Here is a 126634-nt window from a genome sequence, read left to right as displayed (position 1 = left end):
GTCTTAAATGAATATCCAGGTAACCTTAAATTACACAACTACTGCAGATCTAAAGCAAGTTTGATTCTCTTGAAATCTAAGTATCTCACACTTTGGCAGTGCTTTAGTTTGTCATCGATTATTGCAATGTTGAATAATCTTGTTCAGAAACTGCCCAGTTCTATTTCCTTCCTATGCTCATGCATGTAATACAATTAGTTTGTAAGAAAGATGAAGGTCTATGATATAAAAAAAAAAAGAAGAAAAATTTCCCTGTACAATGAAAACATTTGTTTTGAAGAAATTCTCTGTAGGCTAATTCAGTAATTGATGAGCTTCCAGAGTTCTTTAAAATCATTATCACAATCATAATAAGCAGGAGGGATGGGCTTTAGTTCCCTTTCATGTAGTTACTTTGATGTATAAATACACAGTAGCTATGAATAAAAAACTGTAAAAATATAATCATGGAAACATTAGGTATACTTGTACTTAATATTTTAATTTAGTAGACACTAGACCTAAAATTTTATTTTATTTTTTTTATTTCACATTTATTTTATTTATTTAATATATTTTATTGACTATGCTATTACATTTGTCCCATTTCCCCCCTTCTCTCCCCTCCACCCTGTACCCCCCTCCCACCCACATTTCCCGCTTTAGTTCATGTCCATGTGTCATACTTATGAGTTCTTTAGTTTCTACATTTCCCGTACTATTCTTGCCCTCCCCCTATCTATTTTCAACCTACATTCTATGCTACTTATTCTCTATACCTTTTCCCCCTCTCTCCTCCTCCCACCCCCCTGCTGCTAACCCTCCATGTGCCCTCCATTTCTGTGGTTCTGTTCCTGTTCTAATTGTTTACTTAGTTTCTTTTGGTTTTGCTTTAGGCGTGGTTGTTAATATTTGTGAGTTTGCTGTCCTTTTACTATACATGTCTTTTCTTTATCTTCTTTTCTTAGATAAGTCCCTTTAGCATTTCATAAAATAAGGGCTTGGTGATGATGAACTCCTTTAACTTGACCTTATCTGAGAAGCACTTTATCTGCCCTTCCATTCTAAATGAGAGCTTTGCTGGATAGAGCAATCTGGGATGTAGGTCCTTGTCTTTCATGACTTGGAATATTTCTTTCCAGCCCCTTCTTGCCTGTAAGGTCTCTTTGGAGAAATCAGCTGACAGTCTGATGGGAACTCCTTTGTAGGTGACTGTCCCCTTACCTCTCTTGCTGCTTCTAGGATTCTCTCCTTCGTTTTTACCTTGGCTAATGTAATGATGATGTGCCTTGGTGTGTTTCTTCTTGGGTCCAACTTCTTTGGGGCTCTCTGAGCTTCTTGGATTTCTTGGAAGACTGTTCCCTTTGCCAGATTGGGGAAGTTCTCCTTTATTATTTGTACAAATATGTGCTCAATCTGTTGCTTTTCCCCGTCCAATTCTGGTACCCCTATAATTCGGATATTGGAACTTTTTTTTTTTTAAAGATTTTCTTTATTTATTTTTAGAGAGGGAAGGGAGGGAGAGAGAGAGAGAGAGAGAAACATCAATGTGCGGTTGCTGGGGGCCATGGCCTGCAACCCAGGCATGCGCCCTGACTGGGAATCGAACCTGTGATGCTTTGGTTCACAGCCCACGCTCAATGCACTGACCCACGCCAGCCAGGGCGGATATTGGAACGTTTAAAGGTGTCTTGGATGCTCTTAATCTTTTCCTCAATTTTTTGAATTCTTATTTCATCATGCTTTCCTGCTTGGTTGATTCTATCTTCCTTCTGGTCCACTGTATTGTTTTGAGACTCAGTTTCCTTCCTTTCACTATTGGCTCTCCTCCGCGTGTCTTCCTGCATCTGTTTTATGGTAATCTGCATTCTTTCATCTAAATTTCGTCCAAAATCAACCAGTTCTGTGAGCTTTCTGATCACCAGTGTTTTGAACTGCGCATCTGATAGATTGGCTAATTCTTGGTCGCTCAAAAGGATGAGTCCTGGGGGACTGATCTGCTCTGTTGAAAACATATTCCACCCCCCCCCCCCCCATCTCTCCTTTTTTTTTTTTCCAGTCTGGTTGCTCTTGTTACGGTGGGGGGCGGAGCCTTAGGTGCTCACCAGGGCTGGGCACCCCAGTCGCTAGATTGTGACGTTACAAGTGGGGGCGGGGCAGGAGCAGGGGCGGGGCAGGAGCAGGGGCGGGGCGGGAGAAAACAATGGAGGTAGTTCCGTTCCCCTGGACTCAGACCCTTGTCTGGGCTTCTGGGCCGCGAGTTCTGCCCTGGTCCACAATCGCTACCCCTCTGGGTCTGCCAGCCGCAGCTTGCGTACTCAGGGATCACCGCTGCCTTCTTGCACGCCGGATGGCTTTTGTGCCGATGTCACGCCAAACCTTCCCCCCGACCTCCGCGCGCCGCCGACCCGAGCCAGCCCCACGCCTGCCTGGCTCGTCTTTTCCTACCAGTCCGGATGAACGCGTCTACTTCAACTTCTTGGCTGCCCGACTTCCATTCAGATAAATCCTCTGCCGGATCTGGGTGTTATTCTGATAGTAAATTATTGTTGTAAATTATTGGTTTTCTAATCTTGGTTGTACAAGGACGTACGGTGCGTCCACCTATTCCTCCATCTTGCCGGAAGTCCCTCGACACTAGACCTAAAATTTTAAATTCAAAACCTCAAAACTGTGCAACACTGTTAAATATACTTATTTCACTGAATTGTACTCTTAAATATGGTTAAAATGGTAAACATATGTGTATTTCACCGAAATTTTAAAAACTGAAATGATAAAACTACAAAACTAAGCCTGTAAGTAATTCAGAAAAAATTACTTTTTAAACACAGAAAATGATATAGAAAAATACATTTAAGGGACACTACTTGTTTATATATTACTTTAAAAGTAAGTCCTACATATTTTTAATGACATGCCTATTTGAATTACTAAAAAAGTAATTATAATCATTACTATTTAAACATGTATTATTTTGCCTCTAATCTGATCCAGAAGAATTCAGTAATTTCTTAGCAATAAGCTCAGACCTCTTTTCATTGCTCTACTACCTGTAAACATTTTTCAGTTCTTTTAAAAGAAAATACTTCTTTAAAGTAGCCACAAAGGACCATTAGTACTCAAACCATCAGGTTTTCTATATAAACATTTTATATACACCTGCTTAAATCTAGGAACACCTTACTAGGAAATACGACCCAGAGAAAGTTCTTGGTGGTTTTATAGAAATCTGTGCTTCCTCCCTGCCTTCTCTCTTTTTTACACACCCTTAATCTACTCCTCTTTTTTCCCCTCTCTTTTATTTTTTCTTAGTATACAACATGTAATATTATATTTGTAAGATTAATTTTCTTGCTTTCCAGTTAGAAGGCAAAGGCAAGAGATGAGGACACAAAATGAATTAGTAAGCGAGAAGAGGAAATATTTCATACAGAGGTAGAGGAACCACAGTTCCATACCATTTCTCTCCTCTACTGGATTGGCACAGGAACAAGCCCCCACAATGGACAAGGCTGCCCTTGGATGTGAGCATGAGGTCTTTTTGTCAATTTCCCATGTAGTAGAAAACCACTGTCATACACGAGTAATGGGTGTGGGTCAAATGTACAAGTCTTGCAGAGGCCTGAAGGAAGCTGGGAGTGCCTCCAAGCAGATATCAGTATTCATGTTATGAGGTTTAGCAGTTTGAAGAGCTAATTCTTTGCACAGAAGTCTGTCTTCCTCACCCCCATGACTCGTGTTAAGGATTGCCCATTCTTAAAAGGGGCTTATCAACTGATAATGTTAGTAGCAAAGAATGAGTGAACAAAAATAAAGATAAGGGCTCAGAAGATTTAGCTATGTAAATCTATATTGCATCTCTCACTTAACATACATTCTACAGTTATTCAGAGGGAACAGAAAACTTCCATTATGGTAACCAGAGCAGAATGTTGTTCTAATGTTCTCCTCCTTTATAAGTCTTTGTGTCACGCCAAGGTGTTCCAAAATGGGAATCACTTAGTGAATCACTTTGATTTTAAATAAGAACATGGGGCAGAAGACAAGCAATTTTCCATGGAGGACTCATTTAGTTCCCACCCAGGTGTCAGGTCCGTGTTTCATATGTGCAGTGCTAGTGGTACTAGCTAGCGACACTGGTGGTGACAGGGGGTTCTTGTTACTCTTTGGGGAAGAGAAAGTTAAGGAGGTAGGGTGTAAAGGGGCAACAGCCTTCATTTTTCTTTAGCTGATTCATTGTCATTTGAAGTATGGTACTTCTTGCTGTTCACTAATTTACATTAATGTTATGGATAATAACCTCTAGAAATTGTAATAAGAGATGTATTTTCTGCCTATTTATAAATATCCTCTTACCACATTCTCTGAACTAGATTAGATTGGGTTTGGTTAATGTATATCTTAACTGTAAGGCTCAACTATTTGTCCCAAACCTTCTAGAGTAAGGGTAATCTTGCTACCTAATTCCCTTGCATCAAGCTTCATGATACAGGTTGTTGTGAGTTCCCAGGCCCTCAGAGGTGCTGTGATATTATGAACATATCTGGTCTTTATCTCTGGTTCCTCATATAGAGCTTCAAAAACCTTTAGAATTTCTTGAATGATAAAAGTTTCTTAAAGCCAATGTGGTACTCATGACAGGCCCCTGGATAGCTTCAGGATGGGAACTGGCCACAAAAAGCACCAAGCACATGATTAGAGGTTGGGCCTTTCAGCTGTCCAAACTCCTGGCAGAGCAAAAAGGCTGGAGACTGAGTTCAATCACATGGCCAATGATTAAATCAATCATGCCTGCATAATAAGATCCAAAAAACACTCTGGATACTAAAGCTCGGTGAAGCTTCCTGATTGGCGAACAAGCAGGTGTTCAGGGATGGTGACATGCCCCGACTCCCCAGACCTTGCCCTGTGTGTGTCCTTTAAAAATAAAAGTATAATAATTAAGTATGGCATTTTCCTGGGTTCTGTGAGTTGTTCTAATGGATTATCGAAGCTGAGAAAGTGTCACAGGAACCCTTGAGTTTGTAGCCAGTGGGGCAGAACTGTGGGTGGGCTAAGGACCTCACCTGTGGTTGGTGTCTCTAAGGGCAATTGTATGGAATACTGAGCCCTGAAACCTGGAGAGTCTGACGCTAGATTCAGGTGCTTAATGTCAAAATTGTATCGAAGTATACCCAAATGGTGGTAAAACAGAACAGGTAGCTAAAAAAAATACTCCTTTTTTTTTCTAATTGTCTTCACCTTCTCACCTAACTTCTGGCTGTCCTATCTCCCTCTACATATCCTTCTCCACCTGCCTGCATTAGTTATTTTTTTCTATAGAATAAACCAACCCCAGTCTCTCACTGCCCTTGTGTCTAAGAAATATTGCAGTGTTGATTATCAGAGAAAAGTTTAGTGGCTTCCCTTTTCACACAGCTCTACAGAGAGAACATGGCTTGGAAAAGACTTAACTTTGATCTTGGTATCTGGAAGATTCAGCAGTGGTGAATTTTCAGCAGCTGTGATTGGGAAAGGGTGAATTGTGATTCTGTATATAAAAAGAGGGATTTTTACTCTAGCAATTTTGTCCTTGACTGTTTGAAGTCAAACATACCTCACCACCACAAGGATGAGTTCTTTTCCCTACAAACAATAAATTTATATTTCTTCTACCTTGGCTTTATTATGCCAGGGGAGGGTTTTCCTCTCTCTGCCTACTATGGATAGAATGTTAGTACCCAACCTCCCCTAGCTAATGTATTAAAACCCTAATCCTTAATATGATGGTATTTGAAGACAGGGCTTTGGGAGGTAATTAGGTCATAAGGGTGGAGCCCTTATGATGATTTAAGGCCATATAAGAAGAGACAAGCTTGCTTCTTCTCTCTCTGCCATATGGGAATATGAAGGGAAGGTGTCAGTCTGCAAATCAGAAAGCAGGCTTTCATCAGACACTGGATCTGTCAGCACTCTGATCTTAGACTTTCAGCCTCCAGAACTGTGAAAAATAAATACTTGCTGTTTAAGCGACCCAGTCTGTGGTATGTCTGTTACAATGGCAACCTGAATAAGATACTGCACAAATTGTATTTTCACTTGAAAAAACAAAAAGTAACAGTGTGCCAAGTCAAAATATCTTTTCCTCTAATGTTAGATTTCTACTCATTAAGGATCGAATGATGGTGATAAAAATTTTGGTTCATTTATTCATGAAGACCTGATGGAATTAAAATTAGACCAACCTAGTTACAAAAATACCAGAGCTATAGGTGGCAACAAAGTCTTTAAAAATAAAATAAAATTTACTTTTTTCAAAATGTTATTTAAAAATTTTACTTTATTTAAAAAGTGTAATAATACATTCCATGATATAAAATTCTAGACCTAGTAGATTTAAAAACAGCATAATGAAAAATACAAATATTTATTTTGTTTTCCTCTGTATATCTTGCACATCTATTGTCTTCTGCTAGGTTTGCATTTCTTCATTTTATAATCTGACTCACACTTACAGTAAAATACATTTTATTTATTTATTATTTTATTTATTTATTTTTAGAGACAGGAAGGGAGGGAGAAAGAGAGAGAGAAACATCAATGTATGGTTGCTTCTCATGTGGACCCCACTGGGGACCTGGCCCACAACCCAGGCATGTGCCCTGACTGGGAATTGAACCTGCGATGCTTTGGTTTGCAGCCCACACTCAACCCACTGAGCTACACCAGCCAGGGTGTAAGATACATTTTAAATATCATAGACAGGTATAACACATAAAGTATAAATTCCCTTTCTCCAGCCCCTCCTCAGATATTGGTGAATATCCTTTCAAACTTTCAATCACATGGATATGTGTTTTTTACATAAATGGTGGCACATTACACATATTTTTCTGAAAAAACTTGATTTTTTCACTGAATACTGTTATGGAAATCTTTCATGATGGTATATTTAGAGCTACTTCATTCTTTTCAATGGTTGTAGTGTGATCCTTAATGTATTCATATCTATTTAGCCAATTTCCTAATGGTGGCTATTTAAGATGTTTCCAATGTTTACTGATAAAAATAATGCCACAACAAATGTTGATAGCTTATTTAGACAAATGCAGTTATTATATTTTCTTGCATATCCTTACATCCCTCTCCTCCTTTCAAAAATCTGGTATTTTTTCATGAAAGTCCAAGTATTAAGAATGACTAATGGAAATCATGGGTAACATGAACTAAAAAGGAAAGAATCATGGTTTTAGTAATCTCATTTTTGTCATGTCAACAAACCCAAAAGCCATGTAAAACTTCCTCTTTTTAAAGGCTCTGACTGAGTTTGTATGATGGAGGATTATTTAGATGAAGGGTGCTCCCTCCCAGTGGAATTTCCTGAAGTGCTCCACTTAATTGCTTAAGCACATCCTTTTGGTTCCACACCCAGAAGCTGCCTGGTTTGTCTCAACTCACTTTTAACTGTTTGGCAGCAGGTGATATAAATTTTAAAAATTTAAGATGTTTCTAACAAAATGCCATCAGGAAGGACCCAGGGTTGGAGGGCAGGAAGATATGAGAAAGGGCAAACTTTCTATATCTCATCTTCAATGAACCTCAAACTCTATGTGCAATATATATGGGACATAGATTCATTAAGGTCTGGTATCAGTATGGCTTGCCCTTTATTTTGTACCTGTGCAACTGTGCTTTTGAGAAACTTGGGTATTAGAGTTTTCCACCTATACTTGGCTTTGATTACATTGTTCCTAAATGGGATTTTGCTGTTATTAAGAAAATTCTTATTGATGTTCAAAAAAGAATAGATATGACTACTGTAAGGTGGTTACATCATTTGCCAGATTAAGTAAATATTTTAATTAGGAGGGTAAATGTTTTAAAATTGGGAGTGTGGACAGTTGTTTTTTGGAGTGTGGTTCTTCAGTTAACTGAATCTTGAATTGGTGGTATTATAAGGAATGTGTAATGATTTTCTCAGCTATAAATCTTAAGTCTTACCTATAAATCCTTGTCTTAAAAGAAAAAGGAAATTTCCCAATTTTTATCTTAAAAATGGAATCCGGTGAAACAGGAGGGGCGCAGTGAGGAATGGATGCCTGTCTTTGTTGTAAGCTTATTAGGGAATACTAAGGTACCAGGCTTCCTGCAGCTTGTTGCAGAGGTTTGCAAGTATCCCTTCAAAAGATTAAAAAGAATTACAGATCCTCACCTGACTATAGTTATCTTTATCCATTCAATATATAGATAATGAATGGTATCTATAGGATGCTCTCATCTATTTTAATAACTGTGTTGTCCTTGATGAGTGTACAACCCAAATAGGTTGAAAATTACTAGTTTAAGGCACAATTTCTCCTTACTTTTGTCTCAGGTGTTGGTAAAACTTAACTACAAAAGATATGAGTGGGTTTTAAAAATATTCTCTCCATAGAATCCAAGCTATGGTTAATAACAGTCATCTTCTTTATTCTTGTCAGGCCTTCCAAGAAGAGGTTTGCTATTACTGAATGTCAAAAGCAGCTTGTAGGAGAAGAAATGATACAGTGAGAGGGGGGGAAATACACTGCACAAATATCTTTTCTTCCTAACTGGATAGGGGAGAGGGAAAGTGAACAAGGGGTAAAAATGAATTAATAAATATGACGTACAGACTTTCAGTCAAGATGGAGCCATAGGTAGATGCTCTTTGCCTCCTTATTCAACCACAGGAAGAATTACAACTAACCTTAAAACAAAAACAACCAGAACTGCTAGAAAATTGAACTGTATGGATGTCTGACAACTAAGGATTTAAAGAAGCCATATTCATCCAGAAGGATAGGAAAGGTGTAGTCATGGAGGTGGGGTGAGAGAGGTGACAGCAGTGGTGGTAAAATGGGTGGTCCCACATTCATATGTGGTGGATAAAAATCTGGAGGGATGCCCTAGGAGTGAGCGATTCCAGCTCCAGGCCAGACCACAGAGCCCAGGGTTCCAGCACCAGGAAGGTAAAGCCTCATAACTTCCGGTTATAAAAACCAGTGGGGAGTGGGGTGGTGAGAGAAACTGATGGTTTCTCAGAGGAGTCTGTTTAAAGGGCCTGCATGGACTTAGAATGTACACAAACCCACCCACTCTGGGATTCACCACCATGGCAACAGCTAGAAGGGTGCCAGACGCATATGAGAAATGGGTGAAGTCACTGGAAACTGGGCAAGGGCCAGGCAAACCCCAGAAGCCAGGTAGTGGCACTGTCCCCTTGCAAACCCCTCCCATCACACAGAGCCACAAAGTGGTGTAGTGGGGTGCACTTCCCTGGCAAATACCTAAGGCTCTCCCCCATACAACTTAACAGGTGTGCTAAGACAGGGAGTTAAAACAGCTCTACCTAATACACAGAAACAAACACAGGGAGGCTGCCAAATTGAGGAGACAAAGAAATATGGCCCAAATGAAAGAACAGAACAAAACCCCAGAAAAAGAACTAAATGAAACAGAGGTAGCCAGCCTATCAGATGCTGAGATCAAAACAATGGTGATTGGGATGTTCAGAGATCTCACTGAGTATGGCAGAAATGTAAGGGAAGAAATAAAGGTTACATTAAGTGAAATAAGAAGAAACCACAGGGAAGTAACAGTGAAGGGAAGGAAGCCTGGATTCAAATCAATGATTTGGAACATAAGGAAAGAAAAATAAACATTCAACGAGCACAGGAAGAAGAAAAAAGAATTTCAAAAAGAGGAGAGTTTAAGAAGATTCTAGGACATCTCCAAAAATGCCAGCATCTGAATCATTGGGATACCAAAAGGAGAAGAGGAAGAACAAGAAACTGAAAACTTATTTGAAAAAATAATAAAAGAAAGCTTCCTTACTTTGGTGAAGAAAATAGACATACAAGTTGAGGAAGCACAGAGTCCTAAACAAGTTGGACCCAACAAGGACCACACCAAAGCACATCATAAATAAAATGCCAAAGGTTAAAGACAAAGAGAGAATCTTAAAAGCAGCTAGAGAATAACAGAGAGTTACTTGCAAAGGAGTTCCCATAAGACTGTTAGCTGATTTCTCAAAAGAAACTTTGCAAGCTGGAAGGGATTGACAAGAAGTACTCCAAGTGATGAAAAGAAAGGACCTACAACCTAGATTACTCTATCCAGCAAAAGCTATCATTTAGAATGGAAGTGTGGATAAAGTGCTTCCCTGACAAGATAAAGTTAAAGGAGTTCATCATCAACAAGTCCTTAATATATGAAATGTTACAGGGACTTGTCTAAGAAAAAGAAGATCATAACTATAAACATTAAAATGACAACAAACTCACAACTATCAACAACTAATTCTAAAAAACAAAAACAACAGCAAAAACAAAGCAAGTAACCAGAAGGGGAACAGAATCATAGAAATGGAGATCACATAGAGGGCTATCAGCTGGGAGGAGGAAGGGGCAGAATGGGGGAAAAGGTGCAGGGATTAAGAAGCATAAATGGTGGGTACAAAATAGACAGGGGGAGATTAAGAACAGTATGAGAAATGGAGAAGCCAAAGAACATATGTACGATCCATGGACATGAACTAAGGGGGAAGATTGCTGGAGGGAAGGGGGTACTGTATGGAGGACGGCAAAGGGGGAAAATGGAACTGTAATAGCATAATCAAAAAATATACTTAGAAAATAAATTACTCAATCATTAACTTCCATGAAAAGAAAATTATATATATGATTTCCTAGAGAACAATGTATATTTTGGCAAGCCTCTCTACTATGATCCCCAAGTGTTTTTGTTGTTGTTTTTTAGGGAAACTGTGATACTAACAATAGAAGCTTTTACTCAAAAGAGATTAATATCTGAAAATATTTGGTAATTCTTGTTCTAAATTGCTCTATCCCCCACATGACATAAAGCCAGCAAGAGAACTAATTCTCTGGGTAAAGTCTCCCAAGCTGTGTTCTTCACAGCTTAGATTCTATCCAAATGCTTCCATCCAAGATGTAGCCGGCATACACAAGAGTGTATATCTGGGCTGACTTAAAGATCTTCTTTTAAAGGTCTTTTCCTGTGGCACTGGCAGATGGATGTGCTATCACCTGGCTGAGAAACAAGTTCCATTCCATCACGTATTTTGGGTTTGCTGGACTGGTGCTCAGCATATTTCTGAAATGTGTTTTGAAAGCAACAAAAAGATTAGTCCACACATCATTCCACTGATTCCTTCCCACTTATGCTGTTATTTCTAGTTACTGCAGACCAAAGGTCTGGTTTGGACTGGTTATTCCAGTCCTAAAGTTACATTTTAACTCTAGTTATTATAGTTACTAGTGTGATATTTCATAATCTAACAAGGAACCCTGATTCAGTTTAACATGTTGGTAGGATGCCTTTACAAGAAGGATGTCCAGCCAAGTGTCTTTGAAACTGTAGTGCCGCCTGGCATTTATTCTCCCTTTTTAATGTATAATTAACTTCATTGAATATTCAGATCAGATGATAAGCATATCAAAACAAAGTTGGGGGTCTCATACATCTCTCCTTTTAGGCATGTAGTCACACACATTTTCTAAATGGTGACAGGCCTGTGAAATGTTCCTCCACTTTGGCCGCTAATGAATATTCCTATAAATTGGATTTTCAGTTCAGTGGTTTCATGTACATTTAGCTGTGTATTCCTGGTCCAGGGCCAAACCCAACAAAATATTGACATGAATACAGGAGCCTAATTAATATTGTAGGGAGGGAACCTCCTACCAGCCCAGCAGAGGGAACGGAACTCATCTAAGGGGACGGAGTTCTAGAAAACGGTATAATTTATCATTTAAATTTTTCTATGAAAGTTTAGTATCCACAAGCATCTGAGGAAATTTACATTTTTATCTGCCCAAAGAAAAATAAGTTTAGGTTAAAAATAAGGACATACTTTCTTATTTATTTTCTTCCTAGTTAGATTTTAATGAGTAACACACAGGTAGTTACTCAAAGAACCAATCCCTGGATTCCCAATAGACATTTGTACAGCAACTACATCATTATTTAGCCTTAAGATGTTAGAACCACTACAAATGTTTTTCATTTGTTTGTACTATGTAGCAAGTTAAATGTCTGCTTTCCAACCTGAACTGGGATAGCAAATGCATGCATCTTAAGTAGCACAGGGAACAAAAAGGTAGACATTTTGAGCAGAAAGAATTGTTAAAGACCCATCGTCTAACCATATAATTTTCCAGATGAGGAATTCCATAAGGCATTTAATAAAAGGCAGCACTGGTGAGATAGCAAGAGCTGTTCGTCTACTTTTGTAAGGCTCTAAGTATTGTTTTTGTAATACTGAATAAAGATAAAAATATGTTGGCTACAAAGGGACTTAGCACTATTCCTAATTCCCTTAGACTGGTGCCTCACCCTAACCAGAGCTCCACAGCCTGACTCTCAGACGCCCCTGGATGCCAGGCACTCAGGCCATGCATGTAGGTTGAGGACCAGCAACCCAGCAGGAAGCGCACTCCACACTGACCTGCAGTACTCTGTAATAATAGCAGTAAAGCCTGTGTGGCTGTAGCAAGTCCCTAGCAGTTAACTGCCCTTCTTTTGCAATCTTCTTGGCTTCTTCATCATTTTCCTGAAAGGTTTAAAAAGAAACAGTGAATGAAAATTACTCTTGTGACCCATAAAGCTAAAGGGAAGTGTGAGACAAAAGCGATGTGGGGTTGAATATGAACGGCATGGGAGAGATGGAACATGATGAAAATATAACTTAAGAACAAGGCTATGGAAATAGACAAAGTAGTCTGCTCGACATCTCTGTTACATGGCAATGCTCATGCGTGTTTGCACCTTATTCCACAGGCCTATAATAGCCTCCACCTGCCCCACCACCCCACAAAGTGCAACAACCTACATGCAGTCTCTATTGTGGGTATCTTGGTACTTTCCTAGATACCCAGGAAGCTTGGGGCTCATCATTTGCTTCCCCATTTTAACCTTCTCTCTTTGATATTAAAATGCAAGCTAGAAGAGAACGAATCAGTTTTTATGTTATAACATCTCTTAAAAGCTCTATTTAAATATGCAATCAGAGACCCAAATTGGTTACAAAACGTTACCGATGAAAGACTATATTGTTATTACAATAAAAATTCATTCATTAGTACCCACAAGCTGTTCCTTCAATTCCAGGAATAGTTGGCATTCCTAATTATATTTTGGGAAAGTAGCTAATATTCTACAATGCTGCCCATAGGAAAAGCCACTTGCAAGCAACTCTGACTCACAAAAATTATTCTGCCTCAGGTACCTGGTTATTTCCATAACCAAATATTACTTCTTAGAAACTCAGAAACAGGATAAAGTCTTATAATGAAGGGTAGAGTTTCATATTTTCATAATAAAACACAATAGCTTTTTAAAACTTTTCCTTTGAAAAAAGAATTCTTATTTCATGGGAAAGCTGTGATTCTTGGGGATGTTGTATGTAATGTGCTCATTATGAACTTGTGTCTCTCTAACTGGAGAAAAGAAGAGCAATGTGCTGACTTAGTGCATAAAACACCTCAACACTGGTCTTTTCAATCTAGAAAATAAATATGTGTTTGGAGTGTTTTGGAGCATTTGGAGTGTTATTGCTCATGTGTATATATGCATGAATAGTGATTCCTTTAGAAAAAATCTATATTCTACATAACACTGTTCTTCAAATCTAAAAATCCTAAAAAATGTTGATAGAGGGTATACAAAATGACACTGATATTGGTTCTTTAGATATTTCAAGGGAATAAAAATTTCAGAAAACACTTCTTTTGACTAAATTATGTCAAATTAAATTGTGTTGTGATGGAATTAATGTAATTAATACTGGTGAATTTGTTATTGCCTAAAGAAACTAAAATTCAGAAAGCCTACCTTGGCCCATTTAACTTTCTCTAGTAAATCAGCAAGATTTCTTTTAATTGGTACATAATGTTTCCAAGGCTTTAGTGCCATATAAAAATGCTCATAATATGGTGAGTCCTGCTTCAGAACCAGACTGTCACCCAGCATGAGGTACGGATATCTGTACGCAGCCACGGTCCCATCCACATTCACTTGATATTTGTACTAAAAAATTAAAGCCAACACAAACAAAAATTTTAACAGTCATTTGCTTCACTTTGCTTCTCATCAACACTGTAATCCTAAGTATGAAGGAATTGATTTCTACTTTCTAAACTTATTGTTTAACATTTTTACATTTTATTTTGTAACTCATATTTTCTCTTTGTATTAAAATTATAAGCAGCCATTAACAGGTCAATTTTAAGAAATACAATGCATTTAAAGATAAGATCACAAATAATTTTAGAAAATGGGAAGACCTATTTCAACTATGTCTATGCAATGGGGAATTCAGATTTCTGTAACAAGGTAGGAAAACTATTTTCAAAGATTTTATATTTATTAAACTGAATATTGATTAATTTAAAATTTTACTTATACATTATTTCTTTTTGTTCCTTATGTCCACAATAATACAAAAAAGGAAGGCAGTATCTCAAAGTTCAGTTTTAGAGGTGAGGAGACAGAATCCTGTAGAAGCTAAAAGATGAGTGTGATAGTGGTGACACTGTACATACTCCGTTTACATATTTGTTGGACTAATAAACTTTGATTTTCATTTTAAAATCACTTATCATGGCCATTAAAGCTCATTCAATTATAATCATGTGAAGCAGGTGTTAGCATTCTTCCTCCCCCCCCCTTTTTTTTTTTACAAATGAGAGAACTAGTGTTCAGAGAAATTTATAAATCTCTGTTCTCTGGGTCCAAATCCCTTGTTCTTTTCATTATATCACACTGAGATGAACAGGATTTACTTTGAAATTTAGTAATCAAAATTTTCTTAAATAATTGAAATCAAGGAGCTTGCTAGCCAGTCAGGTTTTGTCACATTGTTGACCCCTCTGACTCCTTGGAACCTCACGGCAATGCTCTGGAGGCGTCAGGCAGGCAGCACGTGTGTCTAGAAGGCAGAGACAGGACTGGAGGCAGGACTTAACCTCAATGGCAGCTCCTGTTTTACTTACATGGAATTCATACTTTTTTAATTTACAGAAGGCATTTGAGATCATTTTATGCAAAGGACATTTATATACCCAGCTTATTCAAAGCAAATACAAGAGAAAAACAAAGAAATGCACCCAAACTCCAGGTTAATCCTTGTACTATATTTTCAGTATTAAAATAATTCTGAGCTATTTGGGAGACAAAATCAGCAACAACAGTGAACCACAGTGAGTTTTCCAATTCCCCATGCCTGATAAGAAACTGTATCAGCTCACAAGATGAGGAAATTGGCCCAAGCCCAGCTATTTACAAATTTATTATTTCATATCCACCCAGGAAGACTTAAATGCATACCTTAAAGAAATCAAAAAAACCTATCAACTTAGCTTTTCCAAGCTCCTTTTCTTTCTCTTGGAAAAAGAAATACCCTGTAATTCCTGCATCCAGTAGCTGCGGATTTTCTTTGGATAGCTGCACCAACTGGAGCCTCTCCTCTCGGCTGTCTCTACCTCTGAAGAAAGCTTTCTCTGTTTTATTGATCCAGGAAGGCCCTAGAAGTTTGAGACCATAAAAAAATGGCTTTGAAACTTTTATATGGTAAGTAGAACAATCTTTAATTTATCATTGTCATTGAAGATGTTAAAGCTCTTTTATCATTAACATATCTTCTAAAGTAAATGCTATTTCCAAAAATTATGGCATTAGCATGCTCTACTTTCATTCATTTTTCTATTAGGGAGAGCTCACTCAAATGTTGGAGTTTCTGTTGTATAACATTAGAAAATATCCAAAATAATATTAGGTAAAGTTCAAAACAAAAAGAGACTCAATGACTTGGCCTATTCACATAGGTATTAGCTTCTTCCATCTTTTGTGCTTCATAATAAAAATGAACTAGGCTTTTGTTCCTAAACAAGGTGACCAGAACAAACTGTATAACTAAGTAACACCCACACATCTTTAATCTTTAGGATGCTCAGAATTTTGAGCATATTACTCTGAATACAGGAAAAGCTTCTTCTAACATGCTCTTAAGTGAAAAAATATATATACACACACATACAATGATTTATATTCCCTTTCCTGGTAGGGAAATATTCTGGAAGAAATAATTTAAATCTATTTTTATTATTCTACAGAGAGGTCATCAGTTAACACCCGTCAGTATTCTAAGAAATAAATCTCAAAACATAGAAATTAGAAGGGATCAAATTCTTTGCTATGCTAGCACACTTTTCAGAAATTAGTTGTTATCAAATAAAAAGTAGGTCAGTTTTCATTTCACATTATCTTTAGATAATTTATAAGGAGACCACCGAGCCACAATAAACAGAAAGAGGCTACAGAGAAAAGGCAGGTTTCTTCTACTCAGGGAGCTCAGTTTAATAAAATGTGTGTTGTGCCATAAACCAAAGGCCCTCAAACAGGGAGAAAGGAATTCAGATTTTAAAGAATTGAGAGAGGCCAAAAAAAGGAAAGGGGAGAATTCTTACAAAGTGTTGGAGGTAATATCCAAATTATGCTGTTATCATATTCTCTTAGATATGCATATAATTTCATACTTTTCAAAATTCTCTCTCACTTCATCTAGCAATATGAAGGCATTGAAGTCAGAATTAAGTTAGGTGACAATTTTACCAAGATATATGTTCAAATTGTATTTACAAGTAACCAACTCAAAAGAGACTCAGTTATGGTAGATTTGGACATTACTACTCCAACTCATACATCTTTAATTTTTGTAGTAGAAGGATCTTAAACAAACCTCTTTACAGTTTAGGGTCCTTTTTTTTTTCTTGGTTAGAAAATAAGAAAAATGGTTATTTAAATATATATAATATATATACCTCCCCTGATTAAACATCCCCTTCATTGTTTTTTTACCTCTAAGCTTTTTCTTAGATAATGAACTTGAATTTACCTGTATTTCCCTGAATAGAGAGGAGATCATTTGTAACACCCCTCATGGCTTCAAGTGTGGAGTGGGTAATGTCATACGTGGGAAGGATAATATCTTGTGAATCCTGAGAGCCACACCATGAAATGATAGGCAAAGGGCCAGGGGTTTCATTGACTTTTCGATGTTCTAAAGGCCAATCACCAAGATTAATATAAAATTCTAAATCTGGAAGAAGAACCTAAATAAACAAAAATATGAACATCAGTGCAGGGAAGACTTCACTCGGCCTTTGGTACTAAATGCTTTAATTCTTCAGCTTTCTTAAATATTTCAGGTAAAATTGAATGCTCGAAAATAGCAGCAACAGAAAGAAGCATGCCTGTCAGTCATCAGCAGCGTCAGAAGTCAAAGATGAGGATGATACATGGTCAATTCACTTAACCAGGAGTCAGCTAAACATTTTAAGTGGCTTCATATGACAAAAGTGGAGATTGTGTAGACAAGTATAAACAAGTGGCTTCCTTTCTGGCAGCTGCCTAAGTGAGTATCTACAAAGTTAGACTCAAGCCCTTGTTTTCTTTCTCTATCAAACCTCTCTATCACATCTACCTTTGATTCTGGAATCTGCTACTCCATTTCCATCTCCATGGTCAATACCAGTTTGGGCCTTTATCATCTCTTGCCTAGATGGTAATAGCTTACTTATTACCAGGTGTTCTGATGCTAGATTCTCTCCACTCTAATCTGCACTCCACACTGCTGCCCATATTTCTAAAACGCAAGTTCATGTTACTATCAGGCTTCATAGAACCTTAAGCCATAGAACAAGGTCTAAACTCTGGCTAGAACTCAAGGCTCTACTCTCTTGCTCCAGCTTACCTTTGACCCCATCTTCCATCTGCTTATTGCCAGTAAACTTCAGGCTATTCTCTGAAAATGCTTTCCACTTTAATATGCAATTCTCTCATGCTGGAATGTTCTTCTCCTGTTTATTTACTTGGCACTCTCATTTTTCATCCTAAACCCAGATCTAAACCCCAGTTACCTCCTGTATGACTCACCCTCCCAGGCAGTTTAACCTAGGTACCTACTTTTCTCTCAGGCCTATCACGTTGTGGCACAATTATTTGTTTGTATTCACATCCCACCTTCACTTTCAAATAACAAAAACAAGTTCTACTAGAGCCAGGGTCTCTAAGACCAGAGGTAAGTCTCATTTGTTTTAGATTTCTTCCCAGTCCCTGGGCAAAGAGCCTAGAACAAAAGGGAAGGGCAAGGGATGTGGCTATTCACACTATTGCTTCCCTAATATAATTTATAAACTCATTAGTAAACTCCACATCAGTAGTTCTGACTATAGAGCAGGGTTTCTCAAACTCAGCACTACTGACATTTTGTTGAGGGTAATTCTTTGCTGTGGGGGGATATTCTGTGCATTGTAGGATATTTTGCAGCATCCCTGGCCTCTCCCCACTAGATGCTACTAGCAATCCCTCAGTGGTGACAAACAAAAATGTCTCTAGACATTGTCAAATGTTCTCTGAGGGACAAAATTATTCCTAGTTGAAAACCACATGAGTACAAGATATAGGGATACAGGAGAGCGTGGACGGGTGGCAGCCCAGGAAGAAAGCACCACCTTTAGGGTCAGGTGCTCAAAATAACTCATATTGCAGGCTGGCCAGGGTTAGAAGGTGGGGCAACTATTTAAAATCAGAATGATTGCACCCAGACATTCAGCATGCTTGGGAATTTGTATAGCCTCTACCAGCAAAGTTGGCTTTTAGTTTAGGAAACTACCTTGATGGTCATTCTGGGTAAGAAATATAAAAATTGCCCATCTTCACGCCTAACTCTGTATGGTCAGGAAGAAAGAAGAAAATTCATTTTGAATTACTCTGCTTAAGAGTTTTGCAAATAGAGAAAGAAGGGCTGAATAGAAGAATGGGGAAGAGTGTGACTGAGGGTCTGATTAATACAGTGATATCTATTTTTAAATGTTAGGGGTTTTGTATATTGATTGATTGATTGATTTTACTATGTACTGGTACAAAATAACTTTTCTCTATTACTCCAAACTTCAACCTTCTGCATACAATATCTTTTAGAGGTGCTTATAGTAAAACAAGAAAGATGTGTTCAAAAATCAAGTCATTTTGAAATGAGGAGAAAAAAACAGATGAAGAAAGTAAAATCGGAATGGAAGGAATGTTCAACAGGAAAGGAAAACCTTTGGAAGTGACCTTGAGGCTGTAAATATCTGGGAGTGCACAGAAACTTTGGGAGTGCCCTGTGTCCTGCTTATCTGGGATAAAGGCTAAAGCCATTTAATGTAAATATTAAAGGAAAAGGAGATCCATGAAAGTGGAGAACTTACAAACACTCAGGAGGTAGGCCTCTTACATGCACATTTCCAAGCCTGGAATCCATTTCCATCCTTTGCCCTTATTCTCCTAAGCATTTAAATGTTACAACTAAATAATTAAATCATATTGTTTTTAAAATAAGTGAATTCATTCTCATACCTTTCTTGCCAGTGATAGCAAAATCTCATCTGAGAACATTTTGAAGTCTGTGTATTTCCCTAAAGGTCTCCGGTAGACGTGGTTATTGAGAATTGTGTAATGAACAATGGCACCCCTCTCTTCCCCAAACCTTTTAGGAACTTCATTTAGCATCTGCTGGAGATTAATGCTGGGGAAAGAAGCGAAATCTTTTGCAATCTGTGGTTCTTTGGTTGGACAAGAAAGAGTTTTCTGCCAGGCCTGAGGATCCTCTTCTGGACACTCACAGTACTCATGGTATACTGGTCCTAGGGAAGGCAAAACACACACAATGCCACACTTTATTAACCAGCACAAAGCAAGGAGTTGTTTCCACCCCTGATATGAACATGGGATAAACTCTAAGATTATCCAGACAGGAAAAGTCTGCCCTAAATACATCAGTAGCAAGACTAGTTATATCAGAGTCCTGTGCTTCTATCTTCTGTCTCTCTTTCATACCCCCTAGACAACGTACTATATATAGCACATGCTCTCTCCCAATATAACCTATTCTTGGTAAAGAAGCTGATAAATTTATTTCTAGTGAGTTATAAATGGCTGATGAACATAATGTGACTTAGCTTATAGAAAGAATGAAGAATACTGGAAATGGGGACTATAATGGCTAAATATCCAAGATCTTTTTCTTAGTATTTAAATCTCTTTAAATTACATAGTTTTCTTTCCCTTAAAATTTCAAGTTCAATTGAGCTTTAGGAGATACATATACCATGTTTAGTTTGTTACATATGACTTCAAAGTCATCATGACCCAATCTGAAAGGCATAGGATCTACACATGTGGCTGGCTCTGGATTATGTAATAATCACTTACCTTTCAAAATATAGGGAGACTGGGCTACATGTTCATCACCATAAAGGACCTCTATCTTCAGCCCTTCATTGGCAGTTTCATACATCCTATACCTCATCAAAAATGTTCCATCATTCCTGTCCAAAGGTTTAGGGACATGAATCCGGACTACCTCTTTAGGTGAGATAGATTTTATTACTACTTTGAATTGTGTTTGATCTGTAAGAAAAATACGTATAAATTACTAGTTCACACTTACTTTGTTGTAACAATTAGTGGATAGCTATCTCTACACAGAAGTTACTCATTTTTTTAGTATCAATGGTAAACAAAAATCATTTTAGTTTGGAGGGTCCTTGAGACCAGAAACTATTCTGGTTTATGTCTTCAAACCAAGGATCTGACTCAACATTGATTCATTAGTCATTCAATAAAGGTTTATTGAATGAACAAAATTAATTCATAAAAAGGCAAGGATGACAATTACCTTTCTGCTTATTTGATCTTTTCTCTTTAAAGAGGGTTGAAATCCATGAGTCTTAGAATAACAGAACTCTAAAACAATCCAACTTTCTCCTTGTAAGACATAGACAAGCTTTCTCTGAAAACCATTTTAATATCAAATAGCCCTCATTTCTGAAAAAATTTTCCTTTAACCCAAATTTCAAGTTATACATCTAAGCCCATTTTCTTAAGCAGAGAGAGATTACAGCTAGTCACCAGACCATGCACAAATATACATGTGCATACACACTCACACACCTTTGTAACCACTGGAGTTTACTTCTTTCTTTAAGTGTGTTTCTTCAGGTTGGAATGAAACAGTTATCCAGGATGATCTACATTTCTTTTAACTCCAAAATTCTGTCAGTTTTCTGTTCCAGGGTAAATAATACCTACTTAGAAACTTTCGCTTCTTTTCTGGCAGGAGATAGCTGACATAGGTAGGCTTTGGAATACTGTTGTGAACAATACATGTTATTGTGGCCTGGGTATAAATGTTGAGGCCTTTTTCCTGAGAGTGCAAAGGATATTTGTGCACTTGATCCTTAGCAGCTTTAAGAATAAAGATTAGTTACTTTTGACCCTGCAATTCCACTGCTGGGACTCTATCCTAAGAATACTAAAACACCAGTTCAAAAGAACCTATGCATCCCAATGTTCATAGCAGCACAATTTACAATAGCTAGATGCTGGAAGCAACCAAGATGCCCATCAGTAAATGAATGGATCAAAAAACTATGGTACATTTACACAATGGAATTCTATGCAGCAGAAAGAAAGAAGGAGCTCCTACCCTATGCAACAGAGTGGATGGAGCTGGAAAACATTATGCTAAGCGAAACAAGCCAGGCAGTGAAAGACAAATACCATATGATCTCACCTTTAACAGGAACCTAAATAACAAAACAAAGAAACAAACAAAATGTAACCAAAGACACTTAAATAGAGGACAGGCTGACAGTGACCACAGGGGAGAGTAGAAGGAATTTAAGGGGACAGTGGGAAGGGTTCACAGGAACAAACTTAAAGGACACATGGTCATAAACTAAGGGGAGGGTGGTAATGGGAGGGAAGTGGGGAGGGGTGGGACTGGATTGGGAGTAAAAAGGAGAAAACTGTATTTGAACAATGATTAAAAAATAAATTTAAAAAAAGAATAAAGATTAGTTACAAATGAAAATGAACTCATAATAACCCAAAACCTATGGGACACAGCACAGGCAGTTCTGAGAGGGAAGTTTATAGCAATACAGGCATACCTAAAAAAGATAGAAACATTTCAAACAAACAACCTAACCCTATGTCTACAAGAACTCAAGGAACAACAACAAAGACAGCCCAGAGCAAGAAGGAGGAAGGAAATAACCAAGATCAGAGTAGAATTAAATGACATTGAGATGAAAAGCACAATTCTAAGAATCAATGAATCCAGGAGCTGGTTCTTTGAAAAGATAAGCAAAATCAACAAGCCTTTAAGCAGACTCCAAAAGAAAAAAAGAGAGAAGACCCAAATAAACACAATCAGAAATGAAAGAGAAGAGATTACAGCAGATACCACAGAGATACAAAGGTTTGTAAGAAATTACTATGAAGAACTGTATGCCAAGAAATTTGAAAACCTAGATGAAATGGACAAATTTCTAGAAAAATACAATCTTCCAAAACTCAGTGAAGAAGCAGAAAGCCTGAACAGACCAATAACAGCAAATAAAATTGAAACAGTAATCAAAAAACTCCTGACACACAAAAGCCCGGGGCCAGATGGTTTCACAGGAGAATTCTACAAAGCATTTAAGGAAGAGCTAAACCCTATCCTTCACAGGCTATTCCAAAAAAATCCAAAAAGATGGAAGACTCCCAAACTCTTTTTATGAGGCCAGCATCATCCTAATCCCAAAACCAGATAAAGACACAACAAAGAAAGAAAACTTCAGGCCAGTATCACTGATGAACATAGACGCTAAAATCCTCAACAAAATATTGGCAAACCGCATCCAACAATACATTAAAAAGATCATACACCATGACCAAGTGGGATTCATCCCAGGGATGCAAGGATGGTACCATATTCGCAAATCAGTAAATGTAGTACACCACATAAACAAAAGCAAAGACAAAAATCACATGATCATATCAATAGATGTAGGAAAAGCATTTGATAAGGTACAACACCCATTCATGATAAAAACGCTCAGCAAAGTGGGAATAGAAGGAGCATTCCTTAACATAATAAAGGCCATATATGAGAGACCTACAGCCAACATCATACTCAATGGGCAAAAACTAAAATCTTTTCCAGTAAGATCAGGAACAAGACAAGTTTGTCCACTTTCACTACTTCTATTCAATATAGTACTGGAAGTTTTAGCCACAGCAATCAGACAAGAAAAAGAAATAAAAGGCATCCAAATCGGAAAGGAGGAAACAAAACTGTCACTGTTTGCAGATAACATGATCGTGTACATAGAAAATCCTATAGACTCGGCCAAAAAACTGCTCGACCTAATAAATGAATTTGGCAAAACAGCAGGATACAAAGTCAATATCCAGAAATCAAAGGCGTTTCTGTATGCCAACAATGAGATAGCAGAAGCAGAAATCAAGAAAAAAAATCCCATTTGATATAGCAAAAAGAAAAATAAAATACCTAGGAATGAACCTTCAGAAAACTACATAACACTGAAGAAAGAAATCAAGGAAGACACAAAAAAATAGAAACATATACCATGTTCATGGATTGGAAGAGTTAACATCATCAAAATGTCCATACTACCCAAAGCAATTTACACATTCAATGCAAAACCTATTATAATACCAATGGCATATTTCACAGACATAGAACAAACACTTCAACAATTTATATGGGACCATAAACGACCCCGAATAGCTGCTGCAATCTTGAGGAAGAAGAGTAAAGTAGGAGGGATCACAATACCTGATACTAAACTATACTACAAGGCCACTGTAATCAAAACAGTCTGGTACTGGCATAAAAACAGGCACATAGACCAATGGAAGAGAACACAGAGCCCAGAAATAAACCCAAGTCTCTATGGTCAATTAATATTTGACAAAGGGGGCAGCAACATAAAATGGAGTAAAAATAGCCTCTTCAACAAATGGTGTTGGGAGAACTGGACAGCTACGTACAAAAAAATGAAACTCGAGCACCTTACACAAAATTACACCTTACACAAAAATTAATTCAAGGTGGATAAAAGACTTAAATGTAAAACATGACACCGTTAAAGTCCTAGAGGAGAACATAGGCAAGAAAATCTCATATATTTCACGCAGAAACTTTTATACTGACATGTCCCCTAGAGCAAGGGACATAAAAGAAAGAATAAACAAATGGGATCTCATTAAAATAAAAAGCTTCTGCATGGCTAAAGAAAACAGTATCAAAATAGAAAGAGAACCAACTGTATGGGAAAACATATTTGCCAATGATACCTCAGACAAGGGTTTAATCTCCAAAATATATAAAGAACTTACACAACTCCACTCTAAGAAGACAAGCAACCCAATTAAAAAATGGGCAAGGGACTTGAACAAACAATTCTCCAAGGAGGGCATACAGAGGATCCAGACACATGAAAAGATGCTCAATATCGCTAGCTATCAGAGAGATGCAAATTAAAACCTCAATGAGATACCACGTCACACAAGTCAGAATGGCCATCATAAACAAAGCAACAAACAACAAGTGTTGGAGAGCTTGTGGAGAAAAGGGGACCCTAGTGCACTGTTGGTGGGACTGCAGACTTGTACAACCACTATGGAAAACAGTATGGAACTTCCTCAGAAAACTGAAAATGAATCTGCCTTTTGACCCAGCAATTCCACTGCTGGGGCTATATCCTAAGAACCCTGAAACAAATCCTAAAAAACCTATGCACCCCAATGTTCACAGCAGCACAATTTACAATAGCTAAGTGCTGGAAGCAACCTAGATGCCCATCAGTAAATGAATGGATGAAAAAACTATAGCAGATTTACACAATGGAATTCTATGCAGCAGAAAGAAAGAAGGAGCTCCTACCCTTTGCCACAGCATGGATGGAGCTGGAAAGCATTATGCTAAGCAAAGTAAGCCAGGCAGTGAAAGACAAATACCATATGATCTCACCTTTAACAGGAACCTAAACAACAAAACAAAGAAACAAGCAAAATATAACCAAAGACACTGAAATAGAGGACAGGCTGACAGTGGCCAGAGGGGAGATAGGAGGGAATTTCAGGGGAGAATGGGAAGGGTTTACAGGAACAAATTTAAAAGATACATGGACAAAAACTAAGGGGGGTGGAAATGGGAGGGAGGTGAGGAGGGATGGGTGAGTGGGCTGGAATGGGAGTAAAGGACAGAAAAATGTACTTGAACAATGATTAAAATAAAATAAAAAAAAAAGAAAAAAAAAGAATAAAGATTAGTTAATGCCCTAACCACAATTAATCACTTTTCAAAAAGTATTGAGTCCTCTGAAATCCACAGCCTAAGAAACAATAAGCTGCGACCAAAGTACTCACTCTTTCATCTTATAGCCCTCATATTATGAAATTAAGCATATTTAATATAGGGCTGGGAAAAAGTAGGTATATAGTTGTTTGTAATACATAATAGAATAATGAATAAACAAATAATAATATAGGAAGGAACTCTGTGTTTCCCATACTTACAGCTGTAAATTAACTTTTGCTCACTCCTATATGTATTTTTGAAGTTATTGAAAATGTTTGTACCTCCTATTTTTAGTTCCTAAGTGTTGTGAGTAAAATTTATACTTTCTTTTGGTGTTCAAAGGTTTTATTTTTTCTCATAGGTCAGGAGAAATGTTTCTCACTCTCTTCAATTTCATAACAGTAATGTAGTATCTGACATCTTGCTATTAAATAATAAAGTACCAAACATACATTTTGGGATATTTGAAATAAATGTGACAAAATTATTAAAGAGATCTGCTGAAATAAATTACCTATAATAGATAAATATAGGAGGTGGTTGTAAAAAAAAGATAATAATATAATATGAAATTATTTAAAATGTAGGCCAGTTACCTGAAATGCTTAGTGAACTGCATAAGTTATTGATTTATGTTATTTCCCACTTGGTTTCAGAGAAGCAATGAGGTGTTGCAGAGTGAAAAACAGAAAAGCAGAGTCTGGGGACTAGACAGTCATTTCCATTATTCCCTCTCAGGCTAGAAACAGTACAAAAAAGTTTTCATGTCTTCTGATCAGATAGTTCTGCTCTCCATAAATTTATAATTTTAATGAACAAAACCAATATAAGACAAGCATTATAATGACTGATTATTTTTGGAAGGAGCTGGATTTAAAGAAGAAAACTAGCTCCAAAATGCTTCATTATTTTTAAATTGAATGTATTGGACTAGATCTCTATGGTCTCTTCCAGTTATAACATTTTTTTTACTGTGAAATAGCATTTAAAAGGTATTATTTCAAAATAAATGTATAAAATATAGCCATTGGAAATATATATTTTAAATGGTTATTTTTGTAGTAATTTTTTATGGCTGTGTCACTGTTGGCATGAACTTAATGTTAGAGTCAATGCAAAATAATGATCAGGACTTAAATGGAAATAAACAATTCTAATCTCATAAAAGAGAAAATGAGAACAATGCAATTGCAACTTTCTTCAAAATGAAGTAATTTGCGTTCTCATTTGCCCTGGGGGTTAATATAATGGAACAGATTGAAGCTCAGCTTGAGTTTTTCTACTCCACAAATTGAAAGCTAATTGAATAAGAATGCAGTGACTATGTAGACAAAAGGAGGCTGGCAATATTAAAGTTTTATTACATCATTAGAAGCAGAAAATTTGAAGGCTTTTGATTTGGAAAGAAATCAAAAACATTGTTTAAAAATTCACTTAGCACTTATGTGCCAGTCTATAAGCTTTAAGTTTTCACATGTATTTTGTTTCCTACACAAACATATAAGGTAGGGCCCTGGCTGGGAAGCTCAGTTGGTTAGAACATTGTCCATATATTAAGGTTGTAGGTTCGATATCCCCATCAGGGCACACACAATAATGAACAAATGAATGCATGAGTAGTGGAACAACAAATTGATGTTTGTCTCTCTCTCTAAAAAAAAAGAACTTGTAAGGTAGATGTTGTCACCCCCATTTTACAGATCAGGAAACCAACTCTCCCTTGAAACAGATAAGTAACTCATCACATACATAAGGTCACATACATCAGAGTAGCTGAATTAACTTTGTATCCTGCTACTTTGCTGAATTTAGCAGTTCCAGTAGTTTCTTGGAATCTTCAGGGTATTCTAGGTACAGTATCATGTCATCTACAAGCAATGACAATGTCACTTCTTCCTTTCCAATTTAGATGCCTTTTATTTCTTCTTCTTGTCTGATTGTTGTGGCTAGGACTTCCAATACTATGTTGAATAAGACAGGTGAAAGTGGACATCCTTGTCTTGTTCTTGATCTTAAAGGGAAAGCTTGTAGTTTTTGCCCATTGAGTATGATGCTGTCAGTGGGTTTGTCACATATGGCCTCTGTTATGTTTTGGTATGTTCCATTTAATCCCATTTTGTTGAGAGTTTTTATTATAAATGGGTGCTGGATTTTATCCAGAAATCAGATGCATTTTTATGTGCTAATAACAAACTAACAGAAAGGAAAATTAAGAAAACAATCCCATTCACAACTGCTACAAAAGAATCAAATACCTAGGAATTAACCTAACTAAGAGTGTAAAAGACTTGTACTCAGAAAATTATAAGACACTGAAGAAAGAAACTGAAGAAGATACAAATAAGTAGAAACACAGACCATGTTCATGGATAGGAAAAATTAACATCATTAAAATGTCCATGCTACCCAAAGTAATCCATAGATTTAATGCAATTCTTTTTTTAAAAAATTTATTCACTTTTAGAGAGGGAAGGGAGGGAAAAAGGGAGGCAGGGAGAGGGAGAGAGAGAGAGAGAGAGAGAGAGAGAGACAGAGAGAGAGAGAGCCCGCGAGAGAGAAACATCAATGTGCGGTTGCTGGGGGTTATGGCCTGCAACCCAAGCATGTACCCTGGCTGGGAATCGAACCTGGGACACCTTGGTTCCCAGCCCGCGCTCCATCCACTGAGCTACGCCAGCCAGGGCTAATGCAATTCTTATCAAGATTTCAATGATGTATTTCACAGAACTAGAACAAATATTTCAAAAATTTATATGGAACCACAAAAGGCCTTGAGTAGCAACAGCAATCCTGACAAAGAGGGACAAAGTTGGAGGAATCACACTGCCTAATGTCAAAAAATACTATAAGGCCATAGTAATCAAAACAGCATGGTACTGCCATAAAAACAGACACATAGATAAATGGAACAGAACAGAGAGCCCAGAAATAAATCCACACTTTATAGTCAATTAATATTCAAGAGAGGAAGCAAACACATACAATGGGCTAAAGATAGTTTATTCAATAAATGGTGTTGGAAAAATTGGAAAGATACATGCAGAAAAATGAAACCAGATCACCTTCTTACACCACACACAAAAATAAATTCAAAATGGATCAAAGACTTAAATGTTAGACCCTAAACCATAAAAATCATAAGGAAAACATAGGCAGCAAAATCTTGGACATTGCACGTAGTGATATTTTATTGGATATATCTCCCCAGGAAAGGGAAACAAAAGAGAAAGTAAACAAATGGGACTATATCAAACTAAAAAGTTTCTGCACAGCAAAGGAAATCATCAACAAAATAAAAAGACAACCCACAGAATGGGAGAAAGTATTCTTTGATACATCTGATAAAAGGTTAATATCCAAAATTTATAAAGAACTTACAAAACTCAACACCAAAAAACCAAAGAACCAAACTAAAAAAAATGGGCAAAAGACCTGAATAGATACTTCTCCAAAGAGGACCTACAGATGGCCAACAGACATATGAAAAGATGCTAAATGTCACTAATCATCAGAGAAATGCAAATTAAAACCACAATGAGATACAATCTCACACCTATCAGAGTGGCTATCATCAATAAATCAACAAATAATAAGTGCTGGTAAGGATGGGGAGAGAGGGGAACCATTTTGTACTGTTGGTGAAAATGCAGATTGGTGCAGCCACTGTGGAAAGCAGTATGGGCATAGCTCAAAAAATTAAAAATGGATCTGCCTTTTGACCTGGTGATCCCACTTCTGGGAATATATATGAGGGAACCCAAAACACCAATTCAAAAGAAGATAAGCACCTCTATGTTCACTGCAGCATTATTTACAATCACCAAGATATGGGAGCAGCCCAGGTGCCCATCAGTAGATGCGTGGATAAAACACTATGAGACATTTACACAATGGAATACTACTTGGCTAAAAAAAAGAAGAAAATTTTACCCTTTACTCCAGTATAGATGAACCTGGAGAACATTATGCTAAGTGAAATAAGCCAGTCAGAGAAAGATAAATACCATATGATTCTACTCATGTGTGGAATCTAATGAAGAAATTGAATTAACGTGGAAAATGGGGACAGACCCATAGATGGAGAGCAGAATGGCACATGGGTGGGGAGGTGAGAGGTGGAGGGATTGAACAAAAAGGGAAATGGACTCATGGACATGAATAACAGTGTGGTGATTGCTGGGGAAGGGGGTATAATGGGACTAAATGATAATGGAAAAAATACAATAAAGATTAAGTTTTTTTTTAAAAAAGTGTAGCTGTGCCAATATTTGAACATTTGAGCACAGCATGAATCCTCTTTCAAAGCCCATCCTGAATCTGCTTGGCATATCATGTAATGTTAGCATGCAGGTTGGCAGAATTCAAGGTTGGAGGAATAGCCTCTGGCACTTTCTGTTGAATGCAGTTATCGTCTCCTGCTCCATTATTTAGGAACTTTATTCAGGCTTTCTGCAGCTGCCACCAAAGTTTTGACCCCACATGACTAAGGGAAAGAGTCCCAGAAGGCCAACTGGTTTTGCCGTGAGGCTAAATGGAACCCTCCAAAAATGCCTGCCTACCCGCTGACCATGCATGACCATTGTATTACTGGAGATCTGATGAAAGGGAATACTGAACTAGGTAGTCCACAGTTGGCAATGACATTTAATAGCTATGGGGCCACGGGCAAGGCATTTTAGCTTCACTGAACCTCAGTTCCTTGTGTGTAAAGTGAAAAGAATAAAATCTGTCCTTCCTACATTACAAGATAATTTAGGAGAACAAATTAAATAAAGCAAGTTTAAAAAGAAAAGTACACAACCAGAAGGTAAGACTATTTTATAAAAATATCATTACTGATGAAGGTAGGAGAGGAATGAGTCAAAAATGAACATAGCTGATCTTTGAACAACCCGAGTTTGAATTGCTTGGGGCCATATATGTGGATTGTTTCAATTCATATGCAATTGTCCCTCCATTTTCCTGGGTTATATATCTGGAATTCAAACAGCCACAGATTGAAAACAGTATTTTGATCCATGGTTGGGAATTGTGGATGCAGAAGGTTAACTTGATACATGATATGCCATTCCATATAAGGAACTTAGATATCTGTGAATTTGGGTATCCGTAGGTGTCATGGAACTAATCACCTTGTGATATGGGGAAACACTGTAGTTAAGTGTTTGGGAAAGTAAAAATTTATACATGGATTTTCTATTGTGCCAGAGTCAGCACCCCTAACCCCATGTTGTTCAAGGGTCAAGTATATTTGTATCCTACCATCTTGACATATTCTGACCACCCTCCCTGTACCCTTTCTTTCTTTTCTTCTACAGTTATTTCCTGAGCATCTCTGCCAAGCACTGTACTAGATGTTGGGAATATAAAAATATCAACAGGTTCTGTCTACATTCAAAATAGAAGGAAATATTCAACTTAGTCAGAGGTTAGTGAAAATACAGTTTTTCCCCCATTCAAGACCATAGGCCCCCTAATTTCTATCTGTGGATTCCAGTTTGAGATCCCCTGATTTAGACCATCCAAATTCACAACATGTTTGCTCTCTATGTACCTGGAGATATGCTACATAATAATGGTATTCAGACCCTATTAAACGAGAGTGATAATTACAGTAATAAGGGAATCTTGGCAAGTCATGTAAGGCAATCCACAGCTTAGGAAAAGTATGCCTCTTTTCCAATTAGCTCTTGCAGAAGGAAAAATTTCAGAACTTACAAATGAATGATGGTGGCAGAAGATATGAGGAATTGATTGGGTTTGTTTTTCAGAACTATAGGACAGCCTTTTGAATGGAAGCTAGAAATCAAGTGGCCTGAAATGAAACAAGTAGAGTCTAAGGGAATGAAAGTGAGGTTGTCTATAAAGACTTGGTGAAATTCTTTTTCTTTTTTCTTAAAACTTTTTTCTTGGATAAATTTTCTTGGGAAAAAAGAAGAGTGAAAAGCATTTCCTTACTCTCTTGCTATAACTACTGATGACACTAATGTGTTACTGATAACAGAATTAGAATGAAACAATATAGTTTCTTTCCTGTTTATTCCATTCTTAATCTAGTATAAGCATTATTAAATAATCTTTTTAAGTTACTTCACAACTTTTAAAAAATTGTAAAAAAAGCACATAACATAAATTTAACCATCTTAACCATTTTAAGTATACAGTTCAGTAGTGTTAAACATATTCACTTTTAGGCAACAAATCTCTATACCTTTTTCATTTTGCAAAGTTGAAATTATATACTGTTTTAACAACTTCCCATTTTCCTCTTCCATCAGCCCTTTGGTAAAATGTAACCTTTAATGGCTGTCAAATATTCTATCACATGGATGTATCATACTTTATTTAGCAATTACATTATGGTTGGTTATTTAGACTTACTGTAATACACAATCATTATGCTGCAAGAATATCCTTGTACATGAAGATCTTTGACTACATTCTGATCATTATCTCAGGACAGATACCTAGAAATCAGTTTACCAGATTAAAGGGCAAAGACATTTTTTAAAAATGACATTTACAAATGAGATTTTCATAACTATTGAGACTCACTTTTTTTGTACATTAGGCTTGACTGTGTTTAAAACTCTTGATACATTTGGACAATTATACTTTCCAGAAACACTTGACCAATTTGTGTTCCATTAGCAATGAAGGTCACTGTCTGGGAGTAACTCATTGCTGTTCCCTTAACAGCTTTGAGTATTACTACTTTAAAAAAAATGAAGATATTTTTAGAATAAAAAATAAAATTTCATTTTGATTTATAGTTCATTAACAGTAAGATTATCAGTATTTCATTTTAGATCATGTAATTTTCTTTTTTCACGTAGAAATTAAATTTACTTTTACATCTTCTTTCCTTTTTTTCTAAAGTTCCCCCATTATAACATAAAATTACTTTTAAGTTCCTGCCAAGATGGAGGGGTAGGGTAGGTATACTGTGCCTCTTCGCACAACCAAAAGAAGGATAATGACAAGTTTAAAAACAAGAAACAATCAGAACTCCCAGAAAATTGAACTGTATGGAAGTCCAACAACCAAGGAGTTAAAGAAGAAACATTCATCCAGACCATTAGGTAGGGCAAAGATGGGCAGCTGGGCAGAGAGGACTCACAGGAAAGTGGCAGCTGCAGGACTTGGGGAGGCAGCAGCTGGCAGAGTGGGCAGTTCCACACTTGTGTGCAGATAAATGGAGAGGAACAACTGGGGAGATGACAGACCACGAAACACAGAGTTCCGGTACAGGGAAAAAAAGACTCAAAGACTCTGACTGAAAAAACCTGTGGGGGTTGAGGTGGTGAGAGAAATTCCCAGCCTCACAGGAGAGTTCATTGGAGAGGCCCACAGAGTCCTAGATCATATACAAACCCACCCACCCAGGAATCAGCACCAGGAGGGCCCAGTTTGCTTGTGGGTAGGAGGAGGGGTGACTGAAAGCGGGGCAGAGAGCTGAAAAGGTGGCATTGTTCTCTCTCAAACCCCTCCCCCACATACAGCACCACAACACAAAGACTTGAGTAGCCTACCCTGGTGAATACCTAAGGCTCTGCCCCTTACTATGTAACAAGCACATCGGGGCAAAAAAAAAAAATGGCCCAAATGAAAGAACAGATCAAAACTCCAGAAAAAATACAACTAAGCAATGAAGAGATAGCCAACCTTTCACATGCAGAGTTCAAAACACTGATAATCAGGATGCTCACAGAAATGGTTAAATATTGTCGCAAAATAGGGGAAAAAGTGAAGGCCATGTAAAGTGAAATAAAGGAAAATGTACAAGGAACCAACAATGAAGGGAAGGAAACTGGGACTCAAATCAACAGTTTGGAGAAGAAGAAAGAAATAAACATTCAACCAGAATAGCATGAAGAAACAAGAATTTTAAAAAATTAGGAGAGACTTAGGAACTTCTGGGACAACTTTAAATGTTTCAACATCTGAATCATGGGGTTACCAGAAGGAGAAGAGAAAGAGCCAGAAATTGAAAACTTTGAACAAATAATGAAGGAGAACTTCCCCAATCTGGTAAAGGAAATAGACTTCCAGGAAGTCCAAGAAGCTCAGAGAGTCCCAAAGAAGTTGGACACAAGGAAGCTCACACCAAGGCACATCATAATTACATTACCAAAGATTAAAAATAAGGAGGGAATCTTAGAAGCAGCAAGAGAAAAGGAGACACTTACCTACAAAGAGTTCCCATAAGACTATCAGCTGATTTCTCAAAAGAAACCTTGCAAGCAAGAAGGAACTGGAAAGAAGTATGACAATTCATGAAAGGCAAAGACGTATATCCAAGATTACTCTATCCAGCAAAGCTATCATTTAGAATGGAAGGGCAGATAAAGTGCTTCCTAGCAAGGTAAAGCTAAAGGAGTTCATCATCAGCAAGTCCTTATTATATGAAATTTTAAAGGGACTTATCTAAAAAAAAGAAGATCAAAACTATGAACAGTAAAATGACAACAAACTCAACTATCAACAACTGAACCTTAAAAAAAAAGAAAACAAAAACAAACTAAGCAAACAACTAGAACAGGAACAGAATCACAGAAATGGAGATCACATGGAGGGTTATCAGTGGGGAAGGGAAGAGGGGTGTGAGGGAAACAGTACAGGGAGTAAGTAGCATAGATGGTAGGTAGAAAATAGACAAGAGGAGGGTAAGAATAATGGGAAATGAAGAAGCCAAAGAACATATGTATGACCCACAGACATGAACTAAGGGCAGGGAATGTGGGTAGGAGAGGGTGTGCAGGGCAGAGGGGAATAAATGGGGAGGGTGAACAATTGTAATAGCATAGTCAATAAAATATATTAAAAATAAAACTACTTTTAGAAAATAAACTATAAAGAAAATATACCCCATAGTGAAAGACTTTCAATCTGGAGATTTAAGAATCTTTTCTTCTGATTCTTAAGGCCCTGGAAAGTCTTTCTAAAACTAAAAATAAGTAGTCATAATTTTTTACTTAGCACTGGAAGAGGAGGCACTGGGTAATTCTGATTGATTCCTTGTTGCTAAAATAGCGTGCCAGCTGGCTCGAGGTGAATTAGCAAATCTTGACTGGCAACAGCTTGAAACTAGCAGGACAAGTTTTAAGAAGTTGCAAACGTAAGATGTGAAAAAGAACGTAGAAAGACGACTGGGCAGAGGGATTCCGGACATTCTACTGCGTTTCACTAATTCCTTTAACCTGCTTTCAAGAACTCAAAACTTGAAGAAAACAAAATTCTAGCATGCAAAAACTGCTTCCCTTCTGCCTATGGCGCTGACATTTCCTTTGTGGAGGAGCTGGCTTTTCAAATCCAGCAGGCCCCAGCAATGTAACCCAACAGGATTCTTGTTCTTGAAGATTCAATACGTGAAAGCACTCCCTGCCTGCTGGAACAGATCAGAGCCAGAGGTGGAGAGACCATCTGCAACGTGACTCACTCTGCGTTCATTAACACCCTGCGTGCCAAGCGTTAGGAACATCAGCCCCTGCAAGTCACCTGAGGAAGGGCCCTCGCAGCTCATTCAAACATTCATTCATACATTCATGCATTTTGTTGCGCTCCTCTCAGCCCTCTTTGTGGCAGGAAGAAGGGAAGAAGTGACCAGACCGAGGAAGGGCGACACAACACACCAGGGGAGGGGCACCACTCAGGCAGCGGCGGCTTTTTAGAGGCGCAGCCCTGGCAAGGGCGCGGCAGGGGCGCAGGGGAGCGAGCAGCGGGACAAGGGAGGCCCGCAGCTGAACGCTACCTGGGGGCGAGCGAGTGAAGTTTTGGCCCTCCGAGTTGACGGCCTGCAGGTAGAAATAGCGGACGGGCAGAACGACGCCGGCCTGTAGCCCGGGGCCCCACACCACGCTCCGCGGAGCGCTAACTTGCTCCCCGGGGGCCTCCGCAGCCACAAGCACTGCGTGCTGCAGCAACAGCAGCAGGGCCCGCGGGAAGCGGCCCATGGTCGCCCGGCCGCTGCGGTCCAGTTCTGAGGGGGCTTGAAGGGGTGGGCAGTGCCTCGGGAGAGGGCGGGGGCACACCCTGGGGCGGGCTGGAGCTGGGCGGTCCGTCGACCCGCCCCCCTCTCTAGGCCGCTAACCCAGGGTGCAGAGTAATCATTGGCCTGGCACTCTGCTTGGGGGTTGGCGACCAACCGGTCCCCTCCTTCACCAACCTTATAGACCCCATTGAGAACGGGAATCGTAGGTCTAGCAAAGAGAAACCAAGAGTGAGAGTCGCATCGTTGATCGCCAAGTCCAGGCCTCCACCTCTGGTTGCTTGAATTTGTCAACTGCTTACAGGAAATATTTTTTCTTTTTTAAAATTTATTTTTATTTTTAATTATATTTTATTGATTATGCTATTACAATTGTCCCAATTTTCTCTCCTTTGCCCTCCTCTACCCAGCAACCCCCATTCCCTCAGGTAATCCTCATTCATTGTTCATATTCATGGGTCATGCGTTAAGTTCCCTGGCCACTACTCCATTTCCTATACTGTACTCTAAAAGAGGCAAACTTGGTAGTGACTTCCTTGGGATGAAAGAACCCAGCACCGAAGAACTTTAATATAGTTTAGGGAAATGCCTTTAGACAGGAATTTCACTGGCTGTTCACAATGTTCTCTGTACTTTGGAAAGATTTTCAGGAACTCGTAGTAAATCAGATAAACTGCAGGCTACAGTGTGACATTACTTGGTATTAATTTCATTGCTAAATTTTATTTTGTAGGGGTGTCTGCATGTTGAAAACTTTTCTCTGCTCTAGCTATCACTTAAAAAAGTTATTTGGAACACTTTGTTCACATTCTTCTAAAATCAAACTTTAAACAGTTTCTAGAGAAATAATCTAAGGGTTAGCTGGTACCGGATAATAAAACACAGCCTAATAAATTATATAACAGTTGTGGCAACACCCAGTTGTTTTGAAAACACATCAAAGAAGACATAATTGTATCTGAACACTCCTTTAGCAATACTGAATCTGTCCCAACGTGTTTCCTTTCTCATCTTAACCCATGTCTTATAAAGCGTATCTCTTTAGATCAACAAATGCCTGACCAGATTCGTTATCATAAATCAAATTTGATTTACTCGACAAACATTAATTCAATGTTTACTATGTTTTAGACATTATACTTTAACATTATAGTGTCTACTATAGTACTATAATATAGCGTATACTATACACTATACTACAGTGTATAGTATATTGTATACTTTGACATTAAAGTATAGTGTCTCCTGTGGTTTAGTGGACAAGAAAAAGAGGCAGTGTACATAGTAATAGGTGCTAAAATATGGGTGTCAGGAATTGTGTGGGGTCTGGGATTTTATCCTACTTACAAGCTAACAAATTAGTCTTTGTTGTTTCATGGATGCTGTCCTGGGTCAGAGACAGAGAACTTCATCAGTCACTGCCCAAGCAGTAGCCAGGGCTTCATGTTGGTTTGTGTTGGAGCCCCATGATCCCTGTTAGGGGTTGAAATGTGTTCCTCCATAATTCATATGTTGAAGCACTAACCCCAGACCTCAGAATTTGACTGTATTTGAAGGTAGGGCTCTGAAGAGATGATTAAGTTTAAAAAGCCATTAGGGTAGGCCCTAATCCAATCTAACTGGTGTTCTTGTAAGAATAGGAAATTTGGGCACACATGGAGACCCTGGGATAGTTTAAGCACAGAAGAAAGACGATGTGAGGATGCAGTGAGAAAGCAGCTGTCTACAATCCAAAGAGAGATGCCTCAGAAGAAACCACACCTTTATATGACTCGATCTTGGTCTTCCAGCCTCCAGAATTATGAGAAAATAAGTTCTGTTGTTTCAGCCACCCAGTCTATAGTATCTTGTTATGGCAGCCCTAGCAAACTAATATACCCCCGAGATCCAGTGGGAACCACGTGAAAGGACTGTCATGGATGCCTGCACTGCAAGAGAAGCACATGGCAATTAGGGGATTACTGCTTTTAGAGTCAAGTGAATTACCGCTCTGTGTTGGTGAGGAGAGCTTATCTCATCCTACCTGGCTGCTTGCTGCAAACACATGAGAAACGGGAGGGGTAAAGAGTGGTCAAGGACTTACATTCTTGGCATATCCACAAAAATTTCAGGGATGCTCAGGGCCCATGACAAACTGTCTGTCCCAACATAAGTACGTCATATGGAGGCCAATTAACCTAATCCTGGCAGAACTGAGAGACACTTTCTGAAAGAGATGACATCTGTGCTCAAACATCACAGTCAAATAGGAATCTGTCACAGGAAGAGGGGAGGAAAGTCTTTCCAGGCAGTAGAAAAGTCAAACACAAAACTTGAAGTAAATGACCCACTTCAAGGAGTTTCTGTTCCTTTTCACATTCATCTGTATATTGAGTTCCAATCTCAGACACATAGAACTATGGTCTGTGTGTGACTCTGGAATGTCTACATCCAATATACCTTTATGAATGCAATGACCCCTGGAATCCTCACATTAAAGATATGTAAACTTCATAGCTGTTAACTGTCCACTAGGTTCATAACATTTCTAACCCTTTCTAGTAACTGCTCCTCTTTTTTTTTTCCCTTCACAGCTCACAGTTAACAATGAGGCTTTGTAAAACATCACCTTAACCCATGGCCACAGTTGCCTGGCCCATAATTCGAAAACTGTCTCATGCTGAACTAAACAGAATCTTTTCTTTGAGGGTTTAAAAAACAAAGTTAAGAGACTGCTATTTGTAACTGACTGTTCTCTTAAACAGAGCCATATAAACTTGACCATTTATTGCTTTGTAGATGAAATGGAGTGTTCTATATAACGCACTATACAGGCTTGGTACCATTCATAAGTGGCATCTCTGCCCTTGGTTTCAGGCATATCCATGTATCCTCATGATTAATTCCTCTTTTGATATTAGAGAACTGTCTCATTTTCAATGTCATTAATTAATAAAAACTTACATGGACTTAGGTGAACTTGGATCCCATAAAATGCATACATATTTAATTAATTTCAATAATATTTATTCAGCACCCTATTTGTCATGCATTTTGCAAGTACTGGGGATATAAACTTCCTCTTATTATAGTTCCCAGGGTGAATTTTAGATTGTGAGGCAATTGGTTTAAATATTAGCTTGCATTCAGAATCTCATAGTATGGGGGTATTTCCTCCGGAAACATAGCTGCTCATTTGTCAGGCACTCATCCCTGAACCAGTCCGCTGTACTCAGACTCTCAGAGCCATGGAAGAGCTTTGATTCTACTGCCGTGATCATGTGGTGGCAGTGATGGGGGAGGGGGACCAGTCAGGGGATGGAGTTTCCAGAGAAAAGAAAAAAGCATCTCCTGGATTGATAATTACATCAGTATCCACTATATACCCACAACAACATCTCTTGAAGTACTTTTAGCTTACTCTAAACCATAATGATAGCATAATCTGGAAAGGATGGTTGGGAAAGGATGCTTAGAGGGAAAATTAATACTAGTATTTCATTAATACATATTTTCTAAAAGCTGTCATCACAAGAAAAAACATATTTTTTGTTACTGTGAAATGATGGATGCTAACTAAATTTATTGAGGTAACAATTTTGCAACATATGTAAGTCATGTTATTATGCTGTACACCTTAACTGATACAGTGTTATATGTCAATTCTATCTTAATAAAACTGAAAAAACCCCCCCACAATGTTTCACAATTAGTTTTTCACAAGGACAAAATCAACTTGTTTTATAAGAACAAATTTTAGTTTTTTTTAGAAGAAAACAACACTAAATATTCCCCCATAGTAAATCTTTTAAAAGATTATTTTTAATTTTTTATCTGTATACCCACTGATATATTCTAAGTGCATAACATAATCATACACACACGTATTCCTATATATACATATGTGTGTATTTACAGTTTTTTTCTGAGGGGATCTTGCTACCCCTCCTGTTTCCTGCTGCTCTTGAACATACCTTCCAACAGCCCCCACCCCTACCCCACCCCCTACCACAAAGCAATTGACATTAATAGCCTAGCATGCATCCCTCCATATGTACACATGCTAATGCAGGCTTTTTGGTTAATATTTACAAAAGCGAGATTTTGCTTTTTTTTTCTCTCAACAGTACTCATGCAAATTCTTCCAAGTCCACTTACATAGTTTTAATTTATTCTTTTTAATGGTTTAATAATATTACATGTGGATGTTCCATAATATATTCACTCAATCATTGTTTATTAGGTATTCATTTTGTTTCCAGTTTTGGCTGCAGACATTTTTATGTGTAAGTTTATATATTTTATATTAAGTTTATTTTTATTGATTTCTGGGGAAAATGAGTATGGTGATCCATTGTGTTGGTTCACTCAGCTTCCTGATTCTGCATCTTCCTGGTCATCGCAGAGACAGCAGCTCTCACAGAAATTCAGTTCCCTGGCATGGTTTTAGGAATTGGTCCTGAAATTTCAGCTTACTGTCTGTTTCCTCAGCTCTACCAATGTGGCTGTGAGCAAAGTATATATCCTTTAATATGTCCTTTTTGACTGAAACCATCTAGAGAGGATTATATTGTCCATGACTAAAAATCCTAGCTAATGCAATGTATTTTAAATTTTAACAAAAGACAGCAAAAATATTTTGAATAAAGTACTATCTATATTCGTGTTGATGACATTCTCCTGTCCTAGGTAGAGAAAAAGTTTTGAGTTGCTGTCTTAGAAAAGATAAATCTATTAATTTGTTTAGCAAGAATTAACACTGTATGTCTCATATTCCAATTGGAAAGACCTCCTTATCTTCCATCAGTGCTACTGGGTGGTAGATGACCCAACTCCGTGTAGCTCCCTCTTCCTCTGTAAATGCAGGAGCTCTCAGAGAAATGCCAGACTTGATTCATCTCTCCTCTATTAGGCAACCAGGTGCAATGACCTCCATTTGCTGGTTGGCTGCTTTTGGGCACAAATAGAGAATGAGAGCGGTCACTGTGTTTTAAAACCACTTATATGGTTGATCTCATTCAGTTAGCCACCAACAAGATTTGTTTGAAAGCTTTTGTACTCTGCCTCTTCTTTTTGTAGTTTTCCTGAAACTTTCACAATTAAAAGTCATCATTTGAGGATGGGAATAAAAACTAAGCAAGCAGTGACTTTACTTAAATCATTTATTTCAACACAGGCATTGATTTAAATTTGTGCTTTGTCATATAACACATTTCATGCCTAGATAACATGTTTAAGAACAAATATATAAAAGGGTTATTTGACAACATTTTAACAAAAGTGCTTAAGACTTGTTTGTTTCAGAACACAGAGATGCCCATCACAAACAGCCCCTATGTGGTAATACATCACAAACTTGCTTTGAAAATAAAATATTTGTGTATATACATTGTATATTTAAATGGAATATTCTGAAACATGATTACTATTACTAACAATAAACTCTTAGCAATAAGGCCTCTTTAACCCTCTGGCATTCAGTGGAGTATACTACTTTTATGGAGGTGTGGATTTTCCAATTTGATTTCCATCTTCACCATAACCTAAGTGGACTTTGTTTCATCACCTCCAATACAGGCACGAAGTTACCTCTTACACAAAGTAGCTATTATTAGCTTATCATCAACCAAAGCTTTGTTAGTAGCAATTGGAATTTTATTGATATCAATGTATTTACAATGTAAAGGAGTAAATCATTTAGAGGAAAGTCTCTAAAAGTCAAAATAATTTCATTAAGTCTTACTTTAAATGGACTTTACATGTAAAAATTTATGTTTACAGAAATTCATGATTTAATCAAGTTAATAATAATTTACATCCTGATTTATTCCATTTATATCAATATTTTTTGTAATAATGATTACATCTTTTAGAAAAGTTATAAGCATAAAAATTACTATAGCTATACCAAAAATGAATATTAAAAAGCAGCAGTTTATATGTTAAAATACATAGAAATTTGCTATACTTCTTTAACGAAGTATTTTATAAAAGTATAAAACTATAGAAGGTGTTATTTTAATGAATTTTCTGTTTTCTTGATTCTTAAGCCAGACAACAAGCAAACATTACAAACAATGCAAGTGAGTGTTGACCATCAATTACCTTTGAATTCACATACAGTAGATTCTAGTGCAAAAATTCAGGGCCCCAAAGTAGTTTATCTTCACTTTAACTTACTTATGTTAAGAATGTTTAGTTACAATGTTGATATTGCCTAAACTCGGTGAAAAATAAGCTATCTTCATTTCACCTTTTGTAGCACATATGTACACTCAGGTATTTACTGAACTAGAACTCATAAGCTGATCATTAAAAAGAGTCAAGAAATTTTATTATTACAATATTAACTGAATATCTTTAAATTACATAGAAAATATAGGTGATGGTTTATAAAAATTTTACTTAAATAATCAGATAAATAATAAAAGGAAAAGGTAGACTTTACAAATATACAAAAAAGAAAAAATAAAGTATTATTAATTTTTTTACCTGATAAATTTAAATTGAAAAATTCAGAAGAGTTAATTTAGAATTCTATTATCAGTCTCTTTAAGATCAAGATTGCTCAGAACCTGCACTTTAAAACAGTTTTCAGCTTTAAGGGTTAGCTTTCATGTCAGTGACCACATCTTCATTAGGTCTGAGCTTCATGAGAACAGGGTAAGCCTGCCCTGGCATTCTTCTACGCAAGGCAATGATTTAGAAGGTAACAAAGCACTTTCTTGAATTTTATCAGTTCCAGATCTCCAGACGCTTCATCAGCACCTATCATTATCCTTAATTCATATGGATGAAACAGACAGGTGAGAACAATGGAAAATTAAATTAGGTCAGGATGCAAATATAAACCACATAAGATGAAATCCACTCATGTTGACCTTCACAGCAGTGAGATCCAGGATGTCATGCTTTCTGTAGTTTTAGCAAATTACCTTTACTCTGATTAGGAAGAGAGAAATCCCCAGTTGTTCTGCATGGCAACTAAAGAGTTAGGAAAGTCAAGTTCTCAGGGTGTATGGGAAGTTATTTAGTCTAGACAAATTCTTGAATCACAGTGATAAGCCCTGAGAAGCTCTGCCTCATAATTTCCCAGGGGTTTGGTAAATGATCCCACGAAGAAGCCTATGAATGTCAGGATGTCAGGTCTGACTTGGCAGCAGTCTAGGGAGCTGGCTGAGGCTACCATTTGATACTTATGACTAAAAGGCCACACATGGAAAAAAGTATCTGATCTTGCAATGAAGAAAATAGAAAAATGTAGTCTGGAGATATGGGGAAAACCAGTTGCCTAGAGAGCTGCTGTAAGGACGTCAGTCTCACAAAGGCATGTCCATTTATCTCCACCCCTCAGTTATACTTCTTTCCTAGGCAGAAATTTTGTGGCCAACCCACCTTCTGTGCCCTCAGGTTGCCTGGCACCAGTCCTTGACTTGGTTAAAATTCAGCTCTTAACAATTCTGCCAATTCCTACAAACAATTTCAAAGGAATTCCTAGGAGTACAAGTGTCGCTTGGTTTGTGAGGAATTCTGCTCCTCCTCTATTATCTCAACAAGCACTTCAGACAGGCGCCTCTCGGGCTCCACTGTGGATATAACAGGGTGTCCTTATGAAATTCCTTTATCTTTGTTTGAAGAAAGAAAAAAAGAATGACCAAACCCTAGACCTCCCAAATGCTGATGAGTCAAACAGGATGACAATATTTACTCCATTGTCATCATCCCTGTATTTTAATGCCATGAGTATGGGGAATGGACCAGAGGAGGCAGTACAGAGTTTTTCAGTTGTACTGAGTAACAAGTTTTGTACATGTGTCTGGGAGATTAGGGTTGCAAATCACATGAAACGTGTAAAAAAAAGTCGGGGGGAAGTAGAGCAGAAAGCCAAAATTGAACAGTGAATTAGAGACTCACTTGGGTATGAAAAGGAAAGTCAAGGATATATAGTCGGAAAATAGCAGAGAATCCCCCCAAACAAGAAGGTATTGCTCTGGAACTCAGGAAGAGTGTGTGTGTGTACATAGGCTATGGAGGGGGGAAGAATTCAGGTTGCTTCAGAAATAGATATATATTTTTTAATCTGTCCTTCCTATGGGCACACACATTTACATTTTATTTCCATTACAAGCTTTTGGAGAAAAGGTTATGCATTTTATTGAAGAGGCCTCACAGTTCTGACTCTTTGTCATGTTCATCCAGGTAGTACTCATCATCTGTGGTTGTGTCTGTGTCACAGTCTGAGTCTGCTGGATCCCCTTCATAGATATTAAGTGGTACATGTGGAGATAAGCCATCCTCTGGCATCTGATTGCTAGGAGAATCTGAGCTCGATGACTCCATTGGGTTAGGAGGGTGAATTACCTCATCTTTCAGGAAGCCAGGGTTCTTCAGAAAACTTGGTTTCCATATTCTTCCCTGTGTGAGTGACCTCTTTACATTCTCCAAGAAAGCCAACTGTTGTTCTTTCCCAAATATCCCATAATCAAGAGGTCTGGATATAGATGTTGCAGACTTGGGACCCATTTTTATTCTGTTGCTGTACAAAGCCCAATTTTCATTTTCATCATAAGAGGGAAGTTCAGAAGAAGATTTGAATTTTCGACTGTACCCATTGTTCTTAGAGAATTCACCCCCGAGGGTCAGGTGGCTCAGGGCATTGTCAATAGAAGTGCTTTCAGAAAAATGGCGCTCCCTGGTTTTCGGAGAATGACTTTTGCGTAGCAGATCACCGTGCATGTTGATGCTTTTTAAACTCTTTGAACGATAGGGGTGTGGCTCAGGTTCCCACTCCAGAGGAGCAGTATGCCTTTGTTGCTGCTGACCATGGGCCAGTGGGGTGCTTATTGCAGATTTCTCTGTAGGCTCCACTGGAAGATGAGGGTTCCGCCTCCTCTGATGGTCAGAGAAGTCGCCTTCCCCTAGGCTGGTGACTGTGGGTTGACTCAGGGTACCTGACTCTCTTCCCACAATCTGAGCTACTGTTACATCTTTAGAATTCTCATAGTTGGGTGGTGATTCTGAGCTATTTTTAAACTCATTTTGATGTGGTTGTGAAAAGCTGTTAGACTTCTGACTGCTTAAGTGTATAGCAGCTTCTCTGTCAGACATTACAGTAACCAGGAGAAGGTTCTTGGATTTCTTCACATCCATTCCCTCATTATTCAACCTGTTTTCATCAGTGGATTCTGTAGACTTTGGAGTAGGCTCAGAAGACAGTACGTTGCACTCTGGTGTGCCAAAAGATAAACCACTGAAGCCAGAACTGTTCCCACTTTGGGGGAAAATAGTAGCTACATGTCTTCTGGGGCTTAAATCTTTAGCTGGAAATTTTCTGCTTGCCAATCTGTGTTTAGGTGAGGACCTGTTTTTCCCTTTTTCTAGATCATCCAAGCTGGTTTTATTTTTATTACTTCCTTCAGGAAGTAAGGGTTGATCCCATGCCAACCTCTGCATTTCATCTTTAGTCTTGCCCTTCTTTGTCAGATTTACCTCCTGACTTCTTTGAAGTAGTTCTCTGGGTTTAGACTGCAAACTGTCTAAATCTTGTTCACCTGAACAAGTCTCCTCATCCAGATGTAGTTTAGGCAAAGCTGGAGTAAGAGCAAAGACTTGGCTTTCTGAGCCAGAAAGTGCATTATCAGTCTTTTTTTGGAAATCTGCTCTTCTGGCTCTCCTCTGACGCTGCAATCCATTGGAGCTATCATCTTCAGCTGTGCCTGTGATCTCTTTCTGAAGACACTTTGCACTTCCAATAGCTGTGGTGGCTATACCACTACCTGCACACTCCCCAGAACTTCTGGTTTGGTGATTTTCAGCAATCCCTTCTGCATGGGCTGGAGGACTAGGACCACTGTCAGGTGATTTAATGGAGTGCTGACGATTTTCAGATTTCCCTTCTGTGACTTTTCTTTCTTGAAGAATTAATGAAGTATGCAGTGTTTTACTTTGCAACTTTTTCCCTCTCTTATTCCTGTTTTGTGAATCACCTAGAGGTGTTTTAGTTAAGTTATCTGGGGAAACCTCTCTAGTTTTAGATTCTCCTTCATGAAGAGAAACATCTGCCCCAATAGGAGCCCTTTCCTGTAGTGTAGGTTCTGAGGGGCTAGTACTTGATAACTGTAGAACAGTCACATTTTCAGTGTTGGGAGAATGGCAACTGCTATTTTCCTGAGCAGAGCTGACCAGCATTTTCAGATGTCCAGATGAAGGTGTTCCTGACTGTTCTTGTGTGGAATAATTCGGTTTCTCTTTTTCTAAAGTACTGGAAAATGTTACAGTCCCCACTTTAGTTGATTCTGGAGGTTCATCAGTATTTTGAGTATGCTTTTGGAGGAGATTATATAATTTTTTGCTGTGTTTCCTTGGTAGAGTATAATATACTGAAACTACCTCAAGACACTTCACATTATCTTCATCACCAAAAACAGAAAACATACTAGTAGTCTTAAATTTATGTAATGTTTTCCCACTTTTCCCCCCTGACATATCTGAAGAAAAAGGTAAAGAATCTTCATTTGAGATGGAGAATGTCTTGGAGGCAGCATTTTTACCATCCTTTTCAGTACATTCTTGAAAGGGCTCCTTTTGGTGGTATCTTTTGGTTAAAGAGCAATCCCTAACAGGTGAGTCACTTTCCAGAGGGTTAATGGTTTTCTCCCAAGGTCTTAGTGTTATAGCAGAAGCATCCATGTCTGAGACCGAGCATTCTTCTCTTTCATCTCTTCCAAATGAGGCATGTGGTATCTCTGAAGGCCATGACACAGCCCTCTTGGTGAGGAATGGGAAGGGTCCTTTTCTAATGGAAGCAGATCCAATGTTTGTCATAGTTGTCATGTTCTCTGTTGCTTCAGGTGTTACTGAGGCTGAGTCTGAAACTACTTTGGAACATCTGCTTTCTGACTCAGAAGAATTGGAATTAAATATATTTGATGTGTCTTTCCCTATTGGATCTTCCAAATTATTTTCAAGTTGGAGTGGAAGTGGAGCATTCCTAAATGAAGGAGCTGTTGTCTTACTTTCTGACTTCCTACTATTAGTGAGAAAACTGGCTGATTTTCTTGGTAAGGTACAATAAATAGTGTGAGGCTCAGGAGCCTTGGAATCACTTTGATCTACCTGAATGAGGCTACTGCTGCCACTTGTGGGTGTTGATTCACTATCTGTTTTGCTCAACTTTTCAATATCAGATGTACGCCGTCTTATTTTTGCTTTTCCCTTCCCAGCCCTGAAAGGAGGATGTAAATGGCATTTAACATCAACCACTTCATTATTTATACATACGCAACTATCATCACTCTTTACAGTTTTTGAGGGGCTCAAGGTAAACTGATTATTTTGATACTGGCTATTATTGTCTTCTTTTTCTCTTTCTCCCAGGAATGGATCTTGGCCTGAAAGAGTTTTCCTGGAGAACACTTCAGTAGAAGGAGCCACCAGAGAACCAAGGAAAAAATCATTTGATGGTGAAGAATCTGGTAGTGCACCTGATGACAAACCTACAGAATCACATGGGATACTATGGCCAGCAGTTGACTTGCTACACTTGGTAGAATGAGTTTTGGTACACTGGTCTCCCTTAGTGTCTAAATTAGCAGACTTTTCTGGAGATTGTGCATTTTGATTACCAGTAGGTTCAGAGCTCCAGAGGTTATTTTCAATAGTGCTTAACTTGTCTTCAGTACTTACTATTAGTTCCTGGTGACAACTTTGATTTGGGCTGGGAAAAGATGATGGTGTTCTGCTTTCCTGAATAAAAGGAAAAGAAGTTGCTAGGCCAGATTTTTGCTTTTCAGTATAACCCATATCTTTTTTTAGTTCATTGGCTTTATCTCTTTGTGATATATGAATTTTGGAGCTATCTTTCCTGGAAATGACTTTGGGAGACCTTTTTGAGATTATGGTGGTAGATGCATTAAAAACAAATCTGTTGGTTTTGTCTGAGTCTTGGGAGAGAGGACTTTGAAAATCAGCTAAAGGATTAAAGATTACTGTCTCTGAAACAGGTTGGGGCATTTCACTTGTCATGTTTGTCTGGTCCATCTTATTTAGTTGTTTACCTTTTTCCAAAATGGATTCACTCAAGTCTTTCTCATTATTCACTTCTGCAAGCAAGATACTGGGTTGGCTTTGAGTAAGAGGTGGAGAATTGACTGAATTGTTGTTGGTCACAGTGGCTTCTGTGTAACTTCTTATTGGAAGAGAGACAGGCTTAATATTTTGCAAAGTGACTGTGGGATTCTGAAAGTTTGGATGCTGATGATTCCTTTTGTCATCGGGAATCTGAGGGAAAGAAGTTTTAAATGAGGATGCTAGAGTTTGAGCAGCTCCAAATGAGTAAAGTTCTTGGTTTATAGGTACTTCTTTAGGAGAACTGTCCTGTTGACATTCTAAACTACCAGATTTGATGTGACAACTTGAACCAGTCGTGGAGCAAATATTTGCTGTGCCAAAATGAGTCATCAGGTTCCCATTACCTTGTGACACCTCCATGCTCTCCACTGTGGATGTCTGAGAACCAAACTGCAAGGGATGTGGTTCTTCTTGGTCTCTGGGAATAGTAGTTCTATAATTAGGGGAAATTGATCCCCAGTATTGAGAAGAAACATTATGGCCATGACTAGATGATGCACTATTTGCTTCAGTGGAAATCATTTCAAAGTCTCTGTCAGAAGTGAATGGTTTCCTGCTTTGATGAAAGCCAGACCAGGAAGAATGTTCTCCCTGTTGGCCCCAGAAAGAACTACGTCCAAATCTCTGTTCCCTGTTTCGACCAAAGGTATTGCTAAAGAAAGACCTAGCAAATGGGTTGTCTTGATGGTAGAATGGCATATTCTCTGAGTTCTCAAATGGGTCATGACTCACTGCACTATCCCTGGGGGAATTGAAACTGACACTTTGGTAAGCACTCTGTGAATGATAAAATTCATAGGTCCTATTCTCCTGAAAACACCTGGGATACACCTGGTCAGCAGGGTCAACTTCCATCGGTGATGGTGCCCTCAGGAACTCTTCCTGGGTTGACCTATCTCCAGAAGAATCTGATCTATTCCATATGATGGATGATAAAGGAGTTCTCTTAGGGCTCTGCTGGTGGCTTGGTGGTATAAATCCATTCTTATTCTGAGTTGTGGCTGGAAAATGTATGCTTCTTGCTGTGAAGTGCCCTGTAGCTGGTGAGGCTATTTGCCTGCTATCAAAACACAGAGAACTACTACCAAAAGTATTCTTTTGTACATAATCTTCTTTTAAGACTCTGGGCTCCCTTGTCCTATACATATCATAAATTGTTCTTGTTCTAGAAGAAAAGGTTTTAAAACCTTCTCTAGGGGTTCCTGGTCTTAGGATGTCATAGATAGACATATTAGATGTTTCATTATAGTGATTTTTGTGCCTTCCTGTGGCGTTACCATGTCTGTTCCCACTGGAGTGAAAATGGCTGAACTGTGCTCTCGATCCATAGTTGAGAGGCGATCTTGTATTCACCAAGCCTGGAGACTGCTCCTGAGCCAGTGTGCTGTCCAAATCATCTAAAACTGAAAGGGGAATATGAGTGACTTTTTATGTAAAATATTTTATAGTCTAATAATAATTTCAGTTGGTGAGGCTCCTCTTCAAGAAACATAATCATTTATAAATATTTATCATATGATATTTATCAATAAATATCATATATGATATTTATCATATCATCATAGATGTGGCGACATGAGTTTTGATTATATTTTTAAGATAGTATGACTTTCACAAAGCTGTAATGAAGTTTCTTTTTCATACTTTTCAAGTCATATTTTTTTGAAGTTAACCTTCCATAATGCCTGAAAGGACATAAAGGAAAAAAAAAACTACATTTTCTTTTTGTTTTTTACAAACAACAGATTTTAATCATGGTTTCTCTTAGTACATCTTTTGTGTTACTAGGCAGTTAAAATATTTCCAAATATGTAGAGGATTATGATAGAAATGAGAGTCTGTAAACAACACGTGATTTCTCAGTTCTATCGCATTACTATCAACAATTTAGCACCTAATTTATAAACACACTTATTTCGATGGACTTGAGCAATTCATCAAATTTAAAGTTCTACATAATATTATTAAATTATATGCTAAGGGTAGATTGTTTTCCCTGTAAAAAGACCCATTAGTACTTCTTTAATAAAGTACTTTCTATATGTCAGGCACAATCCTAAGACTTAATTTATTAACTCATTAAATCCTCACATAACCTTGTAAGATTGGTGTTATTACCAGTCTCATTTTAAAAATGAGGACACTGAAGCACAAAGAGATTCAGTGAGTGGCTGTCTGTGGGCTCAGGCAAGTCACAGGCCATTTTAAGTTGTTTGGTATTTCTTTGAATTGTGTTTATTTAATCATATTTGACATCTTTTCCTTAATAAAAGCCTGTTGGAATTTAAATAGAACCATAATCTTTTAAGGTTTTAAGATTCCCTGAAGCTCACATTGTAGTAGATATAATTTTACCATATTCATGTTACAATGAAAATAAGTAGAATATGTATTTATTGAATAAATGTTCATTAAACAAAATCAAATCTGACATGAGAAATAAATTATGGGATTATTTAAATTGCTGAAGAAGTTTTTGGTTTACAGAAATCTGTCATACTGAGTTACATAAAATGGTGTACTTTTCTAGGCTACTTAAAATTATTTGTCATCAAAATTTTTTATTGTAACTCTTGATGAAAGGGAAAGTCAGGCATATCAGCATCTAAATGAATGTGAGTGGGCTGCACTTGTGACACGGCAGTTATGTCAGGGCAGGAGCTAAGGGGTTTTGAATCTGTTCTGAGTTATCGCTACCTTGTATTATCTTTAAGTTGGTGCTATTAACTTTGAAGAGCCAGCAGAAGAACTAATCTTGATCACTAAGGATCTGTAACTAAGGAATTCTTCAGGAAATCATCCTGTCAATGCTTTAATGAAAAAAAAAAAAACTCATCTCTGAAATAATTTACCCCACATATCCACAAATAAAATAATCAAGCAATGCCAACTATAAGGTGGAGCAAAGACAAAACCAAAAAACAAACAAAAAACTGTGTAATGAGTAATAATATCTGCCTTTAAAACTAATTATAATAAAATCTCTTTGATTTTGTTCTCCCTTTCAAGCTGTTCATAGCTTTTCTTTTCTGAAATAAAGTCTTTTGCTGACAACAAAAACAATAAATGGTTATAACAGAGCACACAGGAAAGTAATGTAATAATAACATCTACTGAATATCATACTTTTGGAATCTATCCCTTTATTGTTATCTATTGTACAAGGTTAATTATTGAACAACAATTAGATTTCATCACATGTATTTAGTCAGTCAATAACAATAAAAGTTTATTAAGAGTGGTAGACTTTATAGCTACATTCTCTACAGGTGCATTTCCTTTTCAACTGAGATTAAATATTAACCATTATTACCATTCCATAGATTTATCAGCCTTGGTCTGAAAATATTTGTTTAGATTATATTTAAATATAAGATTCTTTAATATTTGTGTTAATAGCATATAACAGCATCCTCTTTAAACAAGATAAACAAGATAAACAAGAGGGCTTCAAAAATAACAGAATCTGATACGTTTTAAACATTTCCATACAAACTGTAACTGTTATTTGCCTTAGTACTAGGAGTTGCAAAGGCAATTTAATGCATAAACTTACCTCGGAAAAACTCTCTCTCCAGCATGGAAGCATCCCACGGAGGCACAGCGCTTCCCTCCCTCATGCCTGCTGGCTTGGGGACAAATGCACTCTCCACTGGTTGATTTTGCAGAGGTGAATTGTATAATTTTGCCTGATAATTTAAAAATAGAAAATGCAATATTATTACTGGAACTTCTGTAGCTAGAATACTCACATGTTCCCACAGAAATGCCCCAACCTTGAAAGTACTAGTCTAAAGACTGCAATCAATTTTCCAAACATTTGTTCCTACCTTAAAATGTTTTGTTTCTGTCACTTTCAAGCAATCACAAACTTCTCCATACTTCCATTAGTTCTTTTTACTATGAGTCTTCAGGAAACATATTGAGTTTTCCCTTCCAAATATTCCTACAAACTTAAACAGCACTACACAAATCTTAGGGAAATTCTTGGAAAACAGGAAAGAAATTGATCTCTCTTAAGTTGGCAGTGTTGTCTCCTTGGCCCTAATCACTAGAATTTTAGATTTCTTAGCTCTGTTCCTATTCTATCAAGAGCTGGTTAGCTGAAGCTTGTAGTGGACCTTAAGATTTGTGAACTCGATGGATTGGGGGTAAAAAAGTATTTCTATCCACAGAGTTCACATAGAATGGTAGAAACTAGTATACAGCTATAATGTGTTGATTAGTGGTTCTGAAACAAAGGTGCTGGAAAGTATGACCTTATAAATTTTTTTCAAAAATCACTGCTCGTTTTAGAGGATCTAGGAGAATGATGTAGAGTTAAGATTGTTTTTTTTTTATTAGCAAATGTTTATTTTGACTTCATCAATCCATCACTGCCCTACTTTCAAGCTTTAATTTGTCCTCATAATCTTGGGGGAATTATCCACTCCCACACTTCACTTTCTTTTGCCAACACTCCATTTGCATTTCTTCTGTCAAACTGGCTCTGTCACTCCTGATTCCACTTTAGCTAATCCTGCACCCATCCCTGCACCAGGCTAGCAACCACTTCCTGTTCTGGTGTCTTTGATTTTTAGTCCACTCGGCTACCCATAACTTGAAATCCTTTCTTTCCCAAGTGTTCCCTTTCCATTTGATGTTCAGCATTACATTCCATCTCACCTCGAACACCTAAAACCAAATCTCTAATCTTTCCAAAACTCCAACTTTTCTCTTTCTACAGCACAACTCCACCCAGTTCTAAAGTTCAGGTTCCCTTGGTCTCTACATTCCTCATTCCCTTGGTCTCTACATTCCTCACAATCGAGTATTTTCACCCCTACCTGTTTTCTTTCTCAAGATCTAGGTCAGTTATTTCTGAGAGAAGCCCTGCCCAAATTTCATTGACTTGTGGCTTTCAGTTCAATGGGCAAGCTGTAATTGAATGCACACAAAGGAGATTTCTTAATAAGAAAGAAACAATCCAATGATAATTTGTTGGTCACTGGATATAATTTAACACACTACTATAAAATTCAGAAGTAAACAAAAGCTAGAAGCAAAACATAACTCCAGTGAGACACCGACTGTAGGCAATAAAACCAGAAACTAATCATTTGAGAAATCAGATTACTTATAGCTAAGCTCTTTTCTTTCTAAAATGCATCAAGATATTATTCTCTTTTGTGCCCTTCCTACTGTCTAAGTCTTTATTTGTGCTAATAACAATTAGTCATGCATCTTATAAATTCATTCTTCCCAAATCTGCAGTGTTGGTAGTTGGTACAGCTAGATACATCTAAGAGAACAGCAAGCATCATTTTCTCTCCATTTTAACACCCAAACAAACTTCAAATTTCCTCTATATAGACTAGAGTACATTCTTTTGGCCTCCTGTATCACAATGCTTTAGAGTAAAAACATATACTGAAATGAAAAATACGGGGCCTGATGGCTCAGGTGAAGTGATGCATCTCTTCAAGCGGAAAAGGATGCCCACCATCCGGAGACCCTGAATATAACCTGTGATGATATGTCTGCCAGACCCTTTACTTCGAGACCAACCCTACTCACCCAGCATGTTGAGAATAACCTCCAACACATGGAGATCCAAAATATGACTAAGAGAGAATATGGAGAATTTATTTATGTTCAATGTGAACTCTGCAAGAATTTGTTCCCCAGGGATACAATTTTAAAAAGTAATTTTTAGTCAGTGATCTATAGCAGACATAGAGAAGATGAACAGTATCACAGCACTACAGATCCCTTTTATTGAAGCTTTATGTGAGATAGTAGTAGTAGAAGCAGCAACAGCAACTATACATTACTTATTCTAGACAATGTGCTTAGGGCTTCATAGGGATTACTGTATTTCATTATTTTAACAACATTGTGAGGCTGGGACTCTTATTATTCCCACTTTGAGAAGACTGCACTTGAGAAAAGTGAGGTGTCAAGAGGTCAGGTCATTTGCTTCAATGGTGGAAGGAGGGGATCATTTCCATCTGTTGGGTTGCAGAGCCCATGCTAAATCACCTCTCCCTACTTTTTGTTGTTAGTTTATCAGTGTACTCTTTTTCAGTGGTAGGCATCTTCTGAGGCCACACATGGGTCTTAGAGCTGCTGAAAAGCACCTGAAATTTCCTGATACCTAGAGTAGAGGTGAAGTCCTTGGGGCAAGCAGCAGACAGATCCTTAACCCAGGCTCAGTTCTGGACTCAGAATCCCCCTCAAAATAATGTTCCATGCCAATAGGTTGCCATAGGAAATGAAGCGTTTATTTCCCATCCCTGGCTTATAAGATGATGTTCAAACACCCTGTGCAGCAAAATCATATCAAAATCATTTTCCAGTTTTTGGTTTAAGCCTTTCCTCCCCAAGTCTCTTCAAGTGCCCTGTGCTCTGAGCTCACTATACACAGTTCTCTAAAATGCTGTGTACTTCTTCTAGACTTCCATGCTTCTGCTCCTGACCTTCGCTCCTTTTCCTCTTCTCTTGGAAAGTATCGACTGACCCTTCAGAGTCTAGTTCATATATCATGGTTTCTGTGAGCCCTTCAATTCTCTAGGAAGAATGAATTACCAAAGTATACTTATATGCGCCTCTGGTGTGATACGTGTTATGTCACACCAAAGTTGTTTACATTCTCTGCACTTTCACTTTAGCACTAGACTTCTCCTCTTCCCCCCTACCACACATTTCAGTCTTCACAGTGATCTAAAAAAAACCAGGGATTTGAAAACAAATGTATCAGGACCCTGGAATTGGCCCAACCTCTAAAATAGCCAAGAAAGCACAGTGTTCTCCTCTGTGTCCTGAGCACCTAGCATAGCATCAGCATGTAGGAGAGTGACTAATATTTACCGAATTGAATTCTAAGATTACAGCACTATTTTCCACTTTTGAACTTCTCTAACACGTTTTATTTGTTTATTTATTTATTTGTTTGTTTAATTTTGGGGTTACAGTTGTCCCACCTTTTTCTGCATTGCTCTCCCCTGCCCTGTCCTCCCCCACTCTCATAAGCAATCCCCCCAACATTGTTCATGTCCATGAGTCTTCTATTCATGTTTCTTTGCTTGCCTCTTCCTCTTCTTTCTCCCATGATCTCCTTCCCTCTGATCACTGTCAGTCTGTTTTTTATTTCCAGGTCTCTGGTTCTATTTTTCTCATTTGTTTGTTTTGTTGATTAGGTTCCACTTATAGATGAGATCATATGGTATTTGCCTTTCATTGCCTGGCTTATTCACTTAGCATAATGCTGTCCAGTTCCATCTATGCTATTGTGAAGGGTAGGAGCTCCTTCTTTCTTTCTGCTGTGTAGTATTTCATTGTGTAAATGTACCACAGTTTTTTGATCCACTCATTTACTGATGGGCACTTGGGTTGCTTCCAGCACTTGGCTATTGTAAATAATGCTGCTATGAACATTGGGGTGCACAGGTTCTTTTGAATTTGTGATTCAGGATTCTTAGGGTACAGTCCCAGCAGTGGGATCACCGGATTGAAAGGTAGTTCCATCTGTAGTTTTTTGAGAAAATTCCACACTGTTTTCCACAGTGGCGGCACTAGTCTGCATTCCCACCAACAGTATACTAGGGTTCCCTTTTCTCCACAACCTTGCCAGTACTTGTAGTTTGTTGATTTATTAATAATGGCCATTCTGGCAGGTGTGATGTGATATCTCATTGTGATTTTAATTTGCATCTCTCAAATGGGCAGTGATGTTGAGCATTTTTTCATGCGTCTATGGACTCTGTAAGTCCTCCTTAGAGAATTGTCAGTCCAAGTCCTTTGCTCAACACATTTTTGCACACTCATCTGGTATCAACTATCTTATATTTGATAACATTACTCATTTATTCAGATTTCAATACACTTTCAAAATATCCTATCTCATTTGATCCTTAGGATAAATTTGTGAATTAGGTGAGGATCATTGTTCCCATTTTTCAGGTGAAAAAAATTGAGTCTTGGGTAAGTGATATCAATAATAAATGGTAGCAATAACTCCTCATGTTCATATGATCTGATCTCTAACCCTGTTCTTCCCTCTATGTTGCTTTTTACCATTGTTTCACTGATGTACATGTCTTCAACTGAAGGGTAAACTCTCTGAAGACAGGAACCTTGCTGCAAACTTTCATGCCCCCCATGCACATAGGTATGGATTGCCACCAAGGTAGAAAATTACATATATAAAATTTCTAGTACAGATTATTACAGAAATTGAGACACTGAATATTTACAATATTAGGGCTCAGAACATCATGCCTGAGATGGGAAAATATAATAGTCAAACACATGAATTCTACTGAGGTCCAGATCCTGGTTCCACCCTTTAATAGCTATATAACTTAGGGCAAGTTACTTAACCTTTCTATACCTTCGTTTCTTTTTTGGTAAAATGAAAAAAAATATATAATAACTGCACCAACAATACCCCCTAGCTCATAAGAGTAAGTGAATTAATAATTGTAAAACACTTTAGAATGGTGTCTAGCCGTAGTAAGTCCTTGTTAGTCATTGCTCTTCTTCTATGGCTCCAGAGGGTTTCCCAGAGGACCCCAGATGATGGTGCAGTCTGATGATTTAGAAAAATGTCCAGCAGGGCAAGAGGCCTAAGTCTCAAAATGCTGGCTTTCAGGATCTCAGTTACATTCTCAAACATGGTACATACAGTAGGCTGAGCAAAATGAGGCCTTTTAACCAACGTCAATTTACTCTACTGATATCGTTTGCAATTCTGACAAACAGCCCTGCCACAGAGTAACCTCAGGCTCTTTGAGAACTTCCTGGGGCAGCCAAACCTGCAGAACAGCTGTTGGAGCAGAAGCCTAAGCTCACTGATATTATCAAATGCCCTGGTAAAGTCAACAAAGTAATTTTTCAAGGTGTTCCTGAATTTGTCCTATGTCTGCTTTCCTGAAAAGGTCAAATTCGCTAATGTACTTTATAGATTAGAACCACTCATTCAGTTCTTCTTTCAATTTCTGAGTGCTAAGGTTGTGCCAGGCAGGGGGATACACAGGTGGGCACAGTCCTGGCCTCAAGGAGCCCACACTGACCCAGTGTGCTAAGTACATTGGAGGTGTGTTTGTAGGGGTCCAGAGCTGCCACATCACCTAAGAGTAGGGCCCACCAAGATTTGTTCAGAGATGAGGAGTGTTCAAGGGACCAAGGCCATATGTTTTGCTTCTATTCTCATTGATGGTGAACACTTTGACCTTGGATTCCTCACCAGTAAGGAGATGATTCTCAATTGGCTGCAACTGGCTCCTTAAGGAACATTTGGCAAATTCTGAAGATAATTTTTAATCGTCACAACTGAGTGAATAACTACTGACATGTAGTAGGTAGAGGCCAGGGATGCCACTAAACATCCTGTAATACCCATGGTAGCCTCACAACAGAGAATCATTCAACCCCAAAAAGACAATAGTGCTGAGGTTGAGAGAAACTCTTAGTTACATGTCTCTAAGTTTCTCTCTGTGTTTTCTCAAACCTTTTGTTTCTTTTAAACCAAAGCAAATATTTAAATGACAGCTTTCTCTCTTTTGAGTGGAAAGTTATCTTAGTACAATCTCCTATAAAATGTGCCATTCCTGCCAGGCTGCCAACTAAGTTTAGGAAGTTCATTTCCTTAAACCTTAGCAAGAATCCCTGTAGCATCAACTTCCAGCTTTCTGCAGGCTTAAGGGGATAGGACTTCCATGAATAAATCATGGAAGTCTACGTATCATAGAAAACCTCTGTTTTAGACAGTAGTTTCATTATTTTCTCCTACTTTTTATAAAAGTTATTAACTGGAATCAACAATCACTGGCTCAAGTTGCATCCCAGCTCATACGTTTTAGATTGACAGTCTCTGAGAAGCAGTCGAGAGTGCCAAAGAAAGAAATCTATTAATATTCAGATTGGATTTTTGAATCCCAAGAATTCCAAATTAACTCTACTCTTTTATAACTTCCAAGCATTTTTATTTCTTTTTACATTCCTCATCAGCTTCAGATGCCATGGCTCTCACATGGTAGAGGACAGTGAGCTCTGAGTATTTCTCCAAGGAAAAGGAGCGTGAAGAAGCATCTGGAGCAGGTCTCTGTCCTCTTAGAGAGCAAAGGTCTGTGTGTGCCATTTCAGTCCACTGCTCAGTTAAAGGAGAGGCTGCAGGTAGTAAGCCACTGGGGATCATATGCAAACAGGGCTTTGGGGCTGGTGCACTGCAGGCATTATGCATTAACTTCTGGCTGTGCAGATACAGAAACCCAGATTTTCTAATCCTGACTTGATCATTGACCAGTAACCTCCTTGATCATGATCTTTAAATTCTCTAACCTCAGTTTCTTCATCTTTAAAATGAGGACAATAAAAGTACTTCACAGATTTCCTCTGAGGATTAAATGAAATTATCTATGTCAGGGGGCAGTTGTTGCTGGTGCCATGGGGTTCAGTGTCCTCAGAGAGGAGGAAAGAAGGAAGCAGCATTATTCTGAAGAAGAATGGGGACTCTGTTTTTAAAGGACCTCTCTTATATGTATTCCTTACTAGAATTCTACCCCATGCTTTTTGCAAAAAGGAAAAAAAAACAAAAACGAGAGAGAGAGAGGCAGACAGAAAGAAAGGTAGGTATGAGTACCAAGACCACAATGAATTGAAGAATACCTCTACCCTCTTTCTGCACTCTTAGTCTCTTCCACAGTTCTCATTCTTTCATCTCTGAACCACATGAGTCACACAGAAAGGCATAGGCATGTGTAGATCAAAAGTTAAGATGATGAAAAAAACAGAAAACTTACAGCTTCTCAATCTTGTAAGCATGTGAACACAGAGAATATATTTAAGTCTAAGTCCTTGGTGGAGAGTCCTGTTGGGTCAGTACCCTCATGTGAACCTGTTCTGCCCAAGTGCATCTCACTTATCCGTGGCTTCCACTTTGAATACAAATGATGATCTTACCCAGAAATGATCCAGCCCAGACCCACATAGGCTTGGAAAAGTGGTGGTGATGCTTTCTGCCTCTTCCACATATGGAAAAATATCAGAGGTGCCACTGATGGTGTGAGCAGACACACAGTGGCCTCACTTCTTCCTGGCACAGCCTGCTTGCTGATTGAGCATTTTAGTACCAGAGCCAACTAGAAACCAACCATGAATGGAAAACTGAACTCTCTAGGAGAAATCTAAGTTTCTTAAGTAAATTTAAAGCTGAGCTGAAGGGAAACCTGTTTACATAGGTATCCAACCAGGGATTACATTAATTATGAATTCCTTACAGTAAGCTTTAGTTTTTAGTCACTTACCACAGCAGTTCCCCTCACAGACACAGCAGGTCTCGCATGCCTGTCACATCTGTGGAGAGAATTTGAAAAAATTTCTTTGAAGAGGGCCAAAATTTTACCAGGAGAAAAATCAACAGCCATGTGCCATTGTACCTTGGTATCTTGAGAAGATACATGTATATTTCTAATGCTCTATAGGAAGATGTTTCTTGGTTAGTGCATTGTTGATAAAAATTTTGGAAAACTTTCCTCTGATTGCTAATGGTGTTTTTACATCTTTGTCACTCAGGTAGCCAAGAAGAAATTAAATAATAGTGGGTTTGTGTCTGAACACAGCATGAGATATAATAGCAAAATGGTTACATCTGCTGAGTGCTTATTATGAGTGCAGGCAGTGTTCTTACACTCTGTGCTCATGTTAACTCATTTAAATACTTCATTTTCATACACTGGATGCTGTGTCTACTCCCATCTTACAGACCAACAGATAGAGGTACAGAGAAGTTAGAAGATACTACCCAATCTAGATATCAGCAATTTTCAACCTTTTTCATCTCATGGCACACCTAAACGAATTACTAAAATTCTGCAGCACACCAAAAAAACATTTTTCTGCTGATCTGACAGAAAATAGGTATTTTGATTCATTCTCACCGGACATCTATTGTTGTGTTGGCTGCTGTCATTTTTTTATTTGACAATTTAAAGGAAAGGAAGTCGGTGTCCCTGGCTAAATAGTCAGGTATTGCATGTTTTAAAAATTCTTGTGGCATACTGGTTGAAAATCGATGCTCTACACTTTTGCCAGAGTGATCACTATAAATTGAATCATGCTAGTTTCCTGCTTAACATTTTAATGGTTCCCATTTGCACTCAGGTGAGAGTTCAAATTCTTCTCTGCGTTTAGAAGACCCTATATTATCTAGTCCCTGAATACTTTCCAGCTTCATATCTCACCTTCCTTTATCCCTTCTGCCAAAGGGATTTGCCACACTCTGCAACCTATGCACTTATTGTTCCTTTGCCTGAAACAGTTTCCTACCAATTGTTCACCTGGGAAACTATCTCATCCTTGAAGAATCATTATAAATGTCATTTTCCCTGGGAGACCTGCCCAGACTCTAGATACCTAGACTTAGATTCTTAGTCTAAGATACACCCCTTCCAATGGGCTCCCGGAGCACACTGAACTTCCCCTTCTTGGCATGAATCTGTTTCCCTATTTCCTTTTTGTTGTCCTCACACGATTAAGGCCTGTAAAGCCATTGCCTGTTGTTTCATTCCATAATGCTGTACATGGAATTCCTCAAACAGTACTTGTTGAAGAAATGAGCAAATGTGTTCATTTTTATTCTCACCGCATCTGCTCTTCCTATATTCTTCACCATCATCCATCTAGTTTCCTAAGTCAGAGCGGAGAGTTCCCCTCCACTCTTCTTTCTTCCACTTTCACCCCATCCAATTACCAGGCTCTCATCATTCTACATTCTAAACCGTGCACAAATCTGTCCACTTTTGCCCTCCTTGTTGCCACTATGTACGTTTAAGCCACTATCATCTCCACAGTCTCTTACTTGGTCTCTCTGACTTGAACTTTGCCCCTTGAATTTGTTCTTTGAGCTACAGTTACAGCAGTTTCACAGCCTGTGCACTATTGGTATCTCTTTGGTGTGGTGGGCTGTCACATGTTGTAGGATGTCCAGCAACTGCTCTGAACCTTCCTCACTAGAGGCCAATAGCACTTTCCTTCAGTGAAAACCAGTAATATCTTCAGACATTGTCAAATGTCTTTTTGGGGCAATTTGCCCAGGTTGAGAACCACAGAATTAAGGTGATCTTTCTAAAATGAAAATCTCATTATGTCACTTCTCTGTTTAAAAACCATCAATGGAAAAAATATATACATATGCACATGCATGCATGCATGAAATAAACCAAAATATTAGTGTTTGTCCAGTGAGTTATGAGTGATTTTTATCTGATATATATGCATGTATACATAAAACAAACCTATGTTATACATAATAATAAGAAAAGGTATGGTATTATTCAAAAAAAGTGATTCATGGCTACCTGCTGTGTACAGGATCAAACCCCTCCAAGCTCACCAGCACTACATGGGTAAGGTCCAGAGTTCTGGACTCTGCCAGCCTTTCCCATCCCATCTCTTATCAGTCTCACCTTATACTGGGTTGCTGAACCTCAGTGACCTAGATGTTCACTTTTTCCAGTCTCTGTACCTTTGCTGTGTCATTCTTTCTGCCTGGTGCAACATCCCAACTCTCCACTGCTCAGCTCAGTCCTATGTGTCTTTCAAAAATTGGTTCTCTTCTTCCTGGAAGCCTCCTGGATCCTCCAGTATGAGTTAAGTGCTTCTCCTACATGTTCTCATGGCAGAAATGCCACTCATCCACGACAGCACTCACCATATTATACTGCAATCATCGGTGCATCTGGCTGTCACCAAGGTTGAGCAAGGCAAGATGACATCCCTGTGTGAATTTTACTTATTTTTAAAAGGATTTTATTTATTTACTTTTAGAGAGAGGGGAAGGGAGGGAGAAATAGAGGGAGAGAGATATTAATGTGTGAGATACATCAATCAGTTGTCTCTCACACATCCCCCAACTGGGGACCCGGCCCACAACACAGACATGTACCCTGACTGGGAATCAAACTGGCAACCTTTTGGTTCATAGGCTGGCACTCGAGCCACTGAGCCACACCAGTCAGGGCCCCTGTGTGAACTTTAAAGGGCATCTCTCCCTCAAGATCCTCACTGTTACTTGCCAGAAAACTGCCATAATAAATATACAAATGCACAAGGATTGTGATATGACCAGAACTTCCTGGAGATCTGCAGGGTACCTCCTGCTCATCTCTGTGCAGTAACCTGGTGTCCCCTGCTAGATTATGAAGTCCTCCAGGCAGAGGTGAACTTTGTTTTCACGATTTTATCTCTAACACTAAACATAGCACCTGATCCAAAGGAAGGCTTTGATAAAAGCTTGATAAATAAATGAAAGAGAAACTTTCACTTGGGCTACTGGCACCTATGCCAGGAACTCTGACGGCCTTTAGTGTGGAGAGAATAGGGAGCCACGCTGCAGTGGTTTCCACACCTGAATGAACTTCCTAATATCCCAGAGAATTAAAAATAAATAAACATCTCCGTGCCTTACTTCAGACCTTCTGAAGCAGAATCTGAAGGTTGGGGCCTGTCCTTATTTTTAAATTGCTGATGAGATTATAATAATGACCAACCGGATCAACGGGGGATCCTTTGGCCACTGCTCTTGTCCTGCTTCTTCCTCCTGTCAACACAACACTGTCGTTTATCTGTAGACACCACACCTGGTGTAGAGGATTTCCAAAGAAGGCTTACTCTGACTTCTTCAAACTAGGTGTCTTAGGTTTTTTCCCCGTTCCAATGCAAGCAAAGACACTCAGCTAGGAAATGGGAAGAGAGCACAGCAGGACATTTGTAGTGCATGAGAGAAAAAATAACCACTAACCAGAACCTAGGAAAATAATAATCTGTCTTTTTAATTTTTCAAAATAGTATTTGAAGTTTTTGTTTATGTAAACTGAGGTTGCAGTTGGACTGCCTAAGCTGTGTACACCCTACAGATGAGGCAAATTTGGGGATGTCTGAAGAGCAGCTAGTGGATACACCAAATCTCTTTGCATCTCAAGGGGAAAAAATTACCCTAAAGGAACAGGGTAGTCAGCATGTATATACTCACTGCTTCAGTTATCACTCCGTGATCACACCTACAGAGAGAACACTTACTATATGCTAAGCACTGTGATGGTCCCCAAAGGAAAGAAGCAATCTTAGATTTAATTGTACATGTTGCTCTTGAGACTATGAACTAGTTCCCTTGTAGGTGCACTTTGCGTAGTTCTTGGGATTACAATAGAGGAAAGAGTAGGGGGCAAAGGTCCACATCCCTAAAATTGTCATAATGAACTGATGGCCCATAGCTGCACAGCTTTGAGAATGTGTGTGGACAGGAGGGTGTGGCCCCCTTGAAGGGGTGACTTTATTGTGGAGTATGTTGGGGCATGAAACAGAGTAGCATGCATATCCCCTACTATGGGGCGGGGGCCTCACTGTAATGACCTGGGTCTAAATAAGAAAAGAACAACTATAGATGCTACTCGGCAACCAGGAAGGTGGCATTTGTAACCTCATGACATACACTATTGGTTATTTGCTGAACTATGTGGAAGGAATTTGTGGGGCAGTGGAGTTGCTGAAATTTTGTGGTGGGGCATGAGTACTCTACGTCACAGGTACTAGACGTCCCATAGCAAGACCTGAGGAAATATGACTTACAAGGAAATGCTGGGGGAAAGGTACATGTAAAACATGTATACTTTTCTCAAATTTATTGGCTAGCAATAAATAAATTAAAACATGAATGGAAATTATTTTTCCATTCTTTTTTTTAGGTTTGGGGGTCACACAGGGTATATAGTATGACCATTTATAAATAGGCTTAAAATAATAATAATAGATAGTATGGGAACTGCATAAATTTGGGAGGAGAAACCAGTCATATCTGAAGCAGAAATGGCAGAACTTTTTGCCTTCCTAATTCATGAGGTCACTATGTTCCCATGACCTTTTATCCACTGATAACAGGAAATCAAAGCTTCAACATTCCATATACTTTTTATTGCCTGGGCCTTTCTAAAATGAACAAGTATATCTGGTGAAATGATGAAGTCCATTTTTTTTCCTGGAGATAGCTATCCATTATCCAGTGTCATTTCTCAGTTAAGCTATAGCTTAGCTTAAAAGAGGAAAAGAAAATTCTCTGATGCTTAGTCTTTTAGGACTGAATGGAAGGCTGACTATGCTCTGCCTAGAGAGGCTGGATCTCTTTCTGTGGTTTATGAAAAATCCTATAAACTGCTTTGCTGACTTATTCTCCAGAGCAACAAGTGTGACAAAGTCAAACCTTGATGACTTCAGCGAGTGGAAACCTGGCAGAGAATGACTGTACTTCCCCTGGGGCCTTTGTCAGCTCCTCTTGCGCACTCACAGGCAAGGAGGAGTTCCTGAACCAGAGTCTGTATTTTAAGGATGATTTTGTATTTTGAAAGATCAGAACTGCCAAAGAAAGTCTGGTTCTACTCAAGAGTAAAGAGCACCTTGAAATTTATTGGTGGGATGTATTCCTACCACGATATAACACTTCCTTACCCATACACATTCAGGATTTATAAACAAATATTTAAGTAAAACTGATATTTAAAAATAAAAAGGACATATTTTTACATTTTATCTCATGAAACCTCTTAGGAGCAAAAACCAATGTCTTCATGATACTTGTATCAGCATAACTAATAAACATATTCTCAATTATGTTTTGAAAATAGAGTGTATTTAAAGACAATAAATTCTGTAAACTGCTAAGCACACATGTACACTTAAACTGATCTTAAACTGCTGAAATTTGTTTAATTTCTTCATGCTGTGCTAAATGCCTCAGTTCATCTGGTTAAAAGAGAGCTACAGGTCATTTCGGTACACAAGAAGGGTGGTTGCTAAACAGAGTTTTGCAAATGCTTCAATTTTTTTTCAGTTTGGCCCATAACTAAGACACATTCGACCCAGAAAGATGATTATAGATCTTTTATCTCCTTTGATCCACTTTTGCAGTAACTTGCACTATGAGCTTGGAAATAACTGGTCAATAGAGTTAACAGGTTTTTCAACCTTTCCCAGTTTACTAATGTTAGATTGTTTGGTGATATAAAACCCCGCCTTAGAGAAAATCACCTAAAACACAGACTACAGCATGAGTTCCAGCTACACCACACATTAAGATTATTTCTTTTCTCCTTAAAAGACATTTTAGCTACAAAAAAATACTCCACTTATGAGGATATTCAAAAGAAATAAAATAACTCCCCAAATGAAAAGTTGAAAATACTCCACTTTCAATTTCCCAAATGAGAAAATTACTAATGTTTCAAACATTTTACAAAAAAAAAAAAAAGCAACTCACCTATTTGAAGAGTATTTGCTTGCAAGTGACTCTGGTAGAGATAGTCACATAAGTCTACATTTCGTTCATTATTTCATCAAAGACAAAAGAGCTTCTGGTGAAAGCTAGAAGCAAAAATTCTTCCATCCACTCAAGAGAGGAAAACAGAACTTTTTTCCAAGTCTAGGAGCTTCATCACATGCCCCACCAGCTGCTTGCTGCCTATTGCTTTTCAGCAAGAGTGACCTCTAACACCTTTTATTGAAGCACTGCAATGCACTCTTAATAGTCTGACAGCACACACAGAACACAGCACATGCCAAGCCAACACCTTAAGAGGGTGGGAAGCTTTTCAACCAGGAAGGCATGCTGAAAATATTTAGCAGTCAGCTCAACTGAACGGAAGTAAAGCGTTGCTTGTTTTTCACAAGACAATCCAGGAATATAAGGAGTTGACGTGAACTGATTTATGCAGATCTAAACTAGGAACCATCTGGAACTATGCCTCCATTGCTCTAAAAGCTTCTCTTCCTTTATCTTAAATTTAAATTCTGAGCAACGACATCAGAATGGTCCTAATTTTTCTCTAGTCTCTTTGGTCATCTCAGTTATGCTCATTTAGTACCCCATCCTGCCTTGTGACCACAGATACATATACCCCTAAGGAAGTACTTTGGATTTAAATATCTGCCCAGGCATTCAGAGCAGGGGAAAAATTGTCAGTAATTATTACCTGGGACCTGTGCAGCTGGTTAGAGGTAGATTTCAAGCGAGGCAGGTTTCATGGTTTCATAAGGACTTAGTCCCTCTGCAAGAAAAGTCCTGTTTCCTTTGTCAGGATCTGAATTTAAGTTCTAAGAACAATCATTAAACATTCTGAACAGAAAACAGGCTGCCAGCCTCTGGGATCAGGTAGCTAATGAGCTATCACGTGATGTGAACTTGACTCACCCTTTCGGTCCCAGCCAGTGAGGCTTTAAAGTCTCCTTTCTGGGTTTCCCAAAGGAGAACAAGGAAGCAAATGATGATCTGAAACTCAGCCGAGAAGGAACGGGTGTTGGGTTCCTTTGAGTAGGTGTAGTTTTAGATTGTGATGTTTGTAATTCCATAGGATCTAAAAGAAAATTGTAAAAATTCTGTATCATTAAAATATTTCCAGGTAAATAAATCTCAGAGAACTAAGGCTTCACCGCCCCCCCCCCCCCCCCCCCCTTCCCTCCTTTCTGTACTCGTGGGAAGTCGAGCAGCAGGCATCTCCCGTGAAGACCTCAGGAACTCAGGGGAGTCCTGTGCCTAAGACGGTTCTGCTGAGCAGAGAAAATCCTCACAAAGACCAGAGGGAGTCTTTCAATAGCACGGTGCTGCACCTCCGTGGGACCCTCCCTACACCAGCTGTGTGAACTCTATTCAACGTGTCTTCCCTGGAGCTAGCTAAAACCCGAGATGAGGTGAGGGACCTCATTCAGTCTTACCTTGCTCTTAACCACCCTGTCCTTCAGAAATTTTTATTTTAGTATTTTAAAACATAATGATAGGTACAATGTAACTTTAATATCAAAGAGAGTAAAGGAAAAGAAAATAAGCCATTTAGAGTGTTTCTTATTCCTGTCAAAATCTCTCTCTCTCTCTCTCTATAGATTTACTACCTATATGGTTTACATGTATATATGCATGTAATATAAATATGTGTACATAGTATATAGTTTTATATGTAAGTATGAAAAATTCTAAGGTAATAGCATCACATACAAAGTCCATAATACTATAATACTTTTGGACATGCTGAATTTATAAATATTAAAGGAATTCAAGGTAAAGGGGAAGTCACCATAGCATATATGGGGTTAATCTAAATATCTGAAATTTGGGTCTTTTTAGATAGGTTTGCTTATTATGGGAGTTGCAAAATAGTGTCAGTATGTGAGTTTAGAAATATCATTACATGTTTCTTGACATTACTGATGTTAGTAACATATAAGCAAAAGCAGTCAATGTGACTATCAGTAGAAAGAGACTTTATACTGTTACGGTATTTTATAATTTCTAATGCACTTTCTTATTCTCATTATAGTCCTGTGAATTGTTTTATTACACTCATTTACAGGTAACAAAACTTAGTGATTGGTGAAGGTAAGCGACATGCTTAGATTCGAAAGAAGGCATTTATTGGAGCTCACATGGTTTAATTAAGTTTCTAAAGTACCAGAAGGGTGGCTGCTCCTCTACCACCTCCCCCGCTCCCTTCGCATTAAACTCCCCCTTCCCCACCTCTCTGCTACCTCCCTCTCCTTCTGCATCATTACCACATTTATTTAAGTGCTTACTGTGTTGCAGCTCAGTACTTTATACATATAACTTTATTTAATTCTCATAACCACCCTATGAGGTAGGTATTATCATACCCATTTAAAGGTGAAATAAGTGAGACTTGTAGAGAATAAGCAACTTGAATATTCACATGGATTCTGATGGAATAGACAGAGTGGAGATTTGAATTCAGGACTTTTAAAAGTATTGATATTTGTGTTCTTAACCACTATATTATCTTGCCTGACTTTAAAAAGATACACCCCAGATATTATAGTACATTTTTAACTCACTCTTTTTATTGTGTGTTATGAAACTTTTGTGCCATGTTATTGAAAAATAGTCCTATACATTGATTGGTTAAATTGGAGAGCACTGAACCATTGGCCAGAATACTATGTCATAAGAAAAAAAATAGGTATAATTTTTTTCTCACCATTTTCTGCCATCCCCTTCTTTAGCCTGTATGTAAGGGGTTGTTTTAACATTTGGCTAACATCTGTTTCATTGCAAAACTTTTTTCTTTGAATTTCTTCAAACCATTCACCAGTCACTCCCTGAAGCCATCTGATATCCCTCTTTGTCTTCTGGAGTTTGCTGAAATAAAGAAAAATATTAATATACCCTTTAAATTCTTCACATCAAGTGTAAAGTCATGTGACAGGCTAAATTTTACCTAATGGAGAAACTCCTTAAACTACAAGTCTAGAAGAAAAAATTGGTCCTACTCAGAATTTTTTTTTCACTACTGTGTACATATATTGGCTGTATATTTTCCAAAATAATAACAATCTAAAACTTTTTGCTAGTATTTAAAATAATCAAGTCTGTGAGGACAGTGTGCATTGACCATTGTGCAAATCTACGTAGTAATGCAATAGAATAATAGATGTATTAATGAGATGTTAAAACTAGAATATTCTAGTTCTGATTACACATTCATTTCTTCGGATTTGTTCATGGAGCGATATCCATGCACCAGTCTTTGTGTAGGCAATGGGGATTCAACAAGAATAAAACATTTAGGGTCTTTACTAGCCCATCCAGTGGTCAGAGAGAAAAGCTTATATACAGAAAAGAAATTGTTGAATGTAGTGGTCTTACATAAGGGGATTCTTTAAACAAAAGAAACACAAAAGCCTATGAATGAGCATAGGGCCAATACTCAGGTAGTAAGAAACAGTGTAATTTCAGATAGCCAGAAAAGGAAACCTGAGCATAAATGTGTCTGACCCCCACTTTCAGAGGTTCCATTCTTACTTCTTTCTTCTCCCCTGCAGTGTCCTGCTTAGTCCCCTTTCAAATGAAAATGTGGCTCTAAGTCCTTAATTAAAGCGTTGATTGTGATGGATTTTTTGTTTGTTTTTAATTTTTTGTTTTTAAATTATTAGTTGTCATACAATATTATGTTAGTTTTAGGCATACCACCCTGTGATTAGACATTTATATAAACTTATGAAGTGGTCACCTCAATAAGTCTAGTACCCATAGTTACTACAATATTACTGACTATATTTCCCATGCTGCACTTTACATCCCCATGACTGTTCTGTAACTACCATTTGTACTTCTAAATCCCTTCACCTTTTTCACCCATCCCCTTAACCCCTCACCCACCTGGCAACCATCAAAATATTCTCGTATCTGTAAGTCTGTTTCTATTCTGCTTGTTAATTTTGTTTCCTAGATTCCACATGTAAGTGAAATATACACCCCAGACATCATCTCGCATTTGTCTTTCTCTGTCTAACTTATTTCACTTAGCATAATACACTGTAGGTCTATCCATGTTGTTGTAGAAGGCTAGATTTCCTATTTTTTTTATGGCTGGGTCATATTCCATGTACATATGCACCACCTCTTTTCCATTCATTTATTGACAGACACTGAGGTTGCTTCCAGATCTTGACTATTGTAAACAATGCTGCAATGAACATATGGATGTATATGTCTTTTCAATGTGGTGTTTTGGGTTTCTTGGGATAAATACCCAGAAGTAGAATTGCTGGGTCCTTCTCTGTCTCATTAGAGCCTTTGTCTTAAAGTTTCTTTTGACTGGTATAAGTATTGCTTTCCAGGCTTTTTTGTTTTGTTTTGTTTTTATTTTCATGAAATATCATTTTTCCTTCCCTTTACTTTTAGATATTTTGGTCTTTCAATCTGACATGAGTATATAACACATGTAAGGACCTTGTTTTGTTATCCATTTAGCCACCATATATATTTTGATTGGAGCATTACTCCATTTGCCTTTAAAGTAATCGTTGATAGATATGTATTTATTGCTGTTTTATTATTCATATTTACCTTTTTTCTTCTTCTTTTTCTTAAAGAAGACCCTTTAATGTTTCTTGTAACTGGTTTGTTTGGTGGTGGTGATGGATTTTTCTAGTGTTTTCTTGTCTGGGAAGCTCTTTATCTGTACTTTGATTCTAAATGATAGCTTCGAGGGGTAGAGTGATTTTGGTTGCAAGTCCTTGATTTTCATCACTTTGAATATTTTCTGCCAATCCATTCTGGCCTCCCAAGTTTCTGATGAGAAACTTAGCTGAAAGCCTTATGGGATCTTCCTTATAGGTAACTGAATGGTTTTTTTCTTGCTGTTTTTATGGTTCTCTCTTTGTTTTTAACCTTTGGCATTTTAATTATAATATGCCTTGGAGTGGGCCTCTTTGGGTTCATCTTCTTTGGGACTCTCTGTGCTTCCTGGACTTGTATGTCTATTTCCTTCACGAGGTGAGGGAAGTATTCTGTCATTTTTTTTAAAAATAGGTTTTCAATTTCTTGCTCTCCCTCTTCTCCTTCTGGTACCTCCATTATGTGAAGGTTGATATTGTCCAGAGACTCCTTATACTATCCTCATTTTTTTTCTTTCTTCCTTTTGCTGTTTTGGTTGGGTGTTTTCTTTTTCCTTATATGCCAAATTGCTGATTTGATTCTCTGCTTCATCCAGTCTACTGTTGATTCATTGATACGGACACCAGCAAGCAGTGTCCATAGTGTGTGGCTCAGACAAGACAAATTAACACGGAATACCGAGTCCTGTGAAGGAAAAGGGATGGCACGGCCACTCTCTCAAGGGGAGAGCGTGTGGACCCTTGCCTTGACAGGCTTTTATTGGCTTAATTTGAATAGGAATACAGGGTGTATATGGAAAGCTCATCAATCATTGTTAGGCAGTAATAATCAAATAGATCATATTCAAAGAACTCTGAGGGCTTATTATGAGTCAGGGTCAGATAGCTAAAGGGTCATAAAACTTTGGGGAAACAAACTCATTTCATACTTGGACACTTATCATTTAAATTGAGGGTATTAGCAAAGCAGGTTTCACAGGATTTTATGCATTCTTTCTTAGGCCTGATCACCCTAGGGAACCGCCTATTCCTGCTCAGGGCTGCACCACCCTTTGTCATTGTTTCAGGCTTAAGTCAGGCAGGGGAAGTAAGTCAGCCAAGAGATTAGGAGACTTCTCTAAGACAGAATGAGGACTCAGACTATGTCAAAGCCTAGGGGTGAGGGTCCATCACCCCCTTCTCCATAGCCCCCCAAGTCCTTCCCTGATGGCCCCTTGTGACTATCCCTGTCTTAGGTCATCCCTCCCTTGAGGAACCTTACCCATCATTGGCTAACTGGTCATGCATTGGGTGCCAGGTAGGGTGAAGTAAAGTGGGCAGAGGCGGTGTTCCTGCCAGGGAGATAAGCTTTGTCTCCTTAGTGGCTTAAGGTGTCAAGGTCTCTCACTCAGCCTTAGCCATGGGGGGTTATAGTTTCTGAAATCAGGCAGGGCGGTTCCAACAGATTCCCTATAATGCATTCTTCATATTAGTTAGTGTAGCTTTAATTTCTGACTAGTTCTTGTTTGTGGTTTCCATGTCCTTTTTTATGCTGCTGAAGTTCTCACTAAGTTCCTTGAGCATCCTTGTAACCATTGTTTTGAACTCTGTATGTGGTGGGTTGCTTACTTTCATTTCATTTACTTCTTGTTCTAAAGATTTCTCCTGTTATTTCATTTGGGACTTGTTTCTTTGTCTCTTTATATTGGCTGTTCCCCTGTTTGTATCTATGTACTAGGTAGAGCTGCTGCATCTCCAGAACTTGGTGGAGTAGCCTTAGATAGCAGGTATCCTGTAGAGCCCAGTGGCATAGCCTACCCAGTCACCTGAGCTGGGTACTTCAGGTGTGCCCCACGTGAGCTGTGTGCACAGTCCTGTTTTAGTTAAGCCTTGATTGCTGTTGGCACTTCAATGGGAGGGACTGACCCCCCAAGACTGATTGTTTTTGAGGACCATCCATCACTACAGTGGAGATTCTGCTATGTAGGGGCCAACTTCATGGAGCAGGACTCATTTTAATGGGGCTTTGGTGCCCACTGAGTCTGCCCCTTGAGTGTGTCACTCATGGAATGGTTGGCTTATAATCCAGTGTGGTCTGAAATGCCCACTGAGTGCACTGGCTCTAGGGCCTACCTTGAGGTGCAGTCCAAGGTCAGCTGCTGCCTGTGCCCTGCCCTGGGCCACCACCCAACATGAGCTACAAAGTGACCTGCAGATAGGTGCTACTTGTGCTGGGTTTGAAGTTGCCTGGGAGAGGTCAAGCTGCAAACCAAGGCCAGATGCTGCTAGTATCAGGTCTGGTGCCAATTAGTGAGAGGTCCAGGGCTCACTGAGGGAAGATGCTGTATGCTTGAGGAAGTTTAGGAGAATCAGAGGCATGAACCAAGACAGGACCTTTGTATGGAAAAGCCACTGGAAATGGCTTGGGTGAATCTGAAATTTGGTTGGGGTAGGGTCTTAGGGAATCACCAGAGCAGGGTGAACATTGTAAGCCAGGTTAATGGATACTCAGATATGGGGGTCATCTGCCAGCTGTGTGTGTGTGTGTGTGTGTGTGTGTGTGTGTTGGTGGGGGGCCGTTTTAGGAAAAGAACAGTGTCCTCTGCCAGCTTCCCCTCCAGCCCTCACCCTGATGCCAGACAATTAAGTTCTTCCCTATATGTCTCTGGTGCCTTTCTAGTTGCTTCCCCAGCAGCCAGAGTTCAGAGCATGTGAGTCTGAGGAAGTCTGTGTGTATGGATCCTTTAAGAGGAACTGCGTGGGACTCTAGACACCCTCCATCTCACTCAGCCACATTCTTTTCTGGTTTTTGCAGCCAGAGGTTATGGGGACTTCCTGGCACTGGAACTTTGTGATATAGTGCCTGGTGGAGGGCTGGGACCCTTCACTCCTTTGGGGGGATCTTCTCAGCTGAGTTATCCCACCTGATTTTTAACCACTGCAAGTGGGTGTGGACCAGTGTTCCCTGTCTCTGCATCCCCTACCAGAATCAATGTGGCTTCTTCTTTAGATTCTTCATTGTAGGACTTCTGTTCAGCTAGATTTCAGGTGTTCTGAATAATGGTTGTTCTGTAATTTAATTGTAATTTTGATGTCGTTGTGAGAGGTTCTGAGTACTACATTTACCTATGCCACCATCCTGAGTGGAACCTCATGATTATTTTCAGAAAGCAGATCATTTTGCCCTATTTCAGGTGGGATAGAACTGCTTGGAAGTGGGAGGTGCTCAATGCAGAGGGAGACAGCCCTGGTCTGAGGCACACAGAGCACAAAGTGGGGTGTGAAGAACATGATGACCGTTCTCATAAAGCCGTCCGTTTGGCACAGCACTGGTGAAAATGCCTGGCTTGTTGTCAGGTTAAAGCCTGGGAAGTTCTGCTGTTTTGGAAAGAATTTCATGTGACTCTGCAGTGATTGCCCTTTATCCATGTCCTCTGTGAAGCACAAGTTTTAGGGACTTTATATTACTAAGAAGGTGGTGAGCAAAACAGCTGCAGAGTGGCAAATTTGGAGTTAATGGCAATGAGCTGAGAGGGTTGCAACTCAGCCTCCTGCTTGGGGCTATGATACTGTCATTTTATAAAATAATTGAGAAGGAAGCCAGAGGCCATCTTGCCCAGACTTGCATTTTGAAAAGCATTAGGCAACAGTCGTTATGTTCAACCCACATAGTTTGCAGTAGTGCTTCCCATTTTGCCACTGCTGCAGCCCTGACACCTGCTCACTCCTGACTCTACTGCTACTTCCCTTACTAACACACTAAGAAACCAGCAGATGCCTCCAACTAATTATCACCTCATTTTTCAATGTCCCACATTTGTCCAGGACTTCCTGAAGGCATCCCAAATTATCAGACCCTCACAGTCAGAACACCACGGGGGTGTGGGATTGAGAGTGGGAAGTGGGCATGGGTAGGTTGGGAGAAAGTAGTGGTGGGAAAATGGAGACAACTGTATTTGAACATCAATAAAAAAAGTAAAAAGAAAAAGGAAGAACTGGTTAACAGTTTGGTAGACTTAATATATTTAAGCTAGTTGTCAATTGGGTTTCATTTCTCCATTGACAGAAGTTCTTGCAGTACCCCCATTTTCAGATTATATTGAATATAAATCTTAAACTTCATAATGGTCTCTATAGTGAGAAGTAGACATGGTGGTCTTAAAATAGTGGATGATAACATCTATGTATAAAGCCAGATTGTAAAACTACAGTAAAGCCAGACTGTACAGTATACTAGAAAATAATAACATCTCAGTTTGCAAATCCATCACTGAGCTCAGTCTTCCTTCCCACCCAACAAAACCAGTAGTCAACCAAGCTATGGCAAATATAAAAGGGACAGTTACTATTTCACATCAGTCTTCCAGGGCATTAAGTCGGTTCTGCAGCTCTTTTAGACAGAACAGCTTATTTCAGCATTAGATGGCCTACAAGATTAGATTGTATCCGGGTGGCTTTTCACAACACGATACATAGCTGAGTTATAAATATACACCTTAAATGTTGAAGACAAGTACTTTCACTTTTCACAATACAGTCTTTTTAATTTTGTTATTAATTTTGCATGTGTCATCATGTTCTTTTTAATATCCCTCTTTTATGTTTTATTGTCTTTTACCACAAAATTGCCTTCCAGCCATTTAGTTGTTTGATGAAAATGTTTGCAGCAAAGATGTTTACAGAAAATGCTTACAGTGACAAAATCCAGGACATGGTTTTTCACATAGTTGTAATAAATCGTATTCAATGTACACTTGTGGAAGGCCTCCTATGGTGTGGATACAGAGGTACAATAGTGAGCAGAGCAGATATGGTTTCTAAGGCAGAGAGATTATAGTCTAATGGGAGAGCCAGACATGAGTCCAACAATGATACGGATGTAAGGCATCAGAAACTGGTAGGTATGATTTACTCATTCAACACATGATGAACTCTGGGTAAAGAGCAGTGAACAAGTCAAGTCCTTGCCCCTGTGGAATTTATATTCTGCTGGGGTAGAATGAGAACAACAAAAAATAAAAAAGTAAATAGATGCTATGAGAACATAAAACAAGAGGACCTTGTGTGAGGAAGCAGCAGAGATTTCTCTAAGAAGATGACAAATGGCTTGAAGGTTGAAGGATGAGGGATGAGGCAAAGGAGCCATGGGCAGGGGAGAGCGTTTTCTAAGCAGAAGAGTGGCAGCTGTGGAGCAGGTGCTCTGTGAAAGACATAAGGCACTGAAAGGAAGCCCACCTGGCTGCAGGGTGGCCATGGAGAATACAAACTGAAGGGGAGAGGAGAAGGCAGCTGGCTGCTAGGTCATTCAGTGTTTGGGGCTGGATGAAGCAGTTTGGCAGTTGGTCCTGGAGGAATGACAAAGCACTGATGACTTGCCAGGGCATGACACATCAGATCTGCATTTTAAAAGATCATCTTAGCCACAGGTGGAGAGTAAACTTCAGAGAGGAATAGGAGAGTAGTGAGGGTACTTGTAGAGTCTGGGAGAAAGGTGTTTGCTCAAATCAGGATGGTACTGGTGAAGCTGAAGAAAAGTAGAAAGCATTCAGAGCTACTAAGTGGATAAAACTGACCCCCAAGTGTCCACCAAGCAATGAGGTGAATTTGCAGGGTGAGGGACAGAGACATGTAAAAGAAGACTCCTAGATTTCTGATTTGCATGGATGCATAGAAGATGCCATTAACAGACACAATGCTTATATAATTTTAAAAAACCCCAGCATTATATATATAAATACTTTTAACATTACTCATTTTTGGAGCAATCATTAAATATTTGCATAATATTCAAACTGGTATATTTTCCATAATTTATTTATTATTCCTTTGGCATGGGCCATTGAGATTTTTTCTTATAAATAATGCTATAACAAATACCAGTGTGCATTTTCTATTTTTATAGCTCCTCTGACAGACAATGAAGCAGAACCATTGGGTCAAAAAGTCAAAATATTTTTGTGATTTTTTTAATAAAATAAATTTTATTGATTAGGCCATTACAATTGCCCCAGTTTTTTTCCCCCTCTATACCTCCTCTACCCTGCATGCCCCACCCTCCAGCATTCCCCCCACCTTTAGTTCATGTCCATGGGTTGTACATATAAGTTCTTTGGTTTTTCCATTTCCTATTCTTAACTTCCCCTGTCTATTTTGTACCTACCATTTATGCTTCTTATTCCCTGACCTTTTCCCCCATTCTCCCCCTCCTCCTCCCCACTGATAACCCTCTATGTGATCTTCATTTCTGTGATTATGCTCCTGTTCTAGTTGTTTGCTTAGCTTGTTTTTGTTTTTTAGGTTCAGTTGTTGATAGTTGTGAATTTGTTGTCATTTTACTGTTCCTAATTTTGACCTTCTTCTATTTCTTAGATAAGTCCCTTTACCATTTCATACAATAAGGGCTTGGTGGTGATGAACGCTTTTAACTTGACCGTATCTGGGAAGCACTTTATCTGCCCTTGCATTCTAAATGACAGCTTTGCTGGATAGAGTAATCTTGGATGTAGGTCCTTGCCTTTTATGATTTCAAATACTTCTTTCCAGCCCCTTTGTGCCGCCTCAAGGTTTCTTTGAGAAATCAGCTGATAGTCTTATGGGAACTCCTTTGTAGGTAACTGTTTCCTTTCCTTTTGCTGCTGTTAAGACTCTCTCCTTATCTTTCATCTTGGGTAACTTAATGATGATGTGCCTTGGCGTGTTCCTCCTTGATTCCAATTTCTTTGGGACTCTCTGACCTTCCTAGAAATCTATTTCCTTCACCAAATTGGGGAAGTTTTCCTTTATTATTTGTTCAAATAAATTTTCAGTTTCTTGCTCTTCCTCTTCTCCTTCTGGCACCCTTATGATTCAGATGTTGCAATGTTTAAAGTTACCCCAGAGGTTCCTAAGCCTCTCGTTTTTGTTTTTATTTTTTTAAAATTCTGTTTCTTCATTCTCTTCTGGTTGAATGTTTATTTCTTCCTTCTGTTTCAAATCATTGATGTGGGTCCTGGTTTCCTTCCCTTCACTGTTGGTTCCCTGTATATTTTGCTGTAGTTCACTTGGTGCAGTCTTCATTTCATTTCTTCCTTCATTTTGTGACTGACCTCAGTCAATTCTTTGAGCATCTCAATTACAAGTGTTTTGAACTCCGCATCAGATAGGTTGTCTTATCTCCTTGTCATCTAGTTCTTGTTCTGGGGTTTTGATCTGTTCTTTCATTTGGGCCATATTTCTTTGTCTTGATACACCTATTATGTTGTAAGGGGCAGAGACTTAGGTATTTGCCAGGGTGGGGCAACACAGCTGTATTGTGGTGCTATCTGTGGGGGGGGGGCGGTCAGAGAGGGAACAATGCTGTTTGCTCACTTTGCTCTACCCCAACTTCCCAATGAACTCTCCTGTGAGACTGGGAGTCTCTCCTGCCATCACAACCCCCACAGAATTTTACAGCTAGAGGTTTTGAGTCTTTAGTTTCTCTATCAGCCAGCCCCACCTTGCCTGCAGGGTCCACCACCTTGCTGCAGGTCTTCTCCTCTGGCTGCTCGTCTCAGCCCCTCCTACCTGTCTGGATGAATGTTTCTTTAACTCCTTGGTTGTCCAAGTTCCATGCATTTGATTTTCTGGCAGTTCTGGTTGTTTATTGTTTTTAAATTTGTTGTTATCCTTCTTTAGGTTTGCAAGGAAGCAAAGCATTTCTGCCTGTACCTCCACCTTGGCTGGAATTCTTTTTTGTGTTTGTTTTATATACCCTACCAACATGCTCCTCACAATGGCTGTCACAATCTGACTCATGCCAGCAATGTACAAGACTGTCACTAGGCCTCTTTGGAAGACTGAACTGAGTATTTTTATTTTATGAATTTAATTCTTTTAAGGTACCATGTTTATAATTGCGAGTGGCTATTTTTCTTTAAATTTTTTTTTGAAAGTTACATTTCTTTGATAAGTAGAGAGTTTTGAATATTTTCCCATGTTTGTTTACCAATTACAATTTGTGTTTTGGCAATTGTACATTTTATCAGTTTATGAATCAGTGCCTCACAGTTTTTCACTGAAATAAGGCATACTTAATAAAAATATGAACTCATGTTCAAAATATTTATCCCAGGTTGCTAACTTTCATTCTGATTAAATTTGAATATTGGGCCATAGAAACCTCATTCTGATTAGGACTAGAGTAGGTAAACCATTCTGATCTGTAGATAAGTATATGCTAATATTTATCTCCCGAAAATAATGAGAAATGATATTCAGACAGTAGTTATGTGCAGACACATGAAAGAGCAAGATTTTGAAGAAATTCAGCAGGTTTTAAAGCAGAAGTATTTCAAGGATGAACCTGGGAATGGTTGTCAGGAAAGTGGGGAATATATATAGCCAGAAAATTCAAGGGTACAGTAGTTAAAAAATGGCATTGTGTTTACCTATTATGAATGAAGCAAAACATAAATAGTTGTAGCCTTTAAAGTAAGGACTACCCAGAAAGGGAAACTAGGAATGGCATAAATGTCTAAACTCTTTGTGTACTTGTAACTCAAGTGCTTAATCTTATACACTCAAGAATCCTAAGCACTACAAAACAGTCTATACTTTTATAAGCTACTGTACTTTTATAAGTTAAATGAACTTCTATACCAAAAGGAGCATAATTATAAAACCAATGGTTTAGACTCAGTCATTTACTTAGAAATAAAATATCAAATTAGTTCAACACTAGCAAAAAAAAAAAATCTGAACAGAAAGTAAGGTGCCCTAATATGTGAAACTTAAGAAGCCAGTGTTTTAAGTCCCTGGCTTTAGTCTGACAGAAATAACGTTTGCTTGCAAGTGGAAATAAACCAAGTTCATTGCTACACTGCACAGATTCTTCCTTGTCTATATTTGTTTGTTGTATACTCAGCCAGCCATTTAGAGCAGACAATCCACTTTATGCCAATGAGAAGCACCTCAGGATTACAAATGACATACATAAGATAAATTTCAAGTGTACAACTTGTTTGTCTCATTAGTTCAGGTTGACTCAACATTATCATGAGGGACTGTTGTCTACACTTATAATTTGTTCTACCCCCAGGCTGGTTAACTTGACTAAGTTAAATCAAGTTTTTTCTTGCTGGGCCATATAGCCTCAGCCCCTGCTCCAATTCCAAATAGTCTTCATTCATCCACAGGAATCAGTCTATTGTATGCTGCCTTGGATTACTTTCTAGCATCACCTGAATGAGTCTGTCTTCTGAAGTTCTCCTGAGTTAAATTTATCTTTTCTTTATTTTCCATCTTTGAGTGATAAATCAAATCCCCACCCCTTTCTTTATTTTCCCCAGCTGTGCCCTTGCTGATCTTTGCTACTCACTTTTTTTTGTTTACCTTTATTCTGAGTAGATGTTAGTTCTCATCTTTATTTCCATGACTAATCAATCATGTCCTACCCATTTAAAATGTGCTCTGCAAATGATAGTTGTCCCTTTATCTGCATTCTTTGGCCCCATTTGTCTGCTTTCTGTGATCACATCCCAGCCCATTCTTGCATTGCCATCAGGCGGTAGAGCAGTAGGTGAGGGTCAGGTGCTAGCTGGATGATCTCGGCCAAAATATAACTTTCTTGGCTTTATTTTTCCTGTTTGTTAAAGAGGGTTACATGAGGTGAAACACTGTTTACAAAAGCAGACCTCCAGAATTCCTCTCATCTCTGAAGGTACACTCTTTTTCCATGTGACTTTGTTAGTCCCCCCACCCCCACACCCTTGAATCTGGGCTGGCCTTGTGCTTGCTTAGGCCAGTTGCAAGCAACACAGTGAAACTTGAGGCCTTGCAGTTTCTCCTCTCTCCTTCCTTAATACTGCTATACAAAAAAGCCAAGACTGGCTTCCTTGAGCATGAGATCACGTTCAGAGAGAGGCCCAGTAGTGCATGTCACCAACTGCCAGACAGGCAAGTGAAGCCATCTTAGACCAGACATAGCCGAGCCCTCAGACCACTGGAGCCGAATGAGTGATCACAGGTGAGACCAGGAGGAGAACCACCCAGCTGAGCCCAACCCAAATGGCTGTCCCAAAAAACTGTGAGCCAATGGACAAGAGTCTTTTAAGTTTTAAGCTTTGGGATGGTTTGTTATGCACAATTTAAAAACATGGACAAAGATGAGATTATCTTGAAGACATATTCTGATCTAAAATGTTTGATCAAAAGGCTCATCACTCCTACATGAGATTTAAATCACTGAGAAATCTTGTAAAATTGAAAAGGACTTTAAAACATCAAACTCCCTGTCTTCTGGTGAAATAATAACAATAACAAAAAATAACAGCAGATGTTTTGTGTGGAGCTCATACTATCTCCCAGGATTTTGCCATTTTTATTGCTAATCCTCACAATACTGTAGAGTACAGATGTCTTCCTCATTTACAGAGATGACATTGAACTTGGCAGACTGGATTTGTTGAACTGGGATGGGAAATTATACTTCAATCCTAAAAAGCTCACGTCCTCCTAATCTTCTATCTCACTGCCTCTGGGTATTATTAACCCTATTTATTAGCAATGCAACTGATACAAGCTCAAAGTTACTTTTGCCAATAAAAGTTTGATTGATAATTCAAAAATGATTAACAAATTTTGAAAGTAAACAAGTCCCTGAAGCCATAAAACATGAATTATAGCTTTCATTTCCTTGACAGAAATATATCAAATATTTCTCAAAATAGTTCCAGCTCCTCTTGCTGAGGGTATCAATTCCTCTTTTTGATGTTTTCACCCTCTTTTTTGTCTCCTCACTCACATTTTTTCCTCCACTTTTATCACTTTTATTACTTTCTAGGCTTCTGTACACATACTGTTCTTTCACAGCTGATCTCCCTGTACCAACCCATCTATTACACCTTATTCTTACTTCTAGACAGCTAAGCATCCTGATCAGTATCAACCCTCTACTCTTGGTTTCAAGGACTTCTTGCCAAGTATCCTCCAAATCCCCCACCCTAATGCTAGTTTTCCAGGTTTAGTCATCAGCGAACCCTAGAACAAATTGTTCAATTACACCAAATCCTGTAAAAGTGGATTGTTGCTTGAATTATGAGAGATCAAAGCAGCATAACATTTTCATCTTACACAGGAATCCAAATACCTTTTTGTTTCATATTGCTCAACAGCCAAACACACACAGAAAACCACAAATGGGGTGCATAGGGTGGAAACTGGATCCCGAGTCAGAGCTTAAACATTGGGTTAATGCCACAATGGAAGCTGGATCAGTCTGTCCATGGAAGGACCTTTTCAATGTTAAAGCCCCAAGGAAACTCAGGAAAGTATTGCCCCTTTGTTTTTCTGCTGCAGGAAGCTGTTACTTCCAGCTACATTTGGCTCATCATGTAGGGAAATCTTTAGGACAACAATTGTGAGTTCTCCACCAGGGAGGAGCAGAGTAAAAAAAGTAAAATCCCCAGTCAATGGCTGCCCCAGCAGCTTTTCTGTCCATGGCTTGGCTCCTCTCCCTGTTGACCTAACAAGATTGTTTTTTGAGAGCCTTTCCACTGACATCAAAGCTGCTCTGTGGTTCAGCTGACAGGCAAGACTCAGGAAAGAGCAGGGGTTAGAAAAAGCAAGCAGGTGTATGGAAAAGTGTGTTCCTTTGAGAGTAGTAAAGTTAAACCATAAAAGGAAGTCTGAGGGAAGGGAAGCTCAGGTAAGGAAAGTGATACACTAAAGCAAGCAACAACACAACAAATCTTTAGAACTCAAAGAGTAGCAGCAAAATAATGGCCCCTGCCTGAAAGCCAGACTAGGTAATATGGTCCATTTAAACTCCTTGAATGGCTGTGGCTGAGATTGCCCAATCTAGAAGACAGTTTTTTCTATCTATTTCAAATTGAGAATTGTAACCTTCCTGGATATTTATGCTCACATAATACACAATCACAACAGAAGGAAAAAAATAAGCTGTCAAAGTAACACTAAGGATGTGACAGCAAGTGCTGCCTTACCTTGTCTAATCATCCTAGACAAGGTGCTGTAGAAAGTCTAGCTCTTGCGCTGGCCAGGTGGCTCAGTTGGTCAGAGCGTTGTCCAGTACACAAAAAGACTGGGGATTTGATTCCTGGTCAGGGCACATACCTTGGTTGCACGAAAGTTCGATCCAGGTATGATCCCCAGCCACAGTATGTATGGGAGGAAACCGATCAATGTTTCTCTCTTACACTGATATTTCTCTCTCTTTCTCTCTCTCAAAAATCAATAAACATACTAAAAAATAAAAATAAAGACTAACTGTCCACTTTAAGGTCAAACTTACAATTTAAGGGCCAGTTCTTCATGCCCCTATCAGGGCATTTCTGTCTTCCTAGGCTTCTCTTATCTTTTTAATACCCATTTATTATTTTTACCCAAACCACACAGGAAAGCACTCAGTGTCACCTCTGTATCTATCAAATTACATTGAATTACTTGTCATGTACCTGTTTGGGCCTCTATACTTTGTCCTGAAGAGTCCCAATCTTTCATATTGTTCTCAGGTGACAGTTGCTCCATCACACTACCTGTGCCTGCTGCTTCTCTCAGGCTCTATTACATGATTAAAGAGCAACAACAAGAAGAGGATTTATAACTCCAGATTCAAACGGACAACAGTATGTTTATGGAAGATGAAGGTAATCTGTGTTCTGTCTAGTACCTTCATGATGCTGCTGAACTTTATGAGAACCCTGCACACTGTAACTGTACTTTCCTCCCTGAGGAGGAAATTGGACCTACAATTAAGTATTTTGTGACAGCCACAGCGCTGGGCGCTTCCACATAAGTTATCTCATTTAATCACCACAGGTGCCCAGTGAGGTTGATATTGTTTTTTTTTAAATATATTTTCTTGATTATGCTATTACAGTTGTCCCATTTTCCCCCCTTCACTCCCCTCCACCCTGTACACCATCTCCCACGCATATCCCCCCCTTTAGTCGTGTCCATGTGTCATACTTATAAGTTCTTTAGCTTCTACATTTCCCATACTATTCTTACCCTCCCCCTATCTATTTTCAACCTACATTCTATGCTACTTATTCTCTGTACCTTTTACCCTCTCTCCTCCTCCCACTCCCCTGTTGCTAACCCTCCATGTGATCTCCATTTCTGTGGTTCTGTTCCTGTTCTAGTTGTTTGCTTAGTTTCTTTTGGTTTTGCTTTAGGTGTGGCTGTTAATAATTGTGAGTTTGCTGTCCTTTTATTATACATGTTTTTTCTGTATCTTCTTTTCTTTTAATGTTAAATGTTCCTTTAACATTTCATAAAATAAGGGCTTGGTGATGATGAACTCCTGTAACTTGACCTCATCTGAGAAGCACTTTATCTGCCCTTCCATTCTAAATGAAAGCTTTGCTGGATAGAGTAATCTGGGATATAGGTCCTTGTTTTTCCTGACTTGGAATATTTCTTTCCAGCCCCTCCTTGCCTGTAAGGTCTCTTTTGAAAAATCAGCTGACAGTCTGATGGGAACTCCTTTGTAGGTGACTGTCCCCTTATCTCTGGCTGCTTCTAGGATTCTCTCCTTCATTTTTACCTGGGCTAATGTCATTATGATGTGCCTTGGTGTGTTTCTTCTTGGGTCCAACTTCTTTAGGGCTTCCTGGATTTCCTGGAAGTCTATTTCCTTTGCCAGAATGGGGAAGTTCTCCTTTATTATTTGTTCAAATACATGCCCAATCTGTTGCTTTTCCTCTTCCCCTTTTGGTACCCCTATAATTCAGATGTTGGAACATTTAAAGATGTCCTGGAGGTTCCTAAGCTTCTCATTTTTTTGAATTCTTACTTCTCCATTCTTTCCTGTTTGGTTGTTTTTTTCTTCCTTCTGGTCCACTCTATTGTTTTGAGTCCCATTTTCCTTCCCATCACTATTGGTTCTCCGTGCATCTTCCTTCATCTCTTTTATGATAACCTGCATTTTTTCATCTAATTTGTGCCCAAAATCAACCAGTTCTGTGAGCTTCCTGATCACCAGTGTTTTGAACTGTGCATCTGATAGATTGGCTATCTCTTAGTCGCTCAAAAGGATGAGCCCTGGGGCATTGATCTGTTTTTCTGTTTGAGACATATCTCTCTCACTCTCTCCTTTTTTTTTTTTTGGTTTGGTCACTCCTGTTATAGTGAGGGGCGGAGCCTTAGGTGTTCACCAGGGCCAAGCACCCCAGTTGCTAGATGTATGTGGGAGGGAAGGTGGGGGGAACAATGGCGGTAGCTCCGCTCTCCTGGGACCTCTGTCCCTTCCCTGGGATCCTGGGCTGTGTGCTCTGTCCCAGTCCACAATCGCTGCCTCACTGGGTCCGCCAGCTGCCGCTCTCTGTGATCCTGCACACCCCAGATGCCCCACGCGCTCCTGGTTGCCCTACATGCCCACTGCTCTCCGCTCTCCGTGCCACGACCCGTGCCGCAACCCACGCCCGGCTGCTCCTCTCCTCCCCTCCTTCCGGTCTGGATGAACAGGTCTACTTCAACTTCTTGGCTGTCCGACTTCCATTCAGATAAATTCTATGTCAGTTCTGAATGTTATTCTGCCTCTAAATTGTTGTGTTCTAATCTTGGTTGCGCGTGGAGGTACGGTGCGTCCACCTATGCCTCTGTGTTGCTGGAAGTCTCTCAAGTTGATATTGTTGTACTCATTTTATAGTCAAAGAGGTTATAAAGTAGTGAGTGAAAGAGCTAGGCTTGTACCTAACTTCAGACCCCCACTACCCAGTATAACATGTGTTGAGTAAAGACAGGTATTATTTTCCAGAGCCCGAATTATTCCACACTTGCCTGTCCCTGCACTTTTTTCATGAGTTGTCTTGCCACTAGACTATTGGCTCATTAAGAATACTAGACCCGCTGAGTACACAGCAAGCAGTGACTAAATATGTGTTGAATAAAACAACAAATAATACAAGAGAATTAAAAGCTAGAGGTTTTAGCCTTTGCTTCCTACTTATGCCTCTTTATATAGATGCTCAGACATCTTCCACTGAAACTTGTAAGGTAGAGTCAATGCAAATTGACAGCATTATGTACAATAGCCAAGACATGGAAGCAACCTACATGTTTACTGATAGATGAGTGGAGAAAAAAAGCCATAGTACATGTACACAATGGAATATTACTTGGCCATAAAAAGGAATGAAATCTTAACCTTTTGTGACAGCATGGATAGACCTAGAGGACATTATGCTAAGTGAAATAAGTCAGACAGAGAAAGACAAATACCAAATGATGTCACTTATATGTAGAATCTAAAGAAAACAATAAACTAACAAACAAAATAGAAACAGACTCATAGATACAGAGAATAAACTGATAGTTGCCAAAAGGGAGAGGGATGAAAAACACTGACGGGAATAAGAAGTACAAATTGGCAATTACAAAATAGTCACAGGGCTGTAAAGTACAGCACAGGAAATACACTCAATAATATTGTAATAACTATGTATGGTGCTGGGAGGGTACTTGAAATATTGGGAGAATCACCTTTAAATACATGAGTGTCTAACCACTATACTGTACACCTGAAACTAATACAGAATAATATTGAATATAAACTATAATTTGAAATAAAATAAAATAAAATAAAATAAAATAAATAAAAGGTGTAACAGTGAAAAAAAGGAGGTAAGGTAAGGCAAATTGGGTGTTAGGGTTTTACAAGTGTAGGGCCACTGCTCGAAGCTGCAGAACTGGATGTAAATGCCTGTTATAAGGCTGTTACTGGCACACCTGCCCGGCAGCTTGGAGCCATAAGTACTGATGACTAGAAAAGTGAATGATCTCAACATCTTGAATTTATCAGTATAGTATATATTTACTTGTATGCATATTTTTATATTTATATACATATAGTTGTGAATATGGGAAACACAGTTTATTCTTCTATTATTATATTAATTATTGTATTACTCTCCACACAAACAACTGTAAGGCTACATTTGCCCCAACTTGTGTATCATATCATATCACATATCATTCATGGCTCTTTCCTCAGATGACTACATCCCAAACGCTGACCCTCCATCCCATCTGTACCGCTCTACTGCTAGTTGTGTAGAGTCAGGTAACAAGACAGAACTGTACAAGTATATATCTAGTTTATCTCTCCTTCATTTTTATGAACAAGAATATAGAGCATGTTTTTTTCTTATATTCAGATAATTTAATGTTAATTCTTATATCATGTCCTGCAGGAAAAGAAGGCAGACAGAGGGTTAGTGTGGGAGGAGCACAGGCAGTTCCACAAGGTTGGAAGTAAGTGATGCCCCCATAGTGCTGTTCCAGGACCAGGCAGAGAGGTTGCAGGACTACATTGTCTCCACTGTAATTAAGATGCACAGTTGTTATATTCAAATTAATTCACCCCTGTATCATGAAAACTTGAAGATGTTAGAAAACCAACTCAAACTCAACATTCTGGAAGTAGCTTTAACTTTAAGGAATTTAGTGTTGCTAAATTCCTTATGAGACTCCTTCCCCCATTCCTACACACACACACTGACCAAGTTTGTAAGCTAGGAGGAAAGAAAGATAGTTTTTTTCCTCCTAGCTGTTCAGTCTTTGTTTCAGGATACAGAACCCTGAGAAGATACCTTTGGTCTCCTAAATGCCACCACCATGAATGTACTGCCCCCAGGTTTACTTCAGGTATCATAGAGATTCAGAAAGTCCATTACTTGCAAACCATTGTCCACTTCAGGATCCACTGACTGGGTCAAAGAAAGTTTGGTATGGACATCAGTTAAAGCTCACTGGTTTGGATCATAGTTTGTAGTATATTTTCAAAAAAACTAACCCTTACAATAACCCTTATTCAAATGGTTGCTACCTTTTCCAAGTCCTCACTAGCAAGCCTGCCTCACCATGATCATTTGGGTTAAACTGCTTTTCTCTATCTACTGAACTGACAAACCAACACCCTACGTCATCAGAAATTACTGCAGAATCACACATCAAAGGGCTTTACTTTGAACATTTCCCCATGAATTGTATTAAATGTTGTCATTAGAATTATTACTCTGCTGAGCAGTTATTCCAAACACACATGATATTTTCATTTGGTATTATCTCATCTAGAAGAGTTTAAGTTTTATCTTTATATGTACTTGTACTTATTTACCCAAACATAATTTTAGGAAGCCCTCCTAGAATGATTCTATAATAAAACCAGTACCTGAGGTGAAATGAAGTAATGCCAGCAGTACACCTGCGTGAGTCTTTTCCTAATCCTACAACTTATTTATGGAATACTAACATTTGTATAAAAGTTATTTTACTGGTAGTGTTGTTATATGTTATTAGTTGCTTTCTTGTTAACTTTCAGATTTTAGTATCTAAATTCTTCTTTTTCAATAACGAATGAAGTCTGTGATCATTGTTCATAATATATGAACATAATATATTTGTTTTGTCATAATATATGTTTTGTCATAAAATCTCAATGTGTCTTTAGACAAAAAGCCTAAATAAAGCTGTTACACAATAAAAATGATAATGTGGCACTGGAGGCTGTTATGTACTTTAAATGGATATGTCTCAGTGCATCAAGAAGTATAGAATAATTGTAGTTAATCTGTAAACAATCAACCCATTTCTTAAAAAATGAAAAGAAATGCCAATGTAATGAAGTAGTGATACCAGGTGCATTTTACAAAAGAAAAATGGAAATAAAAAGAACAGTTTACTTAGTATAGGCATAGAGGTATGGTTTACTCTTTATTAACAATAGCCTTATATTTTAAAAATCATCATTGATTTAGCTATAAGTCATTTTGACCTCGTTTGCAAAAATGTTTGTTACTACAATATTATTGACTATATTCCTTATGCTGTAATTTACATCTCCATGACTATTTTGTAACTACTAATTTGTACTTCTTAATCCTTTCACTTTTTGTTTTCTTTCAGGTAGAATAAAGTAATATATGACAAAGGAAAAGAAATCCAAATAGCTGATTCCCCCCATCTTTTTGTTTTGTTCTGTTTTAAATCATTTTGGCTCCTGTGTTCCCTTTATTGATATGCAAAAATAGAACTCACACCACAGAAAGAATGAATTAAGTATGGTGGTAGATGTCTGAAAGACATGGATGGACCACTTTTCTAGCAAACAGGCAGTCCATGTTGTGTTGGGAGCCTGTGCCACATATAGCAAAGTAGTCATGGGTAGTTACTGTGCTTTGGTCATGTGAACCAAAATTTTTTGCATTACTGGCTGTAAACAACTGAACAAGGGATTTGTGCTTGACCCCAAAACTGAATATGAGCAAAAATACTGCCCACCTGATGTGTTCTACTTTAGAGAGTGATTAACAACTTAATCACATCCTTGCTTTGGCATATCTTGAAATCATGATGAGAAGTAAGACAAACTAAAGTGACACAGAATCTGAGAGACACACAGCAACAGGGCATTATGCAGTACCCTGAGTAGAAGCCAGGATGCAACAGTCATGAAGAAGCAGAAGTTATGGGGCAGAGAGGAAAGCATTTTTTAAAAATAGGTATACAAATGACTTTTTTTTAATTTTTCCATTACCATTTAGCCCCCTTATACTCCTCTCCCCCCAGAAATCACCATACTACTGTCCATGCAGAGGAAAGTTATAAGAAGAAAATCAGCTGTGGCAATGGAAGCTAACAAAGAGAAGCAGAGCCAAGTATTCGAACCACAAGTCTGGCTGATTACCAGCCAGGTTGATTGGCACCAGAATGCTGCTGTACTCGGATCAACTTTCTGGTTCCCAAGGATTGGCTATGCAGGGTGAGGCTGCTTCATGTGTTTCTTTACTTGCCATTATAGACTTACAGTGAAGTGACACCTATCACTCAAGGTAAAGTAGTGTATGTTCCTTGTCACTTGAAAGAGCATAACTAAAGCATCCAGCCATAATAATGTGCATAAATCTGTTAACTAGGAGGTCATCAGCATTGGGACAAGAAATTTCAAATATCTACAAAAACTGACTCTGATTCATCATTATAACATTTTAAGTTCTTTTTTCTAATTATAAGAGTAAAATTGCACTTATCAAGATGATTTAGAAAACACAGAAAAGCTTGAAGAAAAAAAAAGTCTCTCATACTCCCCTGTTAAAGAGAAAACCATAGACCTGAAATGGCATCATGTGTGCTACAGCCCATGACACCAAACCTAAAGGTAACTTCTGACCTAACTGTAGTTTTGACCTTCATGAGTAATGTAATCTCAGTGAACCAGTCTGGAATTTTCTGGTCAACACCAGTGAGGTAATCTGTCACATCAGTCCTCTCCCTCCCCTCATAGGAAAAAGAGGCAACATGAATGATAAAACTCTTGCCATCCCTCCCCCCACACTCCCTGCCAAAAGACGTCCTGGTTTAAAAATAATCTTTTCTTTTCTTTTGCTAATAACTCCCCTTCCACATTAAAAAAACAACTTTAAAAAAATTTTTTAAAGATTTTATTTATTTATTTTTAGAGAGGGAAGGGAGGGAGATAGAGACAGAAACATCAATGAGCGGTTGCTGGGGGGCCGTGGCCTGCAACCCAGGAATGTGCCCTGACTGGGAATCGAACCTGAGATACTTTGGTTCGCAGCCAGTGCTCAATCCACTGAGCTACGCCAGCCAGGGCTAAAAAAACACAACTTTTTAATAAAAATCTTTCATTTAGGAAAGTCCCTCAGAGTGTCCTCTTAGTTGCTAGATGAGACGCTGCCCTATTTGTGAATTCCTTAATAGAGTCAGTTAGATGTTCAAATTTAGTCAGTTGAATTTTATTGTTGAACACCCTGCAACCAGAGATATTGGGTATGTCCACTCAGCATTTTAAAGCAGGGATAACAGTAGGTTACACTGCAACCCAGCCTGTCTCAGTTTTAGCAGAGGCATACAAGCAAGAGATTGCACGTGTCCAAGAGAATTGTGAAAGAACAATCAGAAAAACTTGCTTGGTAGGATTTATAAAACACAAACTAAAAACCCCAAAGCTTTTCCTCTATGTTTTCTTCCAGTTTTACTATTTACAGTCTCCTGTTTAAGGCTTTAACCCACTTTAGGTTGATTTTTGTGTATGGCATAGGGTTCTATTTTATTTTTTGTATGTGGATATTCAGTTTTTCCAACACCATTTGTTGAAGAAACTATATTTCTTTATCACATCAAAAGATCAATTGACATGTATGCATGGACTTATTTCTAGGCTCTCTACTCTGTTCCATTGGTTTACATATCTATTTTTATGCCAGTACCATAACTGTTTTAATTACTGTAGCTTTGTAATATATTTTGAAACCAGGAATTTTAAGATGATTTCATGAATATAACAAAAGCAAAAGTAGATTTATGGGACTACATCAAACTAAAAAGCTTCTGCACATAAAAAACCCCAACAACTAATAGGATAGAAAGGCATCCTGTGGAATAGGAGAAAAATATATGTGAGCTAAATCTCTAAAAGGTTAATTTCTAATTATCAATTTCTAAAATATAGTAGGAACTTCTACAATTTAAATTAGGTTAATTTCTAAAATATAGTAGGAACTTCTACAATTTAAATCAAAACCACATGAAATACCACCTCAAGGGTTGTTAACAAGTGTTAACGACAGTGAGAAAATTGGAACCCTTGTATACTGTTGATGGGAGAACAAAATGGCATAGCTACTGTGAAAAACAGTATGGCGTTTCCTCAAAAAATTAAAAATAGAAAGTACACATGTTCCAACAATATCATTTTTAGGAATATATTTGAAGGAAATGAAAGCAACAGGTTTAAGAGGTATTGGCACCCTCATGTTCATAGCAGCCTTATTAACATTGGTGAAGATGTAGAAACAGTTCATCAATAGATGAATGGATAACTAAAATGTAGTATAAACATAGTGTAATATTAATCAGCCTTTCGAAAGAAGGAAATCCTACAATATACTACAACATGGATGAACTTTGAGGACAGTATTCTAAGTGAAATAAGCCAGTCACAAAAGGACAAATACTGCATGATTCCACTGATTTGAGTTATCTAAAATAGTCAAACTCATACAAGCAAGGAACAGAAGGTTGGTTGTCGGGGCAAGTGGGAGGAGGAATGGGGAGTTGCCAACCAAGAGGTATAAAATTTCAGTTGTACATGCATCAGATCTAGAACTCTGCTGTACAACCTGTGCCTATAGATAATAATACTGTAATGTGCACTGAAAAGTCTGTTAAGAAGGTAGATCTCATGTTAAATTTTGTTAGAAAAACAAAAGCCAAAGCCCTCTTTTTTAGGGTTATAAGCCCCCTCACCCAAACTGAGTCAGAAAAAGAAGAAAGGAATCTTTCTTTAGAGAGAGGTTTTCAAAGGTAGCACTGAAAGAGCTTAATAAACTGTATTTTGTCATGTATAATGTGCACCCATGTTTTTGTCCCAAACATGCAGGAAGAGAATCTTTTAATTTTTTAATTCAATTATTTTAAATTTATATTTAGATACTTGTTTTTGTATTATTGTATTTTGCATATGTATATCATTATTGTTTTCTAAAGTTACACTGGTTTTTTTTTAAGGAAAGAAAGGAACTTCTTTTTTTTTCTAAAGATTTTATTTATTTTTAGAGCGGAAGGGAGGGAGAAAGAGAGAAACATCAATGTGCGGTTGCTGGGGGCTGTGGCCTGCAACCCAGGCATGTGCCCTGACTGAGAATCGAACCTGCGATGCTTTGGTTCACAGCCTGTGCTCAGTCCACTGAGCTATGCCAGCCAGGCTAAAGTTACACTGTTAATGCATAAGCATAAATAAAAGAATTAAAAACATTTATATAGATGTGGAATTAATACTACCCATGTAAAATGCACATCTTTATTTTTCCCTAAAAAATTTGGGCAAAAAAGTGCATATTATACATGGCAAAATATGTGTATGTTCTTTATAATTTTGGAGAAAGGCTGACTGTTGTCTGACTCTTGCCTGAGAAGTTTAAGTTCAATTAACTGGGGCTGGCCCAGAGTCAAGGGAGTAATGGGAGATTGAAGGGATTGCTCAGCTGGCAATCAGTCCTCATTTACAAGGCTTCTCAGTCAGAAATAGTGTGTTTCCTGAGGACAAGGCATGGGCCACAGGAGAGGCTGAGGAGTTGTGGGTTTCTCTCAGTTCATATCCATGAGAGCTGGCTTGAGAAGTAGAGAGACCTAAGAGTCTGTGGGTGACCACCAGATTCCTAGGGACATGGAGGGGTTGGCAGAGAGCAGGGGGTAGCATGTCATTGCATCAGGAGAGCTGCAGAAGCATAGGACCTGGCTATGGGGACATGTCTGACAACCCCACATGAGCACACCAGAAAAGAGGCAAATTTACACAACTGCCCCACATCTGCAGCAAGCTGTGGTGGTATGAGGGGAAATGGCTGCTGCTCTGAATGAGGCTGGAATTAATCAGGACTGGACAATGTAACTTTTGTACTGAATCAAGACTGCGTTTTATGCTTTCAAGTGACAGAGGGCTTTATTACATAAGAGTGAGCAGAAAAGTCATGAAACTGCCCACATTTAATTCAGTAGCATTGAAGGCAAAATGGAAGATTTTCTAATTATATTATTGTCATATTATATATAAATATGATTATATTATTATCATATTATATGAGTCCTATCTGTTCAACACACTAGTTATAGATGTATACATATTAAAATGCTTTTATACTATAAATACTATTTTGCAATCAGTCAACATTTTCCACTTAGCATTATATTAAGAATGCTGTTACATTAATTTTTTTACCATTGTATCTTTGTTCCATAGTATGTATACCTACTGTCCTATTATTAGACAAGAGTTGTTTTTAATTTTTTTACAGCCATAATGTTGCAATTAACCTAGAATTGTATATTTCTAATAAATCTCTTTAAATTTCCTTGTAGTAGTATTGCTAGGCCAAAGGATAAACATGCTTTAATGACTTATGTACTACATTGCCAAATTGCTTTGTGGAAGGGTTATGCCAAATTTTTCTCTAACCACAAGATTCTATATGAGGACCAATTTCCCATGTCCTTGCCAATATTAATTGTCATTGGTCTTATTAATCTTTGCTAATCTGATATCTAATGTGCAAAAATGGTTTTTATTTTAATTTTAAAAGTTCTTTGATATTAAGAGGTTAAACATTACTTCATGTTTATTGAATATGTTATTTTTATGACTTAATCTGCTCAACAATGTGAATGGTGAATTGAAAATATTAGTTTTTTGAAGCTCAAGGCAAAGGGCAAAAAGGATGGCAGAGTTGGCAACTCTTGGTATTTGCTTCAAAGTGTAGCTCATAGACTGGTCCATGTATCACTAAGCAGGACCTCAGATTGGGGATGTTGTCTTCAGTGCACCTAATACTCTTGGTTGTTTGCCCCCTATTGCTCTTGCCTCTGTTTAGGTTGCAGTGCTAAGTACAAAGAGAGGTATAATGTGGCCAAACTAAACAGACACTATTGTCCTAGACACCTCTATTATTATCTTCATCTTTTCCCAGCCAGTTGTCCCAAAGTGGCATGGTTGTATAATACAGTCTGAGTTCATGAGAGGATGCTGGATCTGAATGGTGGGAACATCAGATCATGGGTTCTAATCCATTTGTTACTTGGGCTGATCAAATGACATCTATGTGTCTCATTTTCCATATCTGTAAATCTCAATTGTTCATAACCAGACCCCATGCTTACCTATCTGGACTTATTTTCTATTATTCTCTCATTTAATCCCTAGGTACCAACCATTCCACACTCTGTGCCATGGTCTCTAGGTCTTTTTCCAAGTTTCTCTTCTGATTGCAATGATCTTCCTTACACAATCTCTGTCCCATGACCTAACTCAGTGTTGGCACTTAGCTAAAAGATTGAAAACTATTGTGTAAAAAAAAAAAGATAATGAATTCAGTTCAACTATAATAAGCATTTAAATTTGTGAGAACAATTTGAAGACACTAGCAAAGTAAGATGCAATGGTGGGAAAAGATATGTACAAAATAGGTGTGATAAAACAGGACCTGATAAATCATTAAAAGGGAAAGTTTCTCTACTCACAACACACTGACACCAATACCTGGGGTCAGTGCAGATACCACAGGTTAAGGGCTCAGTCCCACAAAACTGACCCCACTTCAGATACCAGTCTCAAGTACAGGCCTCTAGTAATTTTTCTGGTTGACCAAAAAAAGGTAAATTTTTTATAATTTTTAAATAAATTATCTATAAATAATTTTCTATAAATTAAGGGTTCCCACAACCCCCTCTTCGGGTTTAAGAATTTGTTAGAACAGCTCACTGAACCCAAGTAATATAATATAGAGTTTACTTATGATTTTAAATGTATTGCTAAGAATACTTTTAAGGATAAAAATGAAGAGCCAGATGAAGAGATATATAAAACAAGGTCTAAAAGGTTTTTGAGCACAGGAGTTCTGTCCTGTGGAATTTGGTGTATGCCACCTGCCTGACACACAAACACATTCTTTTTCACCAACCCAGAAGTTCTCTGAACTTTCTTGTTTAGGGTTTTTATGGAGTTTCATTATGTAGGCATGGTTGATTAAATCACTGGTGACAATTGATTGGGTGAATCTCCAGCCACGCCCACATTCCTCCCTGGAGGTTAGAGGATGGAACCAAAAGTTCTAGCCCTCTGATCACAGGGTTGGTTTCTCTGGAAACCAACCCCCATCAGCCTAAAGTCACCTTATTACCACAACACAGGTGTGGTTTATTATGAAAATTAAGGGGCTTATTATGAAAAGATACTCCTCTCACCCCTACCATTCAGGAAATTTCAGGGTTTCAGAAGCTCTGTGCCAAGAATAGGGACAAAGATGAAGTGCAAATCTTATTATATCACAAGCATATAATAGAAAGCCAAATCTCTTGCTTTGGGATGGTAAAGAAGGATAAGGTTAATTCTGGCTCAGGGCTGAGAAACCATTCACAAAGATGGGTTTCAAAGGACATTTGCGTCATTAACTGCAGAGCCAGCTCAAAATGGTGCCACCTTGTTTAACAAGATAGTGAGGTGTTTTTCAGAGATAATGAGCCCAAACCACAAGTCATGCAGCCAAAGCATGCACAGAGGAGAGAATTTTGACCTCCAGCTGCACCGGCAAGCAAAGTCCCACACTCACCCATCCTCCCAACCCCCCACAGAAACAAAGGACTGGGACAGAACCTGAACTTGAACACAGGAATGCCTTCAGAAGCCAAAGATCCCTTGTATAGGAAGATGGCCCAGAAAACATGTCGGTGACCCTTTACCATAAATGGCCAAGTTCCAAGATCTTCCAATTAGAACTTGCCCAACCAGCACTTCCACATACTTATTCCCCCAACCCTTTAAAAAGCCTTAACCTTGTCCAGAGAACAAAATGGAACAGAGGCACTATTAGGTCTCTCATATTCTTGGTTGGCACCTTCTCAATCAATAAACCTTTCCTTACTCCAAACTGACGTTTTGAGTTTTGGCCTTTCCAAGCATCAGGTGCACAAACTTGGGTTGTTAACAGTGGAAGTAAACTTACTGAGTCTAAGCCCCATTAGGGCAAAGTCTGAATCCACCACTGTTCTTCACTAGTGTTGCTCATTTCCCAGTGCATGATCCAATGATTTGAAAAGTAAATACGGTGGGAGAGAAGAACCCAGCAAAGGACGACCTAACAACAACCAAAACCCAATTACAAGAGTGTCCACATAAACAGGATAAAGGTCATCATCCCTTTATCCTAAGAGCATCCAGCTCAGGGAATCAAGGACACTGTACCACTGAGTCTCACAGGTGTCCTACCCACAACAGGTAGTCAAAGAAGATAAATCTGATATGCAGAAACAAACAAGAAGAGTCACCTAAAATGGGAAACAAAGGAACAACCCTAATCAAAAGAAAAGGAGGAATCCCCAACGAGAGTGCTAAATGAAATGGAGGCAAACAATCTATCAGACACAAAGTTCGAAATAATGGTTATTAGGATATTCAAGGAGCTCACTGAGAACTACACGGAGCTTTATGGGAGCTATAAGGAACCTACTGGGAACTACATCAGCATGAAAAGGATATAGAAACTTTCAATAAGAACCAGGAGGAAATGAAGAATACAATATCTGCCCTGGCTGGCATAGCTCAGTGGATTGAGCATGGGCTGGGAACCAAAGTGTCCCAGGTTCGATTCCCAGCCAGGGTACATTCCTGGGTTGCAGGCCATAACCCCCAGCAACCGCACATTGATGTTTCTCTCTCTCTGTCTCTCTCTCTCTCTCTCTCTCCCTCCCTCCCTTCCCTCTCTAAAAAAATAAATAAATAAAATCTTTAAAAAAAAAAGAATACAATATCTGAAATGAAGAATACACTAGAAGGAATTAAAAGCAGGCTAGATGAAGAAGAAGATCAAATCAGTGAGTTGGAGGACAAGGTAGAAAAACTCCCAGACAAAGTAACAAAATGAGAAAAGACTCAAAAAGAACAAAGATAGCATAAGAAAGCTGTAGGACAACATGAAACACAATAATATTCGTATCATAGGAATACCATAAGGAGAAGAGGAGCAAGGGATAGAAAATCCGTTTGAAAAAAGTAATGATAGAAAACTTCCCTAACTTGGTGAGGGGAAAATCATGCAATTTTAGGAAGCACAGATCAGGGTCCCAATCAAGATAAACCCAAAGAGGCCCATCAAAGGCACATCATAATTAAAGTGGCAAAACTTAAACACAATGAGAGAATATTAAAGGCAGCAAATGAGAAACCGCTAGTAACATAAAATGGAGCTCCAATAAGACTATCAGCTCTTTTCTCAACAAAAACACTATAAGTTAGAAGGGAATGGCAAGAAGTATTCCAAGTAATGAAAAGCAAAGGCCTGCTATCAAGACTACTCTGTCCAGCAAGGCTCTCATGTAAAATGGAAGGCACCCTGGCTGGTGTAGCTCAGTGGATCAAGTGCTGGCCTGTGAAGCAAGGGGTCTCTGGTATGATTCCCAGTCAGGGCACATGCCTGGATTGTGGGCCAGGTCCCCAATAGGGGGTGTGCAAGAGACAACCACACATTGATGTGTCTCTCCCTCTCTTTCTCCCTCCCTTCCTTTCTAAAAATAAATAAATAAGAATATTTTAAAAGTTAAAATTAAAATTTAAAAAAAGGAAGGCTAAATAAGGAGTTTCCCAGACAAAAAAAGGCTAAAAGAATACATCTCCACCAAACCAGCATTGTAAGAGATGCTAAAGGGACTGCTTTAAGAAGATGAAGAAAAAGAGAGAGAGAAAGAAACACAAGTACAAAGGGAAAAAATGGCAATGAATAAGTATCTATTAATAATAACCTTAATGGTAAATGGATTAAATGTCCAATCAAAAGACATAGGATAGCTGAATGGGTAAGAAAACATGAACTGCATATATGCTATCTACAAGAGACCCACCTCAGAACAAAAGATCTACAAGTGAAGTGAATGAAAGTGAAAGGATGGAAAAAAATTATTCCAAGCAAATGGACATGAAATTAAAAAAAAAACGGGGTAGCAACACTTACATCAGACAATATAGACTTCAAAACAAAGGCCATAGCAAGAGACAAAAAAGGTCACTTCATAACACGTAAGGGGGTAGTCCAACAAATGAATATAACACTTATAAGCATATATGCACCCAACATAGGAGCACCTAAATATATAAGAAGAATCTTGGAGGACTTTAAGAAAAATATCAACAGCAACAGAGTCATCATAGGGGATTTGAACACCCCACTGTCAATAATGGACAGATCTTGCAAAGAATCAACAAGGATATTGTGGCACTGAATGACACTGTAAATCAAATGGACTTGATTGATATATGCAGAATCTTTCACCCCAAAGAATCAAAATATATTCTTTTCAAGTGCACAGGAACACTTTCAAAGATAGACCACATGGTAGGACATAAAACAAACCTCAAAAAGTTCAATAAAGTTGAAATCATATCAAACATCTTCTTGGATCACAATGGCTTGAAACTAGAAACCAACTCCAGGGAAAAAACTCAAACACATTCAAATACATGGAGACTCAATAACAGATTATTAAATAATGAATGATCTAACAATGATATCAAGGAAGAAATGAAAAGACTATCTGGAAACAAATGAAAATGAACATGCAACAACCTAAATCCTATGGGACACAATGGAGGCAGTCCTGAGAGAAAAGTTCATAGCAAAGAAGGCCTGCCTAAAGAAGATAGAAAAATCTCAAATAAACAACCTACTTCTACATCTACCAGAACTAGACAAACAACAACAAAGAAAGCCAAGAACAAGTAAAAGGAAGGAAATAATGAAGATCAGAGTAGAATTAAATGACATAGAGACTACAAGAATAATTCAAAGGATCAATAAATCCAGGAGCTGGTTCCTTGAAAAGATAAACAAAATTGACAAGCCTTTAAAAAGATTCATCAAGAAAAAAAGAAAGAAGACACAAATAAATAAAATTAGAAACAAGAAAGGAGAAATACAACTGATACCAAAGAAATACAAAGGATTATAAGAAGTTACTATGAACAACTATATGCTAAGAAATGTGACAACCTGGGCAAAATAGATACATTTCTAGAGTCATACAATTTTCCAAAAATGAATCAGGAGGGAGCAGAAAACTTGAATAGACCAATAACAACTAACAAATTGAAGCAGTAATAAAAAAACTCCCAGCACACAAAAGTCCTGGACCAGATGGGTTCACAGGCAAATTTTACCAAGCATTTAAGGAAGAACTAACTCCTGTCCTTCTTAAACTATTTCAAAAATATTCAAGAAGAGGGAAAGCTCCCAAACTCTTTTTATGAGGTCAGTATTATTGTAATTCCAAATCTGACACAACAAAGAAAGAAAACTACAGGCCAATATCTCTGATGAACATAAATGCTAAAATCCTCAACAAAATATTTGCGATCCGGATCCAGCAATACATTAAAAAAGTCACATATCATGATCAAGTAGGATTCATCCCAGGGATGTAAGGATGGGACAATATTGGCAAATCAATAAACATAATATACCACATAAACTAAATGAAAGACAAAAATGACATGAACATATTAATAGATGCTGAAAAAGCATTTGATAAAGTTCAGCACCCATTTATGATAAAACACTCAGTGAAGTGGAGCTAGAGGGAACATACCTCAACCTAACCAAGGCCATATATGACAAACCTGCAGTCAACATCATACTCGAAGGACAAAAACTAGAAGCATTTCCCTTAAGATCAGGAACAAGACAAGGGTGTCTGCTTTCACAACTCTTATTCAACATAGTACTAGAAGTTCTGCCCATGGTGATCAGACAAGCAAAAGAAATAAAAGGCATCCAAATTGGAAAGGAGGAGGTAAAACTGTTATTGTTTGCAGATGACATGATAGTGTAAATAGAAAACCCTATAGTATCCGCCGTAAAACGACTTGACCTAATAAGTGAATTTGGCAAAACAGCAGGATACAAAGTAAATATTCAGAAGTTGAGGGCATTTCTGAATGTCAACAATGAAATATCAGAAACATAAACTAAGGAAAAAATCCCATTTACTATAGCAACAGGAAAAATAAAGTACCTAGGAATTAACTTAACCAAGGAGTTATAAGATATGTACTTGGAGAACTATAGAACACTGAAGAAGGAAACTAAGGAAGATATAAATAAATGAAAGCATATACCAAATTCATGGATAAGAAGAATTAATATCATTAAAATGTCCACATACCCAAAGCAACCTATAGATTCAGTGCAATACCTATTAAAGTACCAATGACGTATTTCATAGATCTAAGAAAATTTTTCAAAAATTTATATGGAACCAAAAAAGACCTTGAATAGCAACAGAAATCTTGAGGAAGAAGAACAATGTAGGAGGGATCACAAGACCTGATATCAAACTATATTACAAGTCCACTGTAATCAAAACAGTCTGGTACCAGCATAAGAACAGACACATAGATCAATGAAACAGAATATGGAGCCCAGAAATAAACCCTTGTCTCTATGGTCAGTTACTATTTGACAAAGGGGGCAGGAGCATACAGTGGAGTAAAGATAGCCTCTTCAGTAAGTGGTGTTGGGAGAACTGGACTGGTATGGCAAAAAATAAAACTAGACCACTAACTTACACCATACACCAGAATAAACTCAAAATGGATAAAAGAATTAGAAGTTGTGATACCATAAAAGTCCTAGAGGAAGACACAGACACTAAAATTATGGATATCCCATGCAAAAATATTTTTGCCATTGTATCTCCTAGTGCAAGGGAAATATAGGAAAATATAAACAAATGGGACTACATCAAATTAAAAAGCTTCTTCATGGCTAAAGAATCCATCATCAAAATGGAAAGGAAACTGACCTTATGGGAGAACATATTTGCAAATGATATCTTGGACAAGGGTTTGATCTCCAAAACATAAAAAGAATTTATTTAACTCAACACCAGAAAGTCAAACAATCCAATTAAAAAATAGGCAAAGGACCTTAGCAGACACTTCTCCAAGGCGGATTGCCCACAGACATATGAAAGGTGCTCAACATTACTAGCCATCATAGAGATTCAAATTAAAACCACAATGAGATACCACTTCACACCAGTCAGAATGGCCATCGTAAACAAATCAACAAACAAGTGCTGGGGAGCATGAGGAGAAAAGGGAACCCTAGTGCACTGTTGGTGGGAATGCACACTGGTGTAGCCACTGTGGAAAACAGTATGGAATTTCCTCAAAAAACTAAAAATGGAACTGCCTTTTGACTGGTATTATACACTAAGAATCCTGAACTACCATTTCAAAAGAACTTGTGTACCTCTTTGTTCATAGCAGTACTATTTACAATAGCCAAGTGCTAAAAACAGCCTAAATGCCCATCAGTAAATGAGTGGATCAAAAAACTACGGTACATTTACACAATGGAATACTGTGCAGCAGAAAGACAGAACTTCTACCATTTGTGACAGCATGGATAGTAACTGGAGAATATTATGCTAAATGAAATAAGCCAGTGAAAGACAAATATCATATGATCTCCCCTGTAAGAGGGTCCTAATGAACAAAATAAACCAATATGCAAAATAGAACCAGAGGCATGGAACCATGGAACAGGCTGACAGTGACCAGAGGTGGCTGAGGGGAATAAGGGTGGAAAGAAGAGGAAAGGACTTGCCAAGGAACATGTATGAATGACCCATGGACATGAACAACAGGGTGGGGAATAACTATGGGAGCAGGGGTGGACTGGGCAAAGGAGGGAAAAGGGGGAAAATTGGCAAAAACTGTAATAGAATAACAATAAAATATTTTTAAAAAAGGAAAGTAAATACTTTTGGGGGTTTGGGGCAGAGGGAACGGGTGAAGGCCATCATAGGCAGAGAGTAATCTGAGCAAAGGAAATAGTGAACGACTTGGTTTTGTTTTCAGGGAAGCAGAGTATGCCTTTTGGGGGATATTGACTGTTTTAAGCTGGTTATTTTTAAGAAATGAAAGACTCAGGAAAAACCTTTGACCTTTCCTCTAACAATCTAAATTATTTAGATAGAGGACTGGCTCCAGGAAGGGAGCCATCATGACCTGTAACTATGGCTTAATGCGAACTAGTCGTAAGAAAGAACCTAGCAAGGCCCCTTTTCTCCAAGTCCTCTATGATCCCATTCTTAAAGATGGCCCAGAAAACATTTGTTCACCAAACATTTGCTTTTCATCTCCATGTGAATTGCCCTCCTGCCCTTTGAAATCAGAAACCACAACCTTCCCCTGTCCTTAGCTCCTTGCCTTTATCCTCTGGTATATGTTCATATGCAATAATTTGGTTATTTTCCCCTGTTAATCTGTCTCATGTCAATTTGATTATGAAACCAAGTAGAAGAACTTAGAAGGAAAATTATTTTTCCTTCCCCATAGTTTGTTTCTGTTTTACTTGTTTTAAGTGGTTATAAGAAGTTTTTATTTGCTGGCCTTCCATCAAGAGAAACCATCCAAATTTACTGATGGCAAGCAACTATTATCTATTAATATTTTCATTGCCAACCTGTGTCATTGCGTTGTAAATAAGAATCCCTAAAACTCTGAAACCTCTCAGTTCCTTGATAGATGCACACACACAGTACCGAGGAGAAGGCTCAATGCTAAGATTGTGCAAGTCTTCTGGAGGTTTCCTATGCTTTCATGTAAAGAACAGAGCTTGGAGGGGAGAAGCTAAAGATTTCTTTTTGTTGGCTTCATGCCTGTCACCCACACAAACACCAACACGCTGGGAGATTGCTCCCTGATTCAGCAGATTCAAGTAAAAGCCTGAGATGTGGAGAAAGCTACCACATAATCCTTGAACACATAGTTAACTTCTATTTTATTAGAAATGATTTTCTGCTGTTCTACTATTTATCATTTACAGAATAAAAAAACAGTTAACATAAATGTCATTCTCTATGCACAATGTTGTTAAAAATTAGTGGACTTTTAGTGGGAGTCACTGAAGGTGAACAGATTCCTGGGAGTGGGAGGGAAGGAATTAGGTATGATGGAATGCTCTAGCAAGCCAGCAGTTATGCACAATAAACAAACACACACAAATCTTTGTTCAAAGGCCCTTAGTTCCCAATATTGACATAAATGGCCTTTCCAAAGAGATTTACATATTTTAAGTATTAATTAAAGTTCAGTAACTGTGTTATATAGAATTGGTTCAATGAAAGTGTTCACAAGCCAAAACTGCAAGTCATTCTGTTACAGAACCCCACCAGTGCTGTTCTGGAATAGCTGTGGGGTTTGAGTGCCTGACCCCAAGGAGTAAAAAGTCCTGATGCAAGAGTTTGGTGAAAAGGGAAAGGGGTTGTTTACTTAAAGGTTATACAAATTTAGAATAATTGCAGAGTTCTGGCCAAGGAGGAAATGTACCTAGAAACCCTTTGCTTCCTCGAACAACCAAAAGGAGGATAACAATGAGTCTTTCTCAAAAGAGACCTTACAGGCAAGAAGGGGCTGGAAAGGAGTATTTGAAGTCAAGGAAGGCAAGGACCTACACCCAAGATAGCTCTATACAGCAAAGCTTTCATTTAGAATGGAAGGGCAGATCAAGTGCTTCCCAGATAAGGTCAAGTTAAAGGAGTTCATTATCACCAAGCCATTATTATATGAAAGGCTAAAGGGACTTAGCTAAGAAAAAGAAGATAAAAAATATGAACAGTAAAATGACAACAGACTCACAACTATCAACAAATGAACCTAAAAGAAAAGAAAAACAATGAAAACAAAAACTAAGCAAACAACTGGAACAGGAACAGAATCAGAGAAATGGACATCACATAGAGCGATTTCAGTGGGGAGTGGGAGGGGAAGAACACAGGGGAAAGGTACAGGGAAGAAGATGCACAATTAGTAGGCATAATATAGACAGGGAGAGATAAAAATGGTATAGGAAACAGAGGACTCAAAGAACTTATATGTACAACCAATGGACATGAACTAAGGTAGGGGGATGCTGGAGGGTTGGGGGACAGGGCAGAGAGGTGATAAATGGGGGAAATTGGGAAAACTGTAATAGCATAATCAATAAAAATACTTAAAAATAAAGGTTATACAAATTTAGAATAATGGCATATTTCTGCCATTAAGTCCCATTACCTTTAAAAACACCAAAAACATGTAGTCCTGCCTCTCTTTGCTAAACCAGGCCAATTTCATAATATGCCACTCAGAGGTACCATTTTTCAGAAAAGCAGAAGTCTGTAGCTCAGCATTCCTGGTCACAGTTCGGCTCCAAGCATCCCTGACAAATCCAGGTGGCTAGGCAGGTCCTGCACAGCTCTGTCAGCTCTGCCACCTTCTCCAGTCAGATCTTCTCTCATTGCCCTCCCTGTGGGTCCCTTCCTCTCTGGCTTTCAGACCTCCCCACTGACCTCTCTTACTCCAAACCTCATGGCAGTCCTCTTCTCTTTCAGCCCACCCTTATTTAAAGGATCAGGTTGGAACTTCCTGTGTGACCTCATATCTGGCACCCTCTATGGTGTGCCAGTTTTGCCAGTTCCCCAGTCTTTTGCCTTCTTTTGGCTGCCATCTTTAGTCAGTGCAAAAGTTCCCAGCAATACATGGGTGGTCATCCAACCTCTGCTTCTCCTGCAGGTGCTGTCTGAGCCTCCCCCCAACTCCACCCCTTCCCCCAGGCTATGTCAGGAGTCCCTGAGCATTCTCACACTGAGTGAGGCACACAATTCACCCTGGGCGTCAGCCCTCCTCTCTTCAGGACTGCACGCTACTAACTTGCCATTGTTATGCAATGTATCTCAAATGCTGTACCATCCATTCCTTCCTTTCTCCAGTCAAGGGTTGTGGGAGTTGTTCTCCTGTTTTCAAGGGTCTTATTCTCTGCACCCCTTTACAATTCTCCCCTTATTCATCTTCCACTTATCTACATCCAATTACCCTTCAAGGCCAGCCTCTTTCTGAAGACTTTCCTAATAATTTCACTTTCTATCCATCTTTTTTCACTCTAAGAACCTACTGTCTATGCCACTCATGTGCAGCCTTATAATAATATTAAATTTTCATGCCTTATCCATCCAAATAGATTATCAATTTCTTGAGCTCTACACTTTGCATTTATCATAGCAGATTGTATAGCCCATACAAATAGTTAGAACTTCAAAAAAATTTGTCAAGTATCTCTTATTTTAAAACAAATGAAAATATCCCTAATGTTAGTCCCCCAAAGAAGCTGGAATTTATTTAACTCCCATCATGATAAACTTGGAAAGGGGTACTTTTTCATTTATCATTATGCTTGCTGAAGATAAGATTCTCAGCCTTGCTGCTTTGAACCCAGAAGTGTGCATTCAACATATTCAAGCAAATTCTAGGATAGCAGAATCAAACAATCTGCCAAGGGCTTCATCTCGGTGCACAGCAGCTTACCTGGTGGGTGCTAGGTAGAATGATGGCTTTGCCTCTGTCCTCAGTGACACCGGACAAGCTTCTGAACCCAGATCTCCAGTGCCCTAAGCAGGGCACAGCAAAGAGAGAGGATCCCTAACTTGCTGAAGGGGAAACACTGCTGCTGACCCTGGTCCCAAGAGGAGGGTACTGCTGAAAAGCTGGCTTGCTGCTACTTGACAGAGAGAAGCAGCCACTTGGAATGTCTTGGTTTTTTTCTTTCTTTTTAAGGGGGAAAAGGGTGTTTCAATGATCAGTTGGTCCTACTTATTTTTGCTTAGAAAAAGAGAGAGCTAAAGCTGTTACCTAATTCCAAACCTGAAAGGGAGGAAATGAAACCATCTGCAGTTGCTCTGACTGGCTGAGCACCTGCCATCTGGCAGGCTGTTCACCTCAGCTTGCCCAGGTGGTGTCTCTGTGGGCCAATCAGTCCCTCTGATACTTTCAGCTTCTCGGAACAAGTTTCTCCCTTGCCAGAATTCTGCTTTGAAATCTGCCCACTGTTCTCTTCACCCCCAATCCTGGTCACAGGTCTAAGACTTGAACTTAATTGCCAAGAAACCACATTTGTCAAGAGATAATGTATCTAAATATTCAGAAGTTGATGGGAATTGATACCATTAATATTCAGAAATATTACCTCATTCACTTTGGACTCAAAGTGTAGAGTTCACTTGAATTCACCAGTTTCAGTGTAAACAGTAGGTCAAATGCCAAAATCATCAAAGCCAGAACCAGACTTCACATGAACTCTTTCTCCCTCCTTCAGCCAAGCAGCCACCAAGTCCTGCTAATTTTACTTTCTATATATTTCTTGAATTGATTCCCTTCTCTTCATCTCCAGCTAAGGTCCCTAAACATATATATGTATTTTAAAACACAGGCTTAACCCTTTACCCAGAGCTGCCCACCTAAGAAGCAAAGCTGATGTTGTCACTATGTTGCTCTAAGTATCTCAACAGCTCTGCTTAGCCTCCAGTTTGTATCAGGCTCTCCCCTGTCCATCACTGCCTCTCACTTTGTCTTCTAGTGATACCCACTGCTCCACCTTAGTCTTTCATATTGTTGTGCCTTACCTAACACTGTTCACTCCACTTGGAATGCCCTTCCCATCTTTATTCACCCCACACCTCCTTCAAGACTTAGTTCAGGCATCATATCCTCCAGCAAGCCTTCCCTAATACCTCATGTAGAGTTAAATGACCTCTGTATCCCTGTGCATAACTTTCTTAACATCTGTTACATTTTGGTGAATGTACTCTTTTTAAATCCATCTCCCTCACTACACTGAGGGATTGTACAGAGCATTTTTTGTATCTCTGGTACTAGGTTCACAGTAGGATCTCAATATATCTGCTGAATGAATGAGTGTTTGATGTTTAAAAGAAATGTTGTTAAATCATGATAGAGAAAAACAAAAATTCTATCCTGTGGAGCTCTTGCTCTAAAGAGGAAAACAGAAGCACACAGCCTCTGACCCATGATGCTGTGAGATGCTGTGAGGTGCTGTGAGGAGGGTCCAAGGCCAAAGGGTCCAAAGATGATTGTGTAATGCTGCAAGTGGAGAAGCTCATCATATCTGGCAGCTCCACAAGAAAGAGGTGAAATGGCGAAGCTCCTCCCAACACTTAATTTTGATAGTTGACTGATGACTACCTGCCTCCCGGGAAAGAAGGCAGATTCAAGCCCAAGGAGTATGGGAGACCTGGCTTACCTTCCCAAGAAACACAGGCCCCTACAAGCGTAGAAATTTCCATCCTTAGGAACTTGCCACCTGTGTGCCTTTAGCCCTCAGAGATGAACTGAGAGCAGAAAAGCATTTTAGTCACTTTAATAATCAAACCGTAATTGTTGTTTTAGAGCACTGTTTGGAAATTGTGGCATTGACACCACTTGTTTTTTAGGCACATGCAAGCTGTTTCTAATAAAAAATGACATTTATATATCACTTTGTTCCCATGATCCCCCTCGCCTTAAGAGACCCCGGAAGAGGTGTTGCAAGTTGACACCTGGGGGAAGTGAAGCAAAGCTGGGGAAGAAACTGGAGCCAGAGCTCAGTAAAACTGGGTGTGTACAGTGCTAGGTAGAACTAGGTGAGGGTGGGTCCAGTGTGGCTTTGAAGGTGGAGATAGCTACCCTGGAGGGAATATGTTACTCATAAACCTTTTTAAGAGCTTTGCCTGGATGACATTGGCAAAGCAATTAAACATCTGTGGACAGACATGACCTAATTTATTGGTCTTCCAGTTGCCTTCAGTGGAGCCGGTGCTATAGCGTAACCTATAACTAAGAATGCATGGGTGCGGGTTTGGGGTTGGCTGAGAATAGGGAAGACACATATCTTTAAGGAGGAAGAGGCACCAGCAAGTAGCAGACCAGAGGCTAGCCCCTCCCTGACATATTCTCCATGGGAAAGGTCATTTTCAGAAGTCCTGAGCAGCTGAGTCCCAGTGCTTTCTGTTCTGAGGAGTGAAGCACCAATACGCTCAGGGGACAATTTTCAGCAAGCCGAGTTCTTAACTTGGCCTTTGGTGATTCTGAAGGGGAACTGCAAAGTGCAAGCTCAAGTGCAAATGCAGTGATTCAGCCAACAACTTAGACCTACATTCAAATATGCATAGTCCCAAAAGTCATTTTTATATACCTAAACAGCATCTGGAAGAAAGGAAGACAGCTACAAGTAAAATACATGATGACCATTTTTAAAATAGGCTGTAAAAAGTTCCATTTAAAGGCCTAAAAATAAAAGACAAAAGGCCTAAAAGGCCCAAAAGGCCTAAAAATAAAAGACAAAACAAACAAACCAAAAAACTTGTGTTGCCCTCTGGGCACTAACACAATTTAAATTAAAATGCTAGCTGTTTAGGGCATTTAATTAAAACCCACAAATTGTTCCTCAGGTTGTTTGGAAGCCTCTGAGGATTCTGTCTTTAAGGTCCTTCTGCCCCATGGTCCCTCCGACCTGTATCACAGCAGCACCTCTAGGACATTCACTGAGGGTCTGGGGAGCAGCAAGCCCACTGACAGCAGGGAGGGGGTTCCTGCCATGAATGCTGAGTTGCAGACTTCTGCTTTTCTGAAAGATGGTGCCTCCGAGTGGTGCATTCTGAAGCTGGCCTGGTTTGGGGGCAGGATTATGTGTTTTGGGGTGTTTTAAAGGGAACGGGACTTAACAGCAGAAATCTGCCATCATTCTAAATCTGTACAACCTTTAAACAAACAACCCTTTCCTTTTTCATCAAACTCTTGCATTGGGAGTCACACTTCTTGGCGGCAGACAATCGAACCCCACAGCTGTTCCGGAACAGCACTGGCAGGGTTCTGTAACACTACCTCTGCCCAATCACTCGTTGCTATTTAACTCCCTTAAAGCTAAGGTATTAACTTCCCTTTGAACCTACACGTTTGCACACAGGTCCATTGCCCTGTGTCTGGATCACTTCACCTGTAGAGCCACAGGCCATGCTGCACGAGTGCCACAAGGGACAGTTGGAATCCTGTGTTCTAGTCCCAGGTCCACACCTGGGTGTTACTATGGTCTTAAGGCTCTTTGGGAAAAGAGAAATATAAAGATCATATCTCATCTTGAAAAAAGGAGGATAATAATATCTACCTTGAAAGATATTAGAGGGGATCAAGTGAGCATGGTAGGTTTACATATAAGTATTACATATATTTAATAAGTTACCAGTCAAGTATTCCTGAATCAGGAGAGAGATAGAGAGAGAGAAAGAGAGAGAGAGATCGAGACCTAATTCCTCTTTCTTTTGGCCAATTTGGATTGAAATCAGGCCGCTTTAGCCTTTCAGAAACTCTCTGACCTTCCATGTTGCCTTTCTTGAGCTATTTCCTGTTTTTTCACATTGAACATAACCACTCAACAGCCAGTGTGAAGAAACCATGATTATAGTTGGGTTTAAGGAAGTAAATTCACCAGTCCTGATCTAATCAGCTCAGGGATGTTACAGCACTTGTGTTTATGAGTAACACATACTTAGTGGGCAATAAAACAAAATAAAAACAACAAAAAGTAAAAAGCAATTCTTCTAGTTGCCAGACTAAATAGCTCCAGGGACAGAAGGTCCTTTTGATCCTACAAAGCAATTTTAAAGTGGGAAAGTACTAAAAACAAGGTATATTACATTTGTGTGAGGCATAAGCTTTTCCCTGCCAAACCACAGGGTTTCCTGAGAAATCAACCATCCCTAAACTCATGGAAAGGCATGGAAACTCATGTTCAGGCAGCCAGGATGGGATCCCTCAGCGCACTTTAGGATCATCTGGGGAGCTTATAAAAAATACCCATGCCAAACCTGATCACAGACCAATTAAGCAGGAATGTATAGTGGGGCCTGGCATTGGTGGTTTTGAGAGTTCCCTAATGACAGTGGAATGACAGTGGTCATTTCAGCCAGGTTTGAGAATCTCTGTCTCAGCAGAGTCTGTGGGCCAAAACCTGTAATCACTGAAGGCAGGAAAACACACCAAATGTATCCTAGTGCACAGGTAGGCACAGAAAGGGGAGAAGCAGAGTACGTATGTGAAGGCCAGTGCAACCCCATCTGGGACAGGTAAATCCCAGTGCCTGCCACGCCATTACATCACCTTTAGATGAGTTGGACAGGTTGTAGTCACTGCTTAGAAAACCCAGCCCCCATGCAGTGCTACAGATTGGATGCCTGACTCCAGGGCAGCCCAACCACAGGTGGGCCAGAGATGCATCAGGTGACCTGGCACAGACAGCCATGAGCATCAGAATCTGGACCACATGAATGAATTGGCCAATTGAAGAATGCAGCAATACCATGAGAAGAAATCAAAGGCACCCTGGGAGGACAGTGTGGGCTGTGATATGCAAGCTGAGTGAGTAGTTGTTCCCTCAAGCCATCTTGATTCCCCAAGTCCTTCAAATTCCAGTTTCAGTCCATGTGCATCCTTTCTGCAAAGCTCTCCACCAATGGTGCCCTCAGTGACTTTCCCTGAGTGACTTTCCCTGAGTGCCCTGAGTGACACAAAACCCTGGCTCACCCGAGCATGATGGAGACTACATAGGAGAATATCCAGAAAGGTGGGGAGAAGGAATAGCACAAAAAAGCAAGAACATAACAGAACAACCCCATAAAGGTGAAGAAGCAAAAGAGAAGCTGTAAAAGAGCATAGAATGGGCATGACCAGCAGTGTAGGATAAAGGGAAGGAAAACTCAGGAGAATTTTCTGGCAGGAAAGCACAGCCTTAGCAATATAAGGCAGTGAGAAAATGTAGAATCTAAAGGATGATGAAAAAGGACAACAGGATGGAAGAGAAAAGAAGAGGACAAGAAATTGTCTTTCCCCTGCTCTGCTCTGCCCTGCTGGGAGACACCTCTAGAGCTGCATTTCTCAGGCTCCAAGTCCTGGTCAACTGCTTCCAGCTGTCTGCAGTCAGGTACTGCCAAGAGACTGGAGGGCAAGAAGGGAAAAGCCAGAGTGTCTGTCCTCCTCCCCTGTCTTGTGTAGAACTTCTTGGCAGTGATCGTCTCTCCCACATCTCCAAATCCTCAGCCAGTTTCTCTTAGGGGATCCCAGCCTGTGGGCTTGGATAACACCACCTGCTCCCTTTTCCTTTCCATCCAGTGGTGTGCTAGAGCTGGCTCGTACTGACTCACAAGAGCAGGTTGTTAAACATTTAGGAATTTTGCAAGCTGGTTGTTAAACTATCGCTAGCTTCAAATTGGCCCATGCTACAAATCAAGACTTTTTCTCCAGCGGAGCCTGCTACCAGCACACTCCAGGCTTCCTGCTGCTGTCAATCTCTGGTTTGTTCACTGTCCCAATTGTTTCTCTGCCTCTTGTTATTACCATGTAACCGATTCATTGCGATGCATTCTTTTTTTGAAAAAATAATAAGTAGTTTCTGTTTTCCTGGTGGGACCTTGATTGATATGCAGACAATGGTCTCCTAAAGAGCTTTCCCAATTCCCCTGTGAGAGTAAACATTAAATTGACATGTGAGGCATTTATTTTGCTTGTTTGTATGTCTAGTAATCTTGTTAATTGCTTATCTTTGTGACTAAGTAATTCTTAAAGCACATTAATTCTGTTATACATTAAAAACTTATACCACACCAACAGGGCATTAGTTTGAATAGCAAAAGAACCAGATCTAAATGACAACCAAGTCCCCTGATGGAGATATCAAGATGGATGGTCTACCCTCCATTGGGTTTGCCACCTGGCATACGACGTGGGAAGAAGGAAATGGAAACATGATCCATTAACTACGTGCAATTATATATGTATACCAAATAATCACATTTCTCTGTACAAAAAGCCTTTCTGTACAACTTCCTTCTTAGGTTTCATGAAAGCTGATGCTGTAGCATTTGCCTCATCAGCTCTTTGTCGTCATTGTTTGGTTGTTCAAAGGTCTTTCTCTAAAAGGAATAATCATGGGCCTTAGAAGCAGGTAGAATTAAATAGTACCAGGACAATTTCTTAGCTATTTGAAAAAGTAATTTATATAATTATCTATACCTTATGTTATCTGTAAACATTATAGATAAATATATATTGGATCAATAAAAAATTTAAAAATATTTAAATATTTTAGAAACTGGAGGTGAATGTTGATCTAATCTCTAGATGGGAAAACTTTTTAATCTTATAAACCTCCCAAAATCTTTAAAACCTGGTACATTTTATTACAGAAAAAATAGGGAAAAAACCCTTCTATTTTCAGAGAAAGAGAAGTTACATACAACTGAAAACTAGAAAATATATTGTAGTCAACAGGACAAAAGTCAGTTTCCTTAGTGTATAAGGAAACATACAGACCAATAAGAGAAAAAAACACACATTGAGCCTCTGTGTCAGTGTTGGGTGCATTCTAGAATCCACTCCCTCCAGGCTCCTCTCCTTCCTGCTTTTGTCTTGGGCACCAAAGTGTTCAGTTCCAGGGGGCGGATCATGGTTGGTCTAAGCCTAACATGTGAATTCATTCCTTTATTTCTCGATTCCCTTGCAGGCAAGGGTAGCCTTATGACCTGGTTCTGGTCAATGAAAAATAAAGGGAAATCTATTGGGATGGCACCTGGGGAAGCTATTACTTCAGAGATAAGAGGGACAGATGCAGTTGGCTCAACCCTGTCCCCTCTCTTCTTGCCTTGAACATAGATGTGATGTTCCGAGGGGCTGCAGATGTCTTGCATCGCCAAATATACCATGCTGACATGCCTAAGCCACTAAACCAGCTTGCAATGGCCTACTTCCAGAGGTCTTTTTATGTCAGAAAAGTTTGTCCCCAATTTGTAAAAGCCATGGTTTAACTGTTATTTGTGACAAGAAGCATTCCAAATACAAATCTTTAAACATAAATGGGCAAAGATATGAATAGGCAATTCATAAATCATGAAATGTAAATGAATAGTAAACATATGAGAAAAGTTCAAGGTCATTATAACCATTGTTAGAAATTAAAGTATAAGAACCTTTTGCCTACAAAATTAGTAAGTAAAGATTTTTAAAAAGCAATAAAACCACCAGGTGTTGAGAAGGGTATGGTAGAATAGGAGGCCTCCCGTGTGGCCAGGTAAGGTGCAGTTTGGTAGAACATATTTTGGAAAGCAATTTGGTAACAAGAATTTAGAAAATACTTGCATTATAAACTAATGATTTCACTTTGTGGATTTTACCTTAAGGAGATAAATGAAGTTGAATTAAGGATGTAAACACAAAGGTTTGTCACAGGTTACTTAGCATAGCAATACAAAGCAAAAGAAAGAAATCATAAAAAATCAAAGCTAAACTACTGGAATGGTTAACTAAATTATAAAATATAAACAGTAGAATATAGTATGCAGCCACAAATAATGTTGACTGTAAGTCAGTTTGAAAGATTATTTTTATGTTAGATATTACATAAATAAATAAAAATATACACAATATAACCACACATGTATAAAGTGAATATGGGTAGTTTACTGGTTCCTAAAGAGTGAAACAGAATTACCAAATGTCACAGTAATTCCACTCCTGCGTATATACCCAAAGAAAACTCAAATCCTGTAAATGAATGTTAGTGGCAGCACTATACACAGTAGCCAAAAGATGGAAACAACCCAAATGTTCATCAGCAGAAGAATGGATAAACAAATTGTGGTACCTACATACAATAGAATATCATTCAATCATAAAAAAAAGAACAAAACCATGCTGCAAGGTGGGTAACCTCAAAAGCATTATGCTAAGTAAAGCACACTGAAAGGTTACGTTCATATGATTCCATTTATAGGAAACATCCAGAATAGGTAAATCCATAGAGACAGAAAGCAGATTGGTAATAACCAGCAATTGGGGAAAGGCAGGAATGGAGAGTCATTATTTAATGTGTTTTATTTTGGGGTGATGAAAATGTTTCTAGCCTTGTGCCCCCTTATCCTAACACCACTTGTTGAAAGGTCTAACCTTCCTTGAATTGCCTTTCTACCTTTTATAAAATCAGTTGGCTACATTTTTGGGATCTCTTTCTGGACTAAATTCTGTTCCATTAATCTATATATTTTTCCCTCTACAAGCACTGTACTACCTTAACTTTATAGGAAGTCTTAAAATCAAGTAGTGTGAGTCTTCCAATTTTACTCTTCTTTTTCAAAATCGTTTTGTCTATTCAGTTCTTTTGTTTTCCATAAAAATTTAAAATTCAGATTTCTAATTGTTCATAGCTCTTATGTGGAAACACAGTAGATTTTTGTGTATTGATTTTGTATTCTACTACCTTGCTAAGTTTACTGATTAGTTCTAGGGGTTTTTTTAGTAGATTTTCTTGGGGGATTTTCTTTGCAGATAGTCATAGGAACAGTTTTACTTCTTCCTTTCTGATATGTATGCCTTTTATTTCTTTACCTTGCCTAACACTTGTGAGGACCTCAATGAGTAGGAGTGAGATTGCCTTGTTTCTGATCTTGGGGGAAAGCATTTAGTCTTTCACCATTGGTGCAATGTTGGCTGTAAGTCATTTTGTAGATGAATTTGATCGGGTTCCATTTCCTCCTTGCTGAAAATTTTTATTATGAATGCATGTTGGATTCTATTAAATACTTTTTTCACATCAATTGATGTGATCATGTGTTTTTCTTCTTTAGACTATTGATATAATGGCTTGCAGTAATTTATTTTAACTATTGAACCAACCTTACTCCTAAAGGTTAAACTGTATCCTCCAGATAAATATTTAATATATATATTGGAATCCTACCCCCCAGTTCCTCTAAATATGAATTTATTTGGAGACAGGGTGTTTACAGAAGTAATCAACTTAAAATGAGGTCATCAGTATGGGCTCTAACCCAACAGGACTGGTGTCCTTATAAAAAAGGGAAATTTGGACACAGACACCCACACAGGGAGAGTGTTATGTGAAGACTGGGGGTACATTGCCACAGCCAAGGAACTGCCAGAAGCTAGGAGAGATGCCTGGAACAGATTCTTCCCAGGTGTCTTCAGAGAAAGCAGGGCCCCCTGCTGACACCTGGAGAGCAGATCTGGAGAGCAGAGAAGTGCTTGCCAGGTCAGTATCCACCCCCAACCTCCCTGCAGCCCTCTTCCTCCCTCAACTGCTGTCAAATGCATTGTTTTAAAGTTGAAACCAAGGCAAACTTCATATAAATATAAAACACATTTCTTTGGGGAATGGGGAATTTGGCCACTGTAGCTCCCATTTTCCTCTTTCATTATTGGAAAGTCTAACACACATGGAATGAGGAAGCTGGTGCCTCTGGTAAGCTAAGGTGATATTTTAAGCACAACCTTTAAATAGGGCCATTGGCAATGCCAATAAGGAAACATTCCTCAGAAGTTGATGAAGGTGAGCCTGTGGCTCTCAAATATCACAGCCTGTGCAAATAACTGCAGAAAAACACTCGAATTGCCACAGCTAGGCTCTTAGCAAGCTGGTTCTTGGTTTTGAGAGCAAAGTATGGTAACACGAAGAAAAATATTTTCTGGCTAACCTTAACCTGAACTTGTTTGTCCTTCATGTGGTTTCTCCTTTTCCTTACTTTGTAAGGAAGTCTTTCATTTCCTTACTTTGTATTTCCTCACAGAAGTAAGTTAAGGTTCATTTAATTAGGACTTGAGTACCTACTAGGTATGTGAGGCCCTCGCTCCATCCCTTAGTCAATCCTTGACTATAAGGAATTCAGGATTGATATACAGAAACCAGCTGAGTTACAAATACATTAATATTACTAATATATAAAACATTATAAAGAAAAGAGCAGATGAATATTTGGGTATTTTTAGAACAAATTATTTTTAAAGTCTTATTTATAAAGGTTAAAAGACAAACATTTTTGCATTTCTTTATTATCAAAAGAAATGGTCATCATATTTTTAATTATTTTATGGTCAGTGGAAATAGCAAGAGTTTTAAAGTGAAATGAGGTCAGTGTTGGTTCTGTTACAAGCTAGAGGGGCAAAGTGAGAATAATCACTTTGACTCTTTGTACTTCATGGTGGGAGGTACAGAGATTAAGTGTCAATGGAGCCCACAAATCCAATACTTCCTAGCAGCATTATCTCAATCAAGTTACTTATCTTCTCTAAGCTTCCTCTGTAGAATGGAGATTTTTAAAATCCCTTAACTCATTAAGTTGTTGTGAATTGAAAGAGATAATGCACATAACTAGTTTATCACAGAGGCCCTGGCCAGGTGACTCAGCTGACTGGAGTGTTGTCCTATGCAGCAAAAGTTTGCGGGTTCGATCTACTGTTAGGGTACATACCTACATTGCAAGTTTGATCCACAGTTGGAGGCAAGTGCTCAACAAGTATTAGCTATTATTACAGTTGTTGTTATTAGCTTTTGTAAAAGATAAAAATGCTTGCCTTATCAGATTAGGATGAGGATAAAAACAAACAAAATATTTAGTAGAGTTATAATATCACAAAGCCTAAAAAGAACACTTTGCCCAACCTTAAGATATTATAGTAGTTCCACCTGTGTTGCCTATGGAGCCCAACCTGTAGGAATAAATAGGCAGGAGAATGTGTCTGAGAGAAAGATCTCCCTTTGGTTTAAAAGAATTGACTAAATTGGATATCATTGGGAAGTACAGACACCTCAGAGATCCATGACACTAATCATTATAGAACACTCAAGCCTCTAGGAGACTCCTGTGATGGCCAGGTGGTTCTCATCATCCCTTCTCCAGGCCACACAGAACTCCTTGAGGACAAGCTGTATACTTTCATATTAACACTTTCATCTTGCAGGATTTACCACCAACCAAAAAACTTCATAGGCTGAAGCCATCTGGGGCAGAATCCATTTTTTATTTTCTGCTATGTCTTCAGGGCCAACAGTGTCTGGCATCTGATGTTTCTTGAAAGTCTATCTCTTAGCCAGAGGCAGACTTCACAGGCTGGAAGAGGAGGGAGCAAGCAGAAAGCTTAGGAGAGACAAGAAACTTGTGTATCTGGCTTTTAATCTCTGCAGGCTGCTGTAGCTTTTTCACTGGCTACCAACCACTTCACGGCTTTGATTTACACAGTCCCTCTGAGGACTGAGGACACTAGTGTAAATCATTCACAAACAACCAAATTCTGGAAAAACCCTCCTAAACTGCAGACTTGCCATTGAGCAAAGGTAGTCCAAATCTAGACATGCCATTTTTCAACTTGATTACTTTAGGCTCCGTAATATCTTGTATGTAAACATTTTTGATTTATTGACATCTCTTTTGTGAGCTGACTAGTGGCTACAATCTCTTAGTACTTTCCATTTCAGTTACATTTATGAGATGGAGGTGGGTAGGGTGGGGGGTGGAAGTGGGGGTGATAGGTAGGTAGTTATATTTTCCCAAGACAGTTTTCAGAATCAATAAATTGTGATTCAAATCCTCGGCCATCTTTCTTCTCTGTGGCTAGAACAACAGACTGTGCAAGGCCTGGGAATTCATGCCTAAGAGAATACTTCCAGGAAAAAATCCTTTCCACAATCAAGCAAGAAGCAGAACTGTCAGACTGGGTTTTAAGTGGCAATTTCTACCTCTTTAACTGACTCTGAAAATATTTCTATAGCACCAATCTTACACTCACACAACAGATAAATATAATGTGGAGATTACAGTGTGTTACATGGTTCAAAGGAAGGAAAAATCTTGTCTGGTTGGGCAGAGGATGTTTGAAGTCTAGAGGAAGGGAAAACAGAGTTAGAGATGGGGAGAAAGGCTCCAAACTGCAGAAGTCTCTCACTTCAGCCAGTGTACGTTATTAATTCCTTTAAGTATTTATTGGAGGCCAATTACATGCAAGCTCCTTGCCCATCCCTGCTGTCCCCTGCCCTCTGGGACATGAAATCCTTTACCTTTCCCCTCTGCCTTCTCAGAGGCTCCTCAGGTGGCATGTGCCCAGGATTAATTCCTGCCTGGCTTGCCATACGTCCTCTCCCCCAGGTCTGACTTCCCACCTTGGCAGTGTTCAGGAAACTGCCTCTCCCAGCTGTCAAGGCAGGATTTCGCCTGCGTAAACATTCACTGAACATTCACCATGTACCAGAAGCTGTATCAAGCCTTAGAGATTAATCTAAAGGAGCAGCACAGATTTTTGCCCATTTTTCTTCCAGTTGTGGTACACATCACTGATGTCCTGAAGAAAGTGCAATTACAACATAGACACTATTTTGTGTTCTGCTTTTTCACAGAACATTGTCATACTTGCATTTCCCCAGTTGTACCCATGAAACGTTTGAGGTGTCTATACAACAACAAGGTAGTCAGCAGTATAGAACTAAAATATCACATTGGGTAAGATATAATTATCTCTTCATAATTGCCCTTTGTAATGACGGTGCTCTGTTGGAGATTTAGATTTGAAATTTCCCACTGTTTAGCTATTATGGGTATTACTAAAATAGATATCTGAGACTCTATGTCTTGTTTTTTCTCTACTAAATTATTTTCTCAGGAGGAAATATGGTATAGTGGAAAAATATAGGCTTTGGAGCCAGACAGATTTATTTATTTATTTATTTAAAATTCTTAAAGAGTTTATTTATTTAGTTTTAGAGAGAGGGGAAGGGAAGGAGAGAGAGAGGGAGAGAGAAACATCAATGTGTGGTTGCCTCTCACGTGCCCCCTGCTGGGGACCTGGCCTGCAACCCAGGCATATGCCCTGACTGGGAATTGAACTGCAACCCTTTGGTTTGCAGGCCCGTAGTGTTCAATCCACTGAGCTACACCAGCCAGGGCTGGAGCCAGACAGATTTAGATTCACGTTCTAGTGCTGCCACTTATGAACTGTGTGACCTTGGTACAGTCTCTTAACCTTGCTAAATTTCGGTTTCTCTTCTATACAAAGTTAATAATGACACTCATCCCAAGTGATGGTTGTGAGGATTATTCTATGCTGATGGGTAAAATAGTTTTGAGATAGAATGGGTTTCAATTCTGGCTCTGCTGCTTAACTTGGATAAGATACTCAATATTTGTAAGTTGTTTCCTTCTCTGTGAGATGCAAATTAAAGTGTGTATTTAATGAGGTTATTGGGAGGATTAATTAACTGTATACATATAACATGTTTAGTACAGTCCCTGGTGTACAGTAAGGGACCAATAAATACTGTTATTATTATCATAGTAATTACTATTATTATATAAGAAGGCAGGACTTAATGAATGTTGGTGTGACCATCCTCTCTACCTCAACCTACTACTAATGAAAACTATTCAGGAATTGGGTGAATGGGTCAAGGGGAAGGCATATCTTCATAGGTACTGTGGTATAGTGCACCAAAAGGATTGTATTCTGTTTACAGTATCACTAACAATATGCTGAATCTACCCCTTTCACTCAAACTCCACAATAATTTTTCTTATGTTATTTTTAAAGGTGCAACATGGTATCTTGAGGTTACTTCAATTTCCATTTCTTCATTACTGTGAGGGTGAGTATTTTCCTGTTTTGTTTACTATTTGGATATCTTCTAGCATGAATGATTTGTTTCTATCTTTTGCCTATCAGTTTGAATCTTAGTGTTTTTCTTAAAAATTTGAATAAACTTTATATATTAGAAACATTATAATATTTAATGCAAATACTTTGTCAGTGAGCTGGATCCAGATGAGGTCTGGTACCAATGAGGGAAGACCATTGGAAAGTTCTGTGTGTTCAGGAGCACTGTTATGAACGGGACTGTAGTCTCCTGCATGGTGAACTCAACTATTCTCATGCATTTAAACATCCATCTCTGGACATATATGGCCCCACATGACACTATAGCTCTATTTTTCTAACTCTAAAATATTTCTTCTTGGTTGTCTTGTAGACTTCTCAAGCATAGCATAGATATAACTGAACTCATAAGTTGTCCCTCATCCAGCAAACTTTCCAAACTTCCCCATTCGGTCCCTTATTATCCTAACCAAGAGATCTTGAGGCTGTTTCTCAATGTAGTAAAAAGGCCTCCCAGAGTCTCAAATAATACTCTTGAATAATAAGTCACATGTTCTGGCTTTTGATTTGGAAAATATGATGATCATACATATCAAGAAAATAAGCAAAAGAGGCAGCCAAGTTGACACATTATCTCAGGTGTTTTCTGCATGCCATTACCTGCTATTAAAACTGATGCACAGGAGTCAGCAAGCAGAACAATCCCATGCAGACTGCTATGTGGTGACAGGTATTTGATAGTGGGGCCCAGGAATCAACCAGGGAAAATAATCTGTTAGACTAGAAATAGTTTCCTTGAATATTTGGGCCAAGTGTCTACTTTCCTTAAATTACTTTTATATTTAAGTGGTGACACTTTTAAAATTTGGGGGAGTAATTATTTTTAATAGTTTGATCATTAAGAGTATTAATTTTGTCTTAGCATCATGGCTTTTTCTATTGGTGTTCCAATTAGGATATGAGTACCCTGAAGTCAGAAAACGTGTTGTAGCCTTCTGCTAAGGCCCAGCCCACGGCCTTTGCCACCTATGTGTAGTTCCACTTCCCAGTAAAGTCAGCTGATGTGTGCGCCAAACCCTGACATAGAAGAAGCACAAGGCAAGCATCAGGTCAACTGTAAAAAGTCAAAATTCCCTCAAATGAAAATTAAAATAAAAAGCGCTGCTTCTAAGACTATATAGTTCATGAGAAGCCACATTGATAACATTCAAAATGCAAGCTTTCCTCCCTTCTGATTGTTCCTAATTCTCCCCTCAATTTCCCCAAACATATATCTGATCACTCAAGAAGCCCCATCCTCTGCAGAGACAAGAAGTGCTTCCAAGAACACACACTGAGAGACACCACAGTTTCTTGTTCCTTTTGGAATGTGTTGAAGACAAACTGCATGCAGTTCTAAAGTTCTTTTCAGGTTGGGTGTGCCTGTGTATAGTGCATGTACATATCTGTGTGTACATGCATGTGGGTGTGGACAAACTGTGTTCATGTTTTACACTGTTTGAGGAGAGGATGGGGTATATTTTTCTAAAGGCAGAATATGATGGTGTGAAATACACATCCTCAAACTTCAATTATTCACTTCTCCCCACAAGAGCCAGGTCTAGTGGAGAAGACAGGGCTTAAGGTCTGATATATTCTAACTGCTTTTTCAAAGACCAGCTAGGGTTTCCCTATGTGGAGTATCGCTGGGTGGGCAGTGGGATCATTGGAAAGAGGTAGAAACCTAGAACCCAAATCATCACCATCATGACCAACAACAAAAACATTACTCACAAATATAATAGCTTTCTAAATCCCAGTTGATGCCACATTTGGTCTGAGAGAGATGCCCTGAATTCTCTTCCACAGTCACCTGGATAAGGCTTTAGAGGGTCTACTACAGAACTGGTGAGAAAGTCCCTTGAATTCATTCCAGGATTTAACCACACTTCCCCAGTAGAAAAAAAAAAAAAAACTGGTTAATTTACATCCCAAGCAGTAAACTCTTGATTCCATTCCCTGGTAACTACAACACTGCATAGTAAGGTCAAGGGTGAAATTCCCAAGCAACTTCCCCACAGCATCTCCAGCAACTCCAGAATCCCAGTCCCACAGCCGGATTTACTCCACACAGTTTGGCAAATCTCTGGAGCTCCAGCCCTTGGGGTGGGATCCATTTTGCAGCCAACCAGAAGCCAGCTCTTCAGGGCCTCTCTGACTGTCGGAGTTGGGTGGAGAAAGTCTCTGGAACGGCGAGTATGTTGGGTGAGGATGTACAATCTGGAGGAACTATGCAAGTACGTGGGTGTGCACGGGCCTAGACTCCACTCCACACAGCGCGCTCGTCCCATTTTACCTGTCTGGCACACGCCCCGCTACGGACCAGCAGACAATCGAGCACTGCGAGGCAGAACGGCTTGTCCGAACCCAGCTTGGACACCCGCTCAGGGTTCCCACCCACCTATCCTAGTGGGGGTGGGGCAGCCACTCCTAGGGAAATGCACCAAAGAGCACGCCAGGAGGGCGAAGATAGGGCGCACCCGCACCCCTGCGGGACTTGAGACTCACTCGCGAGCCCTTCTGAGATGCTGTGTGTGGAGAAAGCACCAACTAGGCAACCCAGAGTCCTTAAGGAAAAAAACTCATTGCAGATTTCACCCGGCCAGGTGCACTCCTTTGGAGACCCCAGACAGGTGCCAGGAGAAAACTCCGCACCTCCCTCCCCGCTCGCCCGGGCCACTGCTGGACGCAGGCCCAGGGAAGAGAGAAAGAATTTGTTTTGTACCTGATCCTGTCCTTCTCTGCCCTCTGTAGCTCTTCATTTCTTTCCAGCACCTGAAGGATCTTCCTGGCTTCTTCGTCGTTTAGGAAACTGAAATCAAACCCCTGAGGAACTTTCGTCATTTTTCTGTGTTGTTAGCTACACTTAAGCTTCTTGGCGCCTCCTGTTACGATGACATTTTTTAAGACAGAGAAAACTTGATCCCATAACCAATAATAAGTCCGCCCCTTTGAAAATCTAAACCCTCAAACTTAAGGAACAGCCCACACCTACGGGGCTCATTTTGACACCACCTTAATGACAAGTTTGCCTCAACCTATCCAACTGAGATGCAAGACTAAAAGGAGAGAGGGAACCAATCCCATTCCAAAGGGGCGGGTCCTACATCGTCCCTTCCCCCTTTTCTTTCCCATCCCCTACGGTGTTTGTTAAACTAACAATCCTGCTGAATGCTGCTGTTAATTGAGGCTGAGACTTAAGAGTTGGCTCCAGAGTATTTGTTTTAGCTGTTTGCTCTCAGAACTTCAGCTTGACTAGTAGGAGTGCAAAGGAAAAGAGGTTCATGACTAATCCTTTTCAATAAAGGGCCGGTATAAATTCAAATTGCTTATAAGAGCTTTAAACTGGATGAATGAAAAAAGTTACCCTATTTGAAAGACCTGAAAGGGCTGATCTCGTTATGTCTCTGTGAGAAGGCCAGTCTGGAGAGCTGAATTTAGCGCAGACTTAGAACACCCTCGAGCCTTCAGACACCCTCCAATCCGATTACCCTCAAAAGTCGTTCTAAGACTTTAGAAAGGAAACAGCATAAGAAGAAAGCTCTGGAGCAAAAAAATAACAGAAAGCACCTGTTTGTAGTTTTCTATAAGATTTGATCATCTTAATAAGCTGTTTCTGAGAAGTAATACAAGTGACACTTTCAAATACTTAAATCCTCTGACTAAAGCAAAATATAATCCTATGAAACTGCAGAAATAGGTTTTCCTGGAAAGTGTTATTCCAAGATATGATGGAACTTTCTAAACATATTCATATATTGTATATATTCAAAAATTATAAAGCTTTTTCCAGAAAACATTTCTTTGGTCTTCATTCACTTCCTACACAAAAATAACTTGGTCAGATCAACTTTCCTGCCTCATATCCTTAATTTGGTCACTTCTGATGTAATGGTGATGTAACAAAAACGTAATGTCAAAAATGACTTTTATTTTGGCCTCTGGGTCCTGCACTCACTTTTATCATCATTATTTAAGATATGTCTAGGCAGGTAGCCACTCAAATAATTTTCAGTGGGTGTCTGTTATTTCTATGAAGCAAGAACCAATTTAGTTCACCAATGTTGTACAACACACACTTTTTCATAAGTAGTTTCTGTGTTATGATGGTGATTTAGGGGTATGTCTTATATATGTCCATTTTTTAAATCCTCACCTGAGGATATGTTTATTAATTTTATAGAGAAAGGGAGGGATGAGATGGGGTGGGGGGAGAGAGAGAGAGAAAGAGAGAGAGAGAGGGAGAGAGAGAGAGGGAGAGGCATTGATGTGAGACAGAAACATTGATCAATTGCCTCCCATATGCTCCCTGACCTGGGATGGATCCTGAAACCTAGTATGTGCCCTGACTGGGAATTGAACCCACAACTTTTTGGTGTATGGAATGACACTCCAAACAACTGAGCCACCTGGCTAGAGCTATGTCAATTTTTTCCACCCATTAGTGAATTCATTTTTTCAGCACGCATATAAAACTATTTTAATGTGGGTGCTGGTAGGCTTTTAACCTGTCCCCAGTGTATCAGTGAATTGATTTCAACTAACATATACTGGTGCCTACTGTATGAAGGCATTAAACACTATGAAGAAGTTAGTCCTTGTCTTTAGAAAGTTTATAGTACAGTGGGAGAGATAACACAAATAGCAAAATCACTACATTATAAAGAAGAACATAATAGAGATATAAAGAAAGCTCTATTATAGCACAGAAAGAAGCTAGTTCCAGCAGAGTGGATTGGGGAAGGCAGAATATTTGGATTGCAACATGAAAGGTCAGGAAGACACGGAGGGTGGTCATAGGGAATGTTGAGTCAATTCCAGGAAAGGAGTAGCCGAAGTATGCTCTAGGAATCTTCTCATCAATTTTCTTTTTAATCTTTTTTAAAAATATATTTTATTGATTATGCTATTACAGTTGTCCCATTTCCCCTTTCACTCCCCTCCACCCTGTACACCCTCTCTCACCCACATCCCCCCTTTAGTTCATGTCCATGTGTCATACCTATAAGTTCTTTAGCTTCTACATTTCTCATACTATTCTTACTTTCCCCCATCTATTTTCAACCTACATTCTATGCTATTCATTCTCTGTACCTTTCCCCCCTCTCACCCCCTCCCATTCCCCTGTTGCTAACCTTCCATGTGATCTCCATTAATGTGGTTCTGTTCCTGTTCTAGTTGTTTGCTTAGTTTCTTTTGGTTTTGCTTTAGGTGTGGCTGTTAATAATTGTGAGTTTGCTGTCCTTTTACTATACATGTTTTTTCTGTATCTTCTTTTCTTAGATAAGTCCCTTTCACATTTCATAAAATAAGGGCTTGGTGATGATGAACTCCTTTAACTTGACCTCATCTGAGAAGCACTTTATCTGCCCTTCCATTCTAAATGTAATCTTCTCTGGATAGAGCAATCTGGGATATAGGTCCTTGTCTTTCCTGACTTGGAATACTTCTTTCTAGCCCCTTCTTGCCTGTAAGGTCTCTTTTGAGAAATCAGCTGACAGTCTGATGGGAACTCCTTTGTAGGTGACTGTCCCCTTATCTCTGGCTGCTTCTAGGATTCTCTCCTTCATTTTTACCTTGGCTAATGTAATTATGGTGTGCCTTGGTGTGTTTCTTCTTGGGTCCAACTTCTTTGGGACTCTCTGAGCTTCCTGGATTTCTTGGAAGTCTATTTCCTTTGCCAGAATGGGGAAGTTCTCCTTTATTATTTGTTCAAATACGTGCTCAATCTGTTGCTCTACCTCTTCACCTTCTGGTACCCCTATAATTCGGATGTTGGAACGTTTAAAGATGTCCTGGAGGTTCCTAAGCTTCTTCTCATTTTTTTGATTTCTTATTTCTCCATTCTTTCCTGCTTGGTTGTTTTTTTCTTCCTTCTGGTCCACTCTATTGTTTTGAGTCCCAGTTTCCTTTCCATCACTATTGGTTCTCTATGAATTTTCCTTCATTTCTTTTATGGTAACCTGCATTTGTTCATCTAGTTTGCACCCAAAATCAACCAATTCTGTGAGCTTCCTGATCACCAGTGTTTTGAACTGTGCATGTGATAGGTTAGCTATCTCTTGGTTGCTCAAAAGGATGAGTCTTGGGGCATTGATTTGTTCTTCTGTTTGAGCCATCTCTCTCTCTCCCTCTCCCTCTCTCCCTCTCTCTCTCTCTTTTTTTTGGTCTGGTCGCTCCTGTTATGGTGAGGGGCAGAGCCTTAGGTGTTCACCAGGGCTGGGCACCCCCGCCCCCCGTCTCTAGATTGTGACGTTGTATGTGGGGGCAGGGGCAGGAGGGAACAATGGTGGTAGCTCCGTTGTCCGTGGGACCTCAGTCCCTTCTCTGGGATCCTGGGTTGCGCGCTCTGCCCTGCTCCACAATTGCTGCCTCAGTGGGTCTACCAGCTGCTGCTTGCATACTCAGGGTCCAGCCACTGTGATCTTGCATGCCCCAGATGCCTTATGCGCCCCTGGTTGTCTTATACGCCCAACTCTCTCCGCTCTCCATGCCGTGACCCGCACCTGGATACTCGTCTCCGCCCCTCCTACTAGTCTGGATGAACAGGTCTACTTCAACTTCTTGGCTGTCCGACTTCCATTCCGATAAATTCTCTGTCAGTTCTGGGTGTTATTCTGCCTCTAAATTGTTGTTGTTCCAATCTTGGTTGTGCGTGGAGGTACGGTGTGTCTACCTATGCCTCCATCTTGTCTGGAAGTCCAGAATCTTCTCATCATTTTTCAAAAAAATAGCTAAAGTGAGCAAGAACTGGGAAGCTAGAAAATACAGAGACATATTCAGGAATTGGTAAGTGATCTGTTTTGTTTAGAGTACACTTTCTCAATAGGAAGATGTTACTCCTAATGGAGCAAAAGTTGGTTCTTGGAGAGTAAAAACATGTTACTTTTAAATATAAAGTACAGAACATAAACATATGTACAGTACATAAATAAATATACAGTATATTGGTGGCAACAATATTTTATGAGGGGGGTAATTAAGACAAAAATCCTCAGAAGGCTCCTTAGCGGGGACAATAATGAAAAAGGAGTTGAGAAACACGGGGCTAGTGCATAGGGCATATGAAGAGCAAAAAATGCTGACACCCGACTATGAATCTCTGCTGAGGAGCCTGGACTCCATGTGTAAGCAATAAGGGGTCAGCATGAGTTTTTGAGGATGACCATGATATGGCTGAAATGGAACAGTGTAAAGATGAGTGTGGTAGCAGCAGTAAATAAGGAAGAGGAGAGTAAGGATGGTGGCAAGGATACCACTGTGTTGGAATGCTGATGTAGGAGAGGGAAAGAGGACCTCAGCTAAAGCAGTGGGAGTAGGAATAGAAAAGAAGGGTTGGATTCCAAAGATATTAGACAAAGATATTCTTAAAAATGGGATGGAGAAGTAGATTTAGAAGTTACCTGCTTACAAATAACTGCCAAAACCCCGAGACTGGGTAGGATGGCCAGAGCAAAGGGTTCACAGAGAACTGAGGCTCAGCTCAGATCCTTGAATGACTGTATCACGCATTGTCGCCAAGGCATGCTTCAGCCCTCGGTGACAATGGCTGAGCAGGGCATCCAATTGAGAAAGTTTTAAATTGAGGTTTTATAATGAAAAATTTGCAAGGCATTGAAGGTTGCTTTACAAACATACAGGATAATTTCTGTAAGGCTATGAACTTCATGCTTTTAAAGTAAAAATAATTCTTTTTTAAAGATTTTATGTATTATTTTTAGAGAGAGGGGAAGGGAGGGAGAGAAGGAGAGAAATATCAGTGTGTGGTTGCCCCTCACACACCCCCTACTGGGGGCCTGGCCAGCAACCCAAGCATGTGCCCCGACTGGGAATTGAACTGGTGACCCTTTGGTTCACAATCTGGCACTCAATCCACTGAGCCACGTCAGTTGGGGCGTAAAAATAACTCTTAAAATGTTGTTTGATAGACTCATTCAGCCAACTCTAAGCTGCTATTTTTTTTTATTGTTGACATTACTATAGATGTCCCACGCTCCCCTTTTCCACTTAGCATCTGGTAACCCTGGCAACCTCCTGCCCAGCCTCCCAGCTAAAAAGATACTTATCAGTTTTGTTTCTAGTAGTAACAACTGGATAGATAACAATAATCTTTAGAAATCTCCCATAGTCCCCTGTTTTCTCCAGTCTATTGGACAAATCTTTAATAGAGGGCTTAGTTTTTTCCTTCCCTGATGGTTCACTCAGCCAAGAGAAATGCTGATCACATACTTGCTTGAATGTCTGTATTTTTGTCACCTAAATCATTTATGCCCCCCAGTAGGCCATTAAAAATCATCCCTGTGGATTGGGGATCATTTTTTTTTTCCCCACAGAGGATGTCTTTGCTTCCTGAAGCAGGCTCTGAGGTGAGTTTGGGTGGTAGCTTTCAGTTAAACAAGTAAATACAAGTCAGTTCAAATGTAAGCTGTTGGCAACAGGCCTTTATTAGTAAACAAGAGATGTAAAACCCTGATAAGGGAGTTTGCACAAAGAGTTTGCACAGTAGTTCATTTCAGTTTTCACTATTCTAATAGTTCACTGAATAGGTTTT

The 126634-nt window shown here is 38.9% G+C and overlaps 2 protein-coding genes and 1 long non-coding RNA gene across 8 annotated transcripts; 1 reads left to right on the top strand and 2 right to left on the bottom strand.

The window, feature by feature from the left end:
- Positions 1-7226: 7226 nt before the first annotated feature.
- POGLUT3 (protein O-glucosyltransferase 3) lies at positions 7227-35250 on the bottom strand. 2 transcript variants are annotated; one of them, XM_028516992.2, is made up of 8 exons: positions 34953-35250; positions 20257-20454; positions 19402-19688; positions 16898-17114; positions 15331-15527; positions 13837-14031; positions 12452-12556; positions 7227-11097 (listed from the first exon to the last, which is right to left on the bottom strand). In XM_028516992.2, the coding sequence occupies exons 1-8, from the start codon at positions 35152-35154 to the stop codon at positions 10972-10974; spliced, it is 1527 nt and encodes a 508-aa protein (XP_028372793.1). In that variant the 5' UTR covers positions 35155-35250; the 3' UTR covers positions 7227-10971. The 2 variants fall into 2 exon arrangements, with proteins under 2 accessions (XP_028372793.1, XP_035884499.1); XM_036028606.1 differs by lacking the exon at positions 34953-35250 and having other exon boundaries at positions 10659-11097; positions 19402-19570; positions 20257-20395.
- Positions 35251-40312: 5062 nt separating this feature from the next.
- Positions 40313-121160, bottom strand: EXPH5 (exophilin 5). 5 transcript variants are annotated; one of them, XM_036028601.1, is made up of 6 exons: positions 120809-121160; positions 67307-67467; positions 65515-65677; positions 58583-58631; positions 50854-50989; positions 40313-48700 (listed from the first exon to the last, which is right to left on the bottom strand). In XM_036028601.1, exons 1-6 carry the CDS (start codon positions 120925-120927, stop codon positions 43335-43337), a joined length of 5994 nt encoding a protein of 1997 aa, XP_035884494.1. In that variant the 5' UTR covers positions 120928-121160; the 3' UTR covers positions 40313-43334. The 5 variants fall into 5 exon arrangements, with proteins under 5 accessions (XP_035884494.1, XP_035884495.1, XP_035884497.1 ...); XM_036028602.1 differs by having other exon boundaries at positions 50854-50986; XM_036028604.1 differs by lacking the exons at positions 65515-65677; positions 67307-67467; positions 120809-121160 and adding an exon at positions 65297-65487.
- On the top strand, positions 101087-121645 carry LOC118501212. The gene is made up of 3 exons (XR_004903829.1): positions 101087-101593; positions 114062-114065; positions 121633-121645. It is a non-coding gene; the product is annotated as an uncharacterized LOC118501212 (long non-coding RNA).
- Positions 121646-126634: the final 4989 nt, after the last annotated feature.

The sequence above is a fragment of the Phyllostomus discolor genome, chromosome 6, assembly GCF_004126475.2.
Source record: "Phyllostomus discolor isolate MPI-MPIP mPhyDis1 chromosome 6, mPhyDis1.pri.v3, whole genome shotgun sequence".
Lineage (NCBI taxonomy): Eukaryota > Metazoa > Chordata > Mammalia > Chiroptera > Phyllostomidae > Phyllostomus > Phyllostomus discolor.
This window is presented reverse-complemented; position numbering and strand designations above follow the sequence as displayed.

Coding starts and splice junctions, on each gene's coding strand:
- EXPH5 (XM_036028601.1), bottom strand. CDS start 120,927: ATGACGAAAGTTCCTCAGGGGTTTGATTTCAGTTTCCTAAACGACGAA. Junction 67,468..120,808: donor GCAGAGAAGGACAGGATCAG/GTACAAAACAAA, acceptor TCTTTATTTCAG/CAAACTCCAGAAGACAAAGA. Junction 50,990..58,582: donor CTGTGAGGGGAACTGCTGTG/GTAAGTGACTAA, acceptor TTTTTAAATTAT/CAGGCAAAATTATACAATTC.
- POGLUT3 (XM_028516992.2), bottom strand. CDS start 35,154: ATGGGCCGCTTCCCGCGGGCCCTGCTGCTGTTGCTGCAGCACGCAGTG. Junction 19,689..20,256: donor GTCTCCCTATATTTTGAAAG/GTAAGTGATTAT, acceptor TGCCTTCCCTAG/GACCAGTATACCATGAGTAC. Junction 11,098..12,451: donor ATTATTACAGAGTACTGCAG/GTCAGTGTGGAG, acceptor AACACATTTCAG/AAATATGCTGAGCACCAGTC.